General features: G+C 39.1%; 3 protein-coding genes across 10 annotated transcripts; 2 read left to right on the forward strand and 1 right to left on the reverse strand.

Moving 5' to 3' along the window:
- Positions 1-11,497: 11,497 nt before the first annotated feature.
- On the forward strand, positions 11,498-55,866 carry TAB3 (TGF-beta activated kinase 1 (MAP3K7) binding protein 3). Of its 5 annotated transcripts, XM_027636538.1 has the most exons (8): positions 11,503-11,641; positions 36,549-36,737; positions 39,620-40,754; positions 40,995-41,072; positions 44,076-44,236; positions 46,526-46,619; positions 48,180-48,263; positions 51,295-55,866. In XM_027636538.1, exons 2-8 carry the CDS (start codon positions 36,636-36,638, stop codon positions 51,441-51,443), a joined length of 1,803 nt encoding a protein of 600 aa, XP_027492339.1. In that variant the 5' UTR covers positions 11,503-11,641; positions 36,549-36,635; the 3' UTR covers positions 51,444-55,866. The 5 variants fall into 5 exon arrangements, 4 of the variants coding, with proteins under 4 accessions (XP_027492339.1, XP_027492323.1, XP_027492330.1 ...); XR_003526552.1 differs by having other exon boundaries at positions 11,498-11,641; positions 39,620-41,072; positions 44,076-44,247; positions 51,295-51,568; XM_027636522.1 differs by having other exon boundaries at positions 11,504-11,641; positions 39,620-41,072.
- Positions 55,867-79,213: 23,347 nt separating this feature from the next.
- Positions 79,214-112,128, reverse strand: GK (glycerol kinase). Of its 3 annotated transcripts, XM_027636564.1 has the most exons (21): positions 111,996-112,128; positions 104,377-104,450; positions 103,641-103,747; positions 103,003-103,080; positions 101,991-102,070; positions 100,896-101,033; positions 100,345-100,454; positions 99,686-99,752; positions 99,058-99,075; positions 97,154-97,189; positions 96,456-96,523; positions 94,886-94,928; positions 94,124-94,204; positions 92,122-92,200; positions 90,179-90,275; positions 88,563-88,647; positions 85,485-85,605; positions 85,179-85,322; positions 84,137-84,217; positions 82,544-82,630; positions 79,214-79,388 (listed from the first exon to the last, which is right to left on the reverse strand). In XM_027636564.1, the coding sequence occupies exons 1-21, from the start codon at positions 112,071-112,073 to the stop codon at positions 79,381-79,383; spliced, it is 1,680 nt and encodes a 559-aa protein (XP_027492365.1). In that variant the 5' UTR covers positions 112,074-112,128; the 3' UTR covers positions 79,214-79,380. The 3 variants fall into 3 exon arrangements, with proteins under 3 accessions (XP_027492365.1, XP_027492373.1, XP_027492383.1); XM_027636572.1 differs by lacking the exon at positions 99,058-99,075 and having other exon boundaries at positions 111,996-112,127; XM_027636582.1 differs by lacking the exon at positions 82,544-82,630 and having other exon boundaries at positions 79,248-79,388; positions 111,996-112,127.
- A 19,477-nt stretch (positions 112,129-131,605) lies between these two features.
- CUNHXorf21 (chromosome unknown CXorf21 homolog) lies at positions 131,606-140,785 on the forward strand. 2 transcript variants are annotated; one of them, XM_027644100.1, is made up of 3 exons: positions 131,606-131,670; positions 133,449-133,526; positions 139,814-140,785. In XM_027644100.1, the coding sequence occupies exon 3, from the start codon at positions 139,818-139,820 to the stop codon at positions 140,694-140,696; it is 879 nt and encodes a 292-aa protein (XP_027499901.1). In that variant the 5' UTR covers positions 131,606-131,670; positions 133,449-133,526; positions 139,814-139,817; the 3' UTR covers positions 140,697-140,785. The 2 variants fall into 2 exon arrangements, with proteins under 2 accessions (XP_027499901.1, XP_027499893.1); XM_027644092.1 differs by lacking the exon at positions 131,606-131,670 and having other exon boundaries at positions 133,315-133,526.
- Positions 140,786-144,179: the final 3,394 nt, after the last annotated feature.

Genomic DNA, 144,179 nt, shown 5'->3' on the forward strand with positions numbered 1-144,179 from the left:
CAAGCAGACCCAATCTTACCAGGGGTGGTGAGAGGCAGGGTTTTTCCAGAGAATGCACAGAAGCGCATGATGGGGAGAACAGAAATGTCAATATCCTGAGCTTTCTGTAAAGCTGTGGAAAAAGATACACATGGCTAACAGATCCCTCCATCTTCACGGATGCTTGCCTTCTTTTGCTAGGAAGTAATGGCCATGGAATTGCTCCCTTTTGGTGCGCTATCTATAAATTGAAGGTTGTGTTGCTATGCTGGAGGTTTAGCCCTAAGGATAGTGTGTTTTCTAAGTCCTACAAAGGATTTGAGTGAGCAAAGGGTACTCAAAGCTGTGAATCTGCCTGAATCTGTCTCTTTAGCCTTGTGACTAATTGAGCATCTCACAAAATGAAGGCAACCCAGAGAAGGCGGTACCAACCAGGCATGTAAATTAAATTGTTACAAAGATATGTGTTGAACAACTTCAGATAAAATGAATCACATTACTATGAAAAATTATAGGCTGTACAATTACACAGACTGAAGATACTTCTAATTATCCAGTGTTAATTATCTATGTAAAATACTTTGGGAAGGATAAATGAATAGGAGATCTGCTAGGGAACTACATTTCCATTGTTCAGGAAGCCATCATGGTGTATGAGCTAAACTGTCTCCTTTAAATGAACACTTGGAGAACCACAAAAAGGTGGTTTGTATTTTGGAGAGCAAATGTCTCAATAAAACTATATCTAACTGTACTGGCAAAATCACAAGCAAGAAAAAATTTAAACTGTTTCTCAATTTCTAGACCAAGTTCAGGACTTAGTGTTATGTATTATGAATGTTCTGGTGCCACGGAAGATGCAGAGATGTAACTGAGGCAGGTACTTTTCACACTAAAGAAAAAAAACCTGTGTATCAATTTCTGTCAGCATTAAATGGCTATGAAATGCTACTATTCCAGCCCAGAGTGTTCCCTAACACACCTTCACTGTGCTCTTCACCATTACAAAACATGAGATGTGGTGCAAGGTTATAAATGCTTACATGCACATCAACGTTAATAAATCATTCCATTTATCTTAGAAATAGTTGCAGAACAAACAGAACTGGCATCTAATGAAACTTAGTGAGATGCTAAGGCCTCAAAGAAATCAGCAGGAACAAGTTTGCACAGGTGAGGGGATTTCTGCACCATGGCAGTAGTGTAACATAGAAAACATAAATGGTCAAAGATGAGAGAGATGAAGACACAATTCAGGTGGAAACCAAGAATTTGACAAAACTTATATATATATAAAATATTAGACTAGAACTATAATTTGAATTTTAATTACAAAGTTCATCCTGTAAACACTGACCTTGATCGAGCTGAAAAATCCTTCATTTCTATTAGGACTCCAGGTTTCCACACTGTACCCACAATGGCAAAAGGACAGGGATCTAAACAGACATAATTATAGACTTTTCCTGTTTTCAGGCTACGTGGAATCAAACTTCAAACAATTTAGCCTCTGGTGACCTTGACCTGGAAAGAACTGCTGCTTTGGTCTATTAACAATCTTTAATGAGTGTATTGCTCTTGTAAGAGATTCTAGGTGGTCACTTGGTTTCAGGGATATTAGCCTGCTGCATTAAAATATAGATAAAACTCTCAGCTTCCACTGACAACTGAGAGAGCTGAAATGGAAATACAAATTGACAGTATGGGTTTCTCTGATGTCCTTGATCCTGCCATTAACAACTGAAACACACACAGCAGTGAAAATTTGCACATGGTCATAAGTCATGGAGAAGAAAGTCCAGAAGAAAATAATTTACCTCCAGGAAGAAAGATATGCATGTTTAATTCTCTTTCAAATAAGTATGTCTTCCTCTTGATTCTCTTCTCAGATATTAAGGATCTGAGCCTATGCACACAAACTCAGTGGGAAATCTTTCAGCTGTGTTAGGTTTCAGTGTGCTCCTTAAAAGTCTAAAAATAAAACCAGCTATGATGGGTTTAAGAGTTAATTTCTGCACATGATGCAATTTTTCTACTGTTACCTGAAAAATAATCAATGCTAGTCCTATTCAAATATTGTCCTAAAACCTGCCTCATCCTTAAACAAAACCAAACAACAAATCACACAGCTTTTTGCAAGTCCTTGCAAGCTTATTGACTTCACTAACATTTTTATCTGAGTGAAGCTGCAGGGCTGACAGAATTCAATAGTGCAAACTCGCTCCTGGAACTACACCAGCTCCCTCTATGTACACCTTGGCAGACACATCTTCTGGCTGAAAGACTGCAATGAGATAGGAAATAGAAGCGGCAAAGATCAGCCTCAGCCACCCCCCTATGCTAATGGGTTCCAGAAGATTTATGGTGTTGCTGAGAAAGGCGCAGGGCCAGGAGTCCTGCAAACGCTCTGCTCCAGGGATACTCGTGGACTTTTGTCTATGCTTTGGATCTGGCTGCCTTCCCATGCAAACGATGCAGGAGGATTAACTTCTGTGCCAAAGGAAGCGCAAATAATTTTGCCTTGACTTGAATGTTAACAAGTAGCAGACCCTCTGTGAGTGAGGTTTGGAAGGTTGTTTTAAAGAGCAGCTATTTCTTTAGACTTCACTTTCTAATTACTGTAAAACTGAATGTGGTTTCACTTGAAACCACATGCAACATAGCCTGTTAACTTCGGGTAACAGTTTTGGAGCAGAATCCTTCTGTCCAAGGATGAATAACACTATTCCAGCTATTATATTGCTGAAAGTACATTTTCAAAGGCATATGCAGACTCTGAAACAAAATATTCCCTTGGGGACAAGGCAGACAAAAAAGTAACTTTCCATAGCTGCAGACCATTTAAAGCACACTCTGCAATAATAGTGCCATCAGCTGCTGTCTGATGTGAAAAATGTAACCCATGCCAAGAACATGTTTTGTGTTTTACTGCAATAAGGAATTGTATGACCCCCTTGTGACAACATAAATTAAAAATACATAGTTATCTGTCTTTCAAAATGAGTAGCTACCTCATTTTACATATAATTGAAAGTGTGGGTGAAGAAATTAATTGTCAGTAGAGGTTGAAAAACATGATTCTTTATAGACACACTATCATTAATGAAAAGTGAAATATTTCCCCTATTTGTTTACAGTTTCACCTAGTCCCCTCCTATTAATTGTCTGAAATATGAAGCATTCACTTTCTCTTCTCCAATAATTTCATTGTAATAATGGACATCTTCATTCTTTTTAACTTGCATTCACTGTGTTTACCATTATGTTGGTACAGATTTGACACGGAGGAAAATACATTGCTTGGAAAGGACATTCAATTTCTGTGGTGGAAAGCTGCATGTCAGATTAAAGGCTTATTAAAAAGGTGTTAGTTCCTTGAGCTATGTCTCTCTAAAACTCAGCATTCATACTTTCCTTTGTTTGTTTGTTTGTTTATTGTTTTTTTTCCCCTCCGTGCTGTGAACTTTGCCTAGTTTTTCAAACTACTGACCTGCAGGAAATCACCCACCCTGACTTTGCCTGGTCATATAATTCAGGAGAATTGCTAGAATTTTCTGTCCTTTTGCTTGCTCTTATTCCTGCAGTACCTGACAGAAGGTTAATAAGAACCTGTTTCCATGCTCTGCTAACCTGTGTAGAGAAAAACACAAAAGGCTGGACCATGAAAGCCTCGAATAGTACAGAACAAATGTATGTAAGCTATGCATTTTAGAATAGTTGCCCAATTCAATAAAATTTAAGTCTTCCATACAAAACCAGCAGTAGGAAGTTCTTCCTTGTCTTCAGAGAAATCTACTTCTATTCATTGAGGAGAAAAATGGTGGAATGAGTTTCAGGAGTGTATAGTTTTAAACAGAGTGGAAGGTGTTGAATCTTTACTGTGAGTACCTCAGCGAAAAGACTTTTCCATAGACCATCTGGAATTTCCCAAAAAGGGTCTTGTCTAACGTTTATCTAACTCTGCCTGATGACAACAGGGTTTGTTTCCAGTTCTCATATGCTTTATATTAGGTCCTGTATTTAGCTTTTCCCTCAAAAAACAGTGGTCTGAGGATCAAAAGACAATCAGAGATACTTGATGCTTATGGCTTGATACTTTAATTAAAGTTATTACCAGGGAATACATAGCAGATAACAAAAGAAACTGAACAGAGAGACACATGTAAGAAGATAAGATTTTAGGTGTTTTTTTTACTCGTTCTTACAATTCACTTCAATGAGAGTAAACTAGAAGTGTTGAAGTCCCTGCTAGTATTGACCCCAGCATCAGGTAGGAAGAAGGGATGGTGCTTTCCAGCTGGCTAGAGACGAGAGAAGTGCCATGCTTGGAAACTGGTGCAACTCAGCAAGCAAATTTAATAACATCTCAAACACCACATATTACCCAGTATGACTTTGAAAATAGAAGTCGTGTGTGCCCAGTTCCACATGAGACATGTCTGTGAGTGACTCTGTAAAATCTCATTCCTGCATAAAACAGCCCGTAGTGCCATGGCTGCAGAAGCACCGAGGTCACATTGTGCACAGTCCTTGTGAGCCACCAACACTGTCCTGTGCTCTGCTCTGGTCTTAGATTATCATTAGACCTTTGCAAAGCTCACAGATGTTCCAGACTGACGGGACTTGACTTTACTGATTATTGTCCCCGGGTGAGAGACTGGAACAGGAAATGCAGTCACAGATGCCTTCTGAGGGAAACTATTTCAATGAAGTGTTGCAGCACAAGCTGAGTTTTAAAAAATATCTTGGTCCCAACTCTGCTGTACCAGTGCCCTTCAACAACCCCACCCTTCCTCTTGAAGTGGTGCTGCTGAGTTACAGAAGCACCTTGTCTATAAGGTGTTCTGCAGGACTAGCAAGATAGTAATAAAATGGAAATCAACAGTCAAGACACTTTTAACTTTTTAATTATAGAGATCTACCTTAAGGCTTCCTTTTCAAGGTCCAAGAAGTTACACGCTTTGCCCGGTGACTTGAGACAAAATTCTCCATTACTAGTTAGCAACACATGTAGGTCATAAATTACATTCATCTCTGGCCTCTAACTCAGTCTGTACTATGACACCACTGCAGCCTCTGTGCAGGTGCCTCTGCCACAAGAGCTAGTCCAATGTAGTGGGCACACTCACATTAACTTTTATTTAGCTAGAAACAGCAACAGAAGTAATACAGACTCAGCAGCCCACACTTCATCAATGACTGTACAAACCTGCAGAAAACCCTACATAAAATACATATTAAGTTTATGAACCCTCACTAAAACCTACAGTGCTGTATTTATGATTGTTAAACTGCATGCTAGCTAGATTAAACCTAGTTTGGTTATGCGCCACCATTTACTGAGTAAAGATACTGTAAGTGCTGGCTCAATAGACTGAATTTTAAATGTTTTCCACACAACTTATGGCCTACTAAAGCAGTCTCACTTCTGCCCCAAAATATTTTATTAGAGATGAAACTAAACATTCCATAGCAGGCTATAAAACAATCAAAACAGTCACAGAATGAAACCTATTGTATTTTATATAATGAGTTGAACCACCCTAAACCTCATGTAAGTACTTGGTTTTTATTCATATCCTTCAGCATGGTTGCACCTTTGTGTGGTATTATAGAGTGTGGTTTGAAAATCATTTTCTACTACATCTTTCCAGGAATATATCAACAGATATCAAAAGGGAAGTATTTGCATCACAGTTAAAACACACTGTTCCTTCCCTCTGGAACAACTCACACAGCTGTAATACCCTTTCTGTCTCTCTTGCCCAACAGATGAGCGGGAAAGCAAGAAAGAGTGTAAGGAACATTTGATCCTCAGGCAGTAGTGCTTTCTATATGCTGCACAGAACTCTCTTGCATTCCCATAAGCATGGGTATTTCATTTCTACAGATGGGGTTTTTCTGACCCAATCATTCTGATAGCTTTTACTAGCAGCAATATCTGATGTGATGTGGTGATCTGCTATCTGCCCATATTCCTGCTCACAGGATAAGCCGGCACTAAGCAATGACTGGGTCGCTGCCAGCATGTAATGATGAGTTTAGACAAGCAGTCAGTTCAACTCAAAAGCACTATCTCCTTTTCAAACGTCACACTTGAGTGAAAAATCTGGGAACTGGAAAAAACACCCTGTTACCACTAGATCTGACGACAGGAATTGTGGCAAAAATGTCACTCTCATCCTGAGCGAACTGCAAACCACCAAATCATCCTAAGTTAAGGAAAGTACACAGAATCTTCTATCAAGATTATCTACAAATGTGTTTCTTTTATCCTTAAGAGTTTTAAAAATTCTTAAAAACAATATTAAAAATCACAGACTCCCCAGTCTAGGTGCATCTATATGACACATAAACGGTACAATGGACTTAAACCACAGCCATTGTGTGCACTGTAGAAGGGCAGCCCCACCTAAGATAAAAACAGAAGCTCATTTTACAGAATACAGTAGTTCCACACAATAGCACTGGCACAGAAGGAGCAAGTGACATCATTCATATAAATTCCTGCTACCACAGGGGAACTCGAGGTATTCAGAAACTGGATCTGACCAGAGCACCAAAGCTAACAGCGATGAAAAAATAACCCCAAGGGAATCAATTGTATTTATATATCATCCAAGAGAGAAGCACAGTCTTTAAGTCATGTTAGGAAAACAAAAAATCACAAATTTCCTCTGAATTATATTACTAAAGCCTTTGAACCCTAACAACAAAAATGCATGCTCATGAAGGCATACATACAAGGACGTCTTTTTGCTTTCCTCACACTAAATATCCCATTCCAACATTCAAAAATCACAACATTTTATATGTTATTACTGATTCAATTCTTCAGTCTTTCAGCACCAACTAAATAGCTCTAGTGACAACAGCTATGCCAGGACTGCAGCTGTTAAGAAAACCTTGCAAAGGAACACTTTCAGACTTTAAGCATGCTTATGGAGAACCTGTGTTTCTGTAGAATCTCGGTCTTCCAATTTACAGACTAATCTGCAAAACAGCAAACTTAATTATGGAAAATGCAAAATAAAAATGGGAACTGCTGTGTGCAAGCCAACTAAGAGGTGCAGGCCAGCAGAGCTCTACTGCTCTTCCCAGCGCCTGTGTTGTTCTCTGGGTGAGAAGACCATTCCCAAATTGCAGCAGAGCTCTGTCCCCGCCTGTTGGACTCACTCACATAACTTGAGAGTACAAAGGCACACCTTGAAAATGTTCTGGAACATGTACAGATCCCAGTGTTGTATGTCAGAAGTGGAGAACACAAAAGACAGAAAAGGTAATAGCAAGGAATAATGCCTTGTCATTTCCTGGAAATACACACACACTTACACATACACCAACAGGTTCCCCAAACTGTGTTAGGTGGTCCTTCAGAGGGTGTAAATTCTTGCAGTTGCTTAGATCTGCACCTTATAACGCAGCAAAGATTCCACCTTAACACAAAGTAGTAACATTTTTGGCTGCTCTTGGGAATATTTGCCATTTCCTCAGAGGTTTATTTTGACTTCTCAACTTCAGTATTGCTGTGCTTACTGATAAATTCCAAGACATCTTCATTTTTAACTCAACTTCTTGATCCATGATCCTTGCTAAAACAATAAGCATTTTATACTGCTCTCTCAGAGTGACATGGCTGACACCAGTATGAAATCAAAAAACAGCCAGGGTACCTAGTAGAGTCAAAACAGCTTCACAATACCTTTAGCAAAAGGAAAAGTACAAAGGGTTATGCATAGGTCCAAAACTAAATTTGGAATCTAGTAGATGAATAGTGCTCTACAAATTGTTTTCAGGGCATAGAATTCACTGTAAGATGAGGAAAGGCCTTAAATGTAATGAAACACAAAAAAGTGAGGTGGACTTATAAACCTTTTGGTGTGTTTCAGTAACAACACACTGCCCATGGTGTAACAGTGAGAAAGAACTCAGCCTTTTTAGATTCAAGACTCTGTTTACAGTGCTTACATTGGAAAATTATGCTTTTGATTTGTAAATGGAACTAACTGGGTATAGGAATTATTCAGACAGAAAACCTACGGAAGGGCCATTTTCTCAAGGTACTTTTCTGATTGCAATCCCTTGACACAAACATGCAGAAAATTGCTTTCTTCCAAAATAGGAAAATGGGTCTCTTGGACTGTGGCTCATAAAGAGAAAAGGGGAGCAGAAATAACTACATTTTTGTTCTGCTTAAAAATGAATGTAGCATGGAACTTAAATCCAAACCTGAGGCCTTTCAAAGATGGGTAGTAATAAGTGCCATAAGCATTAAATTAAAAATAAAAACGTCACACAGAACCCAGAGGCATTTTCATCTAGAAGTTATTACAGGCCTGGATTTAACAATGAATTCCATTTGACTTCGAGTTAACTGTCTGAGCTGCAAATATTGAGGCCTAGTTTTCAGATTCCTCATAGCATATACTACACTTTTTAAAATACAGAAAAAAATGGAGATGTATTTCAGAGCCCAGTCTGACACACTGGTTCTCACACAGCTGTCTAAGAACTGACCTGATTACTACTGAGTGCCAGCTCTCCTTGTTTCCAGCTGCTAAATCCCATTAGGAGCAGCTAAAAATACATTAAATACTTTCCTAATATTACTTTTGTGTATAATCAATTTTCGTAGTTGTCATATGCATAAGAGACGAAAAAGCTGGATCAGCAATAAAATGATCTCCTTTCAGAGATGTGTTCAGCAAAGTCAGAACACACACAGTTTTTGATTTCTGGGGTAATCAGGCACCTAATACCCATAAGGATTTTTCTCCTAAATTCTCGAGCAGCGCACTGGCTCTGCTGTGATTAATTGTGAAGTTTCAAGACTGATTAATTTCCTAGTATCACAATCCTGCTCTCAAACCGATGACTAGCTGAGACCAGATGAAAAATTCTGAGCCTCTGCAATTTTTGTTGGAACACTTCTGCTTTGAAAGTGAGATATGAGTCAGGCAACTGCTAGATTATAGTCATCCATTACAGTCCATTGCGGAGGAAAAGCATAATTTCCAAACAAAAATCACTGACTGCTGCTAAAGTGAAACGGAGCCGTGGAGCCCACTTATGTATGAAGCTACAATGGTTTGCCAAGATACACTGGAGCTGTAGGACAGTGAGTTTACAGAGAGGCAGTGAGAAACAGTAGAGGAAAGGTTTGACTCAGATGTTGATTTGAAAAATCTGGAAGCAACAAATGACAGGACAAATCAAGTCAGTAGCTGGACAACACAAAAAAACACTGAAGAAGCAATGGCCAGTACAGATAACCTAGGGCACAGAGACTCCCATGTACCAAGGGCTGTTTCTTCCATTTTAAGTGAAACTAGATACAGCTACTGGAACTATTCAGCATGAGTTTTTATTTGGAAATTATGGATTTTTGCAATTCAGCATCTTGATAACAGTTCCAATCACAGGATAAGAATCAATGTCTGTTAGATAACAGTATTGTTGCACCGAGATCCTGTTTACTCCCAGTTTTGCATCTGGCCTCTCCAGAAGGCTTGGCTTGTTTCCGATGCAGAGATTAGAATACAGGAATTCCTTAATTAACTTCACACAACCTCTGACACAGGAGCTGAGGCCTCTGCACATGGAAGATGACGTGGAGAGTCAGTAATGACAATACAAGATACACATCCTCCCTGCACTTCCAGTTCCTTACCAGAGAGAAACAGAAGGTGGTTACAGAACTCTGCATCTGCTCTCATTGGTATCAGTGCAATGGTGTTTCTGTGGCTCTGACGAAATGTGATAAGAAAGAAAGAAAAAAAATCTACACAAGACAGATGCTAACTAAACAAAGAAAAGCATATAAACACACCACTACCTCCACCTCCCCCCTGAAAAACACAAATCATGGTCTTTATTGCTTGGGAAAAGATGCTTTAGACCAGCTTACACTGGCACACAAACAGAACATAATCTCAAATGAAGGCCCAGTCTGTGGATGAAAAATCAATGTACACCCACTAAACCATCTGCAAGGCTCTGCCTCAACAGGAATATTTCAGCCCCCGTGGATGTCAATGAAAAGTTCACGTTGGATCAATTCATATAATCACAGGCTCAAGTGTATCCTGCCAACAGAGGGACACAAAATCTCTACTGGGAATGGCACAGGATCATGAGCCCTTTGGGCAGGAGCACCGCACAAGGCCATTTTCCTGCTCACAGACATCCCGTGCTGTGTGAGAACACACAGTGCAACAGACTGCCCCAGGGGCTGTGGAGTCTCCCTCACTGGAGATATCCCAGAGATGTCTGGGCACAATCCCATGTCATGTGTTCTGGGATGACCCTGGAATGGGCAACCCAGGAAGGTGAGAGAATCACTGTCCCTGGAGGTGTTTAAGAAGAGACTGGATGTGGCACTTGGTGCCATGGTCTAGCAGACAAGGTGGTGTTGGGTCAAGTGCTGGACTCAATGATCTCAGGAGTCTTTTCCAATCCAATTGATTCTGTGATTCTGTGAACCTTGGGCAGGGAGGCTGGGCCAGATGACCCACTGTGGTCCCCTCCAATCTGAACCACTGACTGTGAACTGTGCTGGAACCTTTGTGTCCACACACTTTACTGTCGCTGTCAGTACTCAGAAAACAACCCGAGAGTTTTATCCACTGCCCAGCCTTGCTCAGGATGTTCCTCTGGACAGGAGGAAGGACGGACCGCGGGTCCACATCCCCCGAACACCCAGTGCTGTGTCCCGCCGGCTCCTGGAAACCTTCGTTTTAAAGGAGTTGAGGAAAAACTCGCAGTGTGATGCTGTGGAGGGGACACAAGGGAATCTCAGAGCCCGGGAACACCAGAGCCCAGGAATCCTATAGCCCGGGATTGCCAGAATGCGGGAAACTGAGCCCGGGATCCCAGAACCCGGGAATGCCAGAGCCCGGGAATCCTACAGCCCGGGAACGCCAGAACACGGGAATCTCAGAGCCTGGTAATCCTACAGCCTGAGATTGCCAGAATGCGAGGAACTGAGCCCAGAATCCCAGAACTCGGGAATGCCAGAGCGCGGGAATGCCAGAGTGCGGGAATGCCAGATCCCGGGAATCCTAGAGCGCGGGAATGCCAGATCCCGGGAATCTCAGAGGCCGGGAACGCCAGAGCCCAGGAATCCTAGAGCCCGGGATCCCAGAACCCAGGAATGTCAGGGCCCGAGGATCTCGGAGTCCGTGAACACCAGAGCCCGGGAATGCCAGAACACAGGAATGCCAGACACCTGGAACGCGGGAGCCCGAACCCTCCCTCGCACCGGCCCCGCCCCCTTCCATGACCACGCCCCATCAGCCGTGACCACGCCCCCACTCGTTCAAACCTCCTCCGCCCCCGCCCCTGCCTCCCGCCCTCGCCAAGTCTCGCGAGAGCGGATCCGCCCGGCGCGCGCGGGCCGCGCGGTGTCGTAGGGCCGCTCGCGCAGCCGGGGCCCCGCCCCCCGCCCGGCGGCCCCCGCGCGCCGCCCCGAGCCCGGAAGCGCCGCCCGGCCGCGCGCGCCGGGACCCCTGTCCCGGGAGCCCCGTCCCGCTCCCGGCCCTTCCCGGCGCCCCTTCCCTCCCCTCAGGAGCAACGGGGACGACCCCGCGCCGCGGCCCCGGGGCACAGCCGAGGGGCGGGAATGCAGCCGCCGGAGCCGCAGCCGAGCCCCCAGCGCAGCACGGTGAGGGGGGGGGGGCGGGGGGGGGGCGGGTGGGGTTGTGGGGGCGGGCAGGGGGTCGGGAAGGGGCGCTCAGGGGGACACCCCGCGCTCCCCCCGTCCCGCCGGGCGGGGAGTGTCGCCGTGTCCCCTTCCTGCCCGGGAGGGAGCGGCTGGAGCTGCCCCGGGAGCGGGGGGTGTTCCCAGCCCCGGGAGCGGGGGGTGTCCTGCCCTGCGTGGGCCCGGGTGTGGTGCCGGGAGGCGGCTCGTGTTGATCCTGGCTCCTGTTTTGCTGCCGCACTCCCACGCAGCGCCGAGCAGGGAAAACTTTGGTCTTTGTTTTTGGAGCCCGGGGATTCCTCCTGTGCGGGGTGTCCCCCGTGGTGGCTGCTGGGCCACCGGTGCTGCTTTTGCAGTTTAAAAAAAAAAATAAATTAATAAAAGGCAGGTAGATTCACAGGTAAAGGCTGCCCCTGCCCCTCGGACGTGACTGCAGCAGGATGATGCTGCTGCCGAGCCTTGGCTCCGGGCATAGAGAGGCCCCCAGAGGTAGCGAGGCCTCGGTTATGCTCTGTCCGGAGTCTTGGCTTCGGGTCGGGTTTGAGATCTTATCACTTGTTTGTATTGGCACCGGGGAAAACGAGCTCGGGTTTCATTTTGCTTTGTTTTTCTGATATAGGTGGATGTGATGGAAGGATGCGCCCTGTATTTAGGGCTTGATACTGCTCGGTGTTAACATTTGGCTGCAGTCACTGTGCTTTCCCCTTGTTCAGACATGACTTGTAATGTGATATTGGCTCTTATTTCCCTTGCTTTAGCAAGGAGAAAACAAGGAGAGGAAAGGCAATTGCTTTGGTGGCTTGGGAGTAGCAGTACTTCAGGGTTTGGTAGAGATTCCCTGCCTCCAAAAAAACGGGTTGGCTCAGATAAGGCAGACTTGGAAAGTAGTGGGAAAACTTAAACCAAGACACTATGTTCAGGTAAACATGCATTAAACTGTCTTGGAAGGTCTCAGTGGTAACCAATTTGAAGATGTTATTAGTGGTCTATTGATACCTTTGTAGCTAATGAATGCAGTAAATATTAGTTAATTAAATTGGCTAAAGGCTATTTGTAGTTGCTTTTATAATAAGTACATTTCAAGATGTTTAAGCTCGATGTTACACAGCAGCTTTTCCTTTTCCCCTCTTATTGTGTTCTAAGTAAATACTGAGAGTGGTCAGGTCAACCCATCCTGCTGATGTATTGATATGTGTCTGTTATTTTTAGTGCAGGTGTTTCTGTGACAAAATTGAGTAGTATTTCTTTATGGGCTCATGTTCTGTGGCAGGTCCACTTGACCATTTCTGTTTTCAGAGCACTCTGTCTAACAGAACTCTTAAAAGTTACAGGTAAAGCTTCTGTGGTCAAAGGCCAGTCACTGTTCTGGTAACTTTAATTTTGTTTTCCAGAACTGGGAGAAAAGCAATACTTTATTCTGCCTCTCTGCAAGTATATTTTCAGTTAACATATTTCTTTTAAAAAGAAGAAATGTTAAATTCATTTCCTCTTTGTAGAGAGAGAGGAACAGGATTTTTAAAAAGTGTTTCACAACATTTGTTAAAGCTTGCCCTTTGTCCAGTGTTGTGAATGGTGTCTGTTGATAGCAGCAATCTGAAGAATGCCATAACAGCCTGTGTTAATGTATATGTGGACTGTCTCAGTTCATAAACCTACCAAGGTGTCAAATTTTACACACTTTAGTAAAGGATAATAAGATCAGCATTTAAGTCTACCTTTAATGTTAAATATTTTGGTTTAGGTACAGTGAGTTGAATAAGTGTGAGAAATTCTTGCTATGATTTTATACTTTTGTGATGTATTTTCATCTGGCTTGGGTCATAACCTTTGCTATAAGTGATTGCAGATAAATGTAAAGAGAGTATTGTGAGATCTGTGGCCATTCTTGTTCTTTCCTGAATCTCACTGAGGTTCCTTTTTCCTTCCATTAGTTGTCATCTTGAGGAAGACAAGAGAACTTGAATAGATGTGGTGAAAACGTGTCTTCTTTTCCACTCAGCTTTGGTGATATGTCTGTGCTGATGTCTGTCAGTTGAGTTGCAAAGAGTAATCCTAATGGGAAAGGATTCCTTTGAAGTCATCCAAGAGAATACATTAATGTGATTCTTAAGGTTATCCCATAGTAGCTTGTCTCCTTCTGTCCCCTCAAAAATTATGTGGCAATGAAATGAAGTTCAGTTTTTGTTTGCACTGGTCTGTAGTCGCTTTCTCCTGACTTCAAACCTGTGATGATTCATTTTGTATGTATTTTTAAATAGCATAAGTAGCCTCAAAGTATGACCTTCAAAAGTATTCCTGGTTAGGGCAAGAGTTGTGTACTGAAGTATAAGAAACTCAGATGTTTTATTGAGTTATTTTTCAAAGAGCTGTATCTCCAGGTGGGATGATAGCTCACATCTTTGCTGAAACACTGCAGCTGTGAAAGTAAAATCACTAACAACACAAGCAAAAGCCTTTGATTTACTTCTTTGACACCAAAGGTATTTTTGAGGTGATTGAAACATTGAGTAAATGATCAAATTAGTAAATTTTGGGTAATGTCAAGTCTGTCTTGTGTGCTTAGTCATCCACCTGAACTATGGTGTGACACATTTTGCTCCAGGAGCATCTGTATGATGCTGCTGTTCCCACTGCTGGGAGCTGAAGTAGGAGCAGTGCCTGGTGTGTTTGTACCTGTGTGTGCACACAGAAGGTCAATTAAAGTGCAAGTACAGGTGTTTGCAGTGAAGGAGTCACTTTTGTTACATGGTGTGTTCATGGTTAAAAGGCAAGTGACAAATGGAGTGTGACATTAAGAGACAGTTCATACAAAGCCTGAAACAGTTTCATAAGCACCTTTTGGACTACTTTTGACTGGAAGTGTTTTAAATTACACAGTAGAAATATCTGTGGCTTGTGGGTTTGCAATATTTTTTCCTGTCCATGTTACTGCCCTTACTCAAACAGAAAAATAAAGCCAAACTGAAAAGCGTTGGTGCTGCATAGTACAGTAAACTGTTATTAGGGATTTACTTTCAAATCCCTGACAAACTTTTCTGTTATTGTCTTTTTTCTTGCAAGTTGAAGCTTTTCTTCAGCTATGTAGATAATACAAATTTTCTGCAGACTATAATATATGTATGGGCACAGTAGACTAAAATATTGTCTGAGGGGTGATACTGGCTGTCTTGTTCTCCTGAAAGACCAAGAATCATTTTGTTGAGATTAAATGTGTGGTCATGTCCTGGTGCCAGTTCCCATGTGAGAAACATTCTTCCTAAATGGAAAGATGAGAGTTTTGAAATACTTGTTTAGACTCGTGTATGCAAATGTTGAAGGTGTTGGTTGAAAACATTGCTGGCATAGGTTCTTGTACTCTGCCAAACCTGGACGTGTCAGTCAAAGTTGTCCTTTGAAAGGTTTTCACATAATGAATGTACTGGTAGTACTTAGCAAATACATCTCTCCAGCTTCAGACAGATGATGTGAGTTCAGCCTGACAGTGTAGTTGGTTCTCTGGTACTGAGTATCTCTCATCCTGTGTGAGGTGGAGAGTTGGTCAACAACTTCTGTGCTGTGTCAGTCAGTGCCCTGTGGTATTAGTATCCAGGAGACTCTGTGCACAACTTCCAGAAGAAACATCACTGAGGCTTTTTTTTTTTATCAACATGAAAAGCTGAAATACATCTCACAAAATTCAGTATGTAAAAACCACAGTGTTACTAATAAACCATACAGCTCAAGTTGTGCAGTGAGTTATCACTGTTTAGCATTTTTCTTGTTCTTTTTCTCTTTTTGAAGATTAATTATACTAGAAGATCATGCTGTCTGCGTGTCTCAGTTTAATGTCAGAGTGGAACTAACATTTCAATCTTCTTACACCCCATTGATTACTACATTGAATGTTTCTCCCTTTTCAAGTATTGTTTCACAATAGCCAGCATAGCACTAAAGTGAAAAATACCACCTCTGTTAGGATTATATACAGCTTTGTGTTCTCAAGAAGCATTAGTTCTTGAATTTCAGGTGGGTTTCATTTTATTCAGGGTCTGAATTCAAAGTAGCTGTATTATAAAAGCATCTTCAATGAATTATCAGGTTTTATCCTAATCTAACTCTATTGTAAGGAAAATTACTTCTACTTTTGCTCTTTTCAGAGAGTTGTTTAAAACAGGGGCTTTGTGAGTGAACAGAAAAGTCACAGACTAGATAGAGAGAGGTCATTCTGCTACAGTGGTGTTCAGTAACCTGGCAGTCACAGCTGAAATACAGATGTTTTTCTATCTGCTTGTGGACTTGCTGGGGGATCATTGAGGGTGTTTTCTTAAGAACACCTTTCAGCAGGTTACATTCAATCAGTTGTGTTCCACATTCATAATGAAATACTTGCTTTCAAATGGAATTGTGTATCCACTGAAGTGTGTATTAATTTGAAAAGCGGATCAGTTTCTGTGAAATCATGGTTCATCTAAGAACAAATGGAATTTTTAGGAAAAAAAAATCAGTTACTATCAGTATTTGTCTTGGATGTTGTGGCAGAAAAATCTTGAATGATTTTCTAAATTGTATTCAGTGTTGACTGTTTCTTATCAGATTTGGTAGCAGTGCTGGTATTTTAATCTTGTTGCAGCTTTAAGCTTTCATTTTTCCCTTGCTTGGTTATGTTCTAGGGTGATTTGCCCTGAAGACTCATCTGTTTGAACAATTCTTACTGATTTACAATGTCACAGCTTCAGTGGAGGATGGCTGGGGAAAGGCTTGGTTTGTTCTATGTGTGTCATTTGTCACATTGGTATAAATCCTCAAGTATAATTCTTTTTGTTCTGTGGGGAGTTTGTATACTTTGGCTTGACTTAAAATGTGGACATTTTTTTCCTGGCACTTGAAAGAGTTGTGGATTTGTTTTGTTCTTTGTTTTTTTGGCATTGGGCATGGGGCTAGTAATACTTGATAAATAGGGATGGTAGTTTGGGGTTTTTTTACCTGGATGTTGTACAAGTTATGAAAGAAATGTAGAACTTGGTTTTCATGCTGATGTTGTTGAAGATCAGCTTGCAGAAATTGTAAACCAGATGCTAGGTCTTCTGCACAGCGTTACCTTGAAGTGTATTTGCCTTTTTTCCTGGAATTCTTAAGGTTATCTTGATGGAATAGTAATTCTCACCGTAATCCTGCTAAATGTCGGATCAGAAATGATGTGTCTAGATAAGGCAAAGTGTTAATTTGGTATAATTTCACTCTGTTGCTTCATAGTTGCTCAAAAAGAATGCTAATAGGATAAATTTCTACTAGCAAGCGTTACATCAAATATCTTTCTTCCCGCTGCTGACTTGAAGGTGTTAAAAACTTTGTTATTTTCTGGGTATTGTACTGAAATGCCAGTTTGTCTTTTCCTGGTAAAAATCAAGTTTTGGTTGCAGGGTGATCTGGTGGTGTGCAAATGTGACTTCAGTAATTGCTGACTAAATGTTGCAGCTGGACTGGGAACACTTATATGAGATTGTATTTTAAAAATGACATTTTTGTCAGTGCATAATCTTATGTACTTTGTTCTTGCAATTTGATTTTGTACTTTGTCATGGGTTTTGCAACTCATTAAGTTTCAAATGGACAGCATGGGGTCGCAGTTATTTCAGTCTGTCTGTGCTTCATCTCCCGCTGTTTGGGCAACATCTTGAAAATACGATTATAAAAGTTTGCATGCTGTTCCTTCTTCATGGACATCAGTGGCTTACACAGGTGTTTCAAAAATTAGTCTCATTGTTGGTCTGAAAGTGGTTCATGGGTTGTGAGTTTAGAAGTTTTTTGAGTAATGGTTCAGGAATGTTTGCAGTTCTGTACTTTGTCTTGATTCTGGACTGGAGATGTTGGCCTTCGATACCCATGTACTGGTTTCAGTAGCAGGCAGTGACAGTGAGATAATTATCCCTGTTCACATTCAGCTTCCTTCTGTGTCAATGTGAGTTTATTAACACTTCCTGTAACAAATATTTTCTTTTATTATTGTTTTCTTGGAATATCCAACTTAAAGTAAGAGAGACCAGACAAAAAAAGCAGTTTCCATCACATCTGTTGCACTTGAATTTCCTAAGTTTATAAATGGCAGAATGTAGACCCCTCTTAAATGAAATTTGCCTCTTTGCTTCTGAAGCCATGTCTCTAAATACAGTAAATGCTGCTTTTCCTTTAAAGAAAGTTCCAAGTCAAGTAAATGTTCTGCCTGCCAATCCTTTTCAAGATTTGGGAGTTGAGGTAAATGAGGCTGAAGGTACCCTTAGGCCTGAGAGAGACCTAAGTAAGATCAGCTATTTTGCTCTGTCTTTAGAAATGATGATCTACTGTATTAAAAAAAGAAAAAAAGTAAAAAAAAATTAGAGAGAGAAAAAGAGTAAAAAAAAATTACCAAAGCGTTGAAATAGTTCCTTTATCTGACAGTAAGTGGTCTGTGAGAGGGAGATGAATCCGTGGCTACTGTAGAGGACAACTTGAAGATTTCCAAAGACAAGAAAGAGTCCTCTCAGCAACTCTGTACAGCAGGTCTTGATGGTTTTAGTTCCATCAGCTGGATGACATGTTTCTATAGTAATGTGGACATTGAGGCATCTTCACTGATCCTTGTTGCTGTTACTCAGCAAGGCACTAGTACCAACAACACAGACGTTCCTGGTACTGTGATAAACAGTACTTCTATTTCTGGAGGAACACCAGACACTCGAAAGCTGCTTTTCTTTAACTGAGACATCTTTCTGTAAAAGTTGTAGCAAAAATTCATGACACATCTCCTAAGAGCATATGTTACCCAAGATGTGATGAGGGCATGGAGGCTTGGTCTGTTTGGTTCTTATCTGTGCAGTTCAGTTCTAGGGTTTTGTCTTCAGAAGTCCCAGTACAGTTTGTCCTCATATACATACATCTGTTACTGAGAGCTTAAAACACAGCATTAGTGGACTGGTGTCTTGTGTCTGATGGAAGATTCCCCTCCTGGAAATGCAACAAAGATGAAGGAAGAGCTCCTACTTCTCTTAAGGAATCCATATGTCCTGAAAAAGAAAATTCTGCTCACTCTTCGGGTGGTTGGGGGAGGTGGAAAAAAGTTTTGTATTGCTTACTGAAGCCATCCATCCCTGTGGGGATTGCAGTTCCTGGACTTAATGGCTCTAGGAATTAGATGAAAGGGAAGTGGTGTCAGGGAGCTGGCAGGACAGCATCAGAAGTTTGACTGTCTTCTGTGAATTGAGTGTAAAAAAACCTCCCACAAAACCCAGCAGTCCTTATCTGCTTCGCCCCCACTGAGTCTTGTTAAAACCTCCCCCATAGATCACTGTTTGGTCCATCTTTCTGTAAAGAAGTCTAAAGAATTCTCTTAATGTCTCTTGGTTCTGGAAGTTTTGAAAGGTAAGGCTTTCATAAGTACTTCCAGTGCTAGAAGAAGAGGAAAAAAAGTGCGAAAGGTTTAAGTGTTTCTATCTGATTTATAGTCTTTGATTCAGGAGGGAAGAAAGTAGTTATGACATTGACATTTTGGTATCTTTTGTTCTTATGTTTTGATTATATGCTAAAACACAGATTCCAGAAAGTACAAATTTGTCTTATGGGAAAAGTTGTGCCCTCATGAGCATGGCAAATTTCTGCTTTGGGGCTATTCTGAATAACTTTTCCTGAGCATAGTCATTGGACTACTGTATCCCCTTGTCCATTCATGGAATATTTGAGTTTAAACTTTGTTACTAGCCTTAGTTAGTTAGCCTTAGAGTAAAGGCTACTGATACTTTGAATTGCTTCCTAAATGCTATTTGCTGAACTGAGCATGTTTAATGTAGTACTTTTTTGCCACTGTTGGTTGTATTGCCATCAGTAAAAATGATTGAGTGCCACATCCTTATGTAAGCTGCACTCATTTTTAAGTGAAACTATTTATGGTACAGGCTATTTAGTCTGTTCAGAAAATGAAAACTCTATATGCTTAAGGGGAATGCATTTAGACGTGCGTAGACCTTTCTTTTGTCTGCTTTTCTGAGTTAGGTTTTGTTTTGGTTTTTTTTTAACCACAGTTGGTTTTGTTTCCGGGGATGAGGGTGGTGTTTGTCTTGTGTTCCCCGCAAGTGTGTGATACACTTTGACTTGTAGGGTGAGTTATTTCTGTGTATACCAGAATTTGTGAATTATGTAAGCACGTTATGTAACCATAAATAATCTTAATTTTTAGTAAATTATATTAAATGTCCAATATATAATAAAAGCAATCAGAAGAACTTGGTGGTTTGGATTATTTGTTCAGTAGTAGCGATGATCCCATGTTATGTAGTATTATCATCTTAGTTGTTTGGTTACCTGATAGTAAGTACAGCATGACAGAATCCTCTTAGAAGACTATCCAGCAGACAAATACTCTACCAAAAAATTGCTGGATTTTTTTCCCCCCCAGTATGTAGGAAGTAGTGGTGATTATTTGAATAATGTCTTCTTGAAAACCAGTAAAATAGCTGTATTGCATTTGTATGAAGCAGTGTTTAACTGGAGTTCTTTTAATGGTTAATGATGTTACTAGCTATGAAAAAAAGAATGCTTAAAAATTAAATGAGTTTACTAAAGTGCAAATCTCAAGGTGGAATTCAAATAAATTTTTATTATGCATATATTTGAGTACATGTAATCTGTATTAGTTTTTTGAAATAGTTACAGATAGTCAAAGGTGAGTAACTTCTGAGTTTATTCATGTGATTGTAAATTTTCTGCAGAATAACTTTTGAGGAGGGATCTGTGAGGATTGCAAGCTTCTCTTTAAGTGTATGTTTTAATTCTTTGTTAACACTAGATTAAATTTATCACTATGCATCTCAGAATACTAACATTTTTCAATGTGGGTATTTTGTATAGTTTGGCCTACTTTTTGGGTTATTTTCTCTATTCTGTGATTATTCTTATTTGCAAATCCCCAAAATTCATAACTAATCTGGTTTGATTGCTATGTTTTTCCTGTGGTCAAGGCTAAGAGCTTCTCCCAGTTCTTCCAAATAAAAAAGAAAATGAAGACTCAAAGACAGAGTTCAGAACAATCATTGCTTCTCCAAGGATTAGGTTTCTGACTTGCTTGATTACAAATCATTTGGATTTCACAGGGATACTATCATTAACCTTGGAAAGAAGACTTCTAGGAATGTTACCTGTTCTTCAGCATCTAAATCACTAAGTAAAGAGTGACCAACTGGATATATTGGTTGCAACCACAGCTGTTGGTTGCATGGTTTGTTGCAACTATTGAAGTGCCCGTGTGACAGAATGAAATCTGCTAAATGGAATTGAAGAGTTATGACTTGGACTGCTTTTGTAATGGGAAAGTCTAATTTCTAATAGTTTTTTCTGTCTTACCTGAAGGGAGAGTCTGCTTTGAGATCTTCCTGGTCAAATCCTATCGTGACACTTGGATGTAACACTTCTCTCTCGTCTTGGCTGCCTGCTGCTGTCTCAGTGTTGTGTCTGACTGTGACACAAGGTTTTGTGGAGTTTTGAGGTGAATCATGGAGCTAAACCAGACTGGGCCAGTATTTAGTGTTGGCAAATCAAAGTTTAGCTTTAGTAATGTCCACTTTGCTGTCTCTAAATTTGTGGTGGCCTGCTGGGAGGAGCAAGCATTCAAAGGAAAGGAGAAGCAAATTCTTTCTTCAGACATACTGTATTTTTGCTGGTTTAAGGTGATTATGAAATAGATGAGACTTCCTTTGTGACGGTTTTCTCTTGTGGAAGTACCCAGGCTGTGTGCTGTCGCTAGCATTTTATGATGATAAATACTTCCCTGAACAAAGATTTATTTTTTTTTCCCCCTCCACAACTTATTTCCTGAAGTTAATGTCTAGTGCCTAGTGCTCACTTGTTTTGATTTTTAATGTGTTTTTGGGTTTTGGGGTTTTTTTGAGTTCAACAACAATAGCAAAATACTCCTTTTTCTGGAATTGCTGTTTGTTTGGTGTTTTCAGTTGTGACACAATGTACTGGACAAGAAAATGGGTGGATTGGGATGTTCAGTATTTCTTTTCCCTTGTAACTGTATTTCTGTGTCTCTGCATAGAAGGGAATTAGATTGCAACCCTGTATTCCTTGTTAAAAAAGTTTGTAAGAAGCTTTATATTTGGGTGTGGTTATGTTTGTAATTTTTGGTGATTTTTTTTTCCTTCTGTTAATTATTTTACACTTCTGATGTTTAAGAATTTATTTTCTTCCCCCCCCCAAAAATAACATTCAACAGCATCTTAATAAGCAGTTCTAATATTACAAAATTCAGTAGTAAGTTGTCTTTCTTCTGACTCCTAGACTAGTCTAGATTATCTGTTATAGAGTCTTCACTAGAGACATTTGTTTTACATTAGTAATTTACAAACTGACTTAAAATGTAAAATACATTTGGAGTTCAGTTTTATTGAGGTAAAAACGGTTGTGTGAACAATTCTGTGCATTTGGAACATGTAATTTCGATTTCTAGTACTGATATTTCCTTTAAATATTTGGTTCTTATTTGAAAATAATAATTCGAGTTTTAAAAGTCACCTTTTGTAATGAATTATGCAGGTTGAGAATTTTTAATACAATTTAGGCATGCTTATTATGATTCATGTTGTTCAGTTATTGAAAGTTTGCTTTACATAGTGAATACTTGGACAATAATAAGTAGAAAGTCAATACTACAGTGTATTAACTTGTAGCTTAATTGTGTGCCCGGTTTTGTGGGTTGTTTTTTGGTTTGTTTGTTTTTATTTGTTTGTTTGTTTGAGTTGGTTGGTTGGGGTTTTTTTGTGGTTTTTTGTTGTTGTTGTTTGTTTTGTTGTTTGTTTTTTTTTTCCTGTAGTTTCTGTTTATTCTGGACTCAGTTCAGTTGAATTGAGCATGTATAACTACAGAAAGAATGTATTTACTCTTACACATATTGGAAATGTGTTTATTAAAGGCAGTTTCTCATTAGACTGTTTTGTCTTTGTCCAGTTAATTTAGTTTTCAATATGTAGTAAGTTGCATTTCTCATCTATGTTGGGTGTGGAAATCTGACAAATAAAGTAATAGAGATCCTGTATGTGAGACAGTATGTACAGAGAGTTGAATGTACATTTTCCTTTACAAGTCTTCAAATTGGTGTGAATTTATTTTTGATCCATTTGACAATTAGACAAAATATGTAGTAAGATATTTGAACTAAGAGTAACTCCTTAGGTTAAACTGTGTAGACAGTGATGGAGAATCAGTGGCCCTCAAGTATTCAAGGTTTCGTGTATACCCTGAATTCCCAGGAACTGTTCTTGGCAGAAGTTGGCTAAAACATATATGTAAATCTGGTAACTGGGGGTTCTTTTGATTGTGCTTCTTGAGTAAGTATTTATTAAGAAGAGTCCAGTCTTTTTCAGCCAAGAAGTCCAGTCTTTAGACAGTACTGAGTTTAGTTCACCACAGTGGAAAACTGGTGATCTGAAGTAGTCGTGAAAATAAAATACAATTATTTTTGTATTATCAGAGTGTTTTTAAAAGATAAATTACCTTTGGTTTTTTAAAGCTGATGCTGAAACAAAGAACAGGCTTCTTAGAGGTACCGAACTACTTAATTTGCGTATTTCTCCAGCAACTGGGAGGAATGGAGAACTGTATATGATATATAGTCTAACAGGTGACAGACCTGTTACAGCATTCCTCAGGTCATTCAGATATTGAAAACCAAGTTTTAAATACACAAGGCTGTTTAGCAGTTATTCTTAAAATGTGCTTATTCATAGCATTTTAGAAGTATGTTAATATCTAATTTTCATATAGGTTTGAATGCTGTTTCTAAATAAAGTATTGGTGTTAGTTTGTGTAGCATTGCTTCCCATCCAGTAGGGGAAGAATGACACAGAACAGCATAGAATAAAGCTTGTGCTTAAACAGCACTAAAAATGTCAGAGACTTTCATGTCCTTCCTTCTCCCTCTCCTCTAAAAACAGAGAGAACCCAAAGTGTGCACTTGAGTCCTGATCATGTAAATGCTGAGAGCTGTGAGTTTGTTTGCGTTAATGTTGTGAGAATTCTGAAGAAGTCATCGGCTGTTTGGTTAAGCAGAGGGTGTGACTTGTGCTTTGATTTTGGAATCGAGGCATCAGTTTACAGTTTACAATGTCATTTTGATGTATTTTTTCTTTCAACTGCTTCTTTGGTTCAGAAATGTAGAAGTGTCTCACTCTGTGCTGCCTGCCCAGGGCAGGCTCTGTGTGTCAGTTGTTGGCCTCAGGGGAATGCTCTGGTGGCAGTTGTGTTTGGCTGGCCGGGGGTGACTGCAAATTATTTTAAACTTCAGATTTTTCTACTGTCTAACCTCCTGTTGTGTACCAGACTGCACTAGATTTATGGGAAGATACATGACCTTGATTTATTCTTTTCCCCCCTCTATGTTCTCAGTAAATGATGCTCTTTTAAGACTCCAGGAAGTTAACCCAAAAGATCTGTGTTTGATATTGAAATTCTTGGTTTCTAAATGAAGAGCTGGGCATGCTCCATATTGTTCCTTTCTACAAAACATATGGACATTGCCCCTTCTTAACAGTAAAGAAATTGGGAGATTGGTTAAAGAACTAACCTAATACCACATTTCCTCCTGTGCTGCAGCATCTAAGCAAAGAAAGCACTGTGTCACATCAGGTGAAAGGCTTTTACATTCCTGGCAGCACATCTGCAGCCACTCAGACTGTTGAGTGGCTGTCAGTTCCACTCTTCTGGTGGAGGTGAAGAGCCCTGAGTCCAGCACAAATAACAGGGCAAGTTCAGTGTAGTGTAGAGAATGTTTCAAGTTCTTTTGCTGCTGCTTTACAAAGTTATCCATAAGACCCCATAAATCTGATAAGAACAAAGGTCTGTGAAGGTGAAGGAGAACATTGATTTTGGAGGATGCACCTGCTTTGAGCTGCTGGACAGCATCTTTTTGGTTTTGAGAAGTGAAATAATCCAAACCTCTTAGAAAGTAGAATTAGTAACTTTTAAGTTGAAGCTGCCTTTGAGCCCTAGTTTTTTTTTCTTCTTCTAAAGCAGGATTATGAGGATAGCTTCCTAAAAGGGAAATGAAATCAGTGCAGTTTATCCTACCAACCTTAAATGGAGTACAGTAAGGCAGATCAGTGTGGAAATGATTTGGCTTTAGAGACATACTGATTGCTTAAAGTGTTTAATATGCATGTTTGGCTTACACCTGGAAGGTTATTTGTCATGTAGAATAAAAATAAGGTGTTCTAAAAACTGAAATTGTGAATAGAGACTTTTGGGTGAAATGCATTGAAAAACCAAATACTACTTATTCCTGAAAGTTTCATAGAGTGTGCTTCATTCATTTTGTCTCATATTCAGATTTATAGTTTGGGTTTTTTTTCTGTAGCTGTAACTGTTGAAAGTGAAATTTGCTTGTAACTTCACTGTCAGACAGCCATGAAGTGTCAACTGTGGAGAGACTGGCACGATTTCTGTCTCTTTACTTTCTGTACTGTAAAGCTGATTCTATAAAGCCAAAGAGTTGTTTAACATTTTCCTGTTAGAGGAATATATTGCAATCACAGGCTCTGTGAAAGGGGCATCCAGCTCCACCATCACAAAATTGATTTTTTTTTTTTTTTTATACTCAGCTGTATGTAAAAAGTCATGCGTGCTCCAACCAGGAATTGCGTTAATCTCATCACTTGAATTTGAAATTTTCTGGTGTCAGACCAACAAAAATAAACAAATGTTAAGACTGATGACTTGAATACTGACAACCTGCCTTTGCAGACAGTGTCACTGAGTTGAGTAACCAAGGTGTCCAGGCTGCAGACACAGCTTTGGTTAACCTACCAAAGTCATGACTTTAAAGCCTCAGAGAGAGCTAAAGTGTGTTTTATTTTTAAGAGGAGTTTGTGCTTTTACATAGCTATGACTAACCTACAAATGAATCATTGAGCTTACAATTAAGTATTAAATTGTTAGAAGAAATCAGTTTCCAATCGTGTCTTCTGCCCAGAGCACACTGAAGAGCAGGAAAGGAATTTGACAATACTGAGTGCTGCATTATTAGAGTAGAATATTCATTAGCTGTAAGTATTGGTTTTTCAAACGTACAAACTTTGAATAGTACATTGAGTTGGAAACAGAAGAATTTACTGAGTAGCTATTAGATTTTTAATTCAAGAAAAACAATAAAAAGATGTCCCTGCCCATGGCAGTGGGGTTGGAATTAGATGATCTTTAAGATCCCTTCTAACCCAAACCATTCTGTGACTCAAAGCAGAAATTCGTTTTGTTCGTGGAAAAGTTCAGTGTAGGTGACAGCAATTCTCCTGCTGTTATCTGTAGTTTCTCAGCCTGCACTCTCTGGTGTTAAACCCATCTGGTTTGGAGCTCTCCGTAAGGAAGAGGATACTCTAAAGCTTTGATCAAGTAAAGGTATTGGATACCATTCAAGTCCTTTAAAGCTGTAAAAGAATTTTGGCAGGAATGCATCGGTGCATTTTAGGATGATCAATTGTATTCTAGTCTTTCCATTATCTCTTTTGGCTTGTCCTATTTCTGGTCCAAGATTATGGAACAAGTGAATCTGAAATATCTAGACTTCCTTATGGAGATTTACTGTTCAAGCAGTTCCACAGACAGGACAGCTACAGCTTTATCTTGAGTGTTGATTGTTTAATCATCACCTTACAGACCAACATTTCTTGCTGCAACAGTTGTAACATAGACTTTGCTTATGGAAGGAGGGGAAACTCCCAGCTTTCCTTCCACCAGATCTTTTTTTGGTGTCCTATTAGTATTTTGTAATAGAGAATACTAAACTGAGTGTAGAATGAAAACATTTTAAAATGTCTGCCTTGTATGGTATCTAAGACACATCTCCCTGGAAAGTCAGTCTGGGGCTAGCTGAGATAAAATAATGTTGGTAGAAGATGACTGTGGTCTTAAAATATGTTGCAGAAACAAAAATCTAATTTTAAGGCACTCTGCCCTCAAAAGAAAAAGATATAAAAAGGGGGAACTAGGGCTTATATGACATCTCTGTACATACATATATATGTATAGCTATGTACATGTGTATATATTTGTTGTTTGCGGATAATGTTTTTATTTTAAGGTGTCTTCTGTCTTGCTAGGAAATTGGGCACAGCAGTTCCTCAGCTATAGCAGATAGTCAGTCATCTATATGTGTACCCATATGATTATAGATAACTTCAATGTGTTATACTGGAAAAAACATAAATAACATTAATGAGGTTTGTGACCTCTTGATATGGCTTTTTTGTGGCACCCTCGTGAGTGGGTATTCATGCAGAGACTTGTCAGAAGGTATCACAGAATCAGCAAGGTTTGTGTTACGTTTCCTTATCTTAACAAATTCTTCTGGAATGATAGAAGAGACAGGCACGCTGCATAACGTGTTCACTGTATTTTATAGCAATTAGTCATGTCAAAGAAATTTACACAGTCAGGACACTAAAGCTTAAATCAAAACTTCAGAAGTGGAAGTTGATGCTTTCTGGTGTGTAGGGAGCATGGTTTCATGTTTCTCTCTGCTGTTGTTCTCTCCTGACTCCTGGCTGTTTCTTGTTTTTCTGTATCTGTTTTCTGCTTACTTGTGTCTCTGCTTTTTGTTCCCTTTTACATGTGCCTGTCCGCTTCCCTCCTCTTGTTTCCTCTGTGTGGAGTCATATCCTCCATCAGTTTGTGTTTGCTGGGGATCCTGAAAGGAGGTTTTGTTATCCCCTCACTCCACTTCTTTCTAATCTAGGGTTTTTCTTCTGGTTCAAGATGGCCAAAGTGAGGAGAGGCTGGTAGTCATCAGGCCAGAGTGTCGCATGGGTGTTCACACCTCCCATTTTCTCTCCTATTTCAGCTGCTCATACTGGGTGCAGAAGATGTGAATACAGTATGTGGGCAGTCTGTGCAACAGACTTTGTGGAGTTATCAGTTATATGGGATGTTGATAAACTTAGGCAGGTCACGTAACTTGAAACTAGTGCTAGTTAGAATCTCCTTTCATCTCTGCAGGAAAAGGAATGCTGCTTCTTTACAGGTGTAAATATGCTTTGTGGTCATTTTCTCGATGCAGAAAAATGTAAACGTTGACGATGAGGTGTGTTACACAAGTCGTCTGCCTCCTGTAAAACTCTTCCATATATGCAGTTTTCCATAAAATAGGAATCTTTGATTCAGTCATTTCATTGAATATAGAATATTTTCAGGGTTTGTCATAGAAAAACTCATCAGAGGCTTAACAGAGAAATTGTACTAGTCTGTTTATTTAAAACTTGTTTACAACACTACTACAGTGAGACATCACAAGTTCTGTGTGGGTAATCCAAATTACGGTTTGGTTTTTTCTTTTTTTTTTTTTTTTAGGTCTTCAGGCATTTTGAAACTTGTGGCTTTAGTGAATTCCTACTGATCTGAACTCCTGCAAAATTACATACAGTGTTTTGTTTTGTAGAATTGTCTCATGGAAGGACTGGTTGTGTTTTGACCAATGTAAATATATCTTGGGAATAAAACCTGTTCCAAATGTACTACAAGCGAATTCAGTGCGTGGCAATGAATTTGTGATGCTGGAGCAGGAGCTAATGCTGAGGATCACTTTTGTAGGAGCTATCAAACATATGTTAGGCTGGAACAGTAATAAATTCCGGTTGAGCTGGTCGAGATTCATACTGGTGACCTGCAGATAACTTTCCATTCATAGAAATACTTGGAGACATTTCTTCTTCAAGAAATGTTAATCTCATGCTTCTGAGAAGGAAACTGTCTGGAACAAATTGTTTATTAAGCAATAATCCAGTATTTTTGCAGCTGGTTTGCTCAGTTTCCCTCTAGTGTAAACCTCAGCTTCTAGTAGTTGTTAAACCTGGAAACATGAATAGCAGACTGTACTTTAAAATGAAGAAAAAGCTGAAGTTTATGATTGGTGGATTTGCAGTAGACTTTTTCCAATGCTTTGTAGTGTGTACTCAGTTTCATGTTTTCTTGTATCCTTTCTGGCTCATTTTGATTCCCTAAATGGGATGTAACTGCCAAAAAATTTTTGCATCATCATAAAACTGCTTTTAGCAGGGCCAACGCTGAAGTTTATGAATTAGGAAATCGGACAGTGTGCTGTTCACTGCAGGATTTTTCCCAACCACAGCCAGTATTTCACAAACAGTCAAAAATCATAGATCATATGCCCTGGTAAGAAAACCAGTTCATTGTCCTCATAGCTTTGGGTACTGTCATGATACTTGTGGTCACCTCAGGATTACCTGTGAGTAGTACAAACTCACTTGTGTTTGCAGCTTTGGGTCCACCTGCTGTTCTGCAGAGCCCTTTTGGAAACTGGTACTCGAGGCATAGTAGCATCATTCCTGAGCAATCCCACTGCCTGGAAAACTTACTCTTTTGTGACTTTGTTCTGTTGCTCATTGGAGTGAGAGAATCATAAATTCCTAGAGAAGTATTTACTAGAATGTGATGCAGCCTCACAGAGACATAGATGAAGTTACTTGTCAGCTTTACTTTTAGTTTCATTCTGCTGTATACCTCTTTATTGTGGTTCACATCACCTTCCTACTACCTAAGGGCTTTATGAATCTTGTGATCATTTACACAAGACTGTTCATCAGCAGACAACTTGCCAAACCATGAAGTTGTGGTTTTAGTGACGTAGCCAGTCATTCAGAGCAGTGCCAGCAGCATGCTGAGCTCAACTTTAAATATTGACTGCTTTTCTTTTGCTTTGTTGAACTTTGTCTGTATGAACTGACAAGGTGTCTTTAAATTCTGTTGTTTCTTTCTTATCCTGTGAAGCAATACAGTCCCAAAGCTGTGGGATGGATCACTCTGTAAATAAAGAAAACTCCAGGAAATGGGCATTGTGATTTCTGAGGGGGGAGAGTTGTTCTTAGCTATATATAATCCTAAAAATTATTTTAGTTCGACTGTTGCAGGGAAAAGTAATCCTTGTTTTTCTGTCATATATTTCATGTTTAGCCAGAGTGAACGTGTGACTGAAGATGGTTGTGAGGAAAAATTGCTCTTGGCGCTGTTATAACACTCTCAGTGTTTAGTTTCTTGTGTTTCTGAGATTTTAAGATCATCTAGCTAGCAAACATTATCAAGGTGTCACTGTAAAAGCATTTGCTTGCCTTTGCCTAAGGAGCAATCTAAAGTTTTAGCTGGATTGATGTGAGTATTCTGACATTTGTGGGATGGGTTAATTGGTTTTGTTTAACGGTTAAATAAATGGAAACTTAGTGTACAAAATTGTTCTCTTCATTATTTCCAGTTTTGGAATGAATATATTGTGATGACTTTAAAGCAATTACAGCCAGTTTAATGTTCTACTGCAGGCAGACCCCTTTGAATTTAAGGTAACAGTGGCTCCAGAGGCTGCTCAAGGATTAGAGGTGGGATTACGTGATTGCATCTGCAGCCAGGTCATGTGCTGGGCATGTTTACAGGGTTATAATTGATGCCTGTTAAATAGCAGGTATGTGTGGGATGGGATGTTGAAAAGCATGTTTTTGTGTAGTTAATGATTTGTGCAAAGAAACTCAGTTTGAATCTTCATCTTCAAATGTCATGGTTTTATGCAAACTTTTTTACAAAATTGTTACTATTTAAGAGCTTTTCTGCTATGTGTTTGCAGTCATTGTAGGAAGCACCACAATAATTACACACCTTAACCTCTACTTGAGTAGTGAAATACAGTAGTTCCACTGCTGTGTTTGGGGTGTGATGATACAGTAATGTAGACTTTGGCTGAAATCATATCTATTTGTTAAAACCACAATATTAGGTAAAAACCCAAAGATACTAATACTTAGTGTAATGAAGTGCTTTCTAAATATGTCAGCTGAGCTAATTACTCTATTGTCTTCTCATGTTACTATTGGCATGCAGTGAGTTTTATGGAGGGTATCCCAGCCTTTGGAGGCATGTAACCAATGCATCAGTGGAGACGTAGATGATGTAATCATATTGGTGACAAAGAGCTGCTGCCTGTAATCAGTTTGGTCTGTCACAGTTTTCAGAAAAAATTTTTGTAGAAAGCAGTGTTGTCTGCGTGGTTGGCAAGTGATGTGGAGTTTGAAGTAAAATTTCAAATGGGCTTTTGCTGGTGGTACCTGCAGAGCTCAGCTGACAGAGCAGCTTTCTTGCAGTGCCACAGCCTGGTCAGTGTCTGACTCCAGTGTTGACACTGCTTGGCAAAATCCCATTGTGATTTAGTGCTGTTCATACCAGAACAGCTTGGGTTCTTGTGTTCTAAGTTTGCATCAGTTGAAGGTGTCTTCTTGTTATGGCTTTAACTGATGAGGTGGCTTACCTGTGCTGAAAAGAGGGAAGTGGTGTTCTTGCTCCTGTATCTCTTTCCCCTTTTTACCTTTTCTTCATAGAATCATAGAATCAGCTGGGTTGGAAAGGACCTGTGAGATCATCAAGTCCAACCCTTGATCCAACACTGCCTTGGTTACCAGACCATGGCACTAAGTGCCACATCCAGTCTCATCTTAAAAACCTCCAGGGACAGAGAATTCCACCACTTCCCTGGGCAGCCCATTCCAATGCCTGATTACCCTCTCTGTAAAGAATTTCTTCCTAATATCTAACCTAAACCTCCACTGGCACAGCTTAAGACCATACCCTCTTGTCTTGCTGATAGCTGCCTGGGAGAAGAGATCAACCCCCACCTGGCTCCAACCTCCTTTCAGGGAGTTGTAGAGAGTGATGAGATCTCCCCTGAGCCTCCTCTTCTCCAGGCTGAACAACCCCAGCTCCCTCAGCCTCTCTCCATAGAACTTGTGTTCCAGTCCCTTCACCAGCCTTGTCGCTCTTCTTTGGACCTTTCTTCTTCCTTTCCACAGCAGTGTGATGTTCAGTGGGTATGTGTTGTGCAGGGTAAGCTTACTAAGCTAGTAAAAAGTGTTGGTTTTTGTTTTTAAATTGTTCTAGCAGGTTGAATTATTTTGGCTGAGTTGAGTGGGAAGAAAGATTCAGAAAGCTGTTTAGTTGTATATGAGTGGTAACTACTATTGATCTCACTGTTATTTCATGCTGCCTCTTATGTTGTGACTCTGGGCATCCTTAGAGGACTGTAGCCCTGTGTCCAGATGGAAGTTTGTCTACATCTATTTATCTACAGCTAAATTGACATCTACCCTAAAACGGGCCTTTATTAAGGGGTAATGTCATTCCAGAAATTACCAAAAGTGTAATTCACTGAATGGTTTGCAATTTATATAAGTGTATATAATAGAATCATAGAATATCCTGAGTTGACAGGGAGCCACAGGGATCCTCAAAGTCCAACTTGTGGCCCTGTACAGGACACCTCAAGCATCACACCATGTGCCTGAGAGCATTGTCCAAACATTCTTGAACTCAAGCAAGTTTGGGGCCGTGACCACTTCCCTGGGGAGCCTGTTCCAGTGCCCAACCACCTTTCTGGGTGAAGAACCTTTTCCTGATATCCAACCTAAACCTCCCCTGACACAACACCAGACCATTCCCTTGGGTTCTGTCACTGGTCACCACAGAGAAGAGATCGGTGACTGCCCCTCCTCCTCCCCTCATGAGGAAGTTGTAACTGCAATGATTTCTCTCCTCAGTCTCCTCCAGGCTGAACAAGCTAAGTGACCTCAGCCACTCCCTGTATGGATTTTCCTCAAGGCCCTTCACCATCTTCGTTGCCCTTTTTTGGATGCCTTCTAATAACTTGATATCTTTCTTATATTGCAGTGCCCAAAACTGCCACAATGTTCAAAGTGAGGCAGCCCCAGTGCAGAGAAGAGCAGGACAATCCCCTCCCTTGACCATCTGGGGATGCTTTGCCTGATGCCCCCAGGACACAGTTGGCCCTCCTGACTGTCAGGGCACTGCTGACTCATATTCAACTCCCCATCGACCAGGACCCTCAGGTCCCTTTCTGCAGCACTGCTTTTCAGCATCTCATTCCCCAGGCTGTCTGTACATCTGGGGTTGCTCCGTCTCGGGTGCAGAATCCAGCACTGTCTCTGTCAAACTTCATGTGGTTGGTGATTGCCCAACCCTCTGGGTCATCTTCCAGACTTGAGGGAACAGCATGAAGCTGTGTCAGGGGATGTTTAGGTTGGATATCAGGAAAAGATTCTTCACCCAGAGGGTGGTTGGGTGCTGGAACAGGCTCTTCAGGAAAGTGGTCACAGCCCCAAACCTGCCAGAGTTCAAGAAGCATTTGGACAACACTCTCAGGCACATGGTGTGATTCCTGAGGTGTCCTGTGCAGGGCGAGGAGATGGACTTTGATGATCCTTGTGGGTCCTCTCAAACTCAGAATATTTATGATCCTCTGAAGTGATTTTTTTTTTATTATTACTGTGTTTTGTCTCGTGTTTTATCTCTTAACACTTCACTGCCCAGTTGTTGTTATAAAACTCTTAACAATCAACTTTAAATTGATGAGGCCTGAGAAACTATCTTCAGGTAACCTGTTTTCTGGAAATTCACTCAGGAATTATTGTAGTCGCTCCATACATTGTAATTGCATAAGTGCATATCAGTACACAATTTATAAATTTTCAGATAGTGTATATTGATCTAATTTAGTTTTCAGTTGAATTTAGTTCCTGATGATTTCTATATCTTTATTCAAGGTTATTTAATGCTTCAAAAATGTCAGTAGTGAAATAAGTTTCCTTCTGTACATATTTGGACACATCTGTGGGGTGTAGCAAGACTACAGTAATTCTACTTTTTTTTTTTTCAGTCTTTCAGAGAAGTGGCATTGGTTGATAGATGGAATTGTTAGTTGTTTTCTTAACTTGGAAGGTACACAAATGTCTTAAGGAAAGAAGATTAGTGTTTTCCTGTACATCTAATTTGGGCATGTAAAAGGTGTGAAAAACTGATTGTTATACTTGTTTAGGATTTGAGTCATGGTTTGCATAATCCCCAAGATTCACTAGTGGCTCTTGAGTTCATCTGTGTGTGTTAACACAGCAGGATGAATTCTGTGACAATGTGCTTTGGTTTTGCCTTTAGAACTGCCATGTCTGTGGCAGTGTTGATTTATTCCATCCTCATGAAATACTTTCCATTTGGAGTTTGGGCACCTTCAGCTCATTTCTGAAAATTACAGATCTTGCTTTCATTGTGACTTTGGGTTGTTTTTTGATGCATTGAACTTTCAGTAATTATAAGGCTGGTAATATAATGCACCTCAGTGTGTCCCTTAGCCTGTGCCTGCTGTGGAAGAAAGTCTTTGAAGGATTGCTTTCTCGGTCTGTTGTGGCTCAGCAGGAGTTCTTGTCCAAGCATCTTAGCTGTGTGGCCTGTGCTGTAAGCTCTTGGCTCTGAATAACTTGCTTCTCCGCCTGCCGCGTGCTGTGGAGCAACATGGGAAGTGGGTATTGTATTCCAGCCAGTTTGTGCCTGCTTAAAGTGGAAAATGTGCAGTTGTAGGCAGGTCAAGCAGAATTTGCAGTGCAAAATGCTGGACAATACACAGGACAAAAGGCTGGGCTGCTAGATAATGGCAGTAGTGAGTTTTGTGGTATTGACTGGGAAAAAAACCTGAAGAATTTCCACAGTAGTTCACCCTTGTAATCCAAGGAGTTGTGAATGATTGTGTGTTTGTTCATGCGTCTCAGCAGTAGTTTTGAGTTTCCTTTCAAGGCTCTATATGTAACTGTAAAGGCTGGAAGCTTCGACTCTTCAAAATGAAAATGGAAATTTGTTGTGCATTGCATTGGGAAGTCTGATAAAATTTGTAGTTCGCCAGTAACTGCCAATTACTTTGTATTACACCTTTGCTCACCACACATATTCAGGAAGTGTTGGAAAACATTAAAAAAATTTAACTTTATTTTAAAACCATTGTAGAAAAACATTGCATGTATTGACAATGGATCTCCAGTCTCCTCACCCATGTTATGTTTGAATTTTTATTTGAAGAGAGAAGTGATGCAAAACCTCTTGCTCATGCAAATGAAATTCTTACAATTATTATCTTCTGTTTCAGATACTGTTATTTGTTATTCTAAAGGGGTTTTAACTGCAATTCATTCTGGTAGGGTACCCCTCCATTACTGCATTTCAGCCTCTTCCTCTTGGGAAAAGGAGAGTTGTCTAGAACCACACAGACCTTGCTTACTCTCAGGTTTTCTTTGAGTATTGTGCTGATGGTCTGCCTTTCAGATTATGATGTTTGTTTGTCACTTACAAAAAAAATAAGTTTGATAAAAAATCCCTACTGTGAGTGTAGATAGGAATTTTCAGATGACTCTTGTAGTCAGTGGAAGCTCATTTCCTTTTAAAATGAAAGGAGTGTGCAGCATTACTGCAGTGGACAAAAATGCATTGTGATTATACAATGTAAGTTTATTGCAGTATTTCTTAAGTCACAGCAAGATAATTCACATATCTCACTGTTCTTTAAACTTGTCTCATTTACCTTGAAAAGGTTTGATGTGACAGGTGTAATATTGGATGCTGGAATATGAGGTAGGACAGGGAGGAACCCTGAGCACATGTGGTGTTTAATGAATGCTGGTGGCAGCTGAGAGCTGTCCACATACAAAACACCCAGATGGTGGATGGGACTGGACTTCTGCTGTTCTTACCTCTAAAAGCTTTTACCGAAGTTGGTTTGGTTTTTTTTTTCCCCTAAACCTGACATTTTACTTTTCTTTGAAGAACTGTGTGCTGTTTTCTTGCCTCTGAAAACTAAGAGATTTTCAAAGGGAAGACATGGGAAACTGTTGGAATCTGTTAGTGCACAGAGATGTATATGATTGCTAATCTGTTGTGCTGCTCTGGACTGCTGCTGGAAGTTGAGCTCAGGTGGAAAGCTGATGGGAATACCTGTGTCATGTGCCACCACAGTTGCACTGAGGTTGAGATAAGCATGATTTAAGCTTGGGATTTTGGGTAGCTAATATATTACTTGAACACCGACTCTGCTGGTATCTGACTCTCATTTCCTTTTTGAACACAGCACTGCATTCTTGCAGTTAAGAATTCAACTGAGCAGTATTGTTGGAAAGGCTTTTGAAGCTTAGCAATGATGGATGTGTTAGAAGGGCTGTGTCATGCACCACCTTCATGCAAAGTTTTTGTGAATCTTTGCTTAGATTTCAGCTGCCTTTTGATTACTGCTGTGATCATGAGCCACAAGCGAGAAAAGCATTTGTTGACTCAGACTGTATTTGCCTTCTAGTAGTCTGTGGGTATTGAAATTCAGATAGAATCCTTTTGATGTGGAATGCAAGAATCCTGAAATGGAAAGAGGGCTATTTTTGTCACTAATCACAGTAGTATGAATTTAACAGGTGCTTTACAAAAATATTAAATAGATTCTCACCATAATCTTAACAAGAACTCCTTAAATTCTGTTTAATTCTTGTTATGTTTCACAAAATTTGCTTCTGACCTCTTGGATTTCTAGTGATGTAAAGACAAAAGAGTTTAAACCCTATTAATAGAGGAGTATTTTGGATAATTGTGCTACTTAGTTTTCCAACCTGTTATTTCTAACATGTTGTAAATAACAGACATCTGTGCTTTGTGGTAGCTTCAGACTTTCCTGCAAACTGTTCAGGGTATCACTGGGACTAAATATGTAACAGTTCCATTTTATGTGAGTCAAATTAATTAAAGTTATGTGTATGTGGTACGACAATGAGACTGAGTAAAGACCTGATCTAGCTCATTCCAGTGAAATGTCATATAGGACGTACCTGTGGAACAATAAGTGTTTTAATTTAAAAATGTGAGACATGATTATTCCTACTCCTATGTTTAACCTGTTGTCTCTCTTGATAGCTAGATCTAAAAATTGAATACAGTAGTTTTTCTACACATGCAGTTTGGGAAGGAGGAAAAGTTATGATGGCTTAAAAGATAATTGTTTTGTTTCTTACAGAAAATGCCAGAAGCCTCAGAAGACCATAATCACTGGAAAGCCTGTTGACTTCCATTCTTTGGTAATCTGGAACATCATCCATCTGGCATGGCGCAGGGCAGTCAACAGCTTGACGTGCAGGTACTCCATGATCTCCGGCAGCGTTTCCCTGAGATACCCGAAGGGGTGGTGTCTCAGTGCATGCTTCAGGTATGGTGCAGTCTGGCTGTTGTGTTTTAGAATGAAAACCCTTTTCAGTATTACACATGGAGCACAGATTTGCATTCCCCTGGTTTTATTTGAAAAGATTGGAAGATTCCACTATTTGCCTTTCTGTCCTGTGCTTTAGGGACAAAACTTTTTGTCATTCTTTGTTTAGGATTGTGATTTTCTGGTTTTTTTCCAGTGACAGTTTTTCCTTGTCTGTGCAACCTGCAACTGTTATGCATATGGGGAATAAGGGAAGTGGTTAATGGGATATTTATTGATGATGGCTACATAAATAATATACTGAAGAAGATTTTAGCAAACAGTGACTCTCCTTGGAAGATGAGGAGCTGGCCTTAACTAGGAATCTTAAGATTTTTCGTCTTCATGTCATCTTTCTGCCACGGCTCTCCAAAGGTTTAGTTTTACGTCTGTGTTTCCAAGTCAGGTGGTGATAGTTCTTCTCCCCCCTCCTCCTCTCCCTGCCTTTTCCTTTCCATTTTGTCCTTCCATTCTTCATCTAAAATCACATATAAATCATTTTGCAAAGTAGTGGTCATCTGGGAATACCTTCAGTTAATGGGAAGATTCAGGAATGGAACAGGAACATAAAAGATCTGTTTTGGCCTTGTGGCCATGGCTAACATAACAAAACTGTATTTGCATCCTGCCTGTCCCTGGCAGATGAGTAGGCTTGCTTAGAACAGTGGCTGTAATTTTTACCTTATGTGTCTTCTAAACCATACAAATACAAATTAATTGCTTTCACACAAATGTAAAGCAGGGGAAACCCAGTAATTTAAAGCTTTATTTGTCCTGACAGTCATTTCTTCTGCACTGTTAAGTACATGATCCTTTTGATGAACTGTGTTTGTCATAGGCTCTTTAAACAATAAAATGAAAGAACCCTTAATGCTGCAGAAGCATATGGTGTTCTGTATCTGTAATAGGGCATTCTGGGTAGCTGGTTAGCATTGCATGGCAAATAGTTGTTATTTTTTAAAGTGTTTTGTTTCCAAACCCACTTTAAAGATGCACGAGTTGGTTTTCATTAACTTTTTGCAATAAATACTCTAGATTTAAATTAGGTTGAGTTTTAGACCTGTCAAAAATTGAAGGTCCTTTGAAATGACAAATATATTCTATACCCTGACCAAGTGACCTAAGGAAGCTGAGGACTCTGTTTATGAAGTTCTGTTTAGATGGCAAGTGACTGATGGTAGTTAGTGGTTAACTTTGAGGTTGCTGTCTTAGCACTGTGGTGCTGATTGGTATTACAAGATCTGGTGCCCACGTATTCTGATCTTAAATTTTTGGTGATATATCTGGATATTCCCACTGACCATTGGGATCTAGAAGGAGAGCTTAGTGTGAAGGGAAGTAATCAGAGAGAAGTATCCATAGAGTGAGAACCATTCATATTTAAGGGCTGGACTCTTCTGTCTTCTGTTATCTTCAGTAGTAAGTCTTCATATGACAAAGTGCTGAATTATGTGTATTCATCTGTTAGTGAAATCATGAAATTTTTGGGAAAGTTATCTTCTCTCTAATATTAAGACTAATTAGCTATTGGTCCCTTAGAAAAGAAATGTAACATGACTTCAGCTGATAGGCTGTTGAAAATTGTATTGCAAGGCTATATGTGTATTATTATTGTATTATGTGTATTAGGTGTATTATGTATAAAAATTTATATAGGGATAGTGTTTAAAATAGAAGTGAAACCATTATTAATGTATATTCCTTAGAATGGTAATTTTAGCACACTGAGGAAGGTGGGGGTGTATGTGTCTATAAATGTGTACAGACTTGTTCTGGAAGAAGGTGCTCTGTCACAGAAGGTACCAATCTTGGATTATATGTAACAAAGTTTGGGTGCTGAGGGTCAGATTGAGTTGAATTTAAAGTAAAATTTGTTTTCTTTAACTACTATTTAAATTAAAATCTGAACCACGTGTTAGAAAGTGGAGAGAAAAAAAATCCACCATCTGGAATGCCTTCTAGTGATTTTATTCCTTTGGAAAAGCCATCATTTGTGTTGTTCTTCTAATAAGACGAGGTTAAGCTAAAATGAGGGGAGAGGGCAAGAAGGGAAAGGGAATTCCCCGTTAGATTTCTCATTTGATTCATAATTTATTGTCTGTATAGTTTCAACTGCTAGAACTGCAGAACAAATCAAACATTTATGGGGTTATTTGGTTTCCTCACTGATGTGTGAATAAACCTTTTTTAGCCTTAAGCTTGAAATTCTTAAAGGCAGTTGAAATTTTGTTAGAATTGTAAGGTGCTTTATGGAATTGGCAGTACTTCTTTAAGCAGTGCTGACTTGGACTGCTTTTTTAAGTCAATAAATACTGTTCTATCAATAAAAGCTGGCCTAAAATGTTGGGCTTTTAAAATTTCAGGTAAAGCGAAATATTCAAGTGGTAAAAGAAAAATGAAAACAGTAAACACTTGGGTAAACATTAAAATGTCATCTGCATTTTTGTTTCGCTTTTCCAGAGTTTCCAGTTTTGATCTGGTTTAATTTGATTTGTGTTATTACTAGAAGTATTTAATTGTACCGACTTGGTCCTTGAAGAACATGTGAAGAATTCTAACCATTGTTTTCCCCAAAAGTGGACTTGATTTTTTTTTTTAATATGTCATAGTGTAGCTCGTGTTACCAGAGCATTTTTCCAGATGCAACGTGAGCTATGTACGACTTGCATACCGTGACTTAGCAGGTACTACCTTTATTTCAAAGTTCCTATGTATGAAATGTTCTCCCTAGTTGTGTTCGAGCTGGGGCTTGGTTGTGGCATCAGCTGAAGGCTTGTTGAACACTGAGCAGTGGCTCTTCCTTGTGCTATGTGACAGTAATAGGTGTCTCTTCTTACTCCTAGAACAACAACAACCTCGATGCCTGTTGTCGAGCCCTTGCACAGGAGAGCAACAAATACCTGTACATGGAGTACCACAGCCCTGATGACACCAGAATGAACAGAAATAGCCTTTTGCACATTAATCTGGGTATTCATCCTCATACCAGCTATCATGCGGGGGATGGAGCTCAACTTAATGGTGGTCGTACACTGGTACACAGCTCAAGCGATGGACACATTGACCCTCAGCGCACAGCAGGTAAACAGCTCATCTGCTTAGTTCAAGAACCACATTCTGCTCCCGCTGTTGTGGCAGCTTCTCCTAGTTACAATCCATTTTTCATGAATGACCAGAATAGAAATGCAGCTACTCCTCCTCCACAGCCACCTCCACAGCCATCTTCCATACAACCAGGAATGAACACGTCTGCTATGCAAGGCCCTCCTCCCACGTATATGCACATACCTCGGTACAGTACAAATCCCATTACTGTTACAGTATCACAAAACCTCCCCTCTGGACAGAGCGTACCCAGAGCTCTACAAATTCTTCCACAGATTCCAAGCAATCTTTATGGGACTCCTGGCTCTATTTATATAAGACAAACATCTCAAAGTTCTTCAGGACGACAGACTCCTCAGAATACACAGTGGCATTCATCGCCACAGGGCCCAGTTCCACATTATACTCCCCGTCCTCTACCTGTATATCCACATCAACAGAACTACCAACCTTCTCAGTATTCTCCGAAACAGCCCCAGATCCCTCAGTCGGCTTTTCGATCGCCACCGGCATCCCAGTGTCCCTCTCCCTTTGGCTCTCCTCAACACCAAGTTCAGCCTCCTCAGCTGAGTCATCAGAGTTCACATGTTTTCATGCCTCCTAGCCCTTCAACTGTCCCACCCCATCCATATCAGCAAACATCCCAGACTTTTCAAAAACAAGGCAGTCACTCTGTGTCGTACCTTCCTCCTTTTGCTGGACCTAGTTTATCCAAAGGTTCCATGAATAAAATAGAAATTACAGTTGAGCCACCGCAAAGACCTGGGACTGCAATGAACAGAAGCCCTTCACCAATTAGTAATCAACCATCTCAACGAAACCAGCACCCGCTGTATGCACCCACTACTCCTCCTTCAAGCTCTCCGTCAAGAGGTATGTCGGGGCAACCCAAACCTCCATTTAGTGTTAATCCAGTATATATTACCTACACTCAACCAACTGGACCTACAGGTGCACCAACACAGTCTCCTCGGGTAATGGTATCTCAGCCAAACCCAACCATTTTTAAAATCACAGTAGGTCGAGCACCGACTGAGAATCTTTTAAATTTAGTGGACCAAGAAGAGCGTTCTGCAGCACCAGAACCTATTCAGCCTATTTCTGTAATCCCAGGATCTGGAGGAGAAAAAGGAAGCCATAAATATCAGAGAAGTTCTAGTTCTGGATCGGATGACTATGCTTACACTCAAGGTAAATGTTTAACCCTGTGAATTGTGGTGTTGTAAAATGCATTTTCAGCTTGATTTTGCTACTTAGTAAGTGAGAATTTTGGAACCTGTACAGAGAAAAGTAGAAATTGCACCAAAAATCATGGAATGAGTTTATTCTGATTTTTTTAAAAAATTGCTAAGTTTCAGTCTAATGCATAAAGAATTTCTGAGGGTCTTAAAGTTGCTATGCTTTTGGTGTTAGAGGACTTCCTTAAAACACTTCAGTTAAAAGTAAATGGTGTTTTCATACACTGTGTGTCTGGTTTGTAAATTCTACACTGAAGAATTGTCATAAATTTACATGTGCATTCTTAAAATTTTTTGTATTTTGTTCCTTATTCAAATGTGTTATAAGACCTGAAGCACTGGCATTTGAATCCAATTTATTTGGTGTAGATTGAAGAATATTAAGTGCAAGAGGCGGGATGTAGGATTGCAGCTAAAAAAACCTTGTCAATACCAATAATAATTTAGTTTTGAAAGGTATTAAAATAATTATTTTGAAGAACTTGATCCAAAGTTCGCTTCTCCCACGTAGAGTTTTCAAAGAGGAGGAGGAGGAGATTGGCAGACAAATTTTAAGATGTGTGTTCTGCTGTGTAGGGATAGAACATAATTTTAATGCCATACATAAATGAAGAATTCAGTAAATCAGTAAAGAAAAAACAGGTGAAATTTAACTGAAATTTTAGCTGAAAATTACTTCTCTTGGAGTCATCTGCTGTGTAGATTTGAAAAATTTTAAACTGAGCAAATTAGTCAGTCTGCAAGTCATTTGGGATAATGACAGAATGACAACCAGCAACAATTATTTTCTGGATTTGTGTTTTGAAAAGAGAGTTTATTCCTCTGTTGTTCCTTCTATCCTTTTTCTAAACTTTAGAGAGCTGAAATAGTGCTGGTTTGTACCTGGTAGACCCAATTAGAAATTCTTTAGACCCAGTTCTTCGGTAAGAAAGATCACCAGTAGATCTGTAACCAAACACGTTCCTGTTACAGCTTCAGTCATTTATGTGAGAAAGCTACAAGTAGCTTCACATAGCTTTGAAAAACATATTCTGAAATGTAAAAATCGGGTTTTGCCTTTGTGTCTTTGACTAGTTTTTTGTGTTTGAAAAACAAACTAAATAGAACTAGTTAGTATATGCTTTTGGGGGTATTTGCATTTGTGACAATACCTACCAGAGCCTTTGGTATTGCTGCACTGTGAACTCTTGAGAGAAAGAAACTGTAGAAGAATAAACATTATCTTCTTTACTGCAACAAAAGGAATCCTAAAGAAGAGTATATTAAACACCTTAATATGTAGAACAGGTTTGTTTAATTTTCTCTTTAATGCGAATCATTGTGAAAAGCGTTACCAAAAATTCCTTCTGCTCTCTGTATTTGTGCTGTTTCACTGTAGTATGAGTCATGTTTGACTTGTACTTTGAGAGTATAATGTGAAGCTATGAAATGTAGTCATACCATGTTAAGTTGGAGGAATCACACAAAGACAAGGTTTGGTAATAATAGTAGAAAATCACACAGCCTGGTATCTGCACTGTCTTTTCTTAATTCTGTTTGCATGACTATGCTACTTTAAAAAAGGAGAGAACAATTTTGTTCAGTAGTACTGGTGCCTGTAGTATAAAAACATCTGATGTTATTCTTGGATGGGATGTTCAGTGTTTATTCTTTGGCTGTGAATTGGTAAATCCATACAAAATCCAAAGTATAGTGCTACATTTTTGTGCAGAATATTGACATCTGATAAAACCCCCTTATTTTAATGTTCCTGGTGGAGGGTTTTTTTGTTGTTCTGCAGTAAGTTGTGTCATGTTGTTTGTTTTTCTAACTTCTTTGTAGCTCACATGCAAATACTCTTGCGATATTATGTACTTTGCCTTCGTTGGATAGGGGTGAAGAAAAGAGCAAGCACTGGCTGGAGCCTTTTATAAAATTGCATTTTGATGGTTCAACAACAGCTTTATTTTTAACTGTTTGCTGGAACACTGTTACATGAGCTGCTTGTTTGAATACCCACATCAAATGTCTTATTTTTCTCTATCCTAGCAGACTTCAATCAGGTAAAACCAGCCAGATCAGAAAGGATTAAGCATCACACTAACTTGGCCAGTTCTACATCATGATGAAATACTGAGAAATGCTCTTCCTGAGGAAACTGAGTATTATCTTTTAGGTAGTCAGAATGCTTTCTTTGGTTCTCTGGGAGCCCAACATCAACTTGTGACAATCATAAATTTCAGTACCAAGACAAAAATGAGAGCATGACTAACAGCAGAGAGAGGTGAGAGGAATCAGCTCTGTTGTAGAATTAGAGTTTGAAGCACCTAAGCTGACCCCACTTTTTATTTCCTGGATTCTCTAGGCTATTTTGTTGAAGTTCTATAGTTTTGCCTTTGAACTCTAAGGAACTTAAAGTATTGAGTATTTCAGGATTCCTGAAAAGTTAAGACTATTTAAAGTTGCTGTAGCATATTCTGTGATAGCAGTGGGAAAAAAACAACTTAGGACTGACATTTGGCTGATGTCTCAAGGCTGGTGTGTCAGCTGCTGTTGAGCAGCAGGTATGAAGTGTGTGTTACCTTCTGATCTTACCTCTGGTATTTTTATTATTTTTTTTGTCAGTAGAGTATTAAAATGACTAGGTTGCTGTTTCATCCTGAGAAGCTGTCTCCTTGTACAGGTGCCTTTGTATTTTTGAGACGAGAAAGACCAAATGCAAAAAAAGAAGCTTTGACCAAAATGGTAATATCAACTTCAAGTTACTGTCTAAAAATGTGTTTTTAATTCTGGAAGAACTGTGTTCTAAATTGTAGTTCATTTGGCATGAAAGCATCTTCACACTGATACTTGGCTGCATGTTTACAATCACTTTTTTTCCCCAGAAAGGTCACTCATGAATCTTACGCATAAGTTAAGAATTCAGTTTTCAAGGTTTTTATGTGTTAGTAACTATTTCATCTATGTAAAACATTAGCCTTGCTGTTACATCAACGAGCAAGGATGGAGAGATTAGCAAAGGAACTGAAGATTGAGAAAGAAGAGCTTGAACGCCTGAAAACCGAAGTCAATGGTATGGAGCATGATCTGATGCAGAGGCGGCTTCGAAGAGTGAGCTGTACAACTGCAATTCCAACAGTAAGCAATTTGTTAGTATTTTAATTCAACATACAGATTTATTTTTTATTTTCTAATGAACTAAAGTACTGTACGAAAACTTTTGAGTATAAAATCTTGAGGTTTTGGTGATAATTAATTTTAAGTTCTTGACTTGCCATAAGGTAAATCTTGTAATTTATGAAACGTGTCCAGCTTTCTTAGTGTTCACAATGGAACTTCTGAAAGTTGTATGCATGTGCTTTTGTGGACCACAGAACTGAATATAGTTGCTTTCCTAACAACCTATAAAAGTATATCCAAGTCTACTCAATGAGCCTGAGCCATGTAGTGCTTGGTGTTCATGCAGGAGGGTTTAACATTTTTTTTAAAGGTATTTTATTTGTTGGAGTAGTTGCATCTTGTAGATGGTATTTCTCATCTGGTATGTGCAGGATGTGCCAAGTAACTTCTCAGTGGCAGTGTTGGCTCAAATAGTTGGCACCTCCCTCTCCTGTTTTCCTTGTTGACTCTTCTTATCTGTGTGACTTCCACCTGCAAGTGATTCTAGCTCAAACAACTGTATGGCTCTGATAAGGGAGTTCATGTGGCTGAAAAACAGCTTCCACTGTGTGCAGTTGTTAACCAAATCAGTTCAGACTTACTGTGTTGACATAAGCAGTGCACACAGGTGTGGGCTGGAAGGCACAGTAGGAGCTGTTGGCCGCTTAACTAATGTGGCTGCTGTGTGTCTCACCTGTGTCAGGGCAGCATTTGGCAGGTATGTCCTTGGGAGAAATGCAGAGGCACTGAGTGTGCAAGGATGAGGCTGGGAAAGCCAAAGCCCAACTGGAGTTGGATCTGACATGGGATGTCAAAGACAAAAGGAAGGGCTTCTGTTACAGGAAGCCCAGTGAAAACGTGGACTCAGCAAGATGGGGGACCTGATTACATAGAACATGGAAAAGGCTTGAGATACTGAATCACTTCCTTGCCTCAGTCTTTACAGTCCTTCAGGAATCCCAACTCCCAGAGACCCTGGGAAAAGTGTGAAGCAGAGAAGGTATACCCTTAGTGAAGAGAATCAGGTCAGGGAATACTTAAGCAAAGCAGACATACATGAAGTCATAATCCTGGATGAGGTGCGCCCATGAGTGCTGAGGGAGCTGGCAGATGTCATTGCAAGGCCACTCTAGATAATCTTTGATTGATTAATGATGTGTGGGAAAGTGCCTGAAGACTAGAGGAGAGCAAATAGTACTTCTGTTCTCAAGAAGGGTAAGACCCAGGGGACCAGAGACTGGTCAGCCTCACCTTGATCCTTGGGAATGTGATTGAGCAGCTAATCCTGCAGACCATTCCCAGGCACGTGAAGGACAAGAAAGCGATCAGCATGGATTCACCATGGTGAAGTCAAGCTTGACCAATTTGATAAACTTCTAGGATGAAAAGTCTGTCCTGATGACCTAGGTAGACAGTGATTATTGTCTGTCTAGACTTTGATAAGGCTTTCAACATTGTCTCCTATAAGATCTTCATAGAGAAGCTGATGAAGTGTGGGCTAAGTGAGCAGTGAGGTTGATTGAAAACTGGATGAACAGCCAGGCCAAGAGTGTGGTTGTCAGTGGCACAAAGTCTGGTTGGAAGCTTCACAGAGGGGTTGGACCAGGTGTCCTCCAGAGGTTCCTTTTGACCTCAGACATTCTGTGATTTTGTGTCTCTGATGCCAGAATGCATCCTGGGATAAGATGGTTATTCCTACATATGTGTTACTAATCAGTGCTGCTAATATTAAGAATGCTTTATATTTCAGTAACTTAGGGGTTCTTAATGATATGTAAATATATGGACTTAACTGATTACTGTTAAGGATAATTACCATCCTTCAGCATCAAATGATTTAAATATACTGAGCTAGAAGGTTTGGCTTGTTGAAGCTCCTTGGGGTGATGCAAATAAATAAACTTTTGACCTTAGTTTTAATCAAGTAATAGTTAAGGTGGGCTGCAGCTTGTATTCTGTTTTCTAATTATCTTGATGCAAACTTAGGTAGCAAGCCATCAATTTGTAGAGTTTATAAGGTGTGTGGTTTTATAAACTTGATCTCAGCTATGTTGTCTTACTAGCCAATTTTACTATTAGGTAACTTGTTTGTTTTCCTCCTCACATGCCAATAGAAGAATGTCTTTTGAGGGCAAATTGGCTTTTTTCAGTGCCTTATCTATACTCAGTTTCTAATAAAACTGTTAACAAAGATATAACAATGTTATTTCTGTTTCAAATAAGATGCTGATTTTCCCACAATGACTATTTTGGGTTGTTTCTTTCTAGCCTGAGGAAATGACCAGATTGAGAAGCCTCAACAGACAACTCCAAATAAATGTTGACTGTACACTGAAAGAAGTTGATCTCCTTCAATCTAGAGGTATTGACTTGATACTTTTTAAAAAAAGATAATTTGGATATGGTCAGGAATGTTGATCTGCTGGAGGGTAGGTAGGCTCTACAGAGGGATCTGGACAGACTGGAGCGATGGGACGAGGTCAGTGGTGGGAGGTTCAAAAAGACCAAGTCCTGGGTCCTGCACTTCAATCACAACGATCCCATGCAATGCTCCAGGTGGTGGGCAGAGTGGCTGGAAAGCCACCCAGAGGAAAAGGACCTGGGGGTGCTGGTTAACAATGGTTGACCATGAGCCAGCAGTGTGCCCAGGTGGCCAAGAAGACGAATGACATCCTGGCCTTATAAGCACTAGTGTGGCCAGCAGGACCAGGACAATGATTGTCCCTCTGTACTCGGCACTGGTGAGGCCACACCTTGAGTCCTGTGTTCAGTTTTGGGCCCCTCACTACAAGAAAGACACTGAGGTGCTGGAGCGTGTCCAGAGAAGGGGAGTGGAGCTGGTGAAGGGTCTGGAGCACAAGTCCTGTGAGGAGGGACTGAGAGCTGGGGGTGTTTAGCCTGGAGAAAAGGAGGCTTGGGAGATTCTGTTGTTCACTACAACTACCTGAAAGGAGGCTGTATCCAGTTGGGAGTTGGTCTCTTCTCCCAAGTAACAAGTGACAGAATGAGAGGGAATGGCTTCAAGTTGTCAGGGAAGGTTTAGTTTAAATATTAGGGAAAATGTCTTCTGGGAGAGCACTGTTAAGCACTGGAACATGCTCTCCAGGAAAGTGATGGAATTGCCATCCCTGGAGGTATTTAAAAGTCGTATTGTTGTGGTGCTTGGGAACATGGTTTGTTGCTGGACTTGACAATGCTGGGGTAATGGTTGGACTCAGTGATCTTATAGGTCCTTTCCAACTTAAATGATCCTATGATTCTCATGTGGTATGTGCTTAAATGTGAATACTTGGGAGTTTTTTTCAATTTGTATTAGCAGTGACAACTTACCTCTAAAAAGTGGGGTTTTTTTCAGTTGCAACTTAATAAGCTTGGCTTGCTAGTATTTCTGTTGGCCAAGTTAAATTACATTACCAAGAAAGTGGAGACTTTGTCAGGATCTATTAAAAAAATTACTCCTTTGTGAAGATCCTTTACTTAAAATTTAAACTTTTTGCTGACAGAGGCTGTGGCCAAGTAATACTGAACAGAACTGCAGGTTGCAACCAACAAATTGGCAAGCAAAAATCTACTTAGGTCTTCAAAAATCTTTTTTGCAACAGGAACTTGTCATAAATAGAATCAAATAGATTAGGGTATGCACGGTCTTCCTTTTTTATCAAGGAAGTATCCTATAGAAAGATCTACATTTCACAGAACAGTACAAAACGTTGAGCTGGAGCTGATTCTTCAGTATGGGATTACCCTGCTAAAAATTACTAGGGTAGACACAAAACTGAAAATATGTGTCAAAACCTGTGAAAAAGCTAAGATATAGTGTCATAATAAAAAGATGTATAAAATCAGAAGCCTCTAGATGTTCATATCATGGGCATAGGAATTCAAATAACCTTAAAGTTACACTTTCTTACTTTTCTGACAGGAAACTTTGATCCGAAAGCCACGTGTAACTTCTATGATAACATAGAGCCTGGTCCCGTTGTGCCACCAAAGCCATATAAAAAGGGTAGGTTAACAAACATGCATCCAGTTACCTAATCTGCATTGAGAGAATTTTTTTGTTTTTAAAAAAAATCCCTTTGGTGACAGGAAGTAATTCTACTTATTTAACTTTTCTTTCTATATAAATCAAACCAGAAAACTTTTATGTAAGTGCACTAATCTTGACAACAACTTGTTTTCCTCAGACAGATTGTTGCAAATGAATATTCTGTTAAAACCTTGACTATAAATACTGTTATTCACTGTTAGAAAAAGAGTTGAAAATATACAAATTTTTACATGTTTGCTTGAACTTCCTAATGTTTTTCTTTTTAAATACTTCTAGGTTAAAAACTGTACGTCAGGTTTGTTTAGTTGTCCTCTAATATATGCTGTTAGGATTTTATAGTTTAATTGGAGTCTTTTATACAAGTTTAGTTGGTCACAGCAGCTTTTAAAATTTTTGTTTATATTCTTAATTATATTTTCACTTGCCTGGTCTCACTTTGTACCTATATTTTTGTGCACAGTATGAATTTCACAGTAGCTCTGAAGTTTTAGCACAGCAAGAACTTCAGATATTTTAAGGACCAAGGAGGACACTTCCTTACATTGGTCAAAAGAGATAGGTGTCCCACTTGTATAGGTTCATTAATTTTCAGTGCTAATTATGTAGTATCGGGATTCATATCCAGCTCAGGACACTTAAGTTTTATGTAAGCATAAGAGCTACGTAATTTAGTCTCACTTCTTGTCCAGTGGAGATTCAGTCAGTATGTGCCAGAGTGACTCAACACATCCCAAGCAGACACACAGTCACTGTGTAGCTCAGTAACTCTCTGAATTCAACTCTGTTTAGTGGTGATTTCAGATCAGAACTCTGCCTTTTGTCTCAGATATTTTTTGACCTACATTCTTGTTCCTGAAATCTGTTAATGGTTTCAAATATTAGTGGAAGTTTTTAGACACCTTGTATCTTTCTGCTGAAGTAGCCATCCTGGGATCCTATACTCTGACACAGAGAAAAAGCTTTCTTTTCTCTGAGGATGTTGTGTGATAAGGTTCATAGTATTGTGTCTCCTCTTACTGTAACTAGCATGTACTGCACTTCTTAGTGGAAAAGAAGTAACTCTTCTGAATCAGTAATTATATAGACTTCTTGACACTATGAATTTTGTAAATAAGTTCTGGTTGCTGATTGAGCACTTCACAAAGGTTTCTGTAGTTGAATTTTGAATTCACGTAACAAAACTTCCCCCCCCCCCCCTTTTACCCCTCAAAGTAATAAAATTATTACTGTGTGGAAATTTTGAAAGAAAGAAAAGGCCCAGAACTGCTGTTTGTGGTTCAGAGAAAAGATAATACTGGGATGAGTTACCTGCATTGGTGGTAGTGTCCAGGAAAACTGGGACAGCAGCAGGTGAGCCATGGTGTGAAGGCAGCTGCCTGGATTCATTTTAAATTGCAGAAATCATGTGGTTGATTTAAGGAACTGTTACTCTGTGATGCTTGAAGGGATTCTCTTACCACACTAGCCTATTTGATTTATTATTTCAAAGCAAACTAATGTGCAAAACCTGCAGTAAATTAATTGTATTTGGCAGTTGGAAAGATAATGCCTTGTAAGGATTTGTATGACTACCTTCCCAGTTTTGCCTGTTAGTTTATTAGAGATCAGTTTAGGGTTGGCCTACTGTATTCTGAGTTTGGCTTTTAACATGATGACATTAAAAAGATGATTTTTTTTTTTTCTTACATAACAAGTATTCTTTAACATTCAACTGTTGAAGGTGGGCGGGCAGACGAGTGTGGGCAGACAAGGGTCTGCTCTGTGCTGCCATCTGGCCAGTCAAGTGCCCACACTGCCCCTTGCTTAGGAGGAGTTTGAGGTCAGCCACTGTTAATATGACTGCCCAGCGTCTGGGCTGGAGAGTGCTTGCATCTAAGTGAGGAGGTGACTTTTATTTCTTTTGTCTGACTACACAACTACTACTAAAATCTACAAAAGTTAAAAAAAAAAAATCTAAAAAACTCTGAGGCATCAAGACAAACCTGAGTACTATTTCCACTGAGGTTGTCATCAGCTGCTGCATTTTTAGCAGATGGGGCAGCAACATGTGCTCTTTGTGTGCAGCTGCAAATTACTTTGTGTGCAGCTGCAAATTGCAGGCCTTTGTTGTAAGTAAGTTCTCTTTTAATAATAATAAAGCTACTCTACAGATGTTTGTTTAGCACATGAGTGTCTTAACCTTACCTTCTAGGTATGCGTTAATGTTGTTTTGAATATTAACAGTTTGTGCAACATTGTGCTCTTACACATTGTCTTGGGAGTATTTATCACTTTTAGTAGATAACCTGAGGTCTTGGAGTGGTGGTAGGAGATGTGGAAAACCAAGTCTTTCTGTGGGTTAAGACCTCATGTATGATTTGCATACATGCCGATTTTATGAGTGAAAGGAGACTTAAATACTGCTTCCCATACACACATTCCTGCTGCAAAGCCATGAGGAAGAAAAGTCGTTGTTTTATTTTGAAACAGGCCTATAGTTTTATTTTTATATTGTATTTTTTTCAGCCTGGATAAATGCTAGAAAAGATGCAGAAAAAGTGTATTGTCAGACTATTTGAAGAATCTAAGTTAGAAGTAGTTTTTCTCTTCAGATAAAGTAGGGCTATTGGAATTTAAAATTTGGTAATAGACTGCTCTATGTAAACCTGTGAAGTCATTCCTTAACAGGTTGGTGTTGCAGTGCCCGTAACAAACTTTGTATGTTTTAAACCAGTAAACCTTGAGCAGTATCAGTGACCTAGCAGTGGTGAGTGCTCTTTTTGTTTTTAAGATGTTATGGTTAGGTGACTCTTTACAGAAGTGAAATACTTTAAATATTCAGATTTCACAAACCAAATTAGAAGTGCTTGAGGAAAAGACCTCTAATGTTAAGGTTTCCATGTTCGTTTTAAAATAGACTGTTTACATAGGTGACCAACCAGAAGTATGATCTTGACCATAATCCTTCTCTTCTGAAATAAGATGTTTTCTTTTGGCTTTTCTTTAGAGCATCAAAATAGCTCCAAACAGACTCCACGGACTCAGCCAAGAGATGAAGACTTTGAAGGGGCTCCATGGAATTGTGGTAGCTGCACCTTTCTAAATCACCCAGCACTGAATCGCTGTGAACAGTGTGAGATGCCACGATACACCTGAAATTCAGGAAGGGGCTGCATTGGGTTGAAAACAGGCTCTCAAGCCGACAGCTGTAGGAGAAGGAAACATGGGGAACCTTTCAGTCCATCTGCCCGGCCTTTGCCAGTCAACAATCTTCATATTGCAAGGGGTGGGAGTAATGTGTTAAGATGTTTCTGCTTCTGCTACACTAAAAGATAAATAAGTTAAGGGTTAAATTCTTTCCCATTGCAGTGAGTGGAGCAGAAAATGAAACCTGAAAATGTACAAGGATTAATTTTGAGAAGAATGTATGCAGGAAAGCGAATAACTACTGGTGTTTAGTCCTGTGGTTATAGTTACTGCTTAGTGGCTCTAAAAAAAAAAAACAAACCCAACCCAAAACTACTGTTTTTTTAAAAAAAAATTATAGGACTCTTAGTAATGGTGTGAAGTGTTACACTTAACCAGGAAAACTGAAGAGCCAGAGCTGACTTATCCTGGCCCCAGCTAGCTGGAAAACAAAGGCTCCCTGTGCTTCTAGATTGTAAGCTACTGAAAAAGAAGACAGGTAAATGCAATGATAAATTTTGCAATGTTTAAACAAACAAAAACAAAAAAAAACAAGGAGAAGGGTATTTGTAATTGCTGCTTTTTTTCAGGGTAACTTATGTCTACAAAAAATTGCTGTTTGAAATAGTAACCTGAGGTGACTAAATGAGAAACCGTATGAGTGTTACAGAGAGTTTAATCAGAGGTAATTTTTTACAATCCTGTTTGCTTGTACAGTGCTCACCTGGCTGTGTCAACACTGGTAATAAACCGAGAATGAATTCTACCACATTACAGATGAAAATACTGCTGCATGCTTTCATTGGGCCGTCGTGTTTCAAAGCTAAAAGTATGCTTTTATATACAACAATCTTCTAAACCTGTGCTGTGTAACAGCACGGGGACATATGCCAAACACAGGCTACTCCAAATTCTGTTTGCAAGACTTGAGCTCAGCCATGGTTGTGTATGAGAAGAGTTTGTACCGAAGAGTTCCTTAGGCCTTTTCAGCCTCCAATTTGTGAAGAATTCATGATGTTTACAGCACAGAAGGTACTTTGTGCCCCAGATCAAAGTTAGCTGAAAAATAATTAATCAGCTCTTCAGTAAAGATTTATTTGCACATTGGTAATAAACCAGCCTGTACAAAATAGCAGATGCCAGATCCTGAAAAATTACACACTGCTTTCTCTTTATTGTGGTCAGGAAATTCTTGTCATAGGTTGAAGAACACGAGACTTGCAACTGAAAATCGTATTGGTACTTTTCTGCATATGATATACTGTATTATAAAGGTGATGTTCAATCTGTTTGAATGCTTCAGGTTGCTGTAATAAAACACTCGATACTTGTGAACTCGAACTTGGGTTTGGGCAGCTGAATGACTGTGACACAACTGTGTGACTGAGTGGGATGTTCCTGTGTACTGGTCAGAGACTGGTACAGTGCATTTGAGTTTTTGTGGTGTAACTTCATCACAATTCAGAGGTGACCAAGCACCTCAGCTGAGTTATGGTAATTGACTTTCCGACTGTAAGGCAAAGTTTGCCAGCTAAACCTTGCCAGGGCAGTTTTAAATTACTACCTTTTAAGCTGTTCTTAGTTCATGGCAGCCACATCCATATGGTCAATTACCACAGTTCACTTGATGTGTGATAACATGTTAAGCTGTGGTAGAACAATCATGTGTCTGAATCCTTATTTAAAATAAAGCAGTATTTGCCAAGGGGTGGGTGGAGGAAAACTCATCTTGACTGCATTGCTCAATCTGGCGTCTTCTCTCCCCACAGTATAAAAACAACAGTAAGAACCAAACTATTGATCTTAGAAGAGGAACCAATATTTTATCTGGCAGTTTTCAATATGTTCTTGCGCTAATTAAATCTTCAGGATAATTTTAAATAAGCTAAGAGAGATCCAGCAATCAGTGTGCACCACTGATGAGCAAAACAAAGTCAAAGGCATCAGAGATAGCTTTCCTTCCTTCCTGATGATTTATAATTCTGTGGGGGGAGCTCATCACATGTGGAAAGCAGTAAAAAAATTACTGTCAAATGAAATCAGAAGGCAGATACCAATTTTGTGCATGTCAGTGGGCAGTCTGACAAAACTGAGATAACTAGAAAACAGATGAGCCAGAAGCATTGCTGTTATCAGCTGTATAATGAATTACCCAAAACAATACCAGTAACTTCATGACTTTTCTATCCTGATGCCTTTGCCTTTGTATTATTTCAATTTTATGTTAATTTGTACTTCTGTTGAAGTTCTAGAACCATTTGTTTTTGCTGGAATTACAAAAAGATAGCAACTGAAGTGACAGTCAGCAAATGAGAGTAGGTGTGTCAAGCAAAAATATAGTTGTGCCATTTTCAGACAGAATAGATGCTACTTTTGAAGGGGGGGTGGTGAAAATATACATCCAGTGCACTAATTCCCTAAGCTACAATAACAATATGTGGAGACTTGCAAATCTTGGTCCAGTTTCACCAGAGGAAGAGAAGGAAGGGCTGCCACGACAGCAAGATATTTTTTGGAAGAGTGAGCAAGCACTGCTAAATTGAAAAAGAATTCCTTTGTACCAATAATTTTACCCTGGTTTTTCAATTACTCTCATTTGTTGCTTACACAAAAAAAAGAAGAAAAAAACCCAACACCCACACCTCTCAGTTGTATTCTTTTACTTGTAAATGCCCATACTCAAACATGAATAGTAGACTTTACATGGTGCTTCAATATTGCTGGTTTGTTAGAATATAAATTGTATTTTGAATATGGGAAGATCCATTTTCCTTCTGAAAGCAGGTGATGCCATTCACATCCCAACTGAATTGTAGATTATACCAAAAAGATTGGTTTATGTAATATTTATTGAATGCACATAAAACCCTAATGTCAGCTGGCATACAAAATGCACTGTATTGTGTACAACCTGTGTGTGTGTGAGAATGGTGGGATGCTGATGCTGTTGTGTTGAGTTAATGCACTACTTGTGTTTTCTTTTTTCCTTAATGACTGAGCTTTCCCTCAACCATGCTACTAGATTGGTAGAGTTTGTAACTGACTTGGACATTCAGTTATTCAAAATGATCTCACTGTTCATTGAAATTTTATAAAGCTTATTTTATATTTACTGTGCTATTAAGATGAATTCCCTTTAATTATAGGATACTACTGTAGTTCTTTAAAAGTTTATTTAGAGTGGGGCTTGTGGAAAACTATTCAGAACATAGTAAACCAAAAGAAATCCTGAACTTTGGATCTGCTTTTCTTTTGATGTAATTATTAGTCTTGTTTGGGTGAAGAGGAAAGGGGTGGGAAGTCAAGCAAAAGGAAGTACTTTGTAAAATGTAGTCTTAGATCAGATTGAATTGTGTATCTGTGTGTCTGTGGTATGTGTGTGTTTCCCTTGAAAAATGGGAGGTGTGGTGAAAAGGTGTAATAATTCTTAAAAGAGCTGGTCTCAGTACTTTCTGATTATGATATGCTACTGAATCACATTTTTTTAAAAAAAATCCAACTTTTCTTTCAGTTACTTTTTCTGTCCCAGCTATACATCTCTCACTTCAGTTCCTAAATACTTTTAATATTGATTGTAAAATCCCTTGAAACAGAAATAGAAATACTTGAGTTGAAATGGGGACAAAATAAAACCAATAAAGAATGTTTTAAAAAAGAATGTGAGAATATTAAATATGTTAAAAACAAGCTTGTCCTCAGGATGATAGTTTTTGTTTTAGAATTCAGTGCTGTACCTTAGAATGTGAAAATGACTATCCTGATGCGGACAGTTGGACACAAACAATTCAAGAGCTCGTTTGGTACCACAGAATTTACGTGCTCTATACTCCATGACTCTAAATCCCACAAGGAAAGAAGGCACAGATATCACATGTTGTAGTCAGTACTGTCTCTATGTGCTGCTGCATTTGTTTTCGTTTCAAAATGTCAATATTATGTGAACCCAGACATAACTGAATTTTGCCACATTTCTTCAGTTGGGCCTTTCATTGCTGTTCATGTCCATAAATGCAAATATTTTTCTTGGATTTGAATAATCAGAAATCAGTGGCATTAATGCAATATTATAATCCTGGATTTCCAGTACCTTTGAAACCAATTTTAAAAAACTGTGTTCTTGAAACTTATTTATTTATGGTGGCACCAGTGTATCTAATCCATACTTCCTACTGTGTGAAACCCTGTTAAATTTTTTCATTAAAGAAAGAAGACACGATCTTGTTTAATCCTGTATATATGGTGTCTACATTCTAGATTTGTGTATGCTGTGAATGAACTTATTACTAAGAGATGAAATTGTATAAAAGCATTCAGAGGCTATGCATGCATGGTACCTCCAGAAAGTGCATACTCCAAGTTGCAGATTCCTGCAAAAATAAATTAATAAAACTAAGCAAACATCACATCCTGCATTTGTTCTTGTATGTAGTTGGAAACATTTAAAAAATACAGCCATTTTTGGCATCCATAGCCTGATTTGTTTCTTGTCTCCCACTTGAACATTTGTTTCAGGGCTTCTGGGATTTTTGTTTAGGTGCTCATTAGGCGTTTGCTGAATAATGAACTGGGTTCCAAATCCTGTTCCCATGGATGTGGATAAGCAGGAGCCCCTTTTAGATGTTGGATATTCTGTGCAGCTTCTGGTATGGAAACAGATGGGGTGTTCAGAGTGTGAAGTTGAGCTTACCACTTCTCTCTTATATTTGAATGTAAAGTTGTTATTAAAGAAGTCACCTTACCTGCTTTGGGTTGTAGCCTGGCTGACAGACTTTCCTGCTTATCAGCAGTGATACTGAGTATCTGGATTACAGGAGTTCATCTCGTGCTCTAACCTCCACAGAAAGGCACTGCTCTGGGAGAGGGTGGAGAACTGGAAATGCACAAATAGGCACTTCATTGGTCTGTCTTCTCAGTTGCCTCGATTGTATCAGCTCAGCATGATCTAAACCTTGAAAGCTCCACAGCTGTGCTGCAGCCCTGTTTTGCTCACACACAGTTTGTCATTCACCGCGTTCTCGTCTAAGAAACCTGCTGCAGTCTCGGGTTTGGGCTTTGGTCAGTAAACATAGGTAAGAATTTGGTTCTGCATGCCTTTTGCTGAATTGAATTTATCACAATTTCAGGACGGGTTTATATTTTAATCAAGCATTTGATTCTTTTGCTTTAGAAATCATTGCAGTTGAAAGTCAATTTTTTTAAAAAACTGTAAAGAAGTTAAGGTGCTTGTAAAGTGTATTGTGCTGATGGAGACCACGCAAAGCTAAAAGATGTGGGTCTAACAGCTGAGTGGTCACTTTTTTTCCCTGAAGTCATGAGGAGGAGGAGGGTCTGCCTGAATTGCATAAAACTAGTTTATTTATTCCTCAGAATTGCTTGGTTTTGACAGTAGTGGACCATGTCTTAAACCTGTGGCTCATCGAGAGATGATTTACCCTGTGATCTGGTGAGTATTCCTGGAATTAAGTGCTGCTGCTTCTAATCAGTCAGGATGATCCATGGTGTGGTGGGTAAGTGCTTTAAATTCTTTAATTGCACCTTCTCTGATTGTAAGTGCACTTTTTGGAAGGAGGTGATTTAGATACCTGATTGAACAGGTGGACTCAAAGTATTACATTCTGAATAGGTTACCTGATGTTTTGTGGGAACCTTGTGAAGTTGTTAGAGAAGGGGCTCTGTTAATTTTTAGCTGGAGGGTCTGTGATTTTGTAGCATGTTTTGCAGGAGCATCTCTTTGTTTCACAAAATGTTCTGTCTCTAGAAAACAGTACGTATTGATTAAAAAAAATAAACTATAAAGTGAAAATACATTCATAAAAACTCCACACTCTTCAGATACTTTCTTTCTGGATAGGCAAGACTTTAAACTTGGCATCTGTTTGCTGCTTTTACGAGTTCCATTTCAAAGATATTGACAAATTAATTTTCCTTTATTCCCAAACCATTGTGACAGTATTGAAGTTAAAAGCTCTCTTGCCAGGTTTGCTTAAAAAAAAAGTAGATAGGCTTCTGTTACTGCTTTAGAAACAAAGGAACAAAGCCTGTGAATGAGAGACCTGCAACACAGGTGCTGCTTTGCTTTTGACTTAAAGGCTTCTTATTTTTTTGGAAGTGTTTTAGGAAAAGAAGTTTAGGCATGTGGCAATTTTTTTTAGGAAAAATATGGACTACTTCAGGAAAAAAAAATAGCTAGTTGAAGAGGTTTCCATAGGTTTGAAAATGATAATTCTGGCTGCAGACTGGTATGGCCCTCTGGTGCACTGGCCCACTGGCCATTGCTTCACGGGGCCTGCTTGCAGGTGAGGCATCCGAGGGGTAGGTGTTACTATAGCAGGAAAGATCCTTGGCCTTTTGGGAAAGAATAAACACCAACCAAAAATCAGGACCAGACATTCCTCACCCTTGTGGACAAGGTGGTTTGGGAGATGCCTGAACGTTGTGGGTTTGAGTCGGAAAAAGTTGGGGCTTCCCTGCCCTGCATCAAAGATGTAAGACACAGCTTGATAAATATTCATCCCAAGCTCTCAAGGACTCTCTGCTGGATTGTTCTCGAGTGTCCTGAGCCAGTCTTGCATATTTCCGACATGGGGGTTTATATTTCATTTCACCTGAAATTACTCTTCTCTACTTTTGAGCCTATTCAATTAATTCTAATGACTTGGCAAAGCAGAAATTGCTTTTGGCAATATAAGTGAGTCTCTTTGCAAATTACCCTGTGTGCTGGAGAGTGCCAAGTGTCCACCCACAATCCAAGGAGGCGGAGAATGACAGTCAAATACGCTTTCCAGGCAGATATGTGAGTTTAGAGTAAGCAGGGTCTGAGAGAACTTTGCAGGCAATGACTTGTGGCTTTATGGAGGCTTGTGCATCCTTTCCTCTGATTAAGTTTGTGTACATGATTTGCTTTCTTTGTGATGAACAGCTGTGGTGGCCAAAAGCCTTGGTCATCTTTCATCACTGCAGATACTGAAGCCTGATGGCTTGGTTGCTGTTCCAGGTAACTGATTTTAAATTCCCCTGCTCCATTTGTCTCAAGACTGATTGTTTGTAAGCCAAACAGATGTTCCTTTATCCTTTTTCCTTTTTTTTTTTTTGACTAATAATGATGACTAATATACGACCACAAAGCTGCCCCTGATCATCCTTCAGCCTCTGAAAACTTCAAAGCTGCAGTCAGTGGGTAACGAGCTGTGTGTATGTTCACATTCTTCTTCACAACACTGGTACCTCAGGTCAGTGTTGTATCACAGACAAAGAACCACATAAGTACTTTATTAATCTGTAAAGCAGATCTTAACACATGTAATTTTGAAACTCACTGCAGGCTTTACCATTGCTTTTTAATGTAACAGAAGCAGACTGGCTGCCTTGACCCTGGTGCTCTTTTAGGAAACTCGAGCCAGTGCTGATGGGAAGAATTGTTATCTCTGGTAGAACAGCAACTGCCAGCAAAATTTACATACCTTGTGTTATATGGTGAAGTGAGATATTTGAAATAGGCTTATTTTTAAAATGCATATGTTGGACTTAGCTTTTTATTCACGTGATAAGTGATTTGTATGCACAGCACCCATTTGGAAGTCCATGTATTACGGTGTTAAAACTAAGGGCCATCATTCAAGAGAGTGATAACAAGATCCTTTTTATTTTCAACTTCAGCACTATTAAACTTACCAAACATGCCCTTTAAATATTCTGTCATATTTTCCCAGTTGCTTGTTTTCCACTTCTAGTCCAAGATGAAATATATCCTAACCCAAGTTGGTTCTCCAGGTATTTGATGCTTCCTTAGCTGAGGTTATCTGATGGATAGCAAAATTTTTCTGAATGAACAACAGTTCTTGGTGTGGATGTTCACTGAATGAGCATTGCCCTCTCTCCAGCAGCAATTCTATAAACGAAGGAGACTCTTAGAAGTGAAATAGGTTAACTACGAGCATTTAAAGTCAACTCTGAGTGTTGAACAGCTGTGTGCATGCAGGATGTGTCATGAAAAATAACTGTTATTGGAACACTATTTTGAGATGTTATTCTATCTGGAATGGTGACTGCTGCAGTTTGTAGGTGCTACTGTTCACGTAGAACTTCAAGTTCTCTCTGAATTTAATATTAGGGAGGAAATGTGTTAACTGTATCAATGTATTTTTTATTTGCTCTTTCCTAGGTTGTTAGTTAATCCCTAAATATAGGGGGAAACCCTTCACTGAAACTGAGGTGCAAAGCCTGCGAATTTCTGATTTGTTATGGTGTCTATTTTTTCTGATAAATTCTTAGTAGGAATTCAACTCTGTGTCATGACAGGCTGACTATTTCAATCCCAGCTCTGTGGTTTTGATACGTAGAACTGAGAAGCAATGGTCACTGTGCCTTCTTATCTTTCTGATCTACCTGGATCAATGCTGAGACTCCAGTCACTGAGGTCATCGGTCTCTGAGCACTGCCATGTCCTGGTGCCCTCCAAATATACTCTCACTCACTGGGAATGGAATGGAATTGGCTTATTGCATTGACAAGGTATCCACACTGCAGGGGTTAAGATTATTGGGATCCAGGCTGTACTTCTAGGTCAGGATGGGTGGATCCCCTACGTCTGCCAAGGAGACTGAGAAGCCTTTGGAGGAAAACACAAGTGCACACAAGCACAGGGACCAGCAGCTGGGGAGAGTGAGGAGCTGGGGTAGATCCCAGAGACACCCTGTGTCATCCCAGCTGCCAGGGGATCCACACGGGACATGTGTCTGTGTGTGCTCCCACTGCCAGACCTCCATCCTGGCCCACTGAAGGGGACTGGGACAAGACCCCTGGTGCTATCTGTGTTTGTGAAGTGTGTTCCCTGCATGGATCTGTGCCCAGCCACACGTATCCATACCTGTATATCCCACCTGCCTGTGTCCATGTGACTGTGGGGAACGTGGGATCAGACCTTTTCCTGATCTACCGTGAGGGCACAGAGCATCTGCAGCCCTGTCTCCATCACGCTGCAGGGTTTGGCCACTCCACACCACTGGTGTGTGTAGCCACAGAAAGGCACTTGAGAAGGTGCAATTGTTCAGGAGAATGGAGAACGTAAACCCAGGAAGGGCCAGAATGGATACCAGTGACAGCAGGATAATGGCAGGGTGTTATGCTAAATATGGCTACACTGTTTAAATGTGTTCTGGTTGTGACTCAGATCATCTATCCACCACGGAGGGAAATAGAGATGTTTTCATGAGCTTTAAAAATCACCAAGTGCGTGGAATTCCCACGTGGTGAAACTTGGCTTTAAAAAGGAAAGCGTGTTTATTACAGCAATAGATGCAGAGTGTGTAAATGTCTCCCAGTGGTTTTCAAAGCTGTTCCTTAAAACTGAAAGTGAAAGATAACCACTTTGCTATTTTTCCAGCTCACAAATTCTACTGACATCAGATTTGTTCTACAAGAGAAACTGCTTTGAAAGAAATTCTCTGGCCTGACAAATGAGGGATCTGTTCCATATCCAAAGGAATAACTTAGTCTCTCCCACAGATACATTTTGTTTTGTCAGGGTTTTTGTTTTTTTTTTTTTAATTTTTGCAGACATCCAGGTTGTTTTCAGGTCATGCACTTCAGCTGTCACGTTTTTCCACCTGCCTTTGGCAGTTGCAGGCAAAGGCCTCGCTGGGCTCCTGCAGGTCACTGATGCTGCAGACTCAGTGCATGACAGACACACGGACGTGTCTGATCTGGATGTGTTTGATACACCTGTCATGCCACTTTCCTAGGGAAAGACATCCCCACTTGTGCTGTTCCACTAGGATTCAGAAATCCCAGCACCACCTCAGACACAGGGTCCTCTCATGATCTTGGTTGCTTCTCAGAGCCTCTGTCCCTCTGTCTCTGATTTTGGGGCAGCCAGTCTGAACTACCCATTTTGAAGCTGCACTGACCCAAGTGCAGTGTGTTCTCGCTAAAGGCATCTGAGTGTCAGGTAGTGCCTGTGTAGTGCTGTGTAGCTGACTGCTGCCTGTTTTCCATGCCTGGTCAGAAGGGAGTATTTGGGAGCTCAATTCTATAGCTGTGCACGCAGGTCCTGCTGAAGCAAAAGGGGATCTGCTATGTCTCAGATTAAGACTTGAGTGACAGAATTTGTGAGAAACTACAGCCACTTCCTTTTTTTTATTTACAATATTCAGTAGTCAGGTGTGAGAAGAGTGAGATGATAGTGAGGAAAACAAGAGAAAGAAATGTTCTTACCTTTGTGTAGTTATTTACATGAAATACTGTATTCAAGACATTGCAACTAACATTTTGCTGGTAGTGGTTATCCTTCATGGTTCAAGCCACTCCTCTCAAAAAGAAGAGAGTAAGGAAATTTGAAATACAAGCATCTTCCTCTCAACTTGACAACATTAGAGAGGCACAATACTGATCATGCACCACAGTTATATGAAAGCAGTTACAAAAAGATTTTCTTACCCATTTATTTGGAAGGCCTAACCAAGGTTTATCAATCTGAACCTGACTGTTTTTAGCTTTCTATTTTGTTCCAATTATACTAATTTATTTTTTCTTGTATTGATAAACTTCAAAATTACTGAACATTATAATATCTTTCTCAGTTATATTGAAAAATCAGCATCTTATGAATTATACAAAAATGTAGCCAAAGCTGGGCTTTTCCCTATTACCACTCCAAGTTTTGTGACCAGGGAATCATAGAATCACAGGATGATTCTGTGGGTTGGAAGGGACCTTAAAAATCATCTAGTTCCAACCACCCTGCTATGTGCAGGAATACTTTTCTCTAGGACCAGGTTGCTCAAAGCCTCATTGAACCTGGCCTTGGACACTTCCAGGGATGGAGAATCCACAACTTCTCTGTCAGCCTGTTCCAGTGTCTCACCTCCCGCACAGTAAAGAATTTCTTCCCAAGAGGAAGAGCATTGAAGCCAACATCCTCTGCCAGCAGCAAAGTGTCACTGCTCACCCCATACTTGTACCCCCTCTCTTAACATACTTTACAGGAATATTTAGGAGAATTCAATATCCGTGGCGTCCAGCATTCAGTGTTTGATGTGGGTTCTTGAAACATCTGAACTGTGGTACTTACAGACATTACAACGTAGAGTAAAAATGTGTTAGCCTGGAACATGCAGTTTTATCTATTTATAGAAGTCAATTTTATTTCACAGGAAAATATGGAATAAAGCAGCTCTAATATTAGTGCAATTTCTGATTTTTAGCACTAAACCACCTTTGCAATAATGGGAACTTAGTGAAGAGTATTAATAGAAAAAGTCTCTTTGGTTCATGTGCTCAGTTCTCTGTTCAGTAAGAAAAAACATTTTTTTGGCCATGTGTTCCACAGATCTCAGTGCATCCTTTTCAATCTATTTGGTACTTGTTTTGGCAGCTCAGACTATGTACGTTAAGAAAGGCAGCAGAATTTGGTGCCAAAACACAGAGGTTACTTTATCTTGTAAACATAATGACAAGGCATTTAGAACAAGGCTGAATATCCTCAAAGGTAATAGCAAATACCTAGCAGTCCATTTATTCTCCCTTTCCTTCTGACAGCAATAATTACTGTTTAAAGATCCCTGCCTGAAGACCTACAATCTTCAGAAAAGATAAACAGAAATAATCACATCCTTCAAAACTGAGAAGAAATGAAACTGTACAAATTAAATTTTTCCCATTCTGTCTGGCAAACCCCATCAATTTACGTAAGAAACAGCAAAGAGTTCTCTGATTAAAAGACCAAAAGAAGCATTTCTTTTTCACAAAGAGGAAAAAAAGCTTCACAGCAGATTCTATGTAAATCGCAGACATCACACACTGGAAGAATATAAAAGGTGCTACAGTTGAGTTTCAGGTTCAGTGTAACTCTCTTTTACTGCAGTTTACAGAATTATTGAAGCAGACACTCAGCACAAAGCCCTTGTCAAAAAATCCCTAACTGCAGGAAAAGTTTGAAAATATTTTTCTTCAAAGAAAGCCTGAACACCACTTCTATTAACTGGGGCACCAAAACCTGAAAGAAAAACAACTGAATAAATTATAAATACCATGCTATTTTTAACATCCCGATCATCTTTTACCTGCTAAAAAGGAGAATCAATGAGGAATAAACCACTGGTGGCAGGGGGGTTTGGGGTTTGCTTTTTTTTTTCCCCTTAATCTTCACAACTCCCCAAAACAACACAGAATTAATTTAGCCAATTTAGTCTTGCTTTATGCACAGGATTCCCGGTGGAGCTATTTACTGGTACCTCACTGGATGAAGCCAGTCAGTGTCAGGGGTTTGCACAGCCCTTCCTGGCATGTTCCCCTTAATCTCATTCACAGTCAGCATTTCTAGTAAATTTATTATGAAATGTCAAGACTTTAATTTAAAATTCCCTGAACAATTCCCTTTTTTACCCCAACAAAAGCATTTAATTTCTGTTGAGGAAAAAAATTTACCTGGAGCAGTTTATTATGATGCTGGTAAAGGAAAAACTGAAATGAAGCTGTAAAGTATAACTAGATAGAAGGATTAACTTGGGGGTTTCCTAGTTCTTTATATCCTACTGTATGTTTAGTATTCTTCGTGAAGCAACAGAAGAAAAAAAAGAGCTAACTCTAAGAGAAAGTGTAGTCATCAAGCAGAGGGGGAAATGAAAAACTGGCACTGAAATGAGATATTGAAAGAGAAAAAGGATAGAGAAATTTCTTTTCTGACTGTAAAAGCATGCATCTAAATTTAAACTGTAATTAAACAGAAGGCTGGCTGGCAATCTCATATAGATAAGTTGTAAAATAAGCATTGCACAGTGGGAATTTTGGCTACTGCTGCTACAACAGGGCTGCACGTTGTCCTTTGGCTGGAGGGTCTGTGTGGGAAACTCGGGAGTGAACGGCCCAAGCCCTGAAAACACACACACAAATGCAGAGGTTGTCAATTGTCCTCAGGGGAGGGGGGAATTTTTAGGCATTGATCTGGTATTTGTTTTCTTTTACAGAATCTTGGTTAGTCCAGAATTTATTTATACAGGGGTCCAACCTGTAAATCCCACAGGTTTAACAGAAAATCGTAATAATGAGGGTCACAAATCAGCTAATGGTACAATGCTGGGTAATGATTAACTGAAAAGCCAAACTTAATAAATTATTTGTTAGGCTAAAAAAATAAACTCCTTCTTTCCAAACATAAAGGATGAGGTATGAACCCTCACAGGCAGCAACAGAGACTTCAGGTTTGTTGTCTGACAGCTGGGACTGTTCTTCCTTGCATACTATGTGGAACTAATGGTTTTCCAAAAATAAAGGGTCACTGTAACCTTGAGTAACAAATACCTTGAGGCTGGTAAAAGGCTCTTCTATCCAATTCAGTAATGACCTGCTAGTGACTTTCAAAGGATAAATATAACATAAAAATCAATACTGAGATACAGAAATTTTTGGTACCTTTCCCATTATTGACTCAGCTCCTGTTAGAATTAAAGACAATTAAACATTTATTACTTTTTCTAACTTCTTTTTTTTTTCCACTGAAAAATTCTTAATCCAGTGTTGCTATCCTGTCCCTACATTTAGTGGTTTCACTTTGGTTCAGGCACCCTATATTTCAAAGTCTGGGATGTGAGATACAAACCAAGATTTCCCTTATTTCAATTTCTTCTGTTCATTTTACTAAGTTTCCTAAAAGGACAATCCTTTAGGAGACTGCTGTAGTGGATCTGCATATTCATTGTTCTCCTTCATCAAGGAACCCAGACCTCCTCTCCCTCCTGGGGAGAAGGACTAAGGCTGCAAATTGGTCAAAGCTGATTTTTTATTCTGGAAACACAGAACACACTTACTTCTTTCTCACTAAAATACAGTTAAAAACCTTCTCTGAACAAAGACATTTCCCTGGATCAGAGCTCTTACATCCAGCACTTTGATCTGGGTACAATTTTTTTCATTTGCCTGTCCTGAAAGACAAAAAATCCGCCATCAGGGGAAACTAAAATCCTTTCCTGTCCTTCAACTAAAAGATGGGAAAAGCGCAAGAGGAAATGCAACAAAAGTAATGACTAGACATTTTTTGGTTTACAAATATTTATTTTTCTTAAATCATGGTTCAGCTATAAATAAAATAGAGATAAACTCTTTCTTCATTGTTTTGTTACAAGGCTCGTAAGCTACCAAATGGCAGCAATAGTTTTGTTTAGTTGCAAAATCAAGGTGCCAGGGGTTCACAACTCAGAAAGGCATATTATGATATTTGCTCTAGTTTTGACACTTCACCCTTTAAATACTTACACAAAAGTCAGCTTACGTAGACAAAAAACAACTTACTTAAAGCACAGGCTGTATTTTGCATTCCACACATTTTTGGATTTATATGAAAGTTCCAAAAGTTCATGTCAAAGGTCTGTACCTATTACAAATGAGAGGTACCACATTTGCTGCTATCCCAGCACACTGACCTATACTCTCCCTTCAATTTCAAATAGAGATTCAGTAGCAGATACCAACAACCTGATGCATTTGCTTTAAACTCCAGCTGCACTCCACAGCAAAACTCAGCCATGTTTCAGTGCTGGGTGAAAGGAGCCTAAATATTGTCAGGAAAGTGTTGATGTATCTTGTAGAATTTAAAGCAATAGAATTGTAGAATGGTTTGGGTTAGAAGGGACCTTAAAGATTATATAAAAATTATGTATTTGACATATAAATGTATGAAGCCCTATAGTGTAAGTTTCTCTTTTAACACTTCACAAAGGGAGGTAATGGAAAAATAATTAACTTCAAGTGGAATAATCCTGATGTACTCACACTACTCTGCATCACAGAGAAAAAAAAATAAAAAGACGTATAATCTCTTGTAGACCCAACAGACCTATATGAGGGTTGTCTTCCAAACTCCAATTAGAGGACATAAACATACTGCCAAGTCCAACGACTCAAACATTACATGATTTGAAAAAAATAATTATTTTTATCTTCTCCTTGAGCTTAAGAAGAGATGAAAAACAGAAGCTTTAAAATATGCATATATATATATACACACAACCATACCTGCAATTAATATTTTTAATCCAGGGCTCTAAGCATAGAGAAACTTGTATTAAAATAATTAAAGTTAACAATGGCAATCCCATTAGGTGGAAAAGTGATCCCCAGGGAGGGAGAAAGTAGAAAAGCAAAAAACCAGTGGCTGTGAAACCAGCTGTAATCTCCTGCAGAAAGGGGATAAATCCTGATTATTGCCTGTGCTCCTTAGGATGTGCACCTTCCTCATTTGGTAAACACAGCATCCCTGGGGCAGTGGTGAGATGTAATGGCTTTCCTTATGTGTTAAAATGATGGGAGTAACAGGGGGGCTGGTGGCAGTGAAAAACATCCACCCCTGACCCTCTGGGAAGAGCAGTTTACTAATGAAGAGCTTTACCTCCCACCACAGACCCACGGCTGAATCACTGAAACCTGTTTGGGTATAGATGTAAGTAATCAAATGCCACTGACTGTAACTCATTTATTGACCATCCAGAAGTGCCACTGGGGCCTTTCTTAATGCATGAATAAAGAACAGAGTCTTGTATTGCAAAATGGATAAGCAGGAATCAGGAGAAAAATATGTGCATTGGGTGATGGAGTATGGGAAAACAGGGAGTTTCATCTTCGATATAACACTGGGTACAGAAATATCCTGATAACACTGGATCCTGACCATATGAGGGAAGAAAGAGAAACAGGTTAACAATTCTGTTTAGTGACCTTTTCCAGACATATCCTTAATGATGGCACTTTGTCTCTGACTGGAGCTAATCCTGCAAAATCTGATCTTCAACTACTGGACTGCCCCAAATAAATTCCTCTTGGCTTGCCAACATCTCTTTCCTGGGGAAAGCAACAGGCAGCAGCAGTTGCAAAAGGCAGAGCCTTTCTTATTTCTCAGAAACCACCAAAATTTCTTTGTCTGCAAAGACAACAACAGAAAAGCAGTAGGAAGAAAAGCTAGACCACATAAAAACCATTTCTATTTGTCCTTCCTCCTGCCGACACAGCACAGAGGGGAAGATTTGGACTAAGAAGAGGAAAATGTCCCCTTGGATTTGCTGGGTTTTTTTTGACCATTCTTGAGACTGAGTGAAAAAGCAAGGAAGAAGGGTCTGGACTGGAGGGCATCTGTCAGTGTGCCATGGTCCCTGTAGAAGCTGGATGTGGGTGACCACCCACGTCGTCACACCTGCCCTCTCCACCCAAGACAGAGCTAATTGCATTAAGTCAGGTTCTTTGCCTAGAAATAAATGATGCCAGTCTTGTATGAAGTGTACATTAAATAGGAAGCATTAGAGATGGATTGTTAAACCCAGCATGTTAAATGGGGAGCTGCTTCTTCCCTTTCCCTGCTGTGTCTGTAAATAAACCCAGTGCAACACTTTATCTGTGACCTGGCGACCCCGAGAGGGGCTGTCACTGAGGAGGGCATTATCCCCAGGGCACCATTATCCCCTGATCCCCAGTTTCTACCTGCACTATCAGTGACATATCACAGACCAGCAGGGGTTTAAGCCTAATAAATATGTACTCCAGGCCCTTAGTCAGGTACAGCGTGTGTGCTTCCCGGAGCAGCGCCAGACAACTTCCGCCACGTTATGCCAAGGGATGAGACCAATGGTGACCAGTAAGAGAACAGTGGTATTTGGTCTGGGTGGAGGTCAGAGTGCACTTGCAGAAAAACAAGCCTTTTGTGAAATTTTAATGTGCTTGGCCACCACCACCTTCTCATAGGTACCCTAAAAATCAGATTATTTTTCAAATTATGCAGCTTTGACAGCTTGGATGTGGCAGAGCCAGGCCAGCACACAGCCTGCCTTCTGCTCCAGAAGGTCGAGGGGAGAACAGGGGCTCTCCAGAGCAGCGTGCACAGCGTGCAGCAGCCACGGTTGTGGAGACAAGAGCTGTGTATGGAAAAAGGAGGGAACATAATAAAAGTTGTACATCCTTTTGATATCAAAATTGCATCTCCACTTGTGGAGGAGCCAGGAGAAAGGGGGCTCGGGCACACACAGTGTGGGGTGGCTTCTCTCAGTGTCTTGTTTTTTGCCCAGGTGGTTCAGATAAAGGAAAGGAACATAATTCAAAGGAAAAGAAAATTTGTTGAACATTGCACAGCAGTGCCTTGCTTGTCAAAATATGGAAGGAAATCTCAAAAAATCCAGCTACGTTTTCCCAGAAAGCTGTAATTGGGAGTCAGTTAAGTGGGAACAGGGAAAAGAAAGCTATGGCTCTGAAAAGGGGGCAGAAGGGAGGAGGAAGGGAAGCAAAATGGAATTGATGAAAGCACCACCTCCCCTTTGAAGCTGTTAATGATACCCAGCTGTTTTTCACCACTGAGAATATTACTTTCCTCCCTCTGAAAGTTAAGCTAATGCATTCTATTAAACAGGAAAGAATTTGAAGTGAGTAATATCCACTCTTGTGCAGAGAGGTTTTGGCACGGTTTTTTAATTCTCCTTCCTACTCCATCAGGACAGCAGCAGAGAAAGACGTATTGAGTAGCTTTACAGAATTACTGCAATTTGTGCACTGGCATTTTCCATTAAAACCCTTTTGCCAAGATTTAATTACAAAAGTTGGTGGGTTCCTTCTACATACTGAAATAAATTTTAATTAAAAGTTTTGTAGTGTTTTAAGTCCACTTCCTTTACACAATTTAATTGAGAAACTTGATAAACACGTGCAATTGCAGTATTCTGGATTTTTAAATTGGTTTTATTTTTTTTCAAGATTCCTGGCAGGTTTCTAAACGTCCCCTGGGCAAATCTGACATGAAGTGAATGGCTGAGTGGGAGACGACCACGACTGCCATCCTGGTTAAGGAGCTGGAATTTGATCAAACTGCATGTGTCTGTCTAGGTCCTGCGGCGACAGCCCTGAGCAGAAGCATCTCAGACTCCTGGTGTGACCCCAGGTGAATTTGTGAGAATGGTGCAAAATTATTCCTCAAAGTCTCTGAAGTCCCCACAAAAGTACCACCTTGTGCTACACATTGGGCATGAGTTTAGGGCCAGCTGCTGGTCCCACTGCTGAGATCCCAAACACCAGGGGCAGGGAGGGGTTCCCCTGCAGGAGAGGAGGTGCTGGGGGGCAGTTCATGCCTCCCTTCCAGCTGCTTCCCTGGGCATCTGACTCCTGCTGTACTCTGGAAGGTCAGATTTCAGACAATGGAAAGAGAGAGGGGCATTCATAGCCTGTCATCTCTGCTGGGGCATTGGAACCACATGGCTTCAGCTTGTGTGCTCAGTTTTTAGGGGAAGCAAAGAGAACGCCAAACTGTTGGATGCAATGAGCAATGGAGGCAAGAATATTTTTATTTCCTTGTGTCTGGAGGGAGTCAGTGGAGCTGGTGTGTGTGGCTTCTCATGCTACCACATAGAGGGAAGTATGATTTTGCTTCCCAGGGCTGGCTCTGTGCTCCTAAGGGACTTCCAGACACACTCATTGGGGTGATGGGATGAAGCCCAGGAGGCTTACTGGTCTCGATGGGTACAAAGTCAGGCTTAAATTTCCATGCAACTGTAAGCACAGCAAACAGGATGATTACACTCACAGCTGACCGGGGTTAAGGGACTCTGCCCTTTTCATCTTTAGTGGGATAAACAACGAGGTACTTTTAAAAAAGGAAATACAGCAGAATAATTAATAAACTAGTGACATTTCCCACACAGCAATGGTCAAGCAAGAAATGGTTAGTCTTATTTTGAGCCATTTAAATACACAGTGTGTGCCCATATCAAAACAGATAGCGAATAAAGGGAAGAAAAATGAAGGAAAGAAGGCAACTGAATGGGATCCAGAACAATGCCAGATTGTTACCTGAGTGATCCAGCCACAGGTTCCTGACACCCATTGACCATGGTGTTAAACACTCCTTTGGTACATATCCAACAAGAAGATACACAAGCACAAAGTGTAATCTCAGCAGACATCCTAATGTCCAAAAAGGTGGCCCAGGTTTAATTGGAAGCAAGAATCTGCTTGTAATGGGATGCACGAAGGGAAGAGAGCAAGACTCAGTGTGCTGCCTGTGCATGGCTTGTTTCTTGAATAAAGAAAGGGCTTCTGTTTGTCAAACTGCCAAGTGAGTGCCTTTAATTATAAATGAATTGAGATTCCTTAAGAAATTAACACACTCAACAAGTGTCTTTTTTTAAATTATAAACAGATGGTACTTTTCAACAAAGGGAAAAATGTGATTAAGAAAGCTCCTCTGTTCAGAAAATGCAATTTATACTCTAAACTTTTAATCAATCAAAAGCTTCAGATTTAAAACAGAACTTACCATAATCATATAGACATGTTTTGGTTTGTTTATATTGCAGTTGTTTAAAAACTGCACCATCATTTACTATTTTCTCTCAAGTGACTTGTGGCATTTACTTAATGTTAACCTAGGTGGCACTAGCAAATGATGAAAATGTCAAAGAAGGAAAACAAATGTATGTTTATTGAAAATGAACATAATAACATAATAAATATATATGCAAATGACTGTTGTGTATGAAATATGCCTTGCTAAATGATGAGACATAGGGCCAGGAATGTCTAGTTATTCAACTGATTAAACAGGAGCTTCATTTTTACAGTCAGGACCACATTTCCTTAACATCTGCTCTGGTAAGAAAATGACAGCAGTAACAGATTTATTTTTTGTTCTTAGGAAAATTTCCACCATATGGGATGCTACTAAAGCTCAATCCAAGGACAAAGGAATCTGTAGGAATCAATTGATCTTACTTGTGCACAGATCCAAATGAAGTGATACTGTCACTGGGGGCTTTTTTTTGTAAACTCTTAATTCCTTTCTCGTATGATTGGAAAGTTTGTCTTCACTGAAGAATACTTTGGAATAGACTGTATTTGTTCTAATTTGTTAGAAGCATTATGTGACTTGCCCTGAAACTGCTGTTGAAATTGCTCTGATAACAACCTGATTTAGTTCAAGCCCAAAATGCCAAGGCAAGCTCTGCAAAAACCTTTCTTAATGCAGAGAAACAAGAAAGCAGCAAAGCAATTTTGCTGTGCTAATACAGAGATTTTAGATCTGTCCCCACCTAAGTGCCCATGAAGGCAGTGAAAGCGCAGCACTGCTACTATGTCTGGTGTGTGCAGGCACAAAGTCATCAACCCAGCAAAGTGCCCTCATGGCCACAGGCAGCACAGCTCTGCTGGTAAAGGCATTCTGTGTGGGCCTGGCTTCAGCATGAAGCTGGGATGGAGAGGGGGTATTTGAATTTATACAAATGCAAGTATCCAGTGCATCAGACACGTTTTCCTCTCCTGAACGCTGTTTTCCAGTAGCAGTACTCTCTTCTTGACATGATGTAAGCCAGACCCATCAGAACTCCTATGAGGTACTACACTAAACCCCAACAAACACCCAATGTGTGGACTTCAGCAGAACTCTTATTTAGCTCATCTCTCTGTATTAGTGTTTCGTTTGGGCTGCAACTACATGGCTGTCTGTCAAGAGGCAGGATTTAGTACTATAAAAGTGGATAAGGAGTATATGGTTTGAAAAATGCATCTTTGAAGTATGACACTGCCTGTCATCCAGATGCATGATTATGAATGCCCTAAGACTGTCAGACTTGCTTCAGGGTGAGGGGACAGATGGGGAAACCCCAGCAACTTGTTCCCATTCTGAGACAGGAATACTTTAACTGACACCAAGTCTAGACTCAGAGTAAGGGAGTAGATAAGCAAACCCCCCAAAATAAACAACTGTTAGCAGCCTTCTGAGAATATAAATATAGATATGAAGTGTTTGTGTTGTTTACAGGGCCAGAGAAGAGAGTGAGAGGTACCTTGGAGGTGTCTGTGCAATGGTCGTAGCTCAATGTAATTTCAAGCATCATAATAATGAGATCTCATGTCTTATGCCCTACAAAACCTTTAACTTCAAAATAAAAGAGAAACAAAAAATGCACAGATCTTACTTACATTTTCCCCACTATGGAACATCAGTTCATTTCAAAGTCTAGGTAGTGTCCAAGATGATCCATTGAGAGAAAAAAAATTACCTAATTATACTTTAATAGATATGGACTACTAGGTCTGTCTAACCTTAGTACTGGAACTTCCTGACTTTTAGGTGAAAATTTGTAACATTAACAATCTTAGGGGAATATCTGTAAACAAGAATTATCACACCACTTTTTTTTTTTTATTTATTATTTTGAAAGAGCTTGCTCTCTTTCCTCATATGTGTTTAGTACCACATTAACTGCAAACTAGTTTGGCAGTACTGATCTACTGTGTAGTGAGCTGCTTGCATGCTGATGTTATCTTTGTTTCTATTGTAAGGTATAGAGCTGTGACTCATGTTTTGCATAAATATTTAAATTATGATTTCAACATTTTCATTTTGACAATACTGTGCCAAATACTTCTGTGATAGTTTCATCAGATTTTGAAAAGCAAGTCAGAATAGCTGATTTACCTCTTTTTAAAGAAGCTATAATGAAATCTTTCAGCAATTTCAAATGTTTGAAGATATTCTGTAAACCATGTTATCCTACTTTATGACCTTTAACCATCCTCTTGCTTGTTATGTTGATCTACCATTGCATTACACTGTGTTCTGAACTGCAAAAATTTAAGTATGGGTTTTTTTCTACCTTTCCTCAGGGTTTACCTCACATACTGAAAAATAAAACCATACCTGCATATTCCAGTATATAACATAGCTCATTTGCACATCAAGACCCAGTATTTCACACCCTCATGAATAAGCAAATAACCTATTTCAAGATTAGCAAATAAAATCTGTCAGCACGATTATGTTTCATTTAATTGAATTATTAATTATACTAATATGAACTGTGCTTAGCATTACTTAAAATTACTTAACATTCTGAAGTTTGGCAAACCTTGCATTGTATGCACTCATTTGTTGGTGTGAAATGAGCAGTCAAACAAAAAGACTGGTAACAGCCAAAGAAATGGTCTGAAACGTGTCACTGGGTATGACAGCCCCAGACGAACTCAAGTCAGAAGCTTGTCAATGAGCTGAAATCCAAAGCAAGGCAAGGTGCAGTTTGTTTTCTTTAAGACTTATATGTTATAGAGTCAGAGAACAGAGGTATCATGTTGCACGTGAAGTGGTTTGCACCTTGTTGAAGACTAAGGTCCAAATAAGATCAGTTTGTGTTGGTGATTCAAACCTATTTCCTGAGAGAGAGTGTCTTAAAGAGACTTAATAATACATGTCTTGAAGTTTACCTGAGAACAATATTAAAGTTATTTTGCTCACAATGAAGACATAGCTCTTACTCATTCCAGATTCCCCTTCTTTCCTCCTTTTCCTTAAAACAAAACCACAAAAACTTGGGAAATATCTGATGCCTCCAGTACTTGTACTGTGAGATCTCTAAAAGCATTTTATCTTGTTAAAGCAGTTTCTTCTGCTGAAGAGTCAGTTCTTCAAAATGAAGATGCAGTTAGAAAACTTAGCAAAAAAATAAGTAGCTGAAATTATATACTCAAAACTCCTGAAGCTGTTTATGAAGTAGCATGGGAGATGTGGGTGCTGTTGAGCACACTGACTAACCCCTCCTGTTACCAAAACAAACAGAATACAACTGCCATGGCTCTAGTGGTGGGAGGGAAAATGCTTGTTCTAGACAGTGACAACTGATGGCCAGTGCCATCCTGTCTGCAAGAGCTTTGCTAATTGCACAAGACCCAAGAAGTGTGTCAGGTGATCAGGACACGAGAGCTGCTGGATCTTCACTTCTCGGAGTGCTTCATCCCTGCAGAGCTGAAAATCCAGGAGATCCTTCCAACTGAAGTGGATGTACTTTGAACAGCCAGAGAAGGAACCCCCAGACCGGTAGCCCGTAGGTTTGAAGAATAAACACTACAGACAGAAAAAAATTACTCCCAAACTGATGTCTTTCTATTACAAAAATTTAAGGAACCCATATTTTTAGGTTTTGCTAATGGCAATTTAACTGTGTTATCTTTGGAAACACGTTATCCCATGCTTGCCTTTTGGGCTACTTTGAAGCACCTGGTGCTATAATTCCCTATGAAAAATAGGGTACTGGACCAAAGCAATCATTCCACTTGAACTCACACTGCAGCTGCTTGAAAGAATGTCTCTCAGGACTAAACCAAGCCAGATAATCAGCCCACACAATAGGCCTGGCTCTTCCAAAGCAAATACGTACACAGGGTAACAGAATAATAATGCCAGCTGAATAATGTTGAAATACAACAGTGGGTGACAACTGGTTCATACACAGTCAACTGGTTTTGTCCAAGTAAATTGGGATGGACTTTTCCCCGGCATTTATTCTGAGCCAGCTCAAGCCTTGAGCCTTTGCTGGAGATGAGCTGTGGCTGACCTAACCAGGCCTAATGGGCTAAGGCAGGAGGACATCTCTGATTGTCTGGGACAACACCCTGCTCAGAGCAGGGTCAGTGAGACCAGGGCCATGTCCCATCGGCTTTGGAGTATCTTGGAGGATGGAGACTCCACAACCCTTCAAAGCAACCTCCTCCCTTGTGTGATCACCATCAGAATAAAACATTGTTTTCTTTTGTTTGAATGAGGTTTCCTGTGTTTCCTTGTGACCTTTGCCTCTTGTCCTGTCACTGGGCACCACTGAGAAGGGTCTGGCTCTATGGCCTTTAGTATGTGGCAGGAATTTATATCTGAGCTCTCTCCAAGCTGAGTGGTCCCAGGTGTCTCAGCTTCTCTCAGATGACACATGCTCCAACACTTTATCCATCTTTGTGGCCTGCCACGGGTATCCCTCAGGTATGCCTGTGTCTCTCTCACACTGGCAATCCCAGAGCTGGTTCCAGCACTCCAGGTATCACAGAATCATAGAATGGTTTTCGCTGGAAGGGACCTTAAGGATGATCCAGTTCCAACCCTTCGCCATGGGCAGGGACACCTTCCACTAGACCAGGTTGCTCACAGCCCCATCCAATATAGCACTGAACACTTCCAGGGATGAGGCATCAACAACTTCTCTGTGCAACAGGTATGTCTGACCAGGGTTGAGTAGAGAGGAAGGATCACCTCCCTTGACCTGCTGGTGACGATCCAGCCCAAGGTGCTGTTTGCCTTCTTCATCGCGATTGCTGCAAACAATGGTTCCACATGGCATCCACCAGGATTTCCAGGACTTTTTCTGCAAAGCTGCTTCCCAGCAGGTTGGCCCCAGGCATGTGTCAGAGCCTGAGTTTGTTCCTCCCGGGAGTGGGACTTCGCACTTCCCTTGCTGAGCTCTGTCAGGTTCCTGCCAGTCCTTTTCTCCAGCCCGGGGAGATCCCTCAGGACAGCATAGGTCCATCTGGACAAATCATTCCAGCAGTGTTCCTGTGCCACTTCCCAGCTTTAAAGGACTGCTACTCATTTGCCTGTCTGTATCTCCAGGACTGATGAGTACTACTTCTATAAAGTCCAGTCAATTATAATTAAGAAAAAAAAATCATACTGGGTCCAGGCTGCAGCTTGTAATAGGACAGCATTCCAACACTTGATACAGATCTAGGGTTCTTTAGAGCGAAAGATTATACCTTGGATGCTGACATGGATATTAAGAAGCTTGTTTATACTGCATAGAGTTCAAGTAATAGACTAAACATTGTATTAGCCTTCGCTGAACAAAACTTATTTATAAACTTCTGATACTAATTAAATTAATAAAGTTCTAATCTCATAATAATCCAGCTTGATGAGTCACAGAATTTGAGTACACTCTGGTGCAGGGCAGTTAAGGGCAAGGCTGTACCTTTGCCGTGTGAAAGGAAAACACTGGAGTCTCACGAGCCAAGGGAGAAGCCTGATATTGAGCAAGAGTAATAACATGTTACTTAAAGTTGGGGTGTTGATGTGAAATTTAAGTGCCTTTTTGTTTCCAGGGTGCGTGTGTGTGTGTTGTTTCTGACTCACACAACTGATTTCGATATAGGGGACTAAAGATTTGTGCAGACTACGAATGAAGGCTATATCCCTGTATAATCATGGAGCACTACATGTGTAGAAGACAGCTGGAAGCCACAAACAGACAGAACAAATAAGAATCTGGCAGGCACACTCCTTCAATGAACCCACCACATACACCCCCATGCCTCTTTCTTAAAATAACAGAAACACCTTATGTACCTTATGGCTGGTGCCCCATTTCATGGACATTTCTCCCTCCAGCTCATAAAAGCTTTGAATCTGTAGCAATCACCAGACTATGATAAGACCAAAAAGTGTTTGGCGTATTGGCCCCACCATCCCTTTGGATCAAACCTGTACTATGTTCCTACCTTCTGTTTTACTTCTATTTTCCTGCTTTTTGCTGAACATGGAGGGACTTGAGGAAATGTGATTCCTCATCCAGTCCTTGAGACTAAATGTATCTCTGAAACAGAAGGCAGTACTGCATATATTTGACCTGTACATCTAAGCAAGTTAAAGCACGTCTGTGAGAGAGATAATGACAATATTTCCGAAAGATAACGTACAAGAGTAAACCAACACCTTATATCAATTAATTTATGGTACTTTAATACCAAGTTAATGCATTTTTCAATTAAGAATTTATAAACTCGTAATTTATAGAAAAAAATAAATCACAGCTTCACAAAAAGCTAACTCGAACAGTTTGTCCCCTCCCCGCCAACAGGCAGTTTACAATATATTTCAACTATGTTGGTAGAAAGTTAACAGTGGTGTGAAACTCTTAAAAAACATTTGCGACAGCAATTGAAAATAAAACAATGATTTTTACTCAGTGAAAAATTAATAGGAATTGTGTTTCCCAGTAAAAGATAAGTCAGAAAAGCAGCAAAAAATCCCTCTCCTAATTGTAATGTACGAGCTTCTCCCCTGCCTCATGTGTCACGGGCAAAGGCAACATGTCAGCGTTAATCGTTCCCAGGTTCAGCACTTCAGTGATTTTGGCAAGACGTCATACTCAGGAGTCCAGTGTTTGAGGTGTGTGCTGCCCCTGCCCCCTGTGCTCCACAAGCTGCTGTTCCTCCTCTTCCTTGGGGTATGGCAGGGTCAGCAACAGCTCAGAGTAAAGATAAGAAGTATGAAGATTTTTCTATGGGATCATGTTCTTTTTTCACTCCTCGCGTCTCCAATAAAAACTGGAAACATCAGAAATTTTAGCTGTCACACCTCACATACGAGTATTTACAGAAGAGACAGGATTTGAATGATGTATTTTCACCTATGCACAAAAATCCTCCCTCTCTGCTGAAGTTATACATGCAACCACAGGACGAAAATGTTCCTTCTCTAACTTCTAAATTAAAAGTCACATTTTCAAAGGTCATTGCACTTGACAATAAAAAGGCAATTAATATGCACTTGATATTAAATATATTGTACAGACCCGAACTTCTGTGCAATCCATTGCTTCAGACACATATATTTAACATCTTTTTAAAAACTGAGCTTCTAATCATAGTTTAACAAAGAAAAACAAACTTTGTTAAAAACAAAAATCTTTAAGAACAAACGTACACAAAAATGCTCCCTTTAACTCCTAGTGCATTTAAACACACCTTTGAAATTCTCCATGTTGTTCCCACATTTAGCCTCGCTACCATTCCATACCCATCTAAGGGCACTATACAAGAACACCTTTTCTCTGAGCTAACCAATAGGGCTGGCATTTGGGATGCTGTTGGTACAAACAAGAAAGCTGAAGGTAAGATTATTGTCTCACTCCTTTACACGTGGAAAACAAAGGGTTTCAAAGTGGATGCGACTCAGTTGACAAGCACATTATGAATTCCAGTGGCCCATTTCAGGTGCCAAATACTCACTCCTCTGAGCCAGGGGTTTGGATTTCCCAGCATATTTTGCGACAACTTGCCGATAAAACTATGACGGTGAAAACTGAAAGGGAGATTGTGGTCCCTGAGATATACTAAATGAAATCAAGAACTAAAGCGCTAATATTTAGTTTGGAGTGGACCCTCTTTAAGGAAAACTAAGTTAGTTTCAACTTTCAAAAATATAACGAATAGTCACTAAAATATCCTTAAACAGGATGACAGAATATGTGCAGTATTGGTCAAGAAAAGTGCATTGTACAGAGTAACTTTAAGAGTTCCCAGTTGCTGAGGACCAAGCAGCTGTCCTGTCAGTATCATGCTGAGTCAAACTTGTCTTTCTAAACTAGATGAAGATGAAACATGGCCTTAACCAAAACACCTCTTTACTCCCATCTCTTTAAGGGTACAACTACATGACTTTGTGTCTTAAATACTTATAATGGGTAAATGTGGCAGAGGCTAAACCAAACTTTTAAACTTTGTGGTTGAACACTTCAACAGTACTCTGTGGGCCATATCAGCAACCTATTCATTGCCAAACCAGTGGTACCGTGTGCTGCTGGTTAGCCATTCTGGGCTAGTGTTTCAAAGGTTTGTACCACTGAAGGTGTTTCAGACCAGTGGCCACCACAACAAAACATCTCTGGCAACCACAGACCTATGAAAATTCAGAGCAGCAGGAAGAATTGTAAGATGTTTACAAAGTTCTATAGTGCATCATTAACTTTCTGCAGTGTGTTGCATAAAGTACCAAACCCCTCAAAAGGGCAGCTAAACATCTGCCATCACTATCTCACAGTTTGTAGGTTTTTGTTATACCACTTTCTCAAACAAACCTTGAGCTTGTGAAATTTTAGAGGATGACGTGTGATACTCCACGCAAAGGCCTCCAGTGCAGTTGGAGTTGATGGGGAAGGGAACAGAGTAATGAAGGGCTGAAGACTGAATTTTCAGTGCACCACTGGAAGGTTACTCAGAGACTGGTGACAGGTGGATTCATGAATATATTGAACCACACAAGTAGCATAATCATGTTGATGGTAGAATCTCTTCCGACAACAAAACAAACCGCGACAAAAAAATCAGCTGCATCCATCACGTCCACTAAGTAGTCTCATTTATCTTAAAAAAGAAAAAGCATGCATTAGGAACATAGAATTTACTCTAAAATGTTAACAATACTTTATAACACAGCTGAGCTGTAAGAGGAATTCAGTAAAACCAACTTGTTTTCAATTACTGCAATTATAAATTAGATGTGTCTTGTGACACCAGATAAGCCAGTGCTTAAGTGCGTGGGATGTGAACACAGCAGGAGAGCAGAGACCACACGATTAAGATGGGTAAATTTTTAACAAATAGAAGAATCGAAGAAAGGCAATCTAAGCATATTTTCTTCTGAATAAGAGCTCAGCTTCCAGAAATTTGGGAAATATTATTGCAACTATCTTGCAGAACTGCATAGTTATCCCTATATGTAAATCAGTATGCAACTTGGCAGTAACTATCACAACACAAGAAGTTAAAAAGGACAAACAGAATATTAAAAATACCCCCACAGGGTACTTAAGCAGGAAAAATACAGTCTTACTATCAGCACTGACATTTCGTTCTGTGAAAATAAAGTCAAAGGACTTTATACCCCAGATGTCACATAAGATCCCATATATAACCAAACCCCACTATAACACACTTGAGAGAAGCCAATTTAAGTACGAAAAGGCATTTATTTAAACTTGAGTCTAATAAAATATAGGATCCTTATAGTTAACTCTACCCTTATCCCACCAAAAAAAATGTACAGCTATAAAATATATTGAAATCTCTCAGGTGTCCACTTCCAAAACTAGCGTGAAAAACTTAACAGAACCTTAGCATAAGGATTCCAGTTGCTATACACAGCTTGCTTCAATAGTAAAAGAAAACAAACTAATGACCCTTTCTCCCCGGGAGAGAAGAATGAAGATCGTAAAATAAGGTACAAGTAATTGACTGGACTTTGATGGAATTATGAAATGATATAATAGAATACAGTATTGCTCTTCAAATTCAGTCATCGGATGCCACATGAAAAGGCAGCTTAGCAGTTCTGTAAATGGAGTTTTGCCACGTTAGTGTTCTCTATTCTGGCGCAGCAGATTTTTCCTTCGTGTTTCAGCAGCTGTAAAATCATGGCCTGTCCTAGAGAGACACATTCAGCAACAGGACTGTTGCCATGCAAGACTTACTGCTGTTTCAGCACATGAAGGATGAGTTCAGTCCTCACTAAATTCAATCCTCAAACCTACTACACTGATGAATGTGTTGGAGTTTCAGTGTTTCATTAAAAGATAGAATGTAACAAATTAATTAAATGGAGTTTCTGTACTGAATTAGGAGGAAAGTCTGCTCAGCAAGTTCAGTCTTTTAAAAGCAAAACAATATTTACCAAATTGTCTAAGGGGGAAGCAGCCCTTCTCCAATCAGTAACACAAATTCTATATATCATATTCTACCCTAGAACACAGCTGGGCAAAACTACAACCTGTACATATCATCGCGGTCGCTATTTCTTTTGAGACATCATCATTTTTAAAAACAAATATGAGCAGGAAATTTTTCACAACTTCTCCCATCCCAAAGCTTACCATGTAAATAGTAAACCAATATGTTATGATATAAAGTAATTATGTTGTTGTATATACATACATAGTAAGAGTAACCATATTGATAGTCACCGTTATCTGAAAACAAGGACAAAATGGTTTCTTAAGGCCACAGTGAGCTGGGATGTTTCCTACTTGTGGGTCAGAAGGGCACTGACAAGCTTAAGGAAGGGAGAAAAAGAAATCTTTTCTTATGAGTTCCAGCAATGCAAGTTTAGATATTTATATGCAGATTAGTGATTAGTTGTTTTTCAAAAGCAATAAACCCAAAATTTAAGTTGCTTATCTCCCCGTTTATCATTGATTTTCATATTATTTTAGGTATGCTCCATGTGGTGAAGAATTTGACCTGGAATTTATATTCAAGTTGCTTTGTTGTGCTTGTTAAAAATTTACCCACTTATTCACAGTTGGTTTTGTTTTATTCTTCATAATCAAGATTTGTAGATTTTTCTCATTCACAGATACATTCCAGAGTTAGAAAATTAATGTGAATCCATTTGTTCAGTTTGATTTTTGCCTAGCATTTGTTTAGTTTGATTTTAGTTCTCCTACAAGCTCTGACAGTCCATTTCATGCAAGGAAAATAACAATTGAATAGTTAATTCAGGCTGAACGAGTAGAAACAAAACAGAAACACATCATCATAGGAGCATGCTAGAGTCCTCAATTGTCTGTTTAATTAACACCCCCTGCCTATCCCACCAAAACCAAAACAAAGAAAGAAAACCAAACAACCACCCCCAAATGGCTTACTAAGCAGCAACAATGCCTATACTGTAAAATACTTTCTTTGGAATGAAATTCTGAAACAACAAAGAAGAAATGACAGCACCATATGAACTTCTTTTTCTTACCCTAAGAATATTTTAATGAGATGTGTTACTTCTGGCATAAGCAAAAAACAATGTCATTCATATTAAGAATTTTCTTTTAAAATAAATCATATATTAGTAAGTTGAAGATGCATCTTCATTGCATATGCACACAGTCCCTTCCCCAGTTCTGCAGATAAGCCTTTTAGGGTCTCTTCTCTTCTAGACAAGATTAATTCACTTATACATCAAGAGCAAAGTACAAAAAGAATATTCTATAGATTTAGTAGATGAAGATTTCTAACAATACAATAGTTCCAAGAGGACCAAAAAAACCAAAGAGGTGCATGAAGCCTTTTGGGCACAGAAGAAAAAGTCTTCATGTAAACAAGATCCTCAGAATAATTAGAGATATTACAAGAAGAAATACAGGATAAAGGATGGAACCTTATTCTAACTGCAATGCACACTGTAATGCAGGCAATGCAAAACTCTGCTAGGCTGCCCAAACCTATATCCCTTTTATAAACTGCACAATCTGCATAGATACAAAGGGAGGGGAGAGTTCAAGGTTTCATGTGTATCTAATGACTACAAATTTCATGGCACATGAGGATGAATTTGAGATGGCCTTTACTTGGCTCCCTTCAGTGCATTATGTCTGATTCACACCCTCAAACATTCGTGTGCATGAACAACAAAAAGCATCAGTGATTTTTGCTGGAAACAAACAGATGGAATACAAAAAAATCCCCAGCCCAACACTTAAACTAGTGCAGATAAGTTTTAAAGGGATCTAGATCAAATAATAACTAACCTGAGACGTACTTTGCTCCGATTAACATTACCATGCTACTCATAATAAAAAGACCCAAAGGCAGACTAGAGAAGATACTAGTGTCACCTGATGTCATCCAGGGGAGGGTGTTTCCAGTCAAGCAAATCAAAAGAGAAATATATATAAATTGCAATATATGTGTTAAAGATCATATGAACAGCAAAAGATAACAAATGTAGTGACATTCACAGAAAAACTAAAAAAATTATGCACAAACCCCACAATAATTCAAAACAGACTCTCAATGTAAGAATTCAAATCTAAATTCTACTGTCAGCACTATCTAGGTTGAGCCCATTTCTAATATTCTTCAATCTTAACTATCCCTAGCAAGCAGAAGACAAAGTTTCAAAGCAAGAAGTAAGGAAAATAACATTTTCCCCCCAGGTGTTAAACCAGACAATCACTGAGATAAGTTTTGATAAATATAGCTCTTTTCACATGAACTGAAGGGAAAGATCTAGTTTTACTTTCTCAAAGGCAGAATTTTTATTCTTCAAAAGGAAATAAAGATATATAAGTAGGAGAAGCATCAGAGTCCATATCATAATGGACTGAATATGATTCTGAAGTGATTCATGTTGCTCATGCTAAATTACCTGTTGTTCATGCTAAATTACTTGTTTCCCTTCCCAGTAGCCTTGGCAAACTTGTTTGTAAAACATGGTGTTAAATAAAATACTTAAATCAACATATAGGATGGTAAAAGGAAAATTTTAGCTTTCAAGAATAAAGAGACTTCATGAAGCTTTGGGGCTCCAACTGTAGATTTTGGATTGTGGGGGGAGTTTATATTTTGAGGAGTCTTTACTTAATACTTTTCATTCTAACAGTTTTTCCAACAAAAGGGAAATGAAATAGAGATAAAGCCCACAAATGATGTGTTATAGGATGATTAAGGACTGCAAACTTATGCTGAAATAGTGTTCAAATATAAATTCAAATTATAGATCATAGAAGACTGCAGCTTTAATTTAATTCAAACCTGACAGATGAGAAAGCTCTGTACTTCAAAAGAAAGATCTTGTTCAGTCCCTCAAGAGTGTTTTTATATTCTCTGCGTGTGAACAATAGGTCTATGTAATTCTTCACTTTATGATAACTTCTTGCTCTTAACCCTTATGAGTCAAATACATTTTGATGTGGATATCAATCCCTCTATAATATACAGCAAATGACAAAGGCAAGATATGGCAAGAAAAATCACAGGATGGAACTTCTGTCCTTTGAAACATGAGGTTATAGTATAAGAAAGTTTACAAAATCCCTGCAATGTCTTAGAATCGTGCTCTATCTCTTCTAGGCAAGATTTTTCTTTCTTTTGTAAGCCAATGCCACTCTGCAAAACCTGCAGTTAGTTTTGATTTTATATTTTCTGTTTTTAGAGCCCTATATATAAGATATTACTTGTGCCCTCCTTTCAAGAGGAAGAACTACGTATTTTCCTGCTTTGTTTCCACAGTGGTTTTAAGTAATGATCTTTAAATCATTGTAATAGTCCAGAGATGGCATGCACAAAAAAGGCTAACTGGCTAATTAATAATACTTGACCTGCATTAATTTTTGGTTTACCATTTGAAGAAGCTTCAGATGTCTCCCAGCCCATAGATTTCAGCACAGCTTTCTTCCATCTGGCGTACCGAAATTCACTTTCTGAAATTAAGAAACCGGCAAACAGAAAAGCCTCTCAATGCATAGGAATACAACCACAAGTATTTAAGAACCAAACACTACAATATTAGTTTTCCACTCTTTAGCACAGTATCGCTTGTTTGCAGAAAAAACATTATAAAATCCTTTTTTGAATTAAAAAACCTCCACCCCAAACTCCATAGTTATGCACAGTAAGAAGAAATAAAATCAAATTTCTGCATGTTCACCATTAAGAAGATTTACAAGCAGGACAAAATGAAGCAATTGATATTCGTGTAGAAACCCTTCAATGCTGAAAATGCTGTCTTGAAGTAGGGATTGTAGAAGTAATTATAATCAAATTGTAAGACAAAATTATGTACCAAAAATCAAGAAACTGAAAAGACAAAAAAGCATTTGTCTTGCACAGGGATTAATTATGTCAAGTAGGTACTTTCCATCTCTACAAGCACTTAGGAACTGATGAAAAAGATAGTTAGTTAAAACCCATTAATTAATGTAAGCTTTTTAAAGCCAAAAAAAGGAATCTTCCCAAAACAGTCAGTCTGTCCTTTCTACATCTGTGAAAACTCATAAATGCACAGGAGCTTAGAAGACATCTTTCACATCAAAAATTTTCAAGATTTCTTTGATTTTACCCGCTATGAATCCAAAGCTACTGACTGCAATGCCCAGTGCCAAGCTGCTTTGACAGAGAAGACAGAAAAAACCCCCAACATATTCCTCGATGGAGCTACATTGTTTTAACAATCCTCCAATCTTACTGGTCAATGTGGGCAGAAAAGAGCAATGGAAATGCACTTTTCTCTAAGCCAAACACCACCAACTTGATCTTCAACATTTTTGAGGATATTCATAGAATATTCATTTTATATCAGTATGTCAGACTGCAATAAAGAAAAAACCTGACTTGTTGGTCAAAAGATAAGTTTGCAATTCAGATAACATAAAAGGGTTTTACCCTCTGGATTGAGCTGTGGTTCAAATCGTTCAGATGTCACTGCCGTCCAATCTCCAGGATTCAGGCTCCAAACTCCAACTCCTTCTGCAGCTCCTGCTGCCATAGCAGCTCCTAAAGCTGTAGTTTCAGGCATTGATGGCTTTACTGAAATAAATCACAGAGAGGATCATGATAATTTGTAATGAAAGTCACTTTGATGACATTAGAACTAAAGATTTATGTATCCATCTAAAACCAACTGAACAAGACATCCAATCTGCTCTCAGCAGCTTTAAAAAGAAAATAGGAGCTGCAATTTCATCTTACCTACTGGAATACAAAGAATGTCTGCTTGGAGTTGCATGAGGATTTTGTTATTGGTCATTCCTCCGTCTACTTGTAACTGACTTAGTGGTATCCCACAGTCCTTGTTCATGGCATCTAAAATCTTAAGTAAGAGTAATATACATTACAACTTAATTGCAGAGAAATACATGATACTCTCAGAGTGTTAAATACTGATGCTTCAGCATTTGCTGAAGAGCATTAAGTAGATCATTCTCCTCTCCTATATATTGAAAGAGTAAAACAGAAGCAGTGACAATAGAGTTTTGTTTATTATACAGCACATGCATCTATTCACTACAGAAATCCTAGTGTAGGAATCTTTCTCCTCTGATGCTCTATATGTAGCCTATGTGCTGCTCATGTGGCCTGAGAAGAAGAATTTTGAAGAAAAGCTGATGACAACTACAACATTTTTTAAAGATAACAAAGGAAGAAGCAATAATAAATGGAGTCCTTTAGCTGATCTAGGTTGTTTAGATACTTCCTCTAATTTGATGCATTAAATAATTGAGAGATTAAAACATTGACCTGGCAACCTACAAGACATTTCAGTAGGAACTGAGGAATGTTGAACTCTTTTGAAAGAGCAGCCTTTTCAAATATTTTGAGTTAGTTGTTGAAAACTGAGAATTTCACATTAAACCAAATAGACAGCAAAAATAAACTGTTAGTGTAATTTTTTATAAAACTATGTTTCATTCTTTTGAGCACAGCAGATAGCTGAAAAAAGGCTAATTAACTATGAGTGGAGTATTTAATTCACTGATACTTATCAATATGCTCTTTAGAGGATTTCCTAAAAACATAAGGTTTGCCTCAAACCTTAGCTACTGGTAACCACACAGCATTACCCTACAAGCACCATTAAATACAGAATAGTGGGTTTTCTAGGGTTTTGTAAAAACAGTCAGTTAAATGTCTCATATGCACTTCGTAAGGTTAGTGCATAATTTCTGTTTACAAGTTAGGGATTAACAAGTGCAGAATGATTTTCTCTCCGTAATTTTTCAATTTATTTGAATAAAAAGGAGATGTGTTTTTCTCAGCTTTAAATGACAAAGCAACACAGATCACAAAAAAGACCAAAACTACAACACATTCTGCCCTGTTCTGTAGCTCACAAAGTACCCAGTTATACAATCCTTACTGGGAAAAGTCAACATCCTATTTAAAAAAGAAAAAAAAAAAAGTAGGCTTGCAAGGTAGGAAAAAACTACATAGAGACAAACTGTCCAGTAGATTCTCCCCATTCCCAGAAAGTAAATAAGCAAGGTCCCTTACCACAAAATCTTTAAAGGAACTAAAGAAACTGCCACAGGATAAATAAAGGTTAAAAATAACAAGGTAAGAGTAAGGCCAGTTTTCACGGTGGCAGCATCTGTCCGTGGGCCTGCACTAGAAATAACCAGGAAAACAGACCTCATAGCACAGCAGCAAAGCTTGCTGGCAGTGCTACACTAGCACTGCTCTCCACCATGTATTTCCTTCATATATATCATTTTACATTTGCTTAACTCCATATTATCTGCCTATTTTACCATTCAGAACTTCAGCGCTGTTGGAGGCTCTGGTTTTGTTTGTCACTGTGAAAGAGCATGTTGGATCATCATGCACTCAGTAGAGATAAAAATTAAATACAGATTAAAATAATGCTGTAAACAAGGAAGATAAAGGAATAAAACAAATTGTAACCAGGCTGCTGCTATCTCTATTGTATGGAGGTTGGATGAAAAGCAAGGTATCCAAATATGCAATTTTTGTTTAATGACAGCACTGTACACCTCTTAGAACTGAAAAATTGCTTATTTTTCTATAATGCCTTCAGGAAGAAAAAACACAACACGTGTCATCTATCTGCATAAGGAAGGTGTTTTTTGAATTATAAAGTACTCAGAATGTCACAATAAAACAGGCAAGAACTCCAATGGATGTGAAATTTGAGGGATTTCCTGAAGACTTCCATTTTAACTGGAATTAAAAGAACTTTGTTTTTGACAAGACAGAACTAACGATGTATCTTTGAAAAATGTACACATATTTTATCTGTGCCAATAGGACTTAATCTGTTCATTTAAGTGTGTCCAGAGACCTGATTAGGCACTCCTGTCACTGTGATAAAAGCACATTGGCTAAAATATGGGGGAGTATTAGATCTGCTCAAACAGTAAACTTCACTCTCAATCAGTGTAAGAGCTTTATTCTCCTCTCTCCTACTCTCAGCCACATGCCCTGTCTCACATTCTGACATTTGCTGCACTCCTCTGCAAGGCAGTTGAGGTCATTAATCCAGTGGAAAAATAGCCCAGCAAAAAGAGGGATAATTTTCTGCTGGAAAGTTCATTGAGCTGTCACATGAGAGGGAATGGATGGGAGAACAGACAAGGAAAGAGAAGCAGACAACAAACCAGACTGTCAGTTTAGTTCCCTGTAACTTTACCCTGCATGCAAACAGGGAGGAGTAGATGGTGACATAAAGATTCAAATGCCCACACTATCAATCCCTTTGATTTGGTTGGGGGATTCATTTCCTCTGTGAGAATTTTGGTTTGCTGTTGCAGAATTCCAGCTAAGGCAGTGAAGGATGTAATGGGCAGGAAGTTAACCCAGATTTCCCTTGGTATGTTTGCTGTTGTCTCACTTTAACTTATTTTTGTTCTTGTGTACCACAAGCAATATAAGCCACCTCTGTCACAGCAGACAATGTAAAATGCAGTCTCCTACACCAATGAAACTTTGTAGTTATGGCGTTCGCCTTGTCATTTTAATATTTCTATGTTCTGCCTCTGAAAATATTCACAAAATATATTTACCATATTTTAAGTGCTGATAAAAGGCAGCATTGCCACTCCAAAATAATGTACCAGTCAATCTTATATAAATCCACAGGAACAATTTTTCAACATTAGCAATAAGCAAAGACAAGAAAAGCATTGAGGTACAATATAAAGCATATGATTAAACTTCATTACATCTTTTAAATCTCTTCTTTTCTTGAAGAGCTACAGTTCCTGTTATCATACTAATTTACAATGAATTTAGGACCCAATTTTCCTTTACCTCTCGTGTTTGAAAGCAGACAGCTTCTAGTGCAGCAAAGGCGATGTGTTTTTTATTTGTAAACTGAGTAAGGCCACAGATAATACTGTTGAGAGAGAAAAAACCCCAAAGTTAGGACAAACTTCTTAGCAGACATACACTGTTATTTCAGACCCAGGTCTTCTAAGTCAAAGCTCTTTTTTAATATTAAAAAGCTTGTTTTTCTTAAATGTAAACTCTCTCATTTTCCTTACAAAGATACTTTCAGGCTCCAATCAATTAAGGTGCCATAAATTAATTTGGTTTTGCCAATCTGCATACAGATGGATGTATACTCACCCATACACACACACAAATACCCCCACAAATTCTAGTCTGCCTTAAAAAAAAGTTTAATTGAGACTGATTTATCTTTAAAAAATAATATTAATTATCACTATAATCTTAATAAATTCTCTATAGCTTTCAATTCTTATGGAAAAGCATAGTTTGGGTCAGTTCTGTGCTCTAAATGCTTGAAATTGTTTTCAGATCTTTCTGGCCATTCATTGTTTCTGAACCTTCAAAGAGGTTTTTGGATATGGAAATTCTGCTAAATCTACCCATGAGTAAGCTGAATTCTGTCAATGTACTCTGAACTGCAGCAGAGCAAATAACCATCCTTTTATCCTATTTCAGCATTCAAGGAACAGCAGCACACTACACAGAAAAGCTGCTGTATTTGGTATACATGGATACATGCAAGTTCAAAGATATTAAAGGGTATTTTTAGTTGTTACCATTCTGAAGATCAGCTTTTAACAGATAAAAAGTTAAGCACTGTGATCTGAAAAATGGTAAAAACATCTATCTCAAAGATTCTTCTTTTTACTTACGTACAAGAAGCATATAAATTCTAAAGATAAAACTACTTGAAACCTTGGGAACTAGATATCCTTTAGGACTTCTTTTCTCACTTTAGGGAACTTATTTTATATACAAATTTATATGCTTCTGTGATTCCCATGGCACGTGTGATTCCAGGAACAGTAGGCAAGCTTACAACAGCAGAAAAGACAAATGAAAGGCTACTGCTACAGCTAGTTACGTCTGAACTATCCAGAAAGGGGCTGGAAAAAAGGAGTAGAAAAGAGTTTTCAATAGACTGGAAAGAAAGCTGGATATAAGGGGAAACAGAAAAAGTCAGAAGGATTTAAGTGGCCTGAAACTGAATTCAAACCACTGATCAGCACTAAATTCTTCCTTTCCTACTTTTGTTGCCTGACAGCTCACAAGAATGCAGATCTTCTCTTCTAATTTTAGTGAGATGAAAACCCTTTCAGAACCAGAAATTGTTTTCCCTGCCCTCCTTTCCCCCTCCTTTTTTTTTTTTTTTCAGAGAGGGGCAAGAAGGGGAGAGGAGGATGAGTAGCTGAGCTGGCTAATCCTTCTTTTTCTCCCAGTAGCAATTGCTGCTTTGAACAGGATAAATACAAAACAGAAACTCAGTAGTTTCTTGAAGATACCACAGAGAATGATGTATCTGGACATATCAAAGGAACAAAAAGAACGATTTCCCACGCCTGGAAGGACAAGCATGGTAGATTTGTAAAATGATTAAAATCCTCTGCAAATGCAGCGTTCAGTCAGATCCTTACCCCCTTGCACTGGGTTCCCAGTATGGTGCATACAGTCCTGAAAATGCCGGCACAAAGTAGACGCCATAAGAAGTCCCCACTTCTGCAGCCAGTTTTTCTAATGCACACACACACAAACAGGCTTCAGTTAGCTTTTCACAACTGTACCAACACTTAGATACATCACTTAAAAGTGTTACTATTTAAATTGGAAAAATATTCAGAATATATTAGGTAGCTACAAAAATAATCAAGCCATGTATACAATTAAAAAATACAACTAGTGCTGGCACTCTGCTCCTTGTTAACTAATTTTCTGTTTACAACAGTATGAATGGAATATGGAGCATAGGGAGTTGTGGGAAATGTAAAATGTAAAATCAAAACCAAACCCCAAAATTATGTGCTCAATATTCTGACCTAGATTCTGTGAGGTTTTCAAAGGTTATCCTGTGGGTAAAGAATGTAATCTTCAAAGCACTCCAAAAGGTCACACTTTTCTTACATTTGAGTCAAGACAAGCAAGTGAAACTGGATCAAGACCAAAGGGAGTTAAGAACTAAATTCCCATTAACTTCAAATGAATTTAGAGTTCCAAATTCTCAGCTTACGTATATAAATCACAAGGCCACCTACAAGGAATTCCAAAGTTTCTTAATATCTGAGTAATAACTGTGGATATATGAACTCAATACTAAAATATTTGTAATTAAAAAAATTATATTAAGATATCTAGAACTGCAAAGGAAATAATACTAATGTGCAGCTCATTCCTAGAACAAGAAAGGAAAGCATTTTTTTTCTGCTTTTGTAAATTTTTTGTTTGCATTGATCAGAGGAGCATAGCACCAGACAAAAATAGCAGGAAAATTTAAAAAAGTCTTTCTAAAATGATACTTTTATACAGACTCCACTTAAAAAAGGAGTGAAGGGAGAAGGAAGGACATGTTTAGGGAAACACAAAGAGATGATGAAGCCCTACATGACTTTACCAACACTGAAAAGGTTAAAGTTCTTGAAACTGAAACCTTCCAAAGGTCTAGTCAAACCTGTGAAGAGGTACTGCAGTGTCTCAACAACTAATTCATGTGACAGTAGTTTATATTCTGCTGTATGATTTGCAAAGTTTTCTTTCATAAAAACAGAATGATGTTTTAAGTTTTTGCTTAACCTTTGAAGTTTTATATAAAATTTTAATTCTAGATTTTTCCATCTTTCAATAAGATATCAAATTATTAAAAATATGTAAGGAATCTCTTTTTAGTCCTAAGTCTTATTAAATTAGTCACTTTCAAATGTATGCCCTTGCATGCTTCTGATATTTTTTCCTTTTCCAAAATTTGATATACTCCTAGTTTCTATAATGTCACACACCAGTTTGTTTCAGTTCAGCTCAACCAGAAAACATCAGCTGCACAACTGCTAAAGGATTACTGTATTCTTAGCCAAAACAGATTACTCTCCTTCACAACTCCTTTTTAAGAGGCAACTTTGCAAACTGAGGTCGTTAACTCAATGGATATGAAGCCTTCTACATAAATTATTGTACATGTAGGGCCTCAGGTTCTCATATTTAGGACAAGAATATGTAGGTTTAGGATCAAATATGGGCTGGAGTCTGTAATACAGACTTAAATACTCTTGACTCTGGAAAATTCAACACCACACGAAAGCAGGAGATACATTGTATATATAGTATCCAACTGAATATCTGTTTGCTAGAGAAACTAGTAAAAAGTACAGATTGAAAAAGAACAAAGTTTCCAAGACTGTATTGAGAGGCTCTATGAAATGCATGTATCAATAACAGTGAGTTCATGGTTGCAAAGCACATTACTTAAACATAGCGAAATACATGCACCTTCCATCTTTTCTTTAATATTTTGAGTTTTCATTCACCAATAGAGACATTATGACACTGGAAAACTTTAAAACCTGAACAGTTCCAAATTGTGAATACTCACCAACTTCCAGTGAAGACTTAGCGATACCCAGATTGTCCCTCAGCCAACGGACAACAGCACCAGCTATTGCAACAGATCCCTGAAGGAAACAAAATCACCACATTAGGAGACAACAGCTGGTAGCTTTGTGTTCCTTTTTAAATGACTGGAGAGGAGGGGTAGCTGCGGCCTCCAACTGCAGGTTTACAGTCACAGCTTGAAGCACTCCCAAGAATGCTCACAACTACACCACAAGTTTCTCGGCATCTGGAGACTGCAGTGTAAAAAGGGCAGCCTCTTACACAGGCTCCATGCAGAAAAGGTACATATTGTGTGCTTTTTTTCCATGAGGGGAAGTTACAGTGACATTTCCTAAGCAGTCTGCTTGTCTTTCTAATTTATGTCTTCTCTTGAATATACAGTTATGAGGTCCAGTAGCCTCAGACCTCTTTTTCTGACAAATTAAGATTTTTATGCTTTGATTTAAAGAAACAAGACTGATTACATCCAGTCTAAACACAAATGCCCAGAAAGACAGAAAATTTAGGCACTGGTGCATTTGCCAGCAAAATTGCTCTGAATTTTTGAATTTGGCCCTTCATGGCTCCATCATACCGCAGATAAATGACATGGCTCTCATCTCACTCCAAAGTGCAAATGGACTTCTCCACAAGAGAATCTCAAGTTTACTAGACCAAGCTTCAAGTAAAACAGGAGCAGCATTGTATTTTCATTCAAATCCATTGCTGGAAGGGGCAGGGGTGTTTTCTAAGCAGCTGGTTATTACTGTTACAAGATACCACTCCGATTTAAAAGAAGAGGCTGAATCTATATTTTTTGCCTTTCTGGGAAGTGTCTTAAGCAGCAGACTGTGGATGATTCTAGTACGGATATAGGATAAAAGACACTTAACATCTTCTGTTGAAGCCATGTTTTCAGACAATATCAATAAAGACGTGGAGGCAAAGCAAAGCACACATGCACGTGTTTCAGCATGCAGAAATAAAAATCACTCTCAAGACAGTTCCAGTTCTTGATTCAAGAACATGGCTTAAAAATAAAACAAACCTCTCACACACCCACACAAAATAAAAATCCCAAAGCTTGACAGAACATGGCAAATGCAAGATTCACTTTCCTTAGGGAAGGAAATGAACACAGCCTCCTACATCCTCGTAAAGTACTATAAGCCACAAACTATTCTCCCAGTGAAAAAAATTCTGTGTGTTGTCTTTGTTTCTCATGGAAAACATAGAGTGTCTGCAGAAGCTCAACATCAGCAGAGAATTCAGTATATCTGTTCCGAGAATAACTATTAGATTATAATAGTTAGTCCACTTAAGCAGCACAGGCGGAAGAGTAATTATTTTGCTGTTCCCAATAAAGCTTTAGTGCCAAATAGGTGCTCAGCTGATCTGTGCTTCAGAAGCAGAGCTTTAGAACAATGAACCCTGAAGTAAAAATACAGTTTTCTACAGAATTTGGATGCCCTCAGACTTGTGTGGAGAACCAAGGAACTAAATTCTGTAAGTAGGCATCTAAATCTAAGTAGGTAAAAAAAAGCTAAATTGTTAGAGGATTTTCATCCCAGAAATTTGGTTCAGATTTTTAAAGGTAGAAGTAAAATCCATTACAATGAAAAAAAACCCATTTAGTTATGACTTTTATTATGAGAGGATAACTGAAACACTAGTACTTCCCCTCCTTTTTTCTTAAACCAAATTTACTACAGAAATCTTTCTGTTTTATTTATTTATAATATTCATTAAGGATTTGAGAGAATGAATAACAAAAGAAAAGTTTTCACCATCTTGCTCTGAAAATATAAATGATGCAAAGAAGAAATATTTTATTAGATTACATGATATAGATTGGAGATAGGGATAACCAAAACCACACATGAGCCTTGAGGCACACAAGCTAAAACATTTCCATGCAGCTCAAGATGACATAAAAAATACCAGATAACAGAAGTAAACAAGAACATGTATCACTAAAAAAAGGAAGAAACTGCTGAACTTACCTCTAGTGCATAACAAACAGGTTTGTCTCTGCCCAGTTTGTAAGCTATTGTGGTTATAAGACCATGCTCAGAAAACACAGACTAAATGAGGAAATGGGAAAGAAAAGGTAAAGCATGAACAGAGGTAGGAAATATTTAAATTAAAACATTCAAATTATAATAAACAAGAAACCAAACCTTCAAATGAAATACGGAAATTTTAAACAAAGTACATTATCAGTCACTCTAAATAAACACCTGTCATAGAACCCTCAGATTGCTGGTGCTAATTCTCATTTCCACAAGCTGCCACAGATCTTTCCAGCCTCCTTAGAGCAAAGAATTGGGGATCTTTAGAAGGAGATGGAAACGAGAAGGAAGCCAAAGCTTTGAGTTATTTATTGAACTCCAACTGCAAAGAAATAATGAGAGAAAAGAGAAGAAATAAAATAGCCAAGAGAATGAAGAAGGCCTGTGGTTAAGTAACACAACACTTCAGCCTCTCTGTGTGACGTTAAGAAACTTGTACAGGGAAAGAGTAAGAAACTTGCTATGAAAAGTTCTGTTTGGACACTTAATGAGCTAGGAAACGGAGTCTTACTGAAATACCTTCAACAAACTATTATTTTCTATTCTTTCAGATTTTAGTCTGTGCTTTTCCTTATGTCTGGCAACATGATTGTAGTTAGTAAGTCTAAGAAAGGCTAACATACAGCTGTATTCGAGAACTTAAATAAAGATTGTAAAAAAAATAAAAGGGAACAACAAAAAAATGCAACTGACCTTCTGACCTGTATTGCACAGCAAGAAACAGCCTGTTCCGTACCTGGCATGAAAGCAAAGCAAAATTAGACCAAAATGTTTAAAGGACAACCTGTTACTGCAACTCATCAATTCACGAGTCCCTTGTGGAGAATCAAGACACTACATTTTGACCCTTGAAGGTTATTTTACCATTAACTGATGATAAAACCATCCTCAAAAAGGTTGATTTAAATGCAGCCTGAAGCTGAAAAATCTAGTCACATTCCTCTCTCTCTGGCTATTTTTTGTACAACACTTTATCAAGTAGCGGATGTGGCTGAAAACTAAGTGTGAATTCCTCTTTGGTGGCAGTGTTTACCTACTTCAATTTAAGATGATTATGAAAGCTACTTTATAAAATAAATATTTCACAATATTAAAGGGGAAATTTTAAGAAACTTTGCCCTTGTCATAAAGAAGAGGGTTTTCTTTAAATATATTCTATTCAAAAACTTTTAAAAATGTTGTGTTTCTCATTTGAAGACCACATCATGTATATGTGTACGTGTACACGTGCATACAGACACAGTTTAATAAAAGGAGTACAAAATCCTACAATCCACTCTAATTTTTTCTGAGAAATTATGAGTTCCCTACCTTTCTAAACCTCCAAAAATCAATACCTTAAAACAGTCTTCAGTTATACTTAGAGAGAAAAAGAGTAAAGCAATAACAGAAATAAGCTAAAAAAATCTTACTTTTACCTTTTAGTTTAGTGCTGTTCACTTTTTTTTTGAAAGGTCTCTTGTGTTATAAAAGCATTTATTGTAAAAATACTTTGTGATAACATTACTTAGAACCATATTTGTTTTACTAAAACACAAGGTCACTAAACATTCAATTTGTGCATAAATATAAAATAAAAAGTGGAAGTCAATTAGCCACAAATATAGATGAATGTGTAATTATACCTGTGAAAGCCCCATACTGTGCATGTACCTACATGCTCCATAAAGCACGTGGTTGTAAATGGAACAGTAAGTCATTTAAGCAGAGAGCTTTTTCTCAAATGAGTATATGATTACACCAGTTGCCCAATTTAACTGATCAGTTATTTTAAACAGGGGACATGAAGAGGCTGAGAAATAGGAAAAAACAAATGCAATATTCTCCATGCTGAGCTGGACAGAGAAGTAAAACTAAGTACTGCAACTGAAATGAACCTCTTCCATCCAGCAGTGCTGTGCCATTCAAGTCTATGCAATTTAACTCACAGGCCTCTATTCATTTAATTTTAGGTCATAATTTAAATGATACCTGCAACTGTTTTAATCTCTCTTTTGGAAAATTTTAAAATGAAAAACCTCCTGTCACACAGAGATTTTTTTTCAGAGTGGCTGTGTTCCAAAATATACCTCACAAGCCATGTAACTTCAACCCCTTCACTACTTTATATAATAAAGTCAGGACATGGTTTACTTTGTAGGTCAGTACAGTCAAAAAGTAGATCTGCTAACTACAAAAGCATTTGGCAGCAAGCTTGAAAAATAACATAATACTAAATTCAAAACAGAGCAGTGTTTGTCTTACAACTTTAATAATAACTTACGTATTTTTTGCTTGCCCATCTTGAAAACACATTTGCCCAACGAGCGCAGCAGACTGGTCACCCAAGCACTGAAAGTGGGAGACATTTTCTTTAGCAAATGCCAGCACATGAATTATGTGCATGAAAAAGGACTGTGAACAGATATATTTCACTGTAACTTGAATCTATTTGTACCACACAGGCAACTGAAAGTGAGGAAAAACCTATAGAGACAAGTTATGCTTTTTATTACTCTTCCTTTTGTAAGAACTAAAAATGAAATGTGTTGTGCTACTTATGGTGAACAATTTAGAGAAATAAAATAAAATTTACTATCTTTACGTATGTTGTATTGGAAAAAGCTGAGAATCTGCCCAGCATTTCTGGACTATGTATAGACAGAACTTCTTTTATACATATGAGGCAGAGCTTGCTTCCACTTTGTAATGTTACTTCTTTACTTAGAGAACCTAAGTTTCCAACAGCACTGCATACATGCATTAAAGCTATCAGCTGTATTTCCACAGTCAGGCCTTAATAATGATGAATCAAGCCAACCAATAATTCATCTTCCAAATTTTACTTCATGTTTAACCTGAAGTAAAACCCACCAACTTAATTCATAGCAGAACTCACTCATCTTAAAGCTTTTTCCTGTGAAGCTTTGTTCCTGCAGTATCAGGCTGTCATACTAGAATCTGGATTGAAGTAGGACTTACCCCAGAAATTGGTACTCCTGTCAAAGCTCCAGACTTCTGTTTTGCAAAAAGAGAAAAAAAGCTCTAAGTTAGCTTTCCATGACTACAACTGAAGGCAATGAAAAAGAAGCTAAGCTTCTAATGTTCAAAGGAAAACAGCCATGTAAATAACATGGTTCAGTTCAGGTGTACACTCAAATTCAGCTTAATGCAGCTCATGTCTAAAACACTAAGAAACAGAAAGCAGGGAATTTTAGAGATATACTTTATGTCACCTCAAAAGTTCTTACCATAAATTCTCTTTAAATCATACTATATAGAAAATTAAGTTCTGTGTAATCTGTGCAGTAAATGCCAAGTGTAAAATGCAAAAGTGCAAAATGGTAAAGTGATTAGAAAAAAACATGACTGTGGTGACACTCTAAGTGAAGACGTGTCTGATTTTACAACACAGCATTTTGAGCCTCATAGAGACTTTCTTCCAAATACTACCACAGAGTTTTTCAGTTACATTTCTGCTACAGAATCATAAAGTCATTTACATTGGAGAAGACCTCTAAGATCATCAAGTCTAACCATTAACACAGCACTGACAACTCCATCATTAGAGCATGTCCCTAAGGGCCACATCAACGTGTCTTTTAAGCACCTCCAGACCAGGTATGGTGACTCCACCACCTCCCTGAGCAGCCTTTTCCAGTGCTTGACAACCATTGCTGTGAAGGCTCTTATCACTTCTTACTTGGAAGAAGAGATTGACCCCCACCTCACCACAAGCTCCTTTCAAGTAGTTTTAGAGAGCAATAAGGTCTCCTCTGAGTCTGCTTTTCTCCAGACTGAACACCCCCAGCTCCCTCAGCTGCTACTCATAGCACTTGTGTTTCAGACCCTTCACCAGCTCCAGAGCCTTTCTCTGGACATGCTCCAGCACCTCAAATGTCTTTCTTGCAGCAAGGGGTCCAAAACTGAACGTTGGATTTGAGGTGCAGCCTCACCAGTGCTGAATACAGTGGGATGATCATTTCCCTGGTCTTGCTGCACACACTATTGCTGGCACAAGCCACGATGCCATTGGCCTTCTTATCCACCCTGGCACATGCTGGCTCATGTTCAGTCGCTGTCAACCAGCACACCTCAGTCCTTTTCCTCTGGGCAGATTTCCAGCCACTGTCCCCTAGCCTGTAGCATTGCCTGGGGTTGTTGTGACCCAAGTGCAGGATCCAGCACTTGACCTTGATGAACCTCACACAATCGGCCTTGGCCCATCAATTCAGCCTGCCCAGATCCCTCTGCAGAGCCTTCCTACCCTCCAGCAGATCAACACTCCCACCCAACTCAATGTCATCTGCAAACTTAGTGAGGGTATCCTGAGAATTTTATTTAATTAGTTAACTATTTCCTGACAATTTCAACTTCTTTCTTTAAATTGTTTCTTTGTGTGAAGATGAAAATGCATTTTCAGTAAAGCCATGCAAGTGTATTTCCAATCTGAATATCTTTTTCTTTAATTCTCATTTTAATTAAATGGATTTATGGCAACTGCATTTATAAATTCACTAAAAAACTCTGCATGAATCTGATATTTAACTATAATAGAATTAATATTTTTAGACAGAATGGCCTTCTTTTCTCATTTATAAAATGATACAGCCAACATCTATTAACCAGTAGCTGTATTTTTTATTTCACTATAAAAAGAAATATTCAACAGTCTGCAAATTAAGACAAACACATACATCAAGATCACATTTTAGAAATAATTTTGGCATGAACTTTAATTGTAATATTTCAGATTTGGAAATACATGGCAAATTTATTGGTCTAGAAAGTGCACTTTTACTAATCCTTAAACCAAAGAAAATGCACAGCATCTGAGCAGAATGGGTAAGATATAGGTGGTCAGCCTAATGGAAGCCTCTACTCACCAGGCTAGGACAGATTTTCTACAGCCAGCAAAAGGAAGAAAAAGAAAAAAAAAATGGAAGGAAAGGGGAAGAGAAACAGAAGTTCACATTTAAAGTGATGAGCAATTCTGTTGTAGTGGTCAGGTAGTATCTTTTCCATTTACCTCACTCATTCAGCTTAATACAACTCACTCCCATCTGACCTTCACATAGATAAGTCAGCAATAACTTCTAGTGGCACTTCCATTAACACATTAGCAAAAATATTTACGTTTCAGGGAAGTTAGAGTTATATTTGAAATAAAAAGCTCATAACTTGTCTTAATTACAAAATGTCTCTATGTTCTTAATTAAAAATAGCACAGTCTACCAGGAAAAAGAATGCAAAATCAAACATACAGTTTATCCAGTTTTGAAGCTAATAAATTAGATGCCACTGTACCAGAAGAGTTGGTGCTGTATCAAAGTAAACAAATTTTCAGCTTCATATAATATTATACAACATTAGATAACAACATGCTAATCAGAAATCAAACAATATGGGTCTAGAAAAAGTCATCAGTCTTAATCTATAGAAATTCTGTCAAATCCATATTGATACAGTTATATTTTTACAAGATTAACTTCATACAAATACTAGAAAACATACCATCAGGCCATATATCTCAGAGGAGCTTCGTACTTTTGGAAGTATTTCCATAGGAATCTCAAAGAACCTGAACACAATACAAAATAATGTATATATATGGTCAGTGCTAAATCAGAAAACATCTTACAATTTTTTTCTTAAATAAGTTTAAGCTTAAGAAATAAAAAAACCCCAAACCTATAAAAGGAACTTTGATTTCTAGGGTTTAATCCATAGTTATGTGTTTTTCCACTTGTTACAGTACATTACATTGATTTTTGGAGTAAACCAGCATATATTTCAATATTTTGAGGACATATGCAACTCTTTCATGTGGGAAGTCATTCCTCTTCTAACAATATCTTTATAATACAGTTGGTAATAAATATATATTTAAAATAGAGACATTATCATTGTAACTGCCTCACAAATTTGATTAAGTAATGAACTATTAAATGTCACTGTTTACATGAACCAGACCTCCACCTACAGACAGATTCTGCTACTTTTAGTTAATCCAGACCATAGTAAACTGGACATCTGGAGAACAATGAATCTTAGTCACTAATGTCAACAGTAAATAAAAAGTAACTGCTGATCTTACTCTACATAAGAGATTCTTACTATTAAATGAGTTAGAAAGTATCTAAATAACAGAATTACTGAAAAAATGAGCTTACTGGCAGAGCTCAGGATCCCACTCCAAGGAATGAATGTTGAACAACATCGTTCTACTGGCATTGGTTACATCTGTACAGTGAATTCCTCCATTCTTCCCACCTGTCAAACTCTGAACAAAAAAATAACAGTATTTGTCAAGGAAAGATATAGGTTTCCTTCAACGAACTACGAAAAAAATTCTAAGTCACAAAGGTTTTAGCTTGGGACTGGGAACTCTGATATTTCTGCAACAACTAAAGAGGCAGGCCTAATACAACTTCCTAGAGCCCAAGATTCTTCTGAAAGCGTGTGTAAAATTTTACAGCAACCTACATAATGGCAAACTACATACAAGAATCTATAAAAAAATATAGTGATACAGGGACAGTAAAAGTTCATCTTGCAAGGAACTTTATAGGAATTTCCTTAGTGGGTTGTATTAACATCATTGTGTGATCCCAGTGTGTCCCTGTGCTCTACCACAGCACTGTATCACAATACTTTGCATGGGAATTTGCGTGACATAGAACTTAATTTTCCAAAGAGTGATAATAAATGCACAAATACATACCCATATAAGCCATGAATCAATAGTACCAAACATAGCTCTTCCATCATCAACTGCTTTTTTAATCTCTTCCACATTATCCAAAAGCCATCGAAGTTTCACTGCACTAAAATAAGTGCTAAGTGGAAGGCCAGTCTTAAACTGTAAAGTTAAAAAAAAATCATTTTATTGCCATGAAAGTATCTTTTCCATAAATACTGTAGTTATATATAAAAATGGTGACAGTAAGTGAAAAAGCAAAGATGTAAAACTCAAGAGAAATTACACGAACTTGTAATTTAATTAAGCATACAACATCAAAACCAAATAACCAGTGCATTAATGGACAAAGATCAAAGCTGATCTAAATGCAGTTCAAAGATCATTTACGTGGAAAAAGTTGTTTGCAGAAATCCTGTCTTATCTAGGAAATCTCTGTATGACTTGACAACAAGTCACAACAACAAAAATGAGCACAACATGGGAAAGATGAAATTTGTATTCTACTAGAATTTCAAAATGAAGAAAATTTATATGTTTTTTGACATCCAATTCATGCCTACAAGAAACGTAGAATATAAAAAATGCATAATTTTTATACAATCAGTCAAGGACAATATTAATCAAAGAACTGTGACACCTTTTAGCAAGCATTTTTTCCAAACTGTTATATATATACTCATATACATAAAAATGAATTCGCTCTTTGTGAACTATCTTCCCAGTTATCAGATTGGCTGCAATTGATTTCAATATTAAGGCATAAGATGAGAATGGATAATTAATTTCACATCAATAAATTATTTCCCAAACAGTTTTTTTCTACATGCTTAATTTTTGTGTGTGATGTTTACTTATCATTGGCTGGATAGCACATGATTGAGTCTCACTATTACTCATTTAACTTCTCTAGTGAAATGTGTAAGGAGTGTTAATTTAGGAAATGAAACATTTTCTAGTCTGAGATCAGTGTATTATGCACATTTTTTTATTCCTTGGCAAGCTAAGGAGGGACTAGAAGCTACAACTGACTTACTTTGTTTTGGAGAATTTTAAATATATATATATATCCAAAACATCATATACTGTAGCAGCTAAATGTTCTGGAATATCTCTTACCTTAGAAAAGGCTTTGTTTTTTCCTGGAATTCTATTAAGAAGACGTTCAACCGTTGACTGGGTTCTCAGGTCAAGCCACACTAAAAACATGAATAAAATTAACTGATCAACAGATTTAATACACAAAAAGTGACATGTACAGGCTACTTCTACAGAATTACAACTCTTGCCAGTAAATGTCTGTCTATTTTTGTCTTTTCATGTAGTTGAAAGAATATTGTATTGCCAGTGTATTTTAAATGCACTGTTGTAAAAATTAAAAATGGTTAGGTAAACTCACTTGATTTAGAAGAACAAATTATTTGAGAAATCAAACAGAATTTTCCACATAATAGGATATATACTTGATCAGAGTATAGGCAAATGACTAACACTACTTTGCAGCAGATGACTGTGACTAAACTAAGAGGTTAAAAAACAAATAGCAGGTTGATTATTTACTATTCCTTTATAAACTTTGAACTAAAGGACCATGTCAGTTATTAAGGTATAGCTGGGCTTAAGATAAAGCTGTTAACTACACATATTTGATTATAGAATATTCAAATACTGTGATACCATTCTAAACTGTATCTGTCACTTGACAAAGCCTAAAAGAGCAATTCTAGACAATTACCATTTTTCAGCTGGCAAAATCTGATCAATAGGATTCTTTAAACCCACTTAACACGATTTTCCTTTATAGTTAAATCAATAGCATTCTGAAAATTCCAAAGTGATTATGCACAAGTCAGAACTTCATTACATGAAAGGAACCAAGGAGGCCCTCAAGAACACTGGGGGTTTTTTGAAAACCCATAAAGATACTTATTAAGTTAGAATTTTCATGGAAGAGGGTTTTTTTAACTGCACTGGTATATATACAAACACACAGCTTATGACACAGATATCAAAAAATCAAAGAAATTAGTAGGCTAGGCCATAATGAGATCTGCACAGGAAACTGGGAAAGTATTTTTTCCACAACACGTTTGTATTATGATATTACATATTCAGAAAGGATAGTAGTTACCAATAGCATTATACAGAGGTTCTCCAGTTGTCTTGTCCCAAACCACTGTCGTTTCTCTCTGATTAGTGACTCCAATGGCTTCAGGACAAAATAGAAAGAAGTATCCTTTTCAGAAGGTTTGATTTCCTCTTTTGGTGGGGGGGGGGGAGGGACGGAAAGGAGAGGTGGAGAGGAGAGAGGGACAGGTAAGGAGAAGAGGAAAGTAAATGGGAAATAAAAAGCTTCCAACTTCTTTATCTTATAATCTAGAAGTGTTACTTCTAAAAACTCATCTTTCAACTTTTGCTGCTTAACCTATGTGCTCTAAATCTCTCTCTCTTTTTTTGGCCACAAACTGAGATAGCAACAACACCAACAGTGAAACTAGCTTTTCCCGAATAAGTCCTAAATTAAATTTCAGAATTTCTTCATTTATCACTTGTCTTTGGTTTTACAAGATTAGGTTAAATCTGCATTGCTAATATACACAAGGGACTTATTTTCTCCTTATTCCTCCCAAAAAACCTTCTTTCAACTCCAATTTAACATTTTATTTGAGGCTGCACATGCTGCCACCTTTCTGTTTATTAACTTAAAAACTAGAGAATCTGAATTGCTCAACCACGAGTATGTTAAAGGCCTCAGTTACCCCTAAGTACCTTTTATGTTAGAGATGTTTATGTTCAGTTGTTTCAGTTTTTCACAGGTCTTCTCCACACATTCAAAGACAGAGTTTAATATTTCCTTTGGATCTTGTTCCACCCATCTTTAACAAACAGTAAACACCAGTTAGCAAAAAATTACATTAAAAAAAAGAAATTCTAGTCTGAAAAATAAGCTGAACATTTTGATCAAATTATAACTATAAAACATGTTTTACATATCTAGGAAAAGTATAAGGAATTTCAAACCCTTTTTAAACTGTAAGCTGCATTTTCACAAAAATGCATCTGCAGAAAACAAAGAATTTTGTTTTGTTTTATTCCACATGGGGGGCATTGGCAGCAAATGGTAAGTCAGTTAGGAACAAATAAACAAAAAAAAACCTCATTCAGAAAACAAGCTAAGATATTTCTATGGATTGAGCTGAAGACTATGATTAAATTGTAAAAATGACCACCTTAAATGAGATGCTAAATTTTAGTTTTAAACTTTGAAGTTTAGACATTAAATACGGTAATGAGTGATCAGAGCAAAACACTAAATGTTTTTATTTTTTGTAACTCAAGGCATATACTGAACACCCAGTGTGTTATTTTATGCCATTTTTCCTACAATACAGTCTTTTATGGCCGATACTATGCTCCTAATAATTATTAATCAACTTGAGTTTTGATCACTCATAGATAAAAATACATAAGGTCTACACAAATAAAAAACAAAAAAAATTCATACCCTTCTTTAGGGAATTTTTGACTTATTTCAACTTGATGGTGACTCAAGAGCTCTGCTGTTTTTGCATTAAAAACCTGCAAATAAATTGCACAATGGAATTTTCTGTGAACACAGAAGTTTAAACAATCAATTAACATTTATTCTTTTGAACAAATACAGTGCTGTGATAATGGATAGTAATTTTCTATCAGCAACTCCACTATCTATATAACCTAGGTTCAGATATATGCATTTTTGTAATTAAGATAGGCAAAGAGTATTTTGGTAAACTTTGCTGTCAGTCTGTCAATTATAACTGTTTTTTTTCTTGATGGATTGGGAAAGAATCACATTTTTTCTTGTTGTGGCTGTAGAAATTAAACAAATGATGCATTTTAGAATATCTCCCAGTAAAATACCCCTTGGTATTGGCAAAAACATTTCTTTAGTTGCTGCGGTGATACTCTAATGCCAGAGCGATGTGTTTTCTTGGGTTAGCTCACTTTTAAGAAGAGTGAGAATCTGTGAGAAATCACAGAAGGGACCAAACTGTGAAGAGAGAAAAAGCACCCAGGCAGAACCCAGTTTACCTCAAAAAAATCTACAAGTACAGAGCTCATGAACAACCTGATAAGAAAAGAATGCCACTGCTGCAACAGAATACATTAAAAAAGAGAAGAATATGCAGAAAAGTAACTTAAATATGGATATACTACAACAAAAACCAGCAGAGTGGAGAATCATGAGGACTATTTTAACAGGTGTTCTTAAGGAATCACAAGTTAGAGGTTCTGCCTTGCAGTAGAAGGTCAGGTGGAATGCTCAACAATCTTCATAAACCATCAGTGGCCTGTTTCCAAAAGGAATCTCTGCTGTGGCCAAGTTAAGATGACACCTGGTAAAACATCCAATTCAACTGTACAATGAGTAACCCAGAGTAACTGGGTGGGCAGTGATGACATTCCTGTGTAAAGGGCTCTTTCTCACAAGCACCATGCAGAATCTTTTGCTTGAAGAATGTTCAGGGACCTGGAAAGTAAAATCTAACAACAGGTTCAGGTGAACTGCAGAACATGTCAAAAGGACATCATATTAATTTTTATGGCAAGCAGAGGTGAGCCAGATTTAGAAACCACTCACATGCTAAAGAAACAAAATTCAGTTATACCCATCCGCCCTCCAGGATACAACTGAATCTTTTCTAGACTTCCTTGTTAATGCTCTCTTCTCATTCCACAAATTTTAGGAATTTCTCTTAAAGCTTTTAATCCATAAGCTCTTGATTACATTTAGACAGTACACTTTACTCTGAAACTATTAGAACAATTCTGACAAAAAGGAGATGAAGTTCTGATTCTCCAATTTCTTTGGAACATTGAAGTGTATCTTCAGAGTAAAACTTTGAAGTTTAGAAACATTCTACTTATACAGTAGAATCACAGAAAAATTCAGGGTGAAAGGAACCTCAAGAGATCTCTAGTACAACCTCCTGCTCAAAGCAGGATCAGCTATGAGATTAGACCAGGTTGCTCAAGGACTTTTTTCGTAGGTAAGTCTTGAAAACCTCCGATGACGAAAACAGCACAACCTCTGGAAAACACTGAAAGCTAATTTTCACTCTCCACTGCCCAGAAGGGAAGTCTTAAAAAGGTATGTGATTGTTCTTTTCTCTTACCAGCTGGAAAGATTACATAGAGAGAGCACCACCACATTCTTTTTGCTACATTTACTTATCTGTGTTTCGTGTACCAGCTCAGGCTTGACATGAAGGTATGCAAAAAAAAGGGAAAGCTCTGTCAGTATTATACTTTTGGAAGGAACTTGCAAAATGGGATATGGGTCTTTAAATGCTACACAACAGATCTAATAGAAGAGGCTAAGTTTTGCATGTGCACAGCAAAAGTTTTTAGAATAAAGAAAGATAGAGGACTTTCTCTTGAACCTGTATCTGACCTACTAACAATGTTAAATATCATTCAGTAATCATTCACCATTAATCATTCGGTATTCCTTGAAAAAGAAGGCACTGCAAGGGATTCCTGCTGGTAGCAGGAAACACGGAATCAATTAGAAAAAGCCATGAGCGAACCGGGAGTGTGAGACACACAGACACAGCAATAAGTTGTGACAGTACCAAATTCTCAACAGAAAAAAATAACACTAAAAATGCACAGATTTTTTCATGCCCATAGAGAAGAACTAGGTAAACACACTTTCCTAACCCATTACAAACAAATCCACAAACTTCTGACATTCTCAACAAAAGCAGCAGACATTCCTTCAGGAGAAGGGATTTTGCAGGAAACAATCCATGCTCAAGGCCAGGTTGAGTAGGGCCCTGGTCTAGTGGAAGCTGTCCCTGTCCATGGTGTGGGGTGGAACTAGGTGATCTTTAAGGTTCCTTTCAACCCAAATCATTCTATGATTCTATGATTCTACACTGATAAATAGAATTCTGATGTGTGAAAAGATGCCAAATATGAAAGAGTCATTAAATTTAAACATAAATGATGATAAATAAAGGAATAAATACAGTAAATGGGACCTCACAGCCTTCCTTGCCTACTCCCTCCAAAAACCCACAATTGTTGTCAAAAAAAAAAAAAATCTCCTATATAATCCCTGTTTTTCTTCAACTGGTGAGATAGAGAAGTAAGTGACAGTAAGTATGATATTGCATGCAGCTTTGGTCACCACAATATAAGAAAGGTATTTAAGCTGTTAGAGAGTGTCCAAAGAAGGACAATGAAGATGGTGAAGCTTGAGGGGAAGCTGTACCAGGAGCAGATGAGGTGACTTGGTCTGTTCAGCCTGGAGAAGAGAAGACTTTGGGGAGACCACACTGCAGTTACAACTTCCTTGTGAGGGGAAGAGGAGGGGCAGGCACTGATCTCTGTGGTGACCAGTGAGAGGACCTGAGGGAATGGCCTGAAGTTGTGTCAGGGGAGGTTTAGGTTGGATATTAGAAAAAGGTTCTTCACCCAGAGGGTGGTTGGGTACTGGAACAGGCTCCACAGGGAAGTGGTCACAGCATCAAGCCTGACAGAGTTCAAGAAGCATCTGGATAATACTCTCAGGCACATGGTGTGACTCTTGGGGATGGGCTGAGTTGGACTCAATGATCCTTGTCCCTTCCAACTCAGTATATTCTGTGACTCTGTGAATAATTCAGATAAGGTCGATATATTCCTCTTGGAACAGGTTTGAAGTGTATTTCTGTAATTTGTTGGGAGTAGAGGCTTTCATTCCTTTCATACTGATTAAGAACTGGTTCAAGTTTATGATACCGATCTCTTGCATTTTGTAGAATGGGGGAAAGAGTCAAAGTCAGTTTTGTCCTTATTTTATCAGCAGTAGTCATGAAAGAATTGTCTACGCTATTTGGACACGTAGAGCGATCTTGAACAGACATGAAAGTGAAAATCACCAGATATGTGCTAAATTATCTGGTGAGAGAATAAAGAAGGCATAAATAACACCCACTCTCTACTCCTAACAAAGAATTAGAGCTTGAGCCTTGAGTCTCAAGACTGGAGAGAAGAAAGACCTACTTAGCCATGCTGTATGTGAGCAAGCAGACAAGCACAAGGGCTGAGCACTTAATTCAAGCTCTTTATAGGATCTTTAATATAATGCATCACATGAAGGGGTGTTGTTACTCATATTACATATTATGTATTACATTCAGTTTTTATTATCTTGGTGGAAAAAATTATCAATCCATCATAACAATTTTCAAAGAATGAAAAGAAATATGAGGCTCACAGAAGTGATGCAAGAAGCTGCACACCTGAAAAGACAATATAGAAAACAGATTTTAGAAGTAACTTTCCATGACTCTCAACTTTTGTAACCTAACTCTGCCTACAGAAAAGCTATTTTTGTTAGTCTGTGCTGTATCCTCATGAGTTTCTGTTAAGCTGGAAAAGCCATGGCTTTGCAGGCAAACAAGCTCAGAACTGGAGTTCTGCAATTGCATTGAAATCAACCCAGCTGAGGTAAGGATAATAGACAAACAATAATTTTCTCTTTAACATTTAACCAGGAATGCACACAGTCAGAATTTATGAATAAGTACAGTTTAATGAGTCTCCTAGAAATCATCTTTCTTGGAAGACTCCTGATGAACAGACATCCCTTGCTCACGATTATGGGATTAAAGCGCAAAACTGCACTGCATTTTAAGTGATAGGAGCTAGAGAAAAAAATGCATTTGCAATATTTTTAACCATTCTTGGCTAGCTATGCAATGAAGTTTTGCTTTTTCCCAAAAGGTCATGTTACTTCAGTAGAGAGGTGAAATGAATTCCCCTCTGAAAGGTAAGCTTAATGGGTATTAATCTCTTCCTTACCTAAAATCAGTTTTTGTTTATTGAAAACAATGCTTGCAGTGTGTTTTATCTTTATTTGAATGCTTCTTCTGGAGATGAAATAAAGGAAGAAAGAAATATTTCACAAGGGTGAGAAAAAAATTTTCTGTGTCTGCCTGACAAACCTAGTACTGTACAGGTACTTCACTGTATTTTTCAATTCTTGATGTCCTGGATAAAATGCCAGAAAGACTTTATCCAGCAAATACTTTTCAAGAGATCAAACAGTGGTTCAGCTCACCATTAGCTATTGAGCCTTAGACTTTTGCAAAAGAAGTTATGGTGGATTTTTATATAATTCATGAATAATGTAAAATGGAACATGAGAAATGCAAGTATTTGATGAAAATATTTGACAAAACATCTCAGCCAGAATTTAGTCTTCTGTGTACACTTGTTTAGCCTACTCAATTTATTTTCCTGCTTTGTATCTTTAAGAAAATGAGCCTTAAACACTGAGCTCTCCCTGGTAACTCCGAATCTGTTATCCAGGTTCAACCCAACTTAACAGAAAAGTTGCAAGCTCAAAAATAGTTACATAGTTAATTTTGCAAAAGTAGCTTATCAAAGTAGAGATACAAAATGGGGTTCCTGAAGGGTAAAGCTACAGCATAAACTAAAACTGCATGTGTGTTTTGCATGAGAGGCAAAGATAAATAAGGAGTGATAGTAACAGAAATGCATCTGAGTTCTGGTGCCTCTTTATTACTTGTGCTCACACAGACTCCTCATTCACGTAACAGACTAAAAACTTGTGTCCCTACACAGAATAATTTGTTCTGAAACTAATCTCTGGAGGTCATCTAGCTCAACTCACTGCTCACTAAATTTAAGACCATGTTGTTCTGGGCCTTTTCTGGTGAGGTGTTGAGTATCTGCAAAGCTGAATATTCCACAGACTTTCTGGGTCCTTATAGTGAAACGTTTCTTCTTTCCATCTATTTGAAACTTTACTTGCTGCAACTTGTGTTCATCGCATGTTGTCTTTTTCTATGCATGTTTGAGAAAAGGCTGGTTCTGTGTTCTCTGCAAACTGTGGTTGGAGAGGTGCAGACAACTTGTTGCCTTCATCTGAGAGGGCATTTGAACCCATCCCCACAGCTGTTGATGAAAATACTGTGGGGTATCAGCCCTCACTGCTGACAGTTGTGGAACACCACTGGTAAATCTGCCAGTAATTGTAAATTTAGACTCTGAACTGTTGACACTACTCTTTGGTCTCATAGGACCAGACAATTTTTCACCCAGAACTCTTTAACCTGGTCGAAATCACCTGTCTTCCACCTTAAAAAACTAGATGATAGGCAAAGTAAACAACAACTTGATTTTGGCTTGTGACTTGGCAGAGACAAAAATTGTTGGAAGTACTATAGAAAAAAAATGTAGAGAGATCATTGAGAAAGGCAAGCAAAACAACTAATGGTAAAAGATCAAGAGGCAATAAGAGAGCCAAGGAAACAACTCAGGCACATACAACACTACGTTACATTTTGGCTTAAAATATTTCAGAGCGAAGTCTCTTCTAACTGCAGCAGTCCCTTTCCAGCACAGAATTCTCTAGGTACACTTGTTATCTGCATGACCAATGTGGCTTGTAGCAGATCCCTGCACACTTTGCCCTCTTCTTTCCCTCCCCCCATGTTCTGATTTAACTCACTGATCACATGTCTTATTTGCTCTAATCCATGCAACTTCATTATCACAATAGTATGATCACACTGCCAAGTTTAAGACAATGTTGTATTTTGACATGAGTTGAGAGAAACTGAGACAGATACAAGAAGAATTGAAGAGCGACAGACACACTACACTTTTTGAAAAAATTAGGGAGCACCTGATTCCTCAAAGGAAACATACCTCATGCAGACAGGCAAAATCCCCCCGACTATGTACAAGCCATCAATGAATGTGTCTAGTGTAAGAAATTCCTTGTAAGAGGAACTTGTAAAAAGCACGTGCATATAAATTTAAAGTTTGTAGTGTCTCTTTCAGTTCTACTCATGTTATCCTTTCAGGACAAGAAAAAATTAACTTGGCGTATATGTAAGAGCAGATAGAATTTATCTTCATGTGTTAAAGGGAACTTCTTTAGACTTGTTCCCAAAAAGGACTCCTGACTGGCATTCAGGGCAGACTACTGGTGTCATTTGTCAGTTTGGAGTTTCCCTCCACCCCCAGATCTGTGTTTTGTCATTTGACAATCCCATGAAGGTCGTGATATTGAGTAATAACAGTAACACAGGTCAAGAAGATATTCTAGTCTCCTGCTTCATGAAAGAACATTGCACAAAAAAAAAAAAAAAAAAAAAAAAAGAAAGCAAACCAAAACATTCAATTTCCCAATTCAATACTGTGCATATCTGACAACATTTATCAGTATCTCTATCCCTTTCATGGAGGAATTTATCAGTGGGATTCAAGTAAGTCAAATTACCATGACTTACTGACTAAGGGACAGGGTATTTGTAGAGATTTGCAAGCAGGAAGTTTATATCATACCTTTCATATATAATAATATTAGTTACAGTCTATTGCATAATATACAAATAACTAGATCCTTCAAGGCTTATATATACGATTAATATATTAATTGTTCCATCCTTAAACAAACTTCTCTTCCTCCAGTGTTTAAACAAGTCGGTGTTTCACAAGGTTCAGCCACCTGAATACCTACAGTGCACAGGATGCACTGACATGAGGGCTGGAACCGCAGCAGGCCTGGGTAGGTTTTAGAGGGGAGCACAGCGGAGTCATCGCATTGTTTGAACAGCAGCTAATCGTAGTCCCTGAACTCGCACGGATCTACCTCTCTAATGCCTGAGGACCACGTCCGTTTGATTCCGTTCAGGGTGAGACACTCGACCCGCAGATTTAAACCGGCAGAGATTTAAAGCGTAGCCTGCTCGGAGCAGCGGGATTTCGCGGTCCCGTGGAGCAGCAGAGACGCTGGTCCGGGGCTCGCCCTGGGACCGCTCCCGGCCGCGCTCCGTGAGACGGGCGCTGCTCCCGGCGGGAATGCGGCACAGGGACACCGGCGGGAACACCGGTGGCTCCGGCACCCCGGGCCACCGGCGGTACAGAGGCAGGAGCCGGGTCAGCGCACCCCGGCCCTGCGGGCCCGCTCCCCCTGCCCTTCCCCAAGGGCACGGCCAAGGACCTCGCCGGGGTGGAAGCGGGAGAAGGCGCAGGAGCCGCGGGTCCCCTACTCAGACCGTACGGGGGGTGCTGCCTGCCTCCGGCGCCGCCCCGATCTCCCCGCGCTGTGCTCACCAGGAAGCGGCTGGAGCTGGTGCCCTGATCGATGGCTCCCACCAGCGGCCCCAGCGCTGTCCGGTCGGTCGCGGCCATGAGCCCGCCCGCCCCCGCTCGGTGCCCGCTCGGTGCCCCGGGCCGGTCGCTCAACGCCCGTAACGGCCGCGCCGGCGCCGCACGGGCAGCTCGCGGCCGGCGGCGCGTGGCTGGCGGGTGAAGCCGGCGGCGGGGGCGGGGCGGGGGGCGCTGCCGCGCGCATTGTCGGTGCGCGGCCAATCAGTGGCCGGGGCGCGGCGGGGGCGGAGCGGGAGGGGCGGAGCCGGGGGCGCGCGAGGGGGTGTGTCACATGACGCACGGTGCGCGTCACGCCCTCAGCCCCCGCCCCTCGCCCCGCCCCGGTGCCCCTTAGCGTGAGGGGGGAGGCGGGAGGGCTGAGGCGGCTCCCGAGGGGGGATCGTGTCGCTCCCGGGGGATCCCGCTGAACCAGCTCCCGGGCACCAGCCTGGGGTCACTTGTGCCCTGAGGCGTCGTTCCCCGGAGCGAAACCTGTTTCTCTCTTAATCGGAACAACCCCCTCCCTCTCCGAGGCGGGATGTCCCCGCTCGGGGCACTCCCAGCCGGGACGTCCGCTGGGAGTCTTTGTGTTCAGAGGGAATACTGCCGCGTATTTTGTATTACTACAAAACTGAGTGACCACAGCACTGGCCGAGATATGATATTTGTATCTATGATACAACCCCAAAGCGGCATTTCATCTCTTGAAGCTTTGCCCTGCGTTGCGCAGAAATATTCATTGACTTAATAAAATGGAATCTCGGTCTCCCTACCTTGCGTATCTGCTGGTAACTCGCGCTTCAGGAAAAACCCCTGGTGTTGCAAGACCCATGATGGAATTGCAAAAGCCAACAGTGTTGACTGGAGCACACAAGAAGTTGCCAGTGACACATGGTGCCAGTAAATCAGCCCCCACAGACACCATTAAACTGATTTGCCTGCGCTGTGACTCCCCATTACTGGTCTGTGTCCAAACTCAGGGTGTTTTGCCGCTGTTACTCCCTGATAAGCAAAATCTGGTTGCTGCCACTTGGAAATGCTCTGCGTGACATCTTACCCGGCTCTTCCGACATTTCCTTGTTTTGTTTTAGTGCTTCAGCTGGCACTTAAAAGCCTTGGCAGAGATGTGAACAGCACTAACCACTAATGTGTAATAGCAGGGGATTTCATTGCAGCCCATAATTACAAAATCTAAAATGAGACAAGTACAGTTGAGCGCTAAAATGCACATTTTCAAGACTGAGAGTAATGAAACGCTGGAACCACTTACCAAATATTATGAAGGATTCTCTATTATTCTTAAATTTTATAGCCAAGACTGGCATTTTGCCTTAGAACTTAGCTATAGTTCAGAGATAAATTTGCTCAGGAGTGTGCTACAAACCTTAGAGAAGGATTCAGAGCAGTTTGTACTAGAAGATTATAGTGATCCCGCCTGGCTTTGTCAGATATCTCCCCTCAACTTCCCTCACTTCTCGTGGTGTATGCTACATGGAACTTCTACTCTAATGCCACTGGCAACAGCTGCAGGTCGCTAGGAAAGCTCATGCAAGGCTACAGGATCTCCATGTAGATTAGCAATTCAAGGAATGAATCCCATGAATTTTAGTTAAATCTGAATTAATCAGTATAATTCCTAGGAAAAGTGTGGGATTTGTGTTATTTCTTTTGTATCTTTTAAAAACTGCAGTATTGTACTCTGAGTGTATTTTAACTCAAGATAAGATGTGATTATTTCCAACAAAGGTTGAAATCTCTCAGGATCCAGAAAGGGAGGAAGGAATGTGACTGATATTTATGCAAAACCTGAAATACTACTACACCTATATACAGTTTATAAGGATCACTGAGTTACAGAGATTTTCTAGGAGGTGCAGATCTACCATTTCCTTAGGTGTTCTTTAGCAATGCCTGTGTGTGTCTAACAAGGAACAGAAGGGTTGGCAGCAATAACCTGTGATATGTCTTTAACCTGCCATAGACATGCAAGTAAATCAGACTCAAGGGGGTAATGATTTAATCTGACACTAGAAAATACAGAGTCAGGGAGAATAGCTTATTCTTCCTAGGTCATTCAACAAGTGTGCCCTCTCTTCTTTTACATTCCTACTCAGCGTTTGAATAGACCATTTTTTTCTCTGGTATTTATTGTACAATACATGAGCGTTACTATTTGCAGAGTACGGATAGTGGGCACTGTCCTAGGGAAGCTGCCTGCAGGGGAAGGAAGGGTGGAGCTGTGGCTGTACCTTTACAGTAAGAGGTGTGAGGCCACACTCGGCTGAGACAGTTTTAAAGGAATTAGCTTCCTTTAAAGTAAGGAGCGTGGATAATCTGTGTGGACTAATTTCTTCTGCTTCTGACTCAGATTTCACTGAGGCAAGTCTACACAATACATCTTAAGTTGTTAACTATTCTATTCTCCTGCTGAAGAACATATGAAATGGGGGGGGGGGGGAAAGGGAAATAAAGCTTAAGTGCTAGTTGGGAGCCTTGTATATATTATTCATGACAGAAGGAGTGATTTTGGAAGTTAGATATACCTGCTATAACAATTTCCAGCCCGGCAGAAATAATGAAGTCTCCTATTGATTTTGGAGAACTTAATTATGAGAAAGTTGAATTCAGTTCCTCAAAATGAAGAGGTTACTTGTTTTCAACTGCCTATGCAATGCAGATTCCTGCAAATGGCACTCTTGTTGCACATGCAGCTTTTTGACCTCTTGTTCTCTAAACTGAACTCAAATGGAAGGTTTTTCCACCTCTGAATACAGCCCCATGGGTTTGGGTTTTTTTAATATTTATAAGGTAGTGAACACACTCGAAACACATTCTTTAAGCACATAAATACTTGCAGTGCATTTTTATTTCCCAAAGAACTGGTTTCAATAGCACATAAACACAGTTGTTTGCTTTGGGTTTGGGCTTTTTAGTTTCGGTTTGATTTTCTTCTGTAATCTGAGCAGAATGAAGGGAAGTTGGCAATTACATTCTGCTCTTTCTGGCTGATTCTTCTTTATTGACCTCAGGTTAAGGACAGAGTGTGGCTGGGTCAGGCTACTCCAAGCATGTGATACAGTGTGAATTAAGGAGTGGATGCCAGAAGTCCACGTCTTTCCCCTTCTGCCTCGTAGTGACAGAGGGGACTCAGCTGTAAAATCCTGCTCTTCCTTACAGATGTCTGATCTTTGTGTTCCCTCAGGAAGAGTGGAAGGCCTGGAACAGGTGTAGTTGCAAAGTGTACATGGTGTCACGGTAACGAGTCACACTGTCACATGCACCCTTTTACCTACTGGGAAGTGGGATGGTATGTGTGAGGGTGAGTATCCCAGCAATGGGGGTAAACTCCATCTCTCTGGCTCAGCACCAGCAGGTTGTGACCTTGGCTGCCAGTGCCCTCACATTTATATAGATTGTCTGCAGCACCTTATGGAGGGCACTTTTTTGTATATCCAGAGGAGGGTGGGGTGATTCTAGTGAACAATTCTACATTCTGTCTCCCACGTTTGTTTTGGAAGATGTCCACAGGCAGTACTCTGTTACCATTTGGCAAGAATGGTTTTATTGTGAGCCATGACTGCAGTGATGCAATGAATGCCTCACAGGATGTGTTTTACTTCTGACCTGATATTAGACAATAGTTTTCCCTGAATGACACTTTATATTTAGAATCACTCTCACACTGTTTGAACCCTGAGACAGTTGCTGTCTTTCTGGTGGACAAAAATAAAATTTAGATAAAATAAATTCACAGTTTGAAGACGAATACTACTAAGTGCTTTGAAAAGTAGTTATTAAGCTGATAAGTCTTTACATGAGTCATAGAATCACAGAATGGCTAAGGTTGGAAGGGACAACAAAGATCACCTCATTCCAATCTCCCTTCTGTGGGCAGGGGCACCTTTCACTAGACCAGGTTTCTCAAAGCCCTATTATTCAAATCAACATGAGGAAATCAGGAAAAAAAAACAAAACACAAGAATTTTGTATAGATAAAAGTAAATGTTCCTGGGAATTAAAATGAATAATTCAGAGAAATATAAATATTCATTAGTGGTATAGTAGGTACTCTGTGTTTCAAAATCCTTAACTCTGAGATACTTGGTCATCTACCTTCTGTAAAAAATTATGACAACTTACTGTAAAATTTACACCTGAAACTTTACTCTTCATTGAAGAAGCATTTGGACCAAGCTCTCAGGCACATGATGTGATTCTTGGGGTGTCCTGTGCAGGGCCAGGAGTTGAACTCAATGATCCTGATGGATCCCTTCCAACTCAACATAATCTATGATTCTATGATTGAAGGGACACATTAAACATGAGTTAGTTTTCTGCAGGTTTCATAACAGCTGTATTTTACCAGCTTTTTTTTTTTTTTACTTATTTTTGTCAAATGAGTTAACCTAATTCATGTTACATAAACTGATGATAGGGCTAGTTCTCATAGGCTTGTTCTGTTCTTTACTTTAGCCTTCAAGTTAGCAGAATCAATGCAACTGCTGCTCATACAGAGTATGTTTTCGTGCATCTTTTTTTTTGCACTGAATGGTGGATATTTAAAAAAATAAGCTTAAGTGAAATTGCTATGTGTGATAGTAGGATTAGAAAAAAATGTGAATTGCTCTAAATCCTGATATTTGACACTTTTGCCTCTAAATCCTAGCTCAGGATTGGAAATTTAGTGTTATACACTTCAGGCTGGTTTTCATATGTGGTGCAGATATTAAAACCAAGATGCAGCAGTGGAATTGTATGAAAACCATGGGACTGTTGCTAAACTGGGTTAAAAAAAATTCTGTTAATCCTGCATTAACCTGTGGTCTTACATCATGCAGAAGAACCAAAACAAAGCAGGAGAAAACAAAGCTTTAAGTGACAGGTGCCATATGTCCATAGAGAATACAGAAGGATTAAACATTATATATTAAGGAAAATACATATTTAGTAAAGAAAATATTTCCCGTCTTTTCAGTTTTCTGTTTCAGTTTGGTTATTGCATGCTGAATTGCTGTGCAACATCCTCAGAAAGGGCATTGAGAATTTAGTACTGATTATTATATAGTGCTCTAGTCATTTACTCTAGGTAATTAGTTGCCCCCAGGATCCATACTTTGCCTATGAACTTCAGAAGTTTTTGATGTATTACCTCTACAAAACCTTTTGTGAAAGTGTAATTCCTCTGGCATTTTTTTTTCAGATATGGAGAAAGGCTCAGAGCAGCTGAATTACAGGTCAGTGGTCACGTAGCAAGTCCTTAAGAGAGCAGAGGTAAAGTACAACTTTCTCTCGAGACCAAAGGCACTGCTTTCCCTGGCCACTGCCTTCCTCAGGAATCAGTAACTGCATTCCTGTTGCCCTCAGAGAGCACAGCACTAAATAAAGTGATAATGACTGACAGAGGCAGGATTCCACAGGGTAAGTTGATCTAGCCACCCATAGGTCCTAAAAGATGATGTTTTTACCACTACCATCCTGATGCTGGCCATGCAGAGTTTCAGCTTATTGTGCAATGGGTCTGGTTTTTATTGGATCCTTTCCTGAGTCGTCTGAGCTCATTAATATGGCAGAAAACATACCCAGACAAAATAAAAGTGGATTGTTCTCTGCCAAGAAGCTGAATTGACTCACTTGCTGTAATGAGAGCCAGAGCTGGTGCAAAAGCAGAGCTTTCCACAGCAAAGAGCATGGGAAAGGTTAAGAATAAGTAGGAGATGATGTGGAGAAGACTAGGGACAGCACGAAACATTTACCAGCTGCAATCTCTTAGATTGCCTCAGTTGCTCAGAGACCTTCAGCCTCCATATCATCAAATGAAATGTTAGCTGGGAAATTCTGGAGATGTTAATGGACATTATTATCATGAAGACTGGACTATACTGTCTCCTTTTGAGAATAACTTCGAGATATTGCTATGTGTAACTTTAAAACATTTTCAAAACTAGTGTATCTCTCATAAAACTGATCGGAGAGCTCAGCTACACTGAGGTCTTCTGGAGATTTTTTATGCTCTGGTTATATTGTAAGGCAAAATGGTGTTAGTTATCAGCAGCTGGAGTTTCTTGGGACTAGTAGATAATGTACAAAGAGCATTTGAGAGAGAGCTGTGTTTGCTCAGCCCTAGGAAGAGAAAGCCTAGGGGACATCTTACTGCTGTCTATAACTTTACCTTGTGGGAAAGTATGGAGGAAATGGATGGATCCAATCTTTTGAAGTTGCACAGTGACATGACAGGAGGGAAGACACAAGTATTCTGTTTAGATGTAAGGGATAGCTAGAAATAAGGAACTTTTTTCTTAACTATTTTTTTTCCCCCTCCCAGTCAGAGTTGTCAAAGAGTGGAGCAGATGCCCAGAGAGGCTATAAAATCTCCATCCTTCAGGTACTCAAAATGCAACTGGACAAGGTCTGACCAACCTGCTCTAGTTGTGTCTGTTTGGACAGTAGGTAGGACCAACTGGCCTCCAGAGGTTCCTTCAAGCCTACTGATTCTGTGGGTCTGTGACTTTTCTCGAGGGTAAGTGCAACAAGCGCTCAGTCTGGAGTACCTGTAGCCATGCTCCAGCTTTACTCCTTTCAGCTCCATGACAAGTCTGTAGATTGACATCAGCTGCATTCTTTCAGCTCCTCTGCATTTGTAATCTAGAGACAGAGGGAGCACGAAGATAGTGTACTAGTGTACTTAATATTTCTTGGGAAGTGTAAGCTGCCTTCCTTCAGAAGGACTGCTTGCCAGTTTCCATGTGGCGTGTCTCCAAGAAGAATCTGAAACAATAAAAGTGCTTGAAGAAAAGAATGACCTCAAGACTGCTGTCACAACCTGCACAGTTTCCAAATGCTGTATCAGTTTTGTAGTGCTTCTTAGTCTGTAGTGGTTTAGTAAAGAATCTATAGGGAGCCTTCCTATAGATTTTGAAGATGGAAACAGTCCCCAGGTCATTCTGAGGCAGTCACTCATTGATGTCAGTCACCTTTGCCCTAAATACTCAAAGCAAAAATATCTCTGTAGGGCTGGATGTCAGCCATAAGAAAGAAGGGTATCAGAGAGCATCTGAGTTTTGAAATATAAAAAGATGGACAACCAAGGAGTACAGTGCTAGGAAAGCTTACAATTTCATCTAATCTGCTAGCTCATGTGGCTACATTCTTACCCAGAAACATGAAACGTGGGAATGGATACTCTGTCAGAAAAATGGGCTTGCTAGAATGGTCTTCTGTAAGTACCTAAATGTCACCTACATTGCAAGTGGAACTGCTGATGACTGCAGTGGTTACTTCCAAACCCAGGTCATCGAGGACTCAGAAATAATGCAAATCCCAACCTTTGATTTCAGTGCCAAAGAATTTCTTGGCAGAAGAGGAGCATGGGATTGCTTCAGTTTTTAACTTTGTGTTAGTTTTTAGCAGTTGAGGAATAGGTAGAAATTTCTCCTAGATTAATAGTTAACAGATATACAACCTACGCAGACGGTTCAAAATAAAGACAGGAAGACCTAGGAGAAAAGCTTGATATGGTAGTTTGATAACTCAGACTTAAGAGTTGCTGCTAGATTAAAAATTTTTCTTTGTTTTTATGGTTTTAATATTTTTTTATGTATTTTTGAGTTATCTAGATATTTCCCTAAATAAAAGGACAGATGTTTAAAAGAAAACTCTGTAGTCCCAATGAGGACTTGATATTTACAGTCCACTAATTCTGTAGAAGATCACTGGAAAGGTAAGAAGAGTCCAACAAAGTCTGATTTATAGGTAAAGACATTCTGGATGTCAGATGAGGCGGCCTCACTTCGAGTGATGTTTCCAGCGACTGGAGTATGAAAGGACTTAATCCAGAGTAACAGATCCTTTCTGACACTGATGTGATGAAACACACCAGTAGGAGCTATTCCTGAAGCTTGTGCTCTCTATTTTGGAGTGGTTTAGGTTCAAAGGAGTAGAGATAGACACGTATAATGCACAAGTTTCTTGAGTCAGAAAACTCATTTGCTCTCTAACCTGGCAGTTATACCTCACCAGGGACACCAAAATGAACACCAATCTTTCCAAACTTCATAAAAGATGCCTTGATGTGTTTGTATTGGGAATTGAATTGGAAATGAATCTGGAAGATATTACATGTATTTCTTTCTGTGATTGCCAAAGCAGAACTTGAAAGCTATGCTCATGGAGAAAGAAAGTAACAATTCAGCTCTAGAAAAAGAAGCTCTCAGATATAATGAACTAAAATAAACTACAAGAAAAACACAGGGAGGAAGGTAACCAAGCTATCAACGAAGCTATCAGTGAAGCTGCCCAAGAGAAAAGGGCTCTCCAGTACTGAAGAATAACTGTGTAAGGCAAAAAAACCTCTAGAATATCCTGAGGAGAGTGTGAGAGAGTTGAGACATGTCTAGTAGATATCACTAAGGCAAAAAGTCCTGTCACCCAAAGAGAAAGTGGATATGTGGACTAATCTTCAAAGACTGAATTTGGCATTTTGATAATTTATTATACATTTTCTGAGAATCTGCTGAGGCCACATATCCTAAGCATTACTTAGAACAGCTAATCTAAAGAATGTACTTTCCTGGTGCACTGGTGGAGAAGCACAACATGCAAAATGAAGAAAATTGCTTGTCTGGAGCACTGATCAGTTCAGCTATTCCTTCTCCAGTCCTGGAAGGTGAGGATGAACTGCTGACCACACTGTCCTGACTCAGCACAGACATCAGACCTGTCTCAGTCCTGGAAACCCAGGACAATGCTGGTGTTAATACCTGCCTCTGTCAGAGCCAGCTGGACTGCAGCCAAGCCTGCTGGGCGGGATGCTGGAGCAGAGGAAACGTAAGGGGTGTCTTTCCCTGGGGTGACCATAAGGTAACACTTCTGTAGGTAGCACTGCAGGCAAGCAGAGTGGTCACATTTGCATACTGGGTTCTAAAGCACAGACACTTGTGCAGCAGCAGGTATTCGTTATAGTCTTATATGTGCAATGTAAAGATGGTTCCACCTCTGTTTTCTCTTATGGCTGCTTCAATAGGTTATTGGGCAGTTCTGCATATGGTGAATTATGTGCAGCTTATACACTGGCTGAATGGCCTCCCAACAGCAGGTTCCTGGGTTTATTTAATATACCTCAAAACATAGTTTTCTGCTCAGGTTTCCCAGTGTGAGTTCCTGATAACTGCAGCACACTGCAGTCGTGTTATCCCCTCATATTCCAGGGCCTTTGACATTTCAGTCTACCCAGCAGTGGTTCATTAACAAAATGTACTTATGTATTCATATTGCAGCTACTTGTTATCAACTTCTAATTGCAGTAATGCTCTTGGTCCATTATCAGAACAGCTTACTCATGGCATTTGGTTCTCTCAAGGTTACAGGGCTCTTACACAGGAGTAGAAGCTCCTTAGGAGCAGAGTGGGGAGCTGGGGTGGAAACTGCTCCAGCTGCCTTATCTGTGAGTCATCCCTGGGAGTACATTAGGAGCTGTATTTATTCTTCTAGGCAGTGTACTAAGATTCTAATGACTACAAAAGAGTGATTTGTCTGTATATATTCCTTATTGGGGATATTAGGACAAAAGATAATAGGGATACAGATAAAATCATAAGGTTGGACATTCAGGTGACAAACTTCAGTGTAGCCGTGGCAAAATTCATCTACTTATTGCAGAAATAGAAAAATAACCTTTCTAGTGACATACATTTTCTGTTATTCTAAGATAAATTTAGAGTTGGCTGTTCATTCTGTATGAAATTATATTTTTGGTATAATACAAAGAAATTAAATTATATCTTTAGTGTCTTTTATACATTTGTTTCTACCATCTTGTTTGAGACAGGGAGTCAGCCTGAGGCAACACACTGCTCAGTTTGATTTCATATGCTATGGATATAGTTTATTCTTTCTGTTCTATGCAGAAATAATTATCTGGCTAATGAAAAAGACACTGCTCACTGAGTGCACCACAGCTAAATGTTTCAAAAATACTTTAGGAAAATTCTTGCTCCCCCTGCAGTCAAAGGAAGATTTTGCAGTGAATTTAAGAAGGAAAGAAGATGTGCCCTTCTCCTGTGAATGCTTTAAAATGTACTTGGTGTGTATGTGCGTGTTTGCTTTGCTTTGTCACTGCTTACTTAAGAAAGAAACAAGATTAAAATTTTAACATAAAAATGGTTTCTTTGCTTACAATTTTGTTTGCTGTACTTTTGTAAACAAGATAAACAGTGAGTAAACAGAAAAACCTGTGTTCCTGATGTATTTTGTGCAGTGTTTTCAGATGATTAGTGGTGGAGCATGTGAGTCTGCTAAAACAAAGGACAGAGAGCATTAGAAATCTTGGAAGCATTTGAAATGTAGAGAAATAAAATTTAAATTAATTCACAATGGTTAAATGCATGTCATGAACTTTGAAAATAAATGGTATGAACACTAAATAATCAAATTTAATACAGAAGTACATAATATATATGATTGAGTAAATGTCTTCTTATATGTATGTAATATAAACATATACAAAGTTTTCGCAATATAACATAATAGAATAGAATATTTCCAGATATAAAAATAACATCACAATATACATCAAATAACATAAACTACTAAGTGGTTTTCTAATAGTTCAATGCCATAAATTTTCATAGAATAATTTAGTTTGGGAGGAAACTTAGAAAGTTACCTCATCATTCTCTTCTAAGATTTAGAAACACCAGCTTTTTTTCCCCTAGGCATTCAGTTACATTCTCTCTTAAGTTCCCAGAGGACACAACATCCAAATAAAAGGATTTTTTTTCTGTACCTTCTCCTGAAAAGACTGAATCTTGTTCTCTTTTTGCCTCTTCCTCTTTAAAATTTTGTAATAATTAGAAGACTTATATAACAAACAGAGCTCTTCTGTGGCTGAAATGCTGTTTTTCCTTATACACGTCAGCAGAAGGATTAACTTTTATATAATCCTGACAACTGAGACAGTGTATGTAAAACAGGTTATCCCAGCTAACAAACATATTTCTCTTGAGACTTTTCTGGACAGGAGATGGAAGGTTTAAATATGACATTATCTTTTGACTTTGCAAAAAACCCTCACCAGGTAAACTTTAAACAACCGGCCTCAAGAAGAAATCTGATACATAATCACTCATTGAAGAAGAGGCTGTTGTGGAAGAAAGGTGAGACACCCTGATTGTGGTGTGGCCTTCTACACATAGAGTGACTGGTGTGTGGATACTGAACTTATTACACAGTTGCTCTGCCTCTTTTATTGATTCACGTTCAGAGGCTGTCTTGATTATAACAAATCGTGCAAAGTTCATTCTACACTTTTATGAGCAATGCTCAGTTCATTTATCTTTGAAGGCAAAGAATGAGGAACTGGGCTGTGTTCTGCCACAGAAGCTCTTCAGAGGCGGAATGTCCATTTCTTAGCAAATTTTAGAAATTATTTCCTTTCTCATTAATACAAATCTTAATAGGCCCAAACTCTCTGTCTCACCTTTGTGCCTCTAAACATGTACCTGGAGCAGGTGAGTCCAATAATATTCTGTGGCTGTGGGCCTAAGGACTGAAGAAGTAAAAAAAAAAGTTAAAAGGATGATTCTTTCCAGTCTGCAGGTAAAAGAGCTTCTCAATTCCCAAATGGTCTCATAAGAATAAATTTTTATAGAGACATGACAAAGCTTCGTCCTTCCTGCACTACAAAGACACTCGTTCCTCATGTCAGGTTGGTATTTATTGCATTAAAAAACATTCCACCACTTAAGAGATAAGTCCAATATCCTAGTCATAAGTAATTCAATTTAGCAATTAAAACAGCAAAAGGGATAACTTTGATTCTCATCCCCTCCCCTGCCTTCCATAGCTGCTAGGATTGTGAGTCAGGGTACTGGTACTTTTTTCCTCTTTCCTGGGCTGCTCTAAGACCCACACAGTTGATGGGAAGTTTCTGTCCATTGCTATGAGAGCTGGTCCCACCTGCTCAGTTCATCCCAGAAGTCACATTGCTCGGCAGCAAAGCAAGCAACAGAATGGCTAAAGTTGTCAATTCTCTGTCCTCTCCTCAGCCACAGCTGAAAGGCAGTAAGGCAGTGACCAAACACCTCCTGCTCTTCAGGAGAGCTTGTGCTTCACACTGAATGTGCAGCTGGGTCTACAGAGATGCGGGGTGTGCAGAGAAGATGTGGGATGTAACTGGGTATGTATGGAGATATTGTGCTCTCTCAGTCTTCTCTTCAGAGTGATTTAAGTGATTCAAAGACTTCAGTTAAAAAGAACTCTTCTAGGTAGTCACCAGAGACCAGGACTTCTGTTTACTCATTTGACTGCAGCAGTCAAACTTTAGAGCTCCTCAGGGCTACCGGAGAATGTTGTTGATAATATGCCCACTTTTCTTTGCAGTTTGTGAGTGGTAAACCACCTACTTTAAGGATAGCAAGCAGCCTTAATCCTGAATTTTGCCCAGGCATAATAGTAAGGGGTTCAAAGTACTCAGTTCTGGTACTAGGCTGGATACAAATTTCCGTGAACATCAGTTGCATCACTTATTACACATGGGTGAGTCAGGGATGTTGTGAAATATTTCCTAGTTACGGGTAACAGTAAATCCATTGCAGAATGTGAGTTATGCTCTGGTGCTAAGTGCTTCTTCTTATGACACCTGCTATGTATAATTATTTTACACCTTTTCTATTATTTAATTTTGCCCTATGTGGCTTAGCATGAATGGTTCCTCAGTTTGATGATGATACAGTTGTCTGTAGGGTCACTGCAATTTTTAAGTTACAATTTCTGTGTTGTACACAATGATGTTTGTGCACCTCGGTGTGATGCAAGATAAAAAAAAAAGAGATGGGACAGATACTAAATATCTTTAATTTCTGATGATTTATCTAATTCTTCCCTGATAAATAGCTTTACCAAGTCGATAAAGATGCCAGCTACCTAATACAAAAAATAAACAATTTAAAGAAAAAAAAAAAAGGAAATAGCCTACTTTACTTGATGGCCTACAGTTTTTTAGCATTTCTAGAATGCCAAAAAAGATATAAAAATTCCTTAATAGTGGCTTAGCAGTCATCCACATTGTCCTGAACTTTAAGTTTCCTGCCTCTTATTGGTTTTCAGAAATCTCTCTGCTTTTTTGTGATTCTTTATGCCAGCATTTGTATCTTTTACTATGAAAATGCAATTATTTGGCCTGTGGCCACCACCTTGGGTGGTTAATTTGGTGGTTTATTTCCAGTTTACCATAGTGGTTACTGAAATAATTTGAATTTGCTTCCCTTTTGTGTAATCAAATCCGTGGGATTGTCTTGTTTACCTGAAAGTGTTTGTAAACTCATGCTTGCTATTAAGTGATTTAAAAGCTGAGAAAATTATTCATGTAATACTTACAGATCTCATTCTGGAACACAGTGGATGTCAGCAGTGTTGGCAATATAGCCCCAATTATCAAATTTCAAATGTTGTTTTGAGCACAAAAATCAAATCTATCTTTACCTTTAGTCTCTGTTTTCCTCCTTTGTGGTTATTCTGCTCCCTCTTTGTCTAGTTTTATATCCAGCTTTTGTCTATTGTGTCATTGTGCTTGCAGTCACACATATTTGTGTATTGTATTGTATTCACACATCACTGTTACTTTACGTGGCAGTAGCGACAAACATTTGCAGAATTTTTTGTTGAATTTTTTACCAAATGCTGTATCTTTTACCTCATTCTTATTTAGAAACACAGACCAGCTGAGGCAGGAAGGCATCTGTGAAGATCATCTGGTCTAAATATCGGCTCAGAGATGAGTCTGTGAGAGCAGGTTGCTCAGGACTGTGTCCAGCTGGTTTTGAATATCTTCAGGGGTGGAGCAGAGGGGGAGGATCAGCTTTCTTAAAGTATGGACAGTGCTCTGCCTAATGCAGCACAAGATGATATTGGTCTTTTTTCTACAATGATACATTGGTGGCTTATAATTTAAATTTTTAAATTTAAAGTTCTCTACCTTATTTCTAAATCTTTGTATTGTTTCTGTCCCAGTCTTCCTGAATATGGATATGTATATTCAGTAAATCTCCCAAGCACCACATCAAACATACAGTTGTCATTAATTCACAGAGTTCCACCCTTGGTTTTTTTGGAAACCACACTGGATCCATTTTCCTAAAATTGTTTTCCTCTTATTTATGTAACTAAATAACTTTTTTTCCTATCAGTCTTCCTTGTAAAATCTCAGTTGCAGCCTCCATCTGAAAAAGCTTCCTTGGTTCTCTATGCCTGTGTAATTGCTCGATTTAGTGTTTTTCTGCCCCTTCTCAGCAACCATCTCTTTAAAAAAAATAAACTCAGAGACCCTTTGCTTTCAAGCTGTTTTTCAGAAACCCATGATACCACTCCTTATTCTCACTCCCTTTGCCAGGTCTCAGGCTCCTGGATAATGCTCAGCAGGAGCAAACTGTGCTGATAACCATTCTTTGTTAGCAGATGGAACTGACACTGCCCATGCTTGTTGCAGACTCTCACATTTGCTGCTTTTCCTGTTTTTCTTTACTCATGTCATGGTTGCCCAGGAATACCTAGCTGAAACAAAACCATGGGCAGTGATTTGCTGGCATCTAATTTGTATGGACCAAAGTGCAGGACCAAAATGCCTTCTTAGTAGCCTGACTGCCTTCAATTTTATTATGTTACACTGAGGTATAGTAAAACAAACTAAAAAAGAAAACCCTCACGTATTGCTCAACCCGGTTTTACAGATAAAAGCTCTTTGCCTGATCTTAAAGCCTCACCACCAGTGACTAGATGTTGCTGAACCAAGAAGTAGATTATCAGGGAGGCGCATGATTTATTTTTAACGAAGACCCAATGCAAGCATTGGAATAAGAGTATGTATCATATGGCAGGATTTTATATATGTAGGCAGTGTTCCAGACAATTTGTATTACCCTTGGAAATAGCATTTGAAACTTTTGTATTATAATCAACCAGTTCTTCCTTTAGGAAATCCTGGCTTATCCCAGGGGGTCTATGTAGCCACAGTGGGAATCTGGCAGAGAGATAGGAAGAAAAGTGCCTCTATTGTACTGTACTTGCCCTGCAGAGATGAATAGTCTTCCTTGTCCTCAAGGTGCAGGCAAGTGAAAGAACAAACTCCTCCTCTTATCAGCTGGGATTTGCTGAGGCTTAGAGTTTATTAAATCTGAAGACCTGCTGAGAAGGGATTCCAAGCTCACCCAGAGACAAAAAAAGAAGAAAAATGTTCTTTGTGGGTAGAAAGCCAAGCTCTGGCAACATTGGTAAACCAACTTCATTTCTGCTGCCCTCTTCCTAGGATGATGTGGGCTGCTGGAGTCTCTGCTCTTGACACTGAATCTGTAAAAAGGCTCTTCAGTAAAAGATGGAAGCAGAAAAAATATTTCATCCCCAACCTACTGGTTAGTCTTATCACTAAGATAATATACTAATATATATCTATAATCATCCAATGATGTGCTTTTCTATCTGGCTGATAGGATGCAATTAGCTGCTACTTAATTAAGCATATGCAAGTAATCTTTTCAGGCTTGTGGAGTAAGGAATGCAGTGTAACACCCCTGTGGAACCCCTGTGGTAAGAAGTGATCTGCCATAGTTAAGGGCTCAAGCACTGGTTTTATTCTGCCAGAGATGCTTTGAAATTCAGGGATCTGGGGTAGCTGTTTTATTTATTTGTCACTTGAAATACTAATTTTGATCATTCCTATCTGCTACATACTCAAGTTTATAAATAAAAAATAATAATAATTTTTTCACATTGCTGTGAAATTATTTATATAAATTTCAAGCATTTAAAGAAATTTTCAATGTATTAAAAGCATTAAATAAAACTTACACTGGGAGAAACCACCAAACTTTCAGTGTATATATAGATATTTTGAAATTCAAATACTTACAGAGGAATGATGCATCCTGAGCAAAAATCACTCCCCAAAAAAACATCGTTGCTAAATTTCCTCTTTGGAAATCACCTTTCAAAGGAATACTGACGCCTACCATAACACAAATTCTAAGAAAGGAGCAGAACTGATGTCTGCATTCTGAGCAGAAGCTTAAAAAAAGCCTAAAAATATCTGGAAGGTGCAAGGATAAGGAGAGTTATAGCTGCTGATAGACCCTTTTGCTGAGCTGGGTGGTGAGCTGGGGGAGAATATGCTTCATTGCTTGAAGAGTGGTTGTGGTTTGCACTCTACCCAGAGTGCTGCAGAGTCAGGCTCCTCTCTGCTGCCGACTGAAATTCATCATACCCTGGGATATTTCAGTCAGCAGCAGAGAGCAAGCTGTACACAGTATCCATGGTGTACATTAGGACGCCAGTAAATATATACAACTATGTGTTTGCATATTGTAGACCTTTTATCCTCATTATTATTTGAGGGGTGCTAAAAAGTAGGTGGCATTTAGATATTCTTGCTTGTTGGCTTAAAAACCATCCATTTCTAAGTTATCATGATAAGAGTTAAAAGACCAAAAAAAAAAAAAAAGAGGGAAAAAAAGAGAAGTTTTTGGGTTTGGGCCAGATGTTGACAATGGAAAGAGGGCAGCTCGCCCAGCACTGATGTTTTGCAGGTCACTCATGATTCCTGCACTGACAGTGCTTATGGGCTTATGTGCCCACGTGTGGTTGTGCAGGGAAACCTCGATATAGTCTCTACCATCAGTGGGATCACTTGGACAATAAGGTACTTTGTTCAGGATACATCAGTGCAGCATTATTTATGACCATTAAAAGAAAAGAATTTGGGCAGAACAATTTGACTACGGAAGGTAAATAAAGGATTATGAATTAAGAGAGGCTAAGACTGAAGGGAAAGATTTCTGAACTGTGACAAGGTCAGTCTCCTAGTTCAGGTAAATTAGTGAGAGAAGAAAAGAACACAAACTGAAAAGACTTTATTAACTGGCTACTCATTACTAGAAAAGACTGATGCTGGGAACGTAATGAAGAACAGCATATGCTATGTCCAATACTGCTGTATTTTCCCATAGAAAAGTCCCTTTGACCTTAGAGACTTTATTGGAGAGTGCAATGGTGTTGCTTATAATTTTCCTAAAGGCCTTGCTTTTGTTTTCTTGATTTTCACATAGATCAAACCTGAAGAGATGTCTGCATGTAACTGAATATTTATGTCATCCACAAAAGAGAGACAAAATTGAACACGGGAATAAACTGTATGGTTTATTGACTAGAAGAAGCATATAAGGCAGCAATTGTACCCTATTTCACTGAAGTACAAAAAGATATATTATAATGCAACAAGAAATCAAGAAATCCATGGCCCTTGCCTCTGTAGTAAACTAAATGATTTAGTGGTCACTTTTGTATGATGAAATGACTACTTCATTCTGAAGTATCAAACTCGGAGTGCAGAATTGGATGGATTTAACTGCATGGAAGGTACTGTGCCCCCTGAGTTGCTGGAGTTAAAGCTCTGGATGCCAAGGACATCCAGACTTCCTATTGCTGCATGGGTCATCACTGGTCATGGGAAGCTGGAGACAGTAAATACAGGTGGGCACAAAAACTCATTCACATTTTCCAGAATGGTAAGGCTCTCTGTGCATCCATGACCATTTTTTTTCCTCCTTGGAAGTGTATGGCCAAGAGTATTTTTCCACATAACAGGTGGAGGGCTGGAGTAATTCACCCAGAAGACTCCCTTCAGCCTGAGATGTCTCGAAACCAGACTTGCCATTTGCAAGATGGGAATCCTCATATTTTACCTAGAAATTTTCGCAGATCTATTTTCTACTACCAGCAATGAAGGAAGAGAAGGAAAAGTGTGTACGATGGAGGTTCTTCCCTGCTTAAATACTGCTGGTTTACTCAAATAATTAATTATACTGGCATAATAAATGCATTGAAAATTGGGTTTTAAGCTCTAATCAAGTATGGCATACTGGGAAGCTTGAAATATATCTGATTTTACAGCTGTAATGAACATAAATCATTCATGATTGTTCTTTATGATGAAGTGCTAGATAATGCTTATCTCCTTCCCATAAAGTTTTTCCTTCCAAAGATCAAAAGGTTTAAAAATATCTCCTTTGTCCTTTGCACCAAGTAATTATAAACCAGGTGATAATCTTAAAGTGATATTGTTAACCTTTTGAATTTTAACATTCCTGGTTAAAGGTATAGACATAGCAAATGAGAATAGAGTTGAAATTGTTTGATAATGAGAGAGAACTTACGGTGTACATACCTGCTTGATTATATGTGCAGGAAAATAGATTTATTTTCTGCACTTATTCCCACTATTAATTTTAACAAAAATCTGTGGAATATTGCCTATCAAAAGCTTCCAATTTATAATTTCTAGAATACAAACATTTTGCCTGCAAGTGATGAGCATTTGCACTGTTTGGCCAAACAGGTCAGAGATTTATTTATTCTGAACTTCTGTGCTGGGCCTTGTAGCTGTACAGGAGGAACTTCAGCCTTCCCTTCTATTTGTGGCAGTGCAGTCTTATCAGTTACAATGTTCTGAGTCACATGAGCTCGATGGTGTTGGTGGGCAAGGGTCACTCTGGGAATGATGGACTGTCTGGTACTATCCTAGAGGTGAGTCCCTTGACAGCATTTTTCTGTTCTGCTTACATCAGCAAATAGTGCACCATCTTTGGAGCAGATGCTGGCAGAGAAACAGCAGTTGCTGAAACCCTACCTCCCTAGGATGCACAGTCTGGACAGAGGGGGGGAAGGTGATTTTGGATCAGCTCCACTGTGGCTCCATGAAAGTCCATGAGGAAATTTGGCCATGGCAAATTTCAGGTATGGTCCTGGTGTGTGTCCTCCCACTGAGTTTCATCCAAAAGGAGTCTATTTCATGTGCTTCAAGGAGCAAACCAAAGCACAGTGAGGGCAAACAACTGGCACATTTGTTTTGAAAACAAACTCTTGAGCTGAAATAAGAAACTAATGTATATGTATGTGGGATCAAAATTAAAGCAGTTGCCTCGAGGAAATTCCCTGTGAATAGAAGAATGTGGTAGAGAAGGAAACAGTTTACTTGCAATGTTTTTCTTTTCTCTTTGGGGGATAGGGATACACAGTCTTGGTGCATTAGGCTTGCAGTAGTGAAGTACACTGACAAAAATTAGTTCGCATGGCCTCAAAAAATTTGAGCTACATTTACAGAGGCAGAGACTGACTGAAAGACTCCCTGAGGTGCTGAAGATTTCCCTCCCCTCTTACATCTATTCCACTGGGTGCAGGAGGCACAGCACACACAGGCATTTTTGTGAAAGGGGTCAGGTGCCGCTGTATTGTGTCATCTCCCAGCTCACTCAGCTCTGGATCAGGCCCTCAGAATGCTACACTCAGAGCAGTTTATAAGCCACGTGGTAAAAATTCATATAAATTCTATTCTTAGCTGAGGATAGGTCTTCCAAAGTCAGGAGTGAATGTGGAAAAGGTCACTAGAATAAATGAATGCTCCCAAAGCCCAGAGTGTCAGGATGTTAATGTACAATTTATATGACAAGAAATTACAGGTTTACATCTCCCTTCCACAGATACATAAAGCTACTGTGCAGAAATAGAGATGGTGTTCTCTAGAGAACTGTAAACATTCCATGTGCACAAATGGGGGGGGGAAAAAAGGCCACTTATATTTTCCAAATCTAGTTACCTGAAGGTAAGTCTTAAATCCATACTTAAGTATCTCTAGAAAAGTAGATCGACTTTTCAGTGATTCTGGATGCCTGTAGTTTTCTGGCTATGGAAGCACTTTTTCCTTTAAATATCTGTCTGTTTGTATCTTCCTGTTTTATATGGATTTAGATGATTAAAAAAAATATTTTGAAAACTCTCTAAGGACCTTTACAGAAATTCTTTTTTACACTACCAAATTTATTTCCCAACAGTCTAACTAGAAATATTGATCTCCTGTAACTATAGAGCTCTCTGGATCTACAGAAGAGATAAAACTTCCTAGTGATTTATTTCTTGCTCCCTTCAATTTCGTCCAGATAAGGAAACAACAAAAAAAAGTGTTAGACCAATATAAATCTGACAAGCCCAAGATTGGTCCATAGTAAGAATGAAGGATTAAAGGAAAATAGTATACCAATATTAATATTAATGTTAATATTAAGCAAAAAAGAGTTGGTCTGCTACTACAGTAGCTTTGTTTCCACAGGGATCATTTTTTTCAGCAAAGATATCTGTTGAGACTTGCATTAAACTGCCAATTTTGTACAGTTTTTATGCATTTTAGCTGCTGTTGATCCTAGCATGGTATATGATTGGGTACAATATTACCTATTAAACTCTTGTATGAATTAGCTAGGGATGTGGAGGTAGGGCCAGATTGGCACATGTACTTTTTCCATGTCTATGTCTAAGAAGACTCTGGAAAAGACTTTGATACTAGTCTCAATCATATGTTGCATCACAGTGATTATTTAGGGAAATGATGTTCTTAGAAGTATGGTTTCTGGCTGGCATAGTTCGAAGGTTCTGAGAAAAAAGCCAAACAGTCCTCAATGTGGAAGTTAAAATTTACTGAGAATTAAAATGTATTTCTTATGTATTTCTCTTATTATTACAATGTATGGACACCTAATGATGCCTTCTTAAGCAAATTTTGTATGTTCCATTTGGATCAATTAAAACAGTCCAGTTCCATGCTTCAAACAGTACTTGTCCTCTGCCCTTTAAGGAATACTCCAATACCAACCTCAAAGCCATATTCCTTGCCCGTACACCTCAAGCTTGGAGGATGAATTCCTGCTTGCCTTAAAGTATTTTCATCCACTACCCCTGATAAGACAAGCTGCCTGCCTGGGTATGGCAAGCACGGAGTGCTAAAAAAGACAAAGTCTAACTTTTGGGTCTAACTTTCCTCCTGACAAGTGTTGCCCACACCAAGTAAAACCTTGATGAAGCATCCGTGCTCTGCTGTTTGATGGAAAATTATATGCACCAGGGTCTGCAGAGAGCAAAGCAGGCCTGCTGTGGAATACATTTCTGCTTGGGCACCTCACTCTTCCAACCCATTTGGTATGACAATCTTGACATGTCAAGATGTCTCTCTGCATCAGCGAAAAGGAGATTGATGGATAGTGACCGAAATGGGGTGCACTGTATGGTACCAACAGATGAGCAGTTTCTCTAAGTTTGTTCTGGCTGTTCAACTCACCAGGGTTTTTTTTCATATAACAGTCCATCTGCCTGGATTGTGTTGCAATCAGCTATTTTAACAGTACATGGTTTCACAAGGAAGTTTCATTTAGACATAAAAGGGGAAGCAAGTTTAGTGTGTTGCAGTTCAGTCAGTTATAAAACCCCCTGATCTCCTGAGGGACTTTCTTTCTATACTTCTTTGCTATAGAAGATTAGAAGTAAAACAGATGTTATCTTAGAAGTGTATTTAAAAAGGAAATAAAAACAGAACATTGCATTTTGGGGTAGAACAGACACACAGGAAGCTTCAAACTAGTTAGAAGACATCAAATTTACTGTACCTGGTCGGCTGCTGTATCTTTGGAGGTAAGAACTAAAATATACTATGCATTATATAAATGTATGACGATGTTATCCTTGCTTATCAAAGTGGCTCACTTCTGTCTGTGTGGGACCACAGCTGGTAGAGGGTAAATTGAAGACATGCTCTTTCTGTTTTGAATGCACCTGTGTTTGCAGAGTCTCAGCCACTGTCCACATACAGTTTCTGCTGCCTTAAGAAGTGACGAGAACACTTCAAAGGTGCCATATTCACAACCATGACCAACTGTGATTGCGACGTGACTTCAAAATGAAAAAAACCAACATTGTTCCCACGATAATTCTAAAGACTTTCACAAAATCAGACTAAAAATATTTTTCTGAATATTTTTAAAGGGATTCTTGCCAGATGTGTTGTTTTATTGTAATTATGGTATTGTTATTGAACTTTCTGCACGTGTTACTACACTGAGTAAGTAGAGTCCTTAAAGTGGAGCATGCTATTTGTAGATTAGAAATAAAAATAGGCACCAAGAGATGAATATGGGCATCATATTTTAAAAAAATCCGTAGAAAAAAATCTGAGACATCTCTGAAAACATGATGATGTTAAAAAGTATAAACAACAAACTTTATAATTGTGTTTTCCTGATTCACAGCAAGTTTCCTGGTTTGCTGCAAATTCACAATTTGACATGGGTGTACATGCACATCATGTACCCTCTCTCTCCCTTTATATACTTTACAGAAAATTTGACTAACATTTCAATGCCTGTTCGTGGACTATTTCACTCACTCCTGGGAAACATCTCCAGTCTTTTCTGTCTTTCTTTCTTTATTGTTTATTCTTTTCAATTCTCAAAAGTGTGTTATCTTCTGTAGGAGTGCACATGAATTTATTGTCCCTTTACTTCAAATGCTTAGATACAAAATATTGTAGTTCATGTAGTTCAGTCATGATAACAACTAACAACTCATTAAAATAAACACAGACATCCAGAAACATGAAATGATTTCCACCTCAGGAAGAAAAACATAAAAGCACAATGTAGAAATATCATGTAGTCAGGTCCTCCTTATGAATGTGGAGCCTTATTCTTTCCAGCCTCACATTTCATGCTGTTGCTTACAGCTGCAGATATGAGATGTAAAATGTTATCCAACTGGATTGATGTGATCCTAACCCTACTTTGTGTGGGTACATATGATTAAGTAAAATGTAGAAAATTATGAACAAGGCTTGCATTTGTGAATTTTCAAGGAAATTGAACTGATGAAACAGACTTGGTTGGGAAATTATTTGAGAGCTCAAAAAGCTGTATTTACCAGCATACTGTTTTCATTGTATTTTTATGGAAGTATGTCCCCCCAAACTCCACAATAGCACTCAAGCATACATTAAGAATGTATTTTTTTCTAAGAAATCAGCTGCTCCAGAAACTCACTGTCATCCATTTAACATGATTAAAAATGGATAGACACCTGTATAACAAGAACTTTCAACAATACAGTAGACATATAAAGTATAATGTGTTCTCGGGGAAGATGTCTTTCCTCACTTGCTTTCTTCAGCCTGTCCTTCAGGGAGATTCTCTCATACTCTTGAATTACAGGTTGTTATTCTCTCAAACATACTCATTCCCCTTGAAACATGGGAGAAGTGCTCCTATCTTTCCTGCATCTCTTGAACTGTTGACACATGAATCAGGAAGATGAACAGGGCTTGTATTTTCTTCTGTGGGAAGACCAAAAGATCAGAGTGAAGAGAGCTGTGGGTAGGGACAAGAAGAATTTGGCTCATGACCACTGCTGAAAGAGCCTCATGGTGCAGCCCTTCAGGTCTCAGATCTTCCAGAGCAGCAGCAGCAGGGAGAGGAAGTAACACACCCAGTGGGCAGCATTCGGATGCTTGTGCAAAACCACCTCAGCTATTCCTCTTCTCTTCTGCCATGGGCAAAGTGGGCCAACTCCTACCTCAAATAGCAGCCACTGCTGTTGTAGAATCTTAGTCATAGAGCAGCCCATATTGGAAAGGATGAGATTATGCAAAAGCTTGTCCAATCCCATCCTGAAAACCTCCAGTAAAGGGGACTCCACCATGCCCCTGGGAAGATTATTCCAGTCATAGTTCTCACAGTAAAAAAATGTAATTTTTAAATTGAGATGAAATCTCTTTCTTCTTATTCCTGGAATCATTCAAAAAATTAGTGATTGTGGCATTTAGGGACATGGTTTAGTGGGGAGCATAGTGGTTCTAGGCTAATAGTTGGACTCAAAGACCTCTTAGAGGTCTTTTCCAATCTAAATGATTCTATGACTCTATTCCAATGTAACTTGTACTTATTGCCACTTCTCCATGTGGCTGCTTGTGAAGAGAGAGCCTCTATCTTTGCAGCTGCAAGTACTGGCATACTATGATGAGCTGTCCTGCAACACATGCAAGTTTACTCTCCAGATTATTCTGCTTGCTGAGACTCTTGCATCCATGTCTGACATTCTGAGGGGGATCCCAAACCTCACCAAAAGGATTTGTCTGTATCTCCACAGCCTGGAAAAGCATGTCTTAAAATAGGGAAAAAATATTACAGATGGATCCACAGGATTTGAGTTCCCTCAAGACAGGGAGACTGTCATCTGGGATGCCGTGTAATAAATCAATTAGAACTCTGTGATGAGACTTGAGCTCTAATCACCAGCAGCACGACTTTAATGCCACTCAGATCCTTGCGTAGAGATCTGAAAGCCAGACATATTCCAAATGAGCTTGTGTCTTCTATCAGTTTCCGTCCCCTCTTTTTATAATGCAAAAGAATGTCCCCCTCCCCATTGAAGTGTGATTCCAGCTGTTCTGGGATCAAATGTTCTTTCTGTTTTCCATAGCAACTTTTCGTTGTACTCAGGTTTTTGTATAGGACACAATTTATGATATCAATTCGTGTACACTTCTCAGGCTGTCCTTAAGCATTTTGCTTATCCTGAGCCAAGAACTCCCATTCTGTTTTCCTACTCTCAGACTGTAGTCTGGGGTCTTTATGCAAACACTGCCACCATCTACAGGAATTATGACCTGGCAAATTTGCTGCCACACACTGGCAATACCACTGGATTCTCCATGTGACTTTAAACAATCATCCTACCTTTAGGCTTTCTTCTGCTGGAGAACTGAACAAAAACCCCAGGCAAGACATATGAATTTTTAAGATCATCTGACAGTACTAAATACTATGTCAGATAGAAAAGACAGCATAAACCAGACAGGCTTCTCCATCTATCTTCAATAGGCTTACACATAATGTAGTCAACTCCCATTTCCAGGACAGTAGCCACACAAGGAAAATGTCTCTGTTCACCTCACATGCAAAATGTGTCAGATCAGAATTGTAACAAAAAGTTATGCAGTTATTTTCAGGCAGAGGGAAGTGAAATGTGAATTTGAGAAGCGTGAAGCCCAAATATCGAAAGACTTTAGATATAATCTCTGTGCTCTTGGAATCCTAGTGTATATGTGTGTCTGTGGCACGGAAGGGGGATTAAGAGAAGAGGAAGGAGAAATCAGAATTAATGGAATCTGCAATCCTTATCAGATCTAAAATGCAAAAATTAAAGGTGACCCAATTGCATGTCTGCCGGAGTGATGGCATAATAACTTGACAGAGGTATATATTATATTAAGTACTAGGATGAGAGAGACCAGAGTTATATGCACCTCCCTATTGAATTCAGGCTCTCAACACTGTCTATGAAAACTTCAATCAGATTTCCATGTAGAATAATCAGGTTAGTGTAATAGCCCCTGCCAACTTTAGAGGGTAAACCTGTAACTCATTCAACAGGACACACAGCTCCTGAGCACAATAGGAGCCTAATATTTTTCAATTTACCAGTTCTTTTGTTTCCACTCCTGTCTCAGACAATGTGCTCCAAAACTCTTAAAATAAGTATAGCAGAATGCAGTGCAAAGAAATGAAACCAAAGGTTTCGTTTCCCTCATGCATCACTTTATGGCAGAAACGACTCACATCTGGGGAGTAGGAAAGATTGAAGTGTCATGTGCTACCTGAACACAACCATCTTTGCCTTTGTTGGTTGAGCAGTGGACAGGCCATATGTTACATTTCCACTCATTTCTCAGAATCCATATTAAAAATAGCATACCAGTAAACATACAATAATTCCAGATTCAAGCCAGCCAAACTTAGTGGTGACTTTGCAATAGAGCCATCTGGGCCATGGATGGCTGGGGGAAGGGAACAGCCTTTGCACTGCAAAAGAGAGGAACAGAAGCAGAAGAGAGAGGAGGATGAGTTGATAACCTGAGTAGCTCTAGTATTTGGCTAAGAGTTCTAAGGGGGTACCTTAATTAGAGCTAAAACCTAAAGTAAGACAACAGCAGTGTACCCCAAGGAGTGTCAAGCCCTGAACATGATTTTTTCCCCTCTTGTGTAAGCAGATCATTTTTAATTAATTGCTACTACCTGTGGGAAATCTCACACAACTGGTAGCATCAGAGAGGATCCATCATCACCAAAGCAAGTGTTTGGACACATCTAATTCCCATTAATATTTCTGTCTGAAGGAAAGTTATTTTCCCTCCAACCTTCTTCTTCTTCTTGGAGTGGAAGTGATTCCCTGTCCCAAGGAAAGTCTTTTCTCACACTGTCTCCTACCTAACATCTGTGCAAAGTCTATATCCTTGCTTAGACAGGATTTGCACAACAATTATTACTAGTGCAGCATTCTGCACTAGTAACTGTGACACATTAAATACTTTATTAAGTATTATTCATTCTTGGAAAAGATAAGCTGAGCCATTGACAGCAGCAGAGGATAGTACAGCGTGTGCCAGAGAGATGCCACCTCTTCATTCACAGTTTGTGGGAAGGTCCCATTCTGGGACTCTGTCACAGCAGGAGTTTTGAAAGAGACAGGAAAATTGTCAAATAACTGGGACATATTTTCGCTTCTACAGAGGCAGTATCCATTAAGGATAATAATTGGGTTAAATAGTAAATGAAGAAAAGTATTTGCAATTAAAGCAAAGACAAGCTATTTGTTTCTCAATCACACAAGATATTTTGTATTATAGAAAGAAAAAATAATTTTAATTTTAATTTATTTTCACTTTAGATTTACTTTCTTTTTGCTGGACTAAACAATTTCTTTAGGACATCTTTCCCATTGATTGTATCCTTGACATCTGTTGAAAAAAAAAAGACACAGAGGTGGACTTAAGAACAGTTTTAGTGGTAACAGAGCTGCTAAAGCTTGAGCAGAACATTTACTGATGTGCAGATGCATGTGTGTCCTTGCTAGCAAGTCTTGTCTTTAATTACTAACATGTCTGAGCAGCTTTTCAAACTAATCTACCTGCTCAGAGAGTGGAGGGACTGTTGGAACCGACTGTGCCTTTGCAGAAATGTAATGGAAACTGATTTCAGAGCTGGTGGTGCGGCTAATCTCACAGTGAAAGAGCTGGAGTACCTCTGAAATGTGCATTTTCCTATGCATTGCACTGAAATATGTCTCTTCAAAAGTACACTGCAGATTTCTACATCTAGGGTGATCAGTTTAAGATTCTTTTACAGCAACTGGAGGGTGATAAGCAAATCTAGGGCACAGTTCACCTCATTTTGACTTAGGTGTCTAAACCAGGCCGGATGAATCATGCCTCTAAAAGGTTTTGCTTTTGTCACTGACATTTTCATGTCTAAAAGTGAGAGACAATTAATTCCATCCTGATTGCAATGCAGAAGTGCAAAGTGCAAATTTAATGGTCTGAGATTTTTTAGTGAAAAAGGAACCAAACCTACAGTTGTTGATTAGTCTGGAACAGAAGGGGTGATACTCTCAATATGAATCTCAAATCAGTATAGTTCATAGGCAGCTGACAAACCACACATAACAAAAATTGCTTCAGAGCATATAAGAAAACGTGGTGAGCTCCTTGGCTTCTTAATGAAGTCCAGGGCAAAACCAGACATATTTAAGTGCAAATTATTACAGGGGCTATTCCACAACAAAGCACTTCTTGTCCTTCTCTCCGAAAGTCACTTGTCGTTGGATGCACTGGACATGGTGTATGTTGTGTTATACAGAATATCCTTTGATATGATTGAGTTAACAGCACAACAGGGAGACAGGATAATCACTCATTGACTTAAATCCTCTGGAAAGACAGAGACACCCTTTTTCACATCCAAATTGGAAACACCTCTCTGCAGCTATAACAGACTTGTGAGTGTAATCACCATTCAGTGAATTTATAATGACCTTTTTGTAATTAACTTCTTCTTATCATTTTTCTGTCTGCTGGTGGTTCCTTGGCTTTGGAGGAGGATGTTGTCAGAAGGTTATCTTTACAGAATCACCTACCTTTGTGGAGACCTGAACCCTGAGCTCTACAGCAAGACTTCGGCTGATGAAGTGGTATATGAAATGAGATCCATTAATTATTCTCCCACGGATGAAACACAAGGAAAAAGCCTCCTTCAGAGATGCAGATCTGCTGGCAAGTGCATTTCCTCAGTCTGCTCTAGAGGTAGCAAGCACAGCAGAAGGCAGAAGGATAATCTCCCAAAGCCTACACATCACCCTGTGCCCACATGGCAGCCATCTCCAGCTACACATGCCTGCGAAGGGCTGACGAAAAAAGTCACCTACCTGGTTCCACCTTCCTGCAAAAGCATTTGCAAGAATTACAATGATTTGCATATAGCTGGGGACTACGTGGTGCCCATCAGCTCAGTCACGACAGATTTTGCTTGTGACAGTGGCATAGGCCCCTTCTTGGAGTCCTCAGAGATTCCTCCCGCCTTGGAGTCCATGAGGGTCCCCCCCTCCAGCGACACCGTCCGAAAGCCGGGCCAAGGCTACTCCTCGTGCTGGAGACTGGCGAGCTTGGGGCCGCACCAGCAGCCCCTCTCTGACTCAGCCCTGAACGACTACCTCGAGCAGAAGCTGGTGGAACTGTACAGGCAGTACATCATGGATAGCACAGCAAACAGGGCATCCCCCACTCAGATCCTGGCCTCGGAGCTTATCATGGCTAATGTGGATCAAATCAGTATGCAGATATCACGGGAAAGGAATATGGAGACCATGAAGGCCAAAGACATTGTCATCAGCCGCTTCCTACAAATAGCCAGTGAGAAGATATCCTCAGAAATGAGCACACCTACTCTGCATATTTCCCAGTATAGCCACATTAACCCTTAGTGTTTGAATGGGTGACGTTAGAAAGTTTTTATGTCCTGCAGAGTCAATTTTCAGTTTCTTAAGACACTTTTCTGCTTCATAAAAACACGTTTACCATCTATGACTTAAATTAAACCTTCCAGTATGTATTAAATAAATAAAACTACCTGTACTGTGCAGTCTCTATTGTGGACCAGATGACTATTTTTTATAAAAAGTTCATTAGTAACCCTTAGACATTAAAAAGATTTCATGGAAAAATTACTAAGAGCATATGACACTCTTCCAGGTGCTCAGGTGTTTGTTTTCTTTCCCACATGCTTGATATATCATTTCAAACCTCCTCTCTCTGGCATCTGCCAATCTACCCCTGGGTCTGTGCTTGTGAAGGCTTGCACCCAAACAAGGGCAAGCACAGTGATGACAGAGCCACAGAAATTTACAGAATTTACGGAATTTAGGATGTCATATAATTCATCTTCCTCCCCCAAATGTCATTACTTATGACATCCCTCACAGAAGTTTTATAATTTGTTCTCGAAGATGTTAAGGGATAGACACTTTATGGTTTCTTCTATGCTAACCCTAATTATTTAACTGAGGTCTTCCTGTTCAAGAATTACTATCCCTTTTTTTTGAAGCACAGGCTATGTTTCCAAACAGAAATCATCATCAGGAGTGTACATGTGTGGTTTGCACTGACCTGAAACCTGACAATGAACATTGGAGATCTGTGATCACAGGCAGACATCACCTTCACTAGCTACTTACAGACCTGCAGCTGTGGAAGGGTTGTGTGGGGACGGTGGTGATAATAAAGTCTGTTGGATTAATGCAAACAGTACCTTGGAATGCAGAAGGGAAGCTGAAATGGGGTGCTTAACAGCATGGCTGACCATTTATTTTGTTAGGATTGCTGCTGTGGTCAAGGTCAAGGTCATTTGAACCTGATGAATCTGTTATAAGAGGTCCTATTTTGTAAAATTTTGCAAAATTTCACCAAGTTTAAAAAAGAAGAAAAAACCCAGTACCCAGAGATGCCTTGTGGCAAGGATTGGTACCTATTCTGAGTCTGTATGATGTATAACATATTGACAATGCCAATCCATCACTGGTTGAAGTTTAAGTATCAGTATAACAAAATACTAATTTATACTAAATATTCACAAAATGTTCTCATTTTATTGTTTCTTTTTTTTCCACAGTGTTGTTTAGGCCTTTGTGTGCATTTTTTTTCTTTTTTTTTTTTTTTTCTGTAAGGCACACTTTTATGTATATTTTAAAAACAAATATAAGATGGTAAACATGTCAATTTATTCTATTCTGCTGTCTTTCCAGAGATTACTGGGATGGCTTAGCATGGTTTCCTAGTTCTGAAGGTATCCAAAAAACAGTTGCCATAAGAACCTTCAATGCTTAAACACAGAGAGTGTACATCTCTTACCATAGCAGCCTACCAAAATGCTATTATTCAGCAATACAAGATAGATAATTTCTGGCATAAAATACTTCTGGACTGTGATCAAATGCTATTTACAAATAGGAAAAAAAGGTTATTTTTAAGACAAAGTAGCATTCATGGTAATGCATAGGCACAGACATGGGTACTGCATGCAAAATCTACTACCAGCAATCTATGAAAATGGCTTGCAAATAACAGCAAAAGCAAAGAAATGTAGTAGTTTTTATGTCCTACAGATACATATCCAGGCTTTTCAAAACATGGGGCTTTTGTTCATGCCTATTGACATTCACATCACCGAGTTTTAGTAGCAAAAGATGTACTGGAAGGCAACTTGCAGAGTTGAATGCATAAATCAATACCCTTGCTGAAAGGCCTGACTCCTTCATCAGAGAACACAATCGATTCTTATACTCAACTCTCCCCGCTCCACAGACCGTGTCCTGTGCAAACAAAGCACCATTTTATCGTCTCTTACTGAGAAATACAGATCTTCATTTCCCCCCAAGACCTGTGGGTAGCACCTGGTCACCACTGCCCCGTTCTCAGAACTGCTGCAGGAAGTAGCGAGGGCAGCTGGAGAACAGAGGCTGAGAGCTCTGCCCAGACCTCCTCTTGCTTGCTGGGCCCACAGCTGCTGTGTCAGGGGGACTGCAGCCAGAGCTGGGGGCTCAAGTGCTCAGAAAACGGAGCAGTAGAGAAGAACAACAAATCATAAACGTACAAAAGCATGGCTCATGCATATAAAGGGCATGTTTGATACTTATCAACCAACTACAGACCATTCCTTTCTCATGCACCTTTCTTCCAAGCAAATCACTTACTGCAGTCACACTGACTTTCAAGTAAAGGTCGTATTTTGTATTGCCAGATTGACATTATGAATTCTATTCATAGAAGGGTCATAATCATTGCAGAAGCTGATTTATTTTGGACAGAGAGCATCAAACACTTTTTTCCCCACATGTGGTTATTTTCTTTTCCCTGCTTAAATACAAATGCCCATTTCATTCTGAGCCCTGTAGTGTACCTGTTTCTCACATGAATTACATGCCAGCCACATCCCATTATCTGAAGCAGGTCCTGGACTTAAGGCAGTTTTTACATAAACAAACAACTTTTTCTTACTTTCCACTATACTCAGATGAAAATGCATTTATATCTCTGTCCTTCTTCCATTTAAAACTAATCTTCCTCTGCACAGGTGCCTCTCTATGTATGCCTGTTTCCTGCTGAAAGCACTTGGATAGCAATTAGGCTGCTATTACCATGAGTCAGGTTGTTATCTAAAGAGATTATGATATTCTCTCTCCTTCTCTCTCCTTCCCCTCCTCTTCTGCCTCAGGGTCAAATGTTTAAAGAGAGAGATCCCAATTTTTTAGTAGCTCTCTTAAATAATTAATTTTTAGTCAGAGGCATATAATTTCTTGACATAAGCTTGTCAAAATTGTAATGGAGTCCCAATGGAGTGTGTGTTGGAGAGGAGAGTTTGAATTCTTCCTTCACAGTACTTCTTAACAGTATGGTTATTTTCGTATGACTAAGATCACTTAAGAAGGTAAAGAAAACTGTAAGGAATATTTCAGTAACTGTTTGGTTGATATTTTGACCAACTGTCAAGCAACTGATCTCAGAAGAATAGCTTATAGCCACCTTCAGCATACTCTAGCAGCTTCCTTAGGCATTTTTTTCAGAACATGTTACCCATTGCTGAAAACATGATTATAGCAGCTAGGAATTTTTTTGTTTATAGATAGTGTGACTGTGCCCCCAAGAGTCTGAGCCCATCACTGTGGCAGATGAACATTACCTGTGGACCCCAGGAAGGCTGGATGTGCAATGTGACAAGAAAAGTCCTTGTCAGAGGGAGAAAAGAGAAGGAAAAGGAGTTTTTCAAATTTGTTGGAACCTGTAAGTCTTACATTTGGGGTTAACTCCTTTGTTGACATGACACTGATTTCTTGTCCATACCAAGAAGCACTGGGGGGGAGAAAAAGGGATTTAAAGTGTAGGCTGGGCTTTGTGCTGAATATAATAGCGAG

This window comes from Corapipo altera, unplaced genomic scaffold (assembly GCF_003945725.1).
Source record: "Corapipo altera isolate COAL_440 unplaced genomic scaffold, ASM394572v1 0, whole genome shotgun sequence".
NCBI classification, from domain to species: Eukaryota; Metazoa; Chordata; class Aves; order Passeriformes; family Pipridae; genus Corapipo; species Corapipo altera.

Excerpts from the sequence above, each read along its gene's own strand:
- TAB3 (XM_027636522.1), top strand. The coding sequence starts at position 36,636 with ATGGCGCAGGGCAGTCAACAGCTTGACGTGCAGGTACTCCATGATCTC. Across the intron at positions 41,073-44,075 it reads TGACTATGCTTACACTCAAG|CCTTGCTGTTACATCAACGA; the intron begins GTAAATGTTTAA and ends GTAAAACATTAG. Across the intron at positions 48,264-51,294 it reads ACCAAAGCCATATAAAAAGG|AGCATCAAAATAGCTCCAAA; the intron begins GTAGGTTAACAA and ends GCTTTTCTTTAG.
- GK (XM_027636564.1), bottom strand. The coding sequence starts at position 112,073 with ATGGCCGCGACCGACCGGACAGCGCTGGGGCCGCTGGTGGGAGCCATC. Across the intron at positions 102,071-103,002 it reads ACCTCTGTATAATGCTATTG|TGTGGCTTGACCTGAGAACC; the intron begins GTAACTACTATC and ends TCATGTTTTTAG. Across the intron at positions 90,276-92,121 it reads TAAGTCTTCACTGGAAGTTG|AAAAACTGGCTGCAGAAGTG; the intron begins GTGAGTATTCAC and ends TGTGTGCATTAG.
- CUNHXorf21 (XM_027644100.1), top strand. The coding sequence starts at position 139,818 with ATGTTGTCAGAAGGTTATCTTTACAGAATCACCTACCTTTGTGGAGAC.